The sequence below is a fragment of the Panicum virgatum genome, chromosome 9K, assembly GCF_016808335.1.
Source record: "Panicum virgatum strain AP13 chromosome 9K, P.virgatum_v5, whole genome shotgun sequence".
Classification (NCBI taxonomy): domain Eukaryota; kingdom Viridiplantae; phylum Streptophyta; class Magnoliopsida; order Poales; family Poaceae; genus Panicum; species Panicum virgatum.
In genome coordinates, this window is record NC_053144.1 from 54,493,545 (window position 1) to 54,628,194 (window position 134,650).

At 45.7% G+C, this 134,650-nt stretch overlaps 6 protein-coding genes, 4 long non-coding RNA genes, 1 other non-coding gene and 2 pseudogenes across 20 annotated transcripts in view; 5 read left to right on the forward strand and 8 right to left on the reverse strand.

Annotated features, from left to right (window-relative positions):
- Nucleotides 1-909: 909 nt before the first annotated feature.
- Nucleotides 910-1,766, reverse strand: LOC120652368 (glutaredoxin-C3-like). Its single transcript, XM_039930166.1, has one exon. It carries the CDS (start codon nucleotides 1,659-1,661, stop codon nucleotides 1,326-1,328), a length of 336 nt encoding a protein of 111 aa, XP_039786100.1. The 5' UTR covers nucleotides 1,662-1,766; the 3' UTR covers nucleotides 910-1,325.
- A 13,268-nt stretch (nucleotides 1,767-15,034) lies between these two features.
- On the forward strand, nucleotides 15,035-22,138 carry LOC120652369 (annotated as a pseudogene).
- Nucleotides 15,146-22,815, reverse strand: LOC120652370. Of its 2 annotated transcripts, XR_005666550.1 has the most exons (3): nucleotides 22,534-22,799; nucleotides 15,616-15,913; nucleotides 15,146-15,423 (listed from the first exon to the last, which is right to left on the reverse strand). It is a non-coding gene; the product is annotated as an uncharacterized LOC120652370 (long non-coding RNA). The 2 variants fall into 2 exon arrangements; XR_005666549.1 differs by lacking the exon at nucleotides 15,146-15,423 and having other exon boundaries at nucleotides 15,460-15,913; nucleotides 22,534-22,815.
- Nucleotides 22,816-27,462: 4,647 nt separating this feature from the next.
- On the forward strand, nucleotides 27,463-37,837 carry LOC120652371 (tau-cadinol synthase-like). 2 transcript variants are annotated; one of them, XM_039930167.1, is made up of 7 exons: nucleotides 27,463-27,635; nucleotides 34,618-34,882; nucleotides 34,952-35,327; nucleotides 35,674-35,892; nucleotides 36,027-36,162; nucleotides 36,528-36,776; nucleotides 37,323-37,837. In XM_039930167.1, the coding sequence occupies exons 1-7, from the start codon at nucleotides 27,519-27,521 to the stop codon at nucleotides 37,614-37,616; spliced, it is 1,656 nt and encodes a 551-aa protein (XP_039786101.1). In that variant the 5' UTR covers nucleotides 27,463-27,518; the 3' UTR covers nucleotides 37,617-37,837. The 2 variants fall into 2 exon arrangements, with proteins under 2 accessions (XP_039786101.1, XP_039786102.1); XM_039930168.1 differs by lacking the exon at nucleotides 27,463-27,635 and adding an exon at nucleotides 33,462-33,689 and having other exon boundaries at nucleotides 37,323-37,810.
- A 477-nt stretch (nucleotides 37,838-38,314) lies between these two features.
- LOC120652372 (CRS2-like protein, chloroplastic) lies at nucleotides 38,315-42,592 on the reverse strand. Of its 6 annotated transcripts, XR_005666551.1 has the most exons (10): nucleotides 42,431-42,592; nucleotides 41,787-42,016; nucleotides 41,614-41,698; nucleotides 41,441-41,508; nucleotides 41,107-41,157; nucleotides 40,959-41,036; nucleotides 40,263-40,329; nucleotides 40,114-40,190; nucleotides 38,673-38,915; nucleotides 38,315-38,588 (listed from the first exon to the last, which is right to left on the reverse strand). XR_005666551.1 is itself a non-coding variant. In XM_039930172.1 (9 exons), the coding sequence occupies exons 2-9, from the start codon at nucleotides 41,955-41,957 to the stop codon at nucleotides 38,784-38,786; spliced, it is 717 nt and encodes a 238-aa protein (XP_039786106.1). In that variant the 5' UTR covers nucleotides 41,958-42,016; nucleotides 42,431-42,592; the 3' UTR covers nucleotides 38,315-38,783. The 6 variants fall into 6 exon arrangements, 5 of the variants coding, with proteins under 5 accessions (XP_039786106.1, XP_039786107.1, XP_039786103.1 ...); XM_039930172.1 differs by having other exon boundaries at nucleotides 38,315-38,915; nucleotides 40,263-40,321; nucleotides 40,963-41,036; XM_039930173.1 differs by having other exon boundaries at nucleotides 38,315-38,915; nucleotides 40,263-40,321.
- A 2,026-nt stretch (nucleotides 42,593-44,618) lies between these two features.
- Nucleotides 44,619-45,114, reverse strand: LOC120652377. The gene is made up of 2 exons (XR_005666553.1): nucleotides 44,802-45,114; nucleotides 44,619-44,710 (listed from the first exon to the last, which is right to left on the reverse strand). It is a non-coding gene; the product is annotated as an uncharacterized LOC120652377 (long non-coding RNA).
- Nucleotides 45,115-46,493: 1,379 nt separating this feature from the next.
- On the reverse strand, nucleotides 46,494-58,291 carry LOC120652374 (replication protein A 70 kDa DNA-binding subunit-like). Its single transcript, XM_039930174.1, has 15 exons — nucleotides 57,898-58,291; nucleotides 57,715-57,790; nucleotides 57,476-57,552; nucleotides 57,116-57,183; nucleotides 56,791-56,862; nucleotides 56,584-56,650; nucleotides 49,819-49,968; nucleotides 48,351-48,621; nucleotides 48,162-48,264; nucleotides 47,946-48,073; nucleotides 47,767-47,848; nucleotides 47,527-47,659; nucleotides 47,269-47,423; nucleotides 46,624-47,112; nucleotides 46,494-46,520 (listed from the first exon to the last, which is right to left on the reverse strand). The coding sequence occupies exons 7-14, from the start codon at nucleotides 49,960-49,962 to the stop codon at nucleotides 46,920-46,922; spliced, it is 1,209 nt and encodes a 402-aa protein (XP_039786108.1). The 5' UTR covers nucleotides 49,963-49,968; nucleotides 56,584-56,650; nucleotides 56,791-56,862; nucleotides 57,116-57,183; nucleotides 57,476-57,552; nucleotides 57,715-57,790; nucleotides 57,898-58,291; the 3' UTR covers nucleotides 46,494-46,520; nucleotides 46,624-46,919.
- On the forward strand, nucleotides 46,704-47,273 carry LOC120652375. The gene is made up of 2 exons (XR_005666552.1): nucleotides 46,704-46,843; nucleotides 46,937-47,273. It is a non-coding gene; the product is annotated as an uncharacterized LOC120652375 (long non-coding RNA).
- Nucleotides 58,292-64,781: 6,490 nt separating the features above from the next.
- Nucleotides 64,782-67,323, forward strand: LOC120652378 (BTB/POZ domain-containing protein At1g03010-like). 2 transcript variants are annotated; one of them, XM_039930175.1, is made up of 4 exons: nucleotides 64,782-64,905; nucleotides 65,099-65,165; nucleotides 65,268-66,479; nucleotides 66,568-67,323. In XM_039930175.1, exons 1-4 carry the CDS (start codon nucleotides 64,814-64,816, stop codon nucleotides 67,159-67,161), a joined length of 1,965 nt encoding a protein of 654 aa, XP_039786109.1. In that variant the 5' UTR covers nucleotides 64,782-64,813; the 3' UTR covers nucleotides 67,162-67,323. The 2 variants fall into 2 exon arrangements, with proteins under 2 accessions (XP_039786109.1, XP_039786110.1); XM_039930176.1 differs by having other exon boundaries at nucleotides 65,280-66,479.
- Nucleotides 67,324-79,516: 12,193 nt separating this feature from the next.
- Nucleotides 79,517-79,589, reverse strand: TRNAN-GUU. The gene has a single exon. It is a non-coding gene; the product is annotated as a tRNA-Asn (tRNA).
- A 27,404-nt stretch (nucleotides 79,590-106,993) lies between these two features.
- On the forward strand, nucleotides 106,994-109,227 carry LOC120648139 (bidirectional sugar transporter SWEET12-like). Its single transcript, XM_039924889.1, has 6 exons — nucleotides 106,994-107,039; nucleotides 107,218-107,254; nucleotides 107,395-107,602; nucleotides 107,673-107,834; nucleotides 107,931-108,050; nucleotides 108,910-109,227. The coding sequence occupies exons 1-6, from the start codon at nucleotides 106,994-106,996 to the stop codon at nucleotides 109,225-109,227; spliced, it is 891 nt and encodes a 296-aa protein (XP_039780823.1).
- A 10,421-nt stretch (nucleotides 109,228-119,648) lies between these two features.
- Nucleotides 119,649-121,089, reverse strand: LOC120652380. The gene is made up of 3 exons (XR_005666555.1): nucleotides 121,037-121,089; nucleotides 120,390-120,473; nucleotides 119,649-120,303 (listed from the first exon to the last, which is right to left on the reverse strand). It is a non-coding gene; the product is annotated as an uncharacterized LOC120652380 (long non-coding RNA).
- Nucleotides 121,090-123,820: 2,731 nt separating this feature from the next.
- LOC120652379 overlaps nucleotides 123,821-134,650 on the reverse strand; it is a 29,350-nt pseudogene continuing 18,520 nt past the window's right edge. Inside the window, exons 7-19 of the transcript XR_005666554.1 lie at nucleotides 131,541-131,666; nucleotides 131,378-131,444; nucleotides 130,930-131,126; nucleotides 130,191-130,261; nucleotides 128,444-128,528; nucleotides 127,662-127,730; nucleotides 126,918-127,036; nucleotides 126,518-126,656; nucleotides 125,862-126,362; nucleotides 125,274-125,573; nucleotides 124,932-125,113; nucleotides 124,555-124,666; nucleotides 123,821-124,317 (exon numbers count right to left, since the gene is read on the reverse strand). The product of XR_005666554.1 is annotated as a nuclear cap-binding protein subunit 1-like (transcript). The remainder of the gene's footprint in view (nucleotides 124,318-124,554; nucleotides 124,667-124,931; nucleotides 125,114-125,273; nucleotides 125,574-125,861; nucleotides 126,363-126,517; nucleotides 126,657-126,917; nucleotides 127,037-127,661; nucleotides 127,731-128,443; nucleotides 128,529-130,190; nucleotides 130,262-130,929; nucleotides 131,127-131,377; nucleotides 131,445-131,540; nucleotides 131,667-134,650) is intronic.

A 134,650-nucleotide genomic window follows, 5' to 3' on the forward strand; every position in this document is an offset into this window, starting at 1 on the left:
GCGCGTGCGCTGCGTGGCCGGAGCGGGGTCCAGGGGCGGCGTGCCCGAGGGGGGGAAGGCGTGCTCAGCTGGGGCACGGTCGGGCGAGCAGGGGGCGAGGGGGAGGGCGCGGGCCAGGCGCGCGCGGCAGAGAAGAAAGGAAGGGGAGAGAGAGAGGAGGGAAGAAGAGAGAAGAAAAAGAAAAGAAAAAGAAAATGGGAAAAGAAAAGAAAAAGAAAAAAAAAGGAGGGGAAAGAGAAGGGAAAAAGAGAGGGGGGGCGAGCGCGTCGGCGCTGATCGCGGCCGCGGTCGGCCACGCGTGTGTCGGCCGCGTGCGACGCGCAGGCCGAGGGCCAAACAGGGATGGGACAGCGGAAGATTTGGGTGCCGGCTCGGTTCCTCGGGGTATCGGGAGGTCAGGCGGAAGAAGAAACAAGAAGGGATCGAGCTCAACGACAAAACAAGGATTAGCGCGTGATTTATTTTTGTTAGATTTTTGGGATGTTACACTAACCTTGCACTAACACTCTCAAATATGTGCTAAGACCTATAGATGTGATCACTAAGTTTAATGGTGGCTTGGATGTCTTCTTCGGTGTGTATGGGGTCCCTCTAGCAAGACTCCAGCAACCTCGAATGGGCTAGAGAAAGGGGTATATATAGCATAACAACTCCATTGTCATTTTGAGGATTGCAGGAAATAAATACTATATTTTGAGGATTGCAGGAAATAAATACTATATTTGATCATTGCATACCATTTTGATTGTACATTTTTGAGTTCATTTGTTCTAGTGTTTACCTGAATGTATTTGTTTCAAGTCATTGCAGTCTAGGATATATGAGTGGGAAAATTGCACGCATCATCACGCATGCATGCTAACAAGTAATGACAGTATTTTCCCAAAGATCCAACATATAGTCTTTTTTCAAAGACCCAACACATTATTTTATTGTTTTTTTAGGGCCACATTATTTTATTGCTGGATTGTAATAAATAGTCGAGGGTAAATATATTTACAACGGTAAAATAAAATATATAAACTTCTAAAGTAGCCTTATAATTAGCAACCACTAGATAATTGTAAACTTATACATAACTAATACTAGTTACTAATCTTTGTCATACTGCTGATTCTAACGAGATATGATCTGCCACGGAACCAGTTTAATTAATTTGGTGCAAACATATATTCCAGCTCTATCAGGGGCAATCAGGATTATTATGGTCGGGGCGATTAATTTAATTATATTGATGAACAAGTAGTGTTAGCTGATCGACCCCTATATATCCAGATTCCAGAAAGCAGAGATTAATCCATAGTGATTCGATGTCGGCGATCATATCATAGCCAGATCGCCCTGGCGGAACGGAGCATCGGCACGAGCCGGCCGCCGAGGTGGAGCGACATGACCGCCTCCATGGGCCCGACGTAGGCGCCGCCGATGAACACGGCCGGCACGACGGGCGCGGGGCCGCCGCCGCTCCGGTAACCAGCGACGATGCCGGCGAGCGCGCGCTCAATCTCCCTGCCGCGGGGGTCCTCGTCGAGCTCGTGCACCGCGGGGCTGGCGCCCAGCCCGCGGAGGAGCCGCTTCACGGCGTGGCACATGCCACACGAGCTCACGCTGAACACCACCACCGCGCTCTCCGAGGCCAGCCTCGCCACCACCGCCTCCATGAGTCCTAGCTGCGTGCGTACACTTCCAATTGGCTAGCTATAGCTAGCTAGCTAGGCTAGGCTAGGCTAGGCTACGGGGGTGATCGAGCTCAGGAGTAGTGAAGTGAGCTGAGCTGGAGTGAAGTGGGAACGGATGGAGTTAATTGAGATGTATATATAGGGCAGCGTATCCTATGAAAACCAATTATATCGTGCAAACTATAGAAACTCCAATCAAAACCTTTAGATGCTAATATGATGACTAGAGGTGAGGGTGGAACGATTTTGCATTTAACCCCTCCCACTTATCCCATGCTAATCTGTTTTTTTCCAAATAAGCCCCCAAATCCCTTCCCGTCACTTCGTTTCGCGATTCAAGATGACGCCCACTCTGCCGCCTAGTCCGACGACGCCGTGCCGCCCAGTCTGCGATTCAGTCCGTCGACGTTGCCGCCCAGGGGGATCGCCGCGCTGTAACACCCCGGGTGTTAATCACCGGTAATTAAGGTTAGTCAAGGGGTTAACATGATCATTAGCATTAAACTCCGGGTAATCCGGAGATTCTAAATAGGAATCCGGAGATTCTAAATAGGAATCCGGATATTCCGAGTTACATTAGTATTGTTAAGTGTAAATTGTGCAAACTAGTAGTGTTTATACTCGGTACTTGTTAAGTTGTCGTTGTATATCATATTTGCATTCTCATATCATATGCATCTCGTGTAGATGCGCTAGATGTACAATGCGTGAACGTGAAGCACACGATGTTGGAACCGAACCCCAAGATGGTGTTCGGTGGACATCTCCAGAAGATGGAAGGAACTTAAGGGGCAACCGAAGACCCGGCCCAAGGTCGGAAGGGCCCAAGGCCTTGATAGCATTAACACTGACTTAGTGTTACCCTCAGGCGAGCTCCAGTGCACATCCTATTATTTCAAATTATGACACCATATATGTTTTAATTACTTGTGCATTAAGTTTAGGAATTGTTTGGAACCCTAGTTGCATGATCCCTAGACTTCCTTGAGTTATACTAGTATGTATAGGACGATAGAAGTGCTATGCTTAATGATTCTCGATAGAAGTCGAGTGAATTCTTGTCACTCACGAGATATAGGATATTTAGAAGTAGAGTAATTTCCGGTTACTCGCGAGATATAGAAAATATTGGTATTTAAGTACTTGAGTATTTGAGTTTTATATGGAGTAAATGGAAAATGTGAGACCGGACGGGGAAACGATGATGATGTATAGGTATGGCAACAGGACAGGGTTCCTGGGTGCCTTAGCCCCGTCTGAGTCGGTTAAGGACCGGTCGTTGTGGCAGTGCTAATCGGGGATTGAACTGTACTAACCGCATGCCGGGAGTAGGAGGTAGTCGAAACCGGTAAGCCTAGTACTGCCTCGCTTCGAAAGTACAGGAACCCGCACTCAACTCCTGGGGTGGTCGAGTAGTCGCGGAGAGTTGGAGATGCATGTGTTTACTTTTGGTGGTCTCACATTGAGCTCGGCTGACCATATGTCGTTGGGCTGGTTCCTATAGTTCGAGATGGGGAGGGGAAATGTTGGTGCGTGGGGTCCGACGGGGCTTTGCGTGCCGTGTTGGTTAGGTCCACCTTGCAAGGTTAAATCGAATCGATTCGCCGTGTCTCGCGGATATGAGGGCCTTGATCTTTTTGCTGCATCGTAGCAAAATGTTAGATGGTGAATTATATATATATATATATATATATATATATATATATATATATATATATATATATATATATATTGTTGAACACATTGAATTATTATGATTGCTTCAGCTTGTGTGCAATAGTTGAATTGTGCAAATATTAGATTGAGGTTAATCTATATAGAACCTGGAGCTAAAATATTGAAAATAAGAATCCACTTTTAGATGCTTTTCTGCAAAATAAACCACCAGCCAAATGTCTTGCATGTCTAGATATGTGGGCTAAGTTATACCCACTGGTCGGGTAAGTCTTGCTGAGTATTAGTTGCTCAGGGTTTGCTGTTTATCCTATTTCAGGTTTAGGAGCTAACTAGATTTCATATCGATGGGCTCGATGTGGCGCCTTGTCTTCACGTCTTGGTAGTCCTCGATTTATTTCATTTGTTTTATTTATTCTCTAGTAAAAATGCTCTGTTAGTTAGTTTCTTTCCCGATGCTATCTTTTATTTTGTATATTTTAAATTTAAAGCTGTTTTGTAAAAGTCTTAATTTTATTTACTATTTTTGTAAGATTGTATCATGATGGTACCTTCTGCGCTCACCTCAGTGCAAGACTTTTGGTGTGTTTCGATCGGCTTGTGGGTTGTAAACAGCCTGTCAAGTTACACTTAATTAAACTAATGCGTCTATGTGTTCAAATAATGGCGGTTACACTTAATTAAGCGTTTTAACTCGGGGATCTGTCACACACGCTGCCCAAGGATTCGCGTGGTCTCGTCTGGCCCTCGCCTGGCCGCGCCCTAGATGGAGCCTGCCGACGCCAGGAACTCCACCATCCTGATGTGCCTCATTTCCATATTGAATAGCAGAATCACTGTGGTTCGTCTGATGACCTTCAAGATTCTGTGATTCTACTGATCCAATAATATTGTTCCAGTACGACTGTTGATCGATGACAGGGTTGCCTGAACTAGAACCAATGTCAAATCCAAAAACATCAGTGAAACGCTTGATAGAATTCCTCTGCCCTTGCATTGTTGCTTGAACTACAGCTACGAGAAATCAGTTGATCTGTAGCTGTAGCATCTCAGAAGGTCCTCCTCCAGTAGTTGAAATTACTTGCAAAAGCAAGTAAAATAGAAGAAGACAAACAACAACGGAGCTTCAGTTTCATGGCGGCCTGTGCTAAGATTTTGGAGTGATTCCTCTTCCACAAGGAGGAAAAGCCGGAAAGAACATTTTCCATTGTCGAAAAAAAAAAGTTATAGCTAGCATTCTATGCGAATGAAAACTTGGCATTGTTTTTTACTTTTTTTACATGATCGCGTGATCTCCATTAGCATATACTACCTGACACACTTGGCTAACAAGAGATGCTGCATCGAAAAGGCTATATATGCGTCTGGTCGACAGCTATTCGACCACTCGGCAAGTGCCAAGACGAACCTGCTTCTGCCTGCTAGCCCGGGTGACGATGACGACAAAGGGTCGTCGTACGCTGGTCATCCTAATGTGTCCAAGCCTCTCCTCGAAGGGACAAGTAGTGCGGCAATTTCAACTCGTTCACAAATTTATTAGGTCCCAGCTAGCTATAGCTACTCACATTCTTGAGAGAGAACAAAATCCATCTTTTTTATTTTACCCCCAAAAGCTAAGCTATCTGGTGTCGAAATTTGTATTCCACCGCATTTTTCACAACTTGGCACAACAGCCACGAAATCGATTACTTTTTCTTGTATATATATGTAGGAGAAAAATAATTAATGCTAGTCGATTCGATCCATAGGCCGTTAGCCAGACACAGAGACACTTTGCATGCATGTTTCTCACAAGTTGATAACAAAAGGCAATGCAGCTAATGGTTTTCGCTTCCCAGGAATCACGGTTGAAGGAGAAAGTTATCAGCAATTAGCAAGGGCATTCCGCATCTTTTATGCAAAGTGAGACGCTGCATAATTGATTCCATCGGTCAGTACCAAAACTAAAATGAATATTGCCCTTGTTTTAACTTACACCACAAAGGATCCAATTCACTTATGTATTAGTTAATTCTTCCATGTTTTCTATCATAGCTTGGAATTTGGAAAGATATTTTCTGTCGTAAAGACAGGTAAATCGGTGTGGGCACTTTGAGGGGGCATGTCCGCAGCGTTGAATTTGTTAGTCCGTAGGCCACAGCACAGAGTTGAATTGAAGAAGTATCTGATTCTCTCGGGTAGAATATCTGATTTCACCACCACCACTTTGTCTGGCATATGAAGCTAGAGAGAACAATGGGGTAGAGTGCGTGGTAGAGATGAAAAGTGGTCTGCCCTCGTGAAAAACGACACTTGAATTGACAGTTTTTTTTTTGGTTCGCACAGGAAGCTCATGCATCATAAACAGCCTCTCTGGCCTCCATGGCTCCATATGTTTTGCCAAAAAAAAAAAGGCGTGGATGGTCATCTTGGGCCATGGCCCATGGCCGAGCGCATAATGGGCTGTGTGCCGCATGTTTTTGCGGCATCATTTTGATCCTTGTGGTTCCGGCCCATCACAAATACTGTTTCCAATACGTACGTCAAAGCCCGGAAGAATGACAATTCTCACCTGAAAAAAAAAGAAGCGTCCAGCAACCAAACAGGGTCTGGCCTAGCAGCAGCAGCAGCAAGCAGAGAACTGAAAGTAAAACGGTGTCTGATCACATCAAGCACGGAAGAGAGCCTCCTGGCTCCACTGTACCCCATGCATGCCCACCCAGACCCAGGCCGTGTTTGGTAAAGTTTTAAAAAAAACAAACGTCCCGCATAGAGTACTAAATGAAGTCTATTTGTAAAACTTTTTCAGAGACGGATGTAACTTTTTGAGATGAATCTAATGACGGTAATTAAATGATGGTTTGCTACAGTGATGCTATAGTAACCATCCTCTAATCACGCGGTCAAAGGCCTTATTAGATTCGTCTCGCGATTTACACGGGGGTTGTGGAGGTGGTTTTGCAAATAGACTTTATTTGGTACTCTAAATTAGTGGTCAAAAGACAAAAAAGTTTTCGCGAAATTTTTTACACAGGGAACCAAAAGGCAAAAAAGACAAAGTCACAAATGTTAGAAATCGCACTGTGAATGACAGTCAAATCATCACATAAGATCTAATAGCTATTATTTTGTTCTGAAATAATTTTTTTATTGCTGGAACATTTGTTATTATTCGTGCAATAAATAAAAATTATTTCGAAACAAAAAAATTGTTTCATAACTAATTTGACTGGAATTACATATATGAACTTTTTTGTTAGGCTAATTTAGATCCAAAACACAGAATCTAAGTTTAAAAAGGACTGCTACAATGGATTGGCTGGGGTAACGCGCGTTACCCCTCGTTGCCGCGTGTTCTGTGACAGACCCGCCGAGTTAAAATGCTTAATTAAGCGTAACCGTCATTATTTGAACACATCAGACATATTAGTTTAATTAAGTGTAACTTGACAGGCTATTTCCAACCCATAGGCCAATCGAAACACACCAAAAGTCTCGCACGAAGGCGCGCGCAGAAAGTACCAGCATGATAAAATCTTACAAAAATAGTAATTAATATTAACACTTTTACAAAATAGCTTTAACTTTTAAATTTACAAAAGAAATGATAGTAGCGGAAGAGAATCTAGCTTACAGAGCATTTTTACTAGAGAATAAATAAAACAAATAAATAAGTCGAGAACTACCGAGACGTGAAGACGCCCCACATCGAGCCCACCGATGTGAAATCTAATTAGCTTCTATACCTGAAATTGGGTAAACAACAAACCCTGAGCAGCTAATACTCAGCAAGACTTACCCGACCAGTGGGTATAACTTAGCCCACATATTTTGACATGCAAAACATTTGGCTGGTGGTTATTTTACAGAAAAAGCGACTAAATTAAATCCTTACTTTCATTATTTTAGCTCCAGATTATATATATATATTAACCATAATCTATTATTTGCATAAACCATCTATAGCAAACATGGTGGTACAATCAATCATAATTCAATGTGTTCAACATTATATATATATATATATATATATATATATATATATATATATATATATATATATATATATATAACTCACATTCTAACATTTTGCTACGATACAGCAAAGAAATCAAGGCTCTCATAACCACGAGACACGGCGAATCGATTCGATTTAACCTTGCAAGGTGGACCTAACCAATATGGCACGTATTTGCCCCGTCGAACTATACGAGCCAACATTTCCCCTCCCCGCCTCGAACTACAGAACCGCCCCACCTGCATATAGTCAGCCGAGCTCAACGTGAGACCACCAAAAGTAAATACATATATCCCAATTCTCCGCGACTACTCGACTCGCCCTAAGGAGTGGGTAGAAGTTCTGCATTTCGAAGTAAGGCAGTACTCGGCTTATCGGTTTCGACTACCTCCTACTCCCGGCATGCGGTTAGTACAATTCAATGCCTGATCAGCACTGCCGACAACTACCGGTCCTTAACCGACTCAGACGGGGCTAAGGCACCCAGAAACCCTGTCCTGCTGCCATACCTAAATATCATCATCATTCCCCTTCCGGTCTCAATTTCCATTCATTCTATCTCAAAATTCAATAACTCATGTTCTGGAATATACATACATACTATATCTCGCGAGTAACCGGAAATTACTCGACTTCTAAATATCCTATATCTCGCGAGTGACAAGAAATCACTCAACTTCTACCGAGAACTATTAAGCATAGCATTACTATCGACCTATACCCACTAGTATCAACTCAAGGGAACCTAGGGATCATGCAACTAAGATTTCAAACAACTCCTGAAACGTAATGCACAAGTAATAAATACATATATATGTGTCATAATTTGAAATAATAGGATGTGCACCGGGGCTTGCCTGAGGGTAACACTAAGTTAGTGTTAATATTATTTTCGGCCTTGGGCCCTTCCGACCTTGGGCCGGGTCTTCGGTTGCTTCAGCGGGTCCTTCCGTCTCCTGGAGATGCCCACCGAACACCGTCTTGTGGTCCGGCTCCAACACTGCACCCTTCACGCCACCACATTGTACAGCTAGCATACCTAAATGAAGTGCAACAATGCAAATATATAAATGCATGTGATATGAGAGATGCATACATGGACGATACAAATACAAAACAACACAAAAACCCGAGAATCAATGCTAACACTTGCACTAACTATCTCCTATCAGACCCGCACAGCAGCTGCCAATACCGGTCAGACCGGTCCCTGAAACCAGTCAGACCGGTGGCCACTGTCGGAAATTTTGGGCAAATTCCGACAAAGAGTCCTCGGCCGATCGAATTAATTTCGTCGGAAGTTCCGACCCTATTGTCGGAAGTTCCGACAAGCACGTGTTCTATCAAAGCAAACGCCCTACCGGTCAGACCGGTGACTCGTACCGGTTAGACCGGTTGGCAAAAAAATAACTCCAACTAAGTTTTAAACCACTGGTACAGCTCTATAATTTAACTTACATAATTCTTCTTACTTGTAAACTATCCCTTAATTTCTAAACATATTAACACATGAGGAAACCGCTAACACTTCAAACTATGCTTTCTAGACATGAAACTTTAACATTGAACTACACATGTATAAATTAAATTACTGCCTAGACTTCATAATTTTTAGACCAATAGATTTGCCGAAACTAACTAAACAAGCCTAAAACACAACCTAAATTTTGACGGAGGCCAAAAAGGGTCATTTCACAAGAATTAATATTTTTCCCTAAAGATTTAGATCCAAACATTCAAATAAAACTAATTTTGTATTTTTGAGATTTTTCCTTAATTTATTAGGCAACCTACAAGTTTTCGCCCAATGAATAAAAGAGCCTCCGGTCAGACCGGCCCACCCGACCGGTCAGACCGGTCCTACATAACATAGCCACGCTACCGGTTAGACCGGTCCATCCGACCGGTCAGACCGGTCCTACCCAGACCAAAAGCTGAAGTCCTTAGCGCGGCGAAAATCGCCCACCACTTCCAAAACCCTGCTAGGATCTAGTTCAAGTATATCCCTAAAGGTGTTTGACCAAAGGATATCAATTAAATCCGCCTAGAAGAAGAGATCAAGCCATCCCAAGCTAGAGTACCTCGAATGAGTTCTTCCCCCGCGAGGAATTTGGATCCGACGCACCCCTGAGTAGGGAATCGTGGAGAAGGAGCCTTCCCACGCCGATTTGATCCCTTACCCGGCCTTGAGATTGAATTTAGGGTGAGGATTTGAAATCCTAGGGTTTGGGAAAGGAGGGGCTCGGGAAGGGAGTGAGGGAGCTGAGTGAGGCGAGTGAACTGATGAGGGAGAGAGAGAAGATTTAAATGCTGTGGGGTTCAAAGTGGTTGAAACCGGCTCAACCGGTCAGACCGGTTGCCTCAGCCGGTCAGACCGGTCTGGCCAGGCTGACAAAAAAAATACTATCTTATGATTTGATCATTTAGGTTTGAAACTAATTATGATTAACTTTAATTAGAATGGATTAACACGGGGTGTTACATGTTCCTTCCTAGCGGCCGCCGGCCAGCTAATGGCTGTGGCTGGCGCAGCGACAGCTAGTCGGCTAGGCTGTTTATTTCGACACGGCGGCTAAGCTCTGAATGATTTGGCTGTAGTAGACTTTCTTCTTTTCTTTCCCCTGTTTGGTTTTCAACGGAATTTTTGCGCCGATCGCGCACTACACGCCGCCCCCATGAGGGGGACTGATCATATTCTTGTTGCGGGTCATGGTCTTTGTTACGTTGTTACGTGCTGTTGAAAAATGAGTATTTCTCAAAAAAAAGGGGGGGGGGGGGTATGTTTTCCACGAGCAGCATGCATGAAATGTTCTTACATCTTAGCAAAGCATGAAGAATCACACGAGGATTGTTTCTAATTATTACTATCAGATGCATGAAGTAATAGTCTCCAAAATGGTAGGCTGAGTTTTTATTGCTTTGTATTAGCTGATGATTTTGGATCTCATGGGCTTTAATTTGCAGCCACAGCAAATCTTTTCTTTTTCCTTTTTTTTGCGTGGATCAAGTGATGAGATAAAAAGCAAAAGGCAATTTAGCCTAGTGGTTATAAAAGTCTCGGTAGCACCTGAGGTCCGGAGTTCGACTCTCCATGGGAGCGAATATTCTGTGATTTAACGGCGTTGTGCATTCAGTGGTAGGCGATGTTCCCATCGATAGCGAGACGCCTATGGTGACTTCGTCAATCTTGAGGATTTGCCGGCTCAGTCGAAAATGCTCATAAAAGTAGAGTTTGCGTACGTGTATTCATAAGATGTGAGTGTGCGTGCGTTATGAGTGTCTGCGTTGTACTGTGTAATCTCAAAAAAAAATGATGGGATAAAAAAATCACATAAAGACCAAATGTCGGCGAAGCCAGCCGAGAAGACCGCTGGGGTTAGCTCCACTAAATGATGGGTCGAATTTACTATTTTAGCAATGTACAACGACTAAGCTAAGGAATTAGCTCCTTCGGATTAGCTCCCGACAAATGATCTCTCTCAGCTTTTACTCTTTTTTTTTTCTGCCGTTCGGGTTATGGGTAGTAAGAGTTCTCTCTGTTTCATTCTTGTGCCAGCTGAGTTAGAAATGCCTGCAGTGCTTTACCACAAATTTCCTTTCAATTATCGGTGTGCACGTACGGCTAGACTGACTTCACGACGCTGTTCCTTCGTCGGCTCACCATACTCTGATCACTTGTCATCACTCAGGAGCAACGTGGCCACTTGGTAGCTGCAGGCCGCCAATTAATTAAGAAATAAGCAGATGGGTCATGGGTGGCGGCAGATGAGTTACTGTGCGTTATTCCAGAGACAAACGGCAATGCCGCCGCCACAGATTCCCTTTCCAGGTCCTTTGAATGAAGTCCAATACACTATTTAGCAATTTTTTCTTAATATAATGATGCACAGCTGTCCTGAATATTTGAGAAAGAAAATACAGTACTTTGCAGCCTCATTTATATATCTATAGGTACATACATGATGCATCACCGACTCTGTTGCAGCCATGTTCAAAATTGATTCCTGTCTGATCACAAGTATTTCTCTCCTGGAGTAGGTGTTGGCATGTCTGCAAGGTAGAATTTGAGTAGCAGGTCTATGAAATTAGTAATAGAAATAAAAGGATTATAATGTAAAAAGAAAGTATCAACATCTATGAAACCAAATAAGTGCACTGTGAGAATTCATGATGGATCTAAGGATACTAATTTGGCATTATAAATATTGATGATCTTTTCATATTAAGTTGGTAAAACATAAGGTAGTTTGACTTAGACCAACATGAGTAGTCTTCTATAGACACCAGCGGCCGGCAATGAGAGAGACACCCTTTCTAGCATCTTTGAAATTAAACACTTAGCAGCCGTTATTTTATATATCCGGTGCATACACTTTTCACGTGTAACTCATTTGCAGGGCGTCGCTCCCGAGGGGCGACCCGAGCGGACCAGCGCCGCCGGCCCCTAGCCCCACGCCTCCCTTCCTCCACCTCGCCGCCGCCAGAGGGCCTCCGCGCGGAAGTCCGCCGGGCTCAAGGACGCGGCGGCGGGGCCTCTCCCAGCGCAGCCTGGATCCACTCATGTGGACTCGCCGCCGCTGGCCATGGAGGATGCCCCCGGCGGTGGTGGCGGGCCGGGGCTGCGGATCCGGCATCCTAGGGGCCGGATCCGGTGCCCCCGGGGCCGGATCTACACGAATCGGCGGCAACATCCTCCCCCACAGCGGAGACTCGCGACGGAGGGCGAAGGAGCCGGCGCGCATGGTGGACGCCCCCGTCGGCGTCGTCTACAACCTCAACTACCAGCCAACGTGCGGCGGCTGCAGTTGCCCCCCGTCGTGCACGCCGTTGCCGTGCACGTGGGCATCGACGTCGCCGACCGCGGCCCCTGCCACCAGCGCGGCGGCGCCGGCGCATGTGCAAGCTGCAATGGGGCTTCGTCTCCCTGCAATGAGCAAGCGGGTGGCGACGGCGTCTGGGGCCGACTCGGGTGCACCACAAGCGGCTGCGCGCGAAGGTGGTGGATGGCGCGGCCTGCTGCTGCTCCGGCCAAGCTCGCTGGCGGCGCGGCGACAAGCGCGCAGGCGGCTCGGCTCCGGCGGGCGTGGCGAGCAAGCAAGCACAGGCTTCGCGGCAACGGCTGGTGCGACGAGGCAGCAGTGTGCGCCGGTGGCGCAGCAAGCTGCAGGAGCGGCAAGGAGCCCGGTCTGCGTGTGTGGTCCGGTCGGAGGGGGTGGCGGTCGACGCAGCTTTGCGGAGGTGGCTGTGCACCGGCGTCGACCGCGCGCAGGAGGTGCTGCGGTGCACGGGGCCGCCCGTGCACAAGTGGAACTGCGCCGGCGCGTTGCCGGGTCGCGAGGACGGCGGAGGGAGATGGAGCTTCGGCAGCCGGCTTTGTGGAGCTGTGACAGTGGCGTCCCTCGGTTGGGGCGGCCGCAATGGTGGTGTCGGCTTGAGGCGACGAACGCGTGCAGTGGGGTGCCGGCACTCCGGGCGAAAGCCCTCGCCAGATTCATTCTGGTGAAATGGCGGCGGCGCCTCTGGGCATCGCTCTCCCTGTTGAGGGTGTCATTTTGGAGTTGCAACCCTCCTGCACGAGATCTCTGGGTGAAAACCCGGTCCAGCTCCTGGACGAGCGACGGCGGCGCCTGTGGGCGTCGTGACCTCCTTGGAGGCGTCGTCTCTAGAGACACCGTTCGGCGTCTTGGCCGGCCTGCTGCTCGCGTTTTTCTTCGGCCGGTGGTGACAAATCTGTCAAAGGGCGTGCGGAGAAGGGGGTTGCCTACCTCACGCCAAGACGCCTGCTCTTCTGTTGGTGGCCGGGGGTCATCACTCGGCTGTTGTTCGCCTGCTTGCAGCGTTCAGTGGCGCCTGGAGCTGCGTGGCAGTCTCCAGTGCGGTGCGGGACAGCGTTTGAAGGACGGCGCTAGCGGCAACGACAATCAGTAACGACTTGGCTTGCAGCGGATCGCGGCGGGGTGTTAAGCACGGCTGAACCCTTCTGGTGCGGTACAATGTCGGAAGACGGCGCGGGCGACATCTTCGGTCTTCTGGCTCGAGGGCGGCATTTTCGTGCGAGGGGAAAAGCAACGTGATGATTTCGAACCACGGAGGTGGTCTGCCGGCTTGGTTCAGTTCTGGGGGGGCACCTCTTCTTGCTGCATCGACGACAATCCCTGAAACGAGTACGGAGCGTGGTGCCGTGTGGCGGGTTGGAGGTCCCCGCACACGAGAGAGGCGTGCTGAGAGGCGGGTCGGAGGTCCCCGCGCACGCGAGAGTGGCGTCCAATGGCGGAAGTGGCGAGACCTCCGCGCGTTGGGTTGCTCCGGACTTAATGTTTTTCATGCCGTCGGGCGGTCGGTTTGGGTGCAGCATCACTGCGGCATTGGGTCCTGCACGGCAGTGGCCTCCTGGTGTGGTGGTGTCTGCCCCTTCTGCTCCTCTATCAACGCTGAAACACTTCAGTTGTTTCGATAGCCAAGAGTGCGATGGTAGGTGGAAGCTGCGGTTGTGCCTTTTCTCCTCTGTCGTCGTTGTGATTAGAGTATGGCTGTGTTGATGTCCCAATCCAACCGGCCAGTGAGTATAGTTGAGCGGTAACCCGTGTTGACATCCCAATCCAACCGGGCGAGTTTGTTGTTTTCTTTTTTTTTTGTTTCCTGCCTATGGCCTCCCATGGCCGTAGTCTTGTATTTTTCTGCTATATCAATAGAAACGCACTCGCTGAGTGCTGTTCGTTCAAAAAAAGTAACTCATTTGCAGTCCGTTCAAACTTAATTCCTATTTGATCATAAATATAAGCCGTCTCGGGCATTGGCTTAGTCTGTAAGACAGAATTTGGCTAGCAATTTTTATGAAAGTAATGTTCAAAATAAGCAAATTACATATAAATAAATCTACTACCATCACTTTAACATTTTTAATAGACTAGAGGTTAAGATTGCGCTTTTCACATTGGTGCTGTCAAACTGCAGCAATGCAGCCGGCTGCCAGTCCAGGTCAAGGCCGCGCATCTATATAAGTCCATGCATTGTTGCCCTTTTTCCAAGCACACTGCATCTATAGATCAAGCAGTGGATAGGCATCCTTCAAAAATAAAAAGAGTGGATAGGCATGGCCAACGTCACATGGAACGTGGCACGGGGCCAAGTTGCTATCATTTTGGGAACAGGAACGCAGGAACACTTCTATCCCCGGCTTGTAAAAACCTTTTCCAAATACCGTACCACATTCCCGCTCCACACTTCGGGATCCAATCAACCCAGAAACTTGGTGAGCATGGCATCTTGTAATGCTAATGTTCCAGAGAGGGCATCTGATTTTCACCGTACAGTATGGGGTAACTTCTTCATCAACCACAGCCCAGAACCATTACAGGCAAGTATATTTACAGCATGGCATCTTGTAATTCTAATGTTCAGTTGTGCATGTCTTGGAGATGCTAGTATTAAAATATGGAACTATATGTCAGATTTTCGTTTTCCCATGCTTTAAAAGACATGTTTATTTGATCATGACATGTTCTCGTCTCTGTTTTAGAAATAGCAATCAGGATCTATTAACAACTAAACATTGCAGCATTTGTTCGGTTTCCATTTCCATAGCTGAAAATAACACTAGCACATACTATCACGGTTTATTTTCTAAACATGTTGCCAAATATGCCTACATAAGCTTCCTTTGATGATCCTAATAATGATATTTCTCTATCACTATAGAAGTCGGAGGAATGGATGACTGAGAAGGCGAACCAACTAAAAAAGAAAATAAGTGAGCTTTTTGAAGCTTGCACAACTCCAGTGGAGCAACTTGAGCTAGTGGACACACTCCAACATTTAAGTATAGACCATCATTTCAAAAAACAGATTCTCGACATCTTAAGTAGCATCCATGATACTGAATTCAACAGCACTTGTCTCCATGAGGTTGCCCTTCGGTTTCGCCTACTGAGGCAGCAAGGGTTTTGGGTATCTCCAGTTGGTACATAATGAAAACTCCTGATATAGCCATTTGGCATTTTGTATATATGCTTCTTGATTCTGCCTGCTTACTAGTTCTAAAAAAGATAGCAGCTCACGGCATAGAAATCTTGTCTGCAACAATAATACACATGCAGAGATATGACCACCTGATGCTAATAAGTTCATAAGATGCATGACTTGCATATAATCTGACTGTTCGATCTTGCAGATGAATTCAACAGGTTCAAAGACGAAAATGGGAACTTTATTGTTGAAATAACTAATGATGCAAGAGGACTACTAAGTTTATACAATGCAGCTTACCTTTTCACACATGGAGAGCCAGAACTAGAAGAGGCTATCTTATTTACGAGGCACATCTTGAATCGATGAGAAACAAGCTTGAATACCCATTGGCCCAACAAGTGAACCGAGCCTTTCACCTACCACTGTCACGGACCTTAAGAAGACTTGAGGCTCTACATTATATCTCAGAGTACAAAGGAGAGCCGACACCTAACTCCTCCATTCTGGAGTTTGCCAAGCTGGATTTTGTCCTTCTGCAACGACTCCACTTGAAGGAGCTCAAGGCTCTTTCTAGGTATAATCACTATCTGGCAATCTGTATCATGAAAAGAGATGAGAATTTTAATTTAATGATTTGCGGGTCTTAATACACCAGTATGAGCCCCAATCTTTGGCCAATGAAACCTCTAAGCAGTGTCAAACTTCAAACGTAGACAGGCTTAGCCGCTCAGTCCACCAAAAGAGTTTGCACAATATAGTTTGAAAACGTAGACAGGCTTAGCCGCTCAGTTCAATTAGTCTATTGATCTAGCAAAATAAAACCTGATTTGCATGGTATAAATTTTAGATACAGCAGCCATAAGCATAAATTGGAAAGATACTATAGTATGCATAAACTAATTGAATAAATGTGATTACGCAAATTTAAGCATACACAGCGCCCGGTGATGTTTGTTTTATTTGCTACAAAGGAAAAGGATAGGTTATTTGCAAAAGAACCTTTCTATTATCATCTGAAAAACTTGAAACAACACTTTCAAAACATTCATTCTTCTCATAAAACGAACCTAAAGTTCTTTATACGCAACACAGTAACAACAATCTAACTTAATCTCAGATGGTGGAAAGATCTTTACAACGAAGAGGGGCTGGCCTACTCAAGGGACCGTGTGGTTGAATGCTACCTGTGGTCCTATACAGCATACTATGAGACAGAATATTCAAGGGCAAGGATGATCCTTGTCAAGATTGTCGTGGTGTGCAAACCCACAGCCGGGTGTCGTAGTGCCCCCGCATAAACCCAGAGGGTGAGTACTCGGGGGTAGCTAGGATTAGTCCGATCTAGATGCAAGAACACGATGAACACAGCAGGTTTAGAGTGGTTCGGGCCGCCGGAGCGTAATACCCTACGTCCACTGTGTGTTGTATTGCTTGTGCTCTTAAGAGGTTGAGAACGGGATTGTTCGGAGTGAATCCGAGCTTGTGTTGTGTCTGGCCTCGCTTGGCCTGGCCTGGCCTCCCTTTGCCTGGCTTTACGTACTCCTCCCTTTTATATCTCAAGGGAGGAGTGTACATAGCCGTTGGGTCCCCGACAGATGGGCCCAGCGATGTAGTATAAAATAACATACTGTACAAATATTTTGGCGTTGCAGGCGATGGAGACTTTATTCCTGGATTTCCTTTCTTTGCCCGTGGGAATCTTCCGTCCGACATAGCCATGCCCTGTCTTGTCGAAACGGCGTCAGGGCATAGCTTGCGGCGTAGCTTACCGTAGCCTGTCGCGTAGCTGAATGGGCCGTGTAGCTTGCGGCGTAGGCGGTATGATGAAAGGGTGCCGTGCCGTCGTATCCATTTAATGCAGCAGACGGGCTCTGCGCGGATGCGGCACATGCGGCTGCACTGTGTACCTCGGTAATATGCGGTCTATAGTGAGGCCTGACAAAAGCTGCCCAGCGTGCCGCGGCGGCAGAGCACGCCTCAACCACCCGCATTGAATGTAGTGGGTGGGCGAGTCTTCCAGCGGAAAACTCGCGCCCGCGTCTGCGCCTGCGGGACACGTGGCGCCTCCGGACCCCTCCCGAGCAGCTAGCTGAGCCGAGAGCTCACGGGGGTCCGGATAGGCACGTGGAGGTTCCGGACCCACCTGCGGGGGTCCGGGTCCGCGGCCACAGGTGCTGAGCATTTCCACCTCTGGGACACGTGGTGACACCAGACCCATCCCCAAGCGGGAAGCGGGTCCGGGACCGTTTGTCCGGTGGGATGGAGTCGGACCCTAGGGGTCCGGCTGCTCAGCTCCTTAGGGCGTAGTTACGGATAACTACGCCAGTCTTGGCACTATAGGAGTGGGTACCCCAGTTGCAGGGCACTGACAGATGCCCCCGGGCCCGCCTCGGGAGAGGCAACGAACCCGCAGATGGGGCCACTACTGTGAGCAACTTGACTGCTTCTGGCGCCCAGCGGTGCGCGCCGCAAGGGTCATGTCCTGTGTCGTCCATCCTTTGGGTCACCTGCTGCATCATCACGTTTGGACCTGCACATGACTCAAGGTAGATGTTTAGTAGCGTGCTCACGGGTCCCAAATCCTGTTGGCTGTGATCCTTTAAGATAGACAGCTAGGGTCAGTGAACGGAGCTCAAGGGGCCGTCCTTTAGGTTAAGAGAAAGTCTGGACCTCCAGATTCCCAATCCTAGGTACTACGACACTCATTCACAGAAGGTGGTGCGTGCAGGCTTAGGGTACGGAACCAGGTTAAGCGGCTACACGGCTTCGGACCTCCCCGGAGAATGAGTGCGCTTCCCTGAACCTGCAGGTTCCTAGGGGGTCCGAACCCCTCTCTTCCATGAGGGGTCTCGAGCTAAGTCACTAACTAGCCAACTCAAGTCGGACCACAATCACCGCACAAGAGTAAGAAGCCACGTGGGGGTTAGCGCAAACAGAATGCGTAGATTGAAATTGGAATGTAACATCCTTAGAGGCGAACTGAGAATAAACTTTTCCTTTATAACTAGATGTACATGAGATGTGCGATGTAAGCCAGAACACGGGTTTATGAGGCCGGAGCTGTCCGGACCTCCGGGCCCCCCAATCTTAGGTACTACGGTACTCGCACTAGGAAAGTAGAGCATGCAGGCTTAGGGTACGGAACCAGACTAAGCGGCTACACGGCTCCGGACCTCCCCGGAGGGTGAGTACACTTCCCTGAACCTGGCTCGCAGAGGTCCGGACCCCTCCACGGGGGAGGCTCACCGGACTGGACCACACGGAAGTACTACGTAGTTACAAAGGAAAATGTTTTATTCCCTACTGGGCCTCTAAGGATAGAACTTACAGAGATGTAGAGTCGGGGGTGCGACCGGAGTCGGCTTTCCGCCGGAGGGAGCCACCAGAGTCGGCTTTCCGCCGGAGGGAGCCACCAGAGTCGGCTTAGTGCGACCGGAGTGGGCTTTCCGCCGGAGCGGGCTTGGTGCGACCGGAGTCGGCTTTCCACCGGAGCGGGCTTGGTGCGACCGGAGTCGGCTTTCCGCTGGAGCGGCTTGGTGCGACCGGAGTCGGCTTTCCGCCGGAGCGGGCTTGGTGCGACCGGAGTTGGCTTTCCTCCGGAGCGGGCTTCCTCACATGAGTGAGGTATGTTGCGAGCTGAGATTTGTTGAAGCTGTGCTCCCCCCAGACCTGCTTGATGACGAGCTGGGAGAGCATGACCCGCTGTCGCCATCGTGCTGAAGCGGGCGCTTGCCGCGCGAGTTCTGGCCCCCGGGCGCTCGCCACCTGAAACATGGTGATGCCGAGCCGATGATCAAGAGAAAGCCAAGCAGACCCCTACCTGGCGCGTCAAATGTCGTGGTGTGCAAACCCACAGCCGGGTGGCGTAGTGCACACGCCTAAATCCAGAGGGTGAGTACTCGGAGGGTAGCTAGGATTAGTCCGATCTAGATGCAAGAACACGATGAACACAACAGGTTTAGAGTGGTTCGGGCCGCCGGAGCGTAATACCCTACGTCCACTGTGTGTTGTATTGCTTGTGCTCTCAAGAGGTTGAGAACGGGATTGTTCGGAGTGAATCCGACCTTGTGTTGTGTCTGGCCTTGCTTGGCCTGGCCTGGCCTCCCTTTGCCTGGCTTTACATACTCCTCCCTTTTATATCTCAAGGTAGGAGTATGCATAGCCGTTGGGTCCCCGACAGATGGGCCCAGCGATGTAGTATAAATAACATATTGTACAGATATTTTGGCGTTGCAGGCGACGGAGACTTTATTCCTGGATTTCCTTTGCCCGTGGGAATCTTCCATCCGGCATAGCCCTGCCCTGTCTTGTCGAAACAGCGCCAGGGCGTTGCTTGCGGCGTAGGCGGTATTATGAAAGGGTGCCGTGCCGTCGTATCCATTTAATGCGGCAGACGGGCTCTGCGCGGATGCGGCGCACGCGGCTTCACTGTGTATCTCGGTAATATGCGTTCTACAGTGAGGCCTGACAAAAGCTGCCCCGCGTGCCACGGCGGCAGAGCATGCCTCTACCACCCGCATTGAATGCGGTGGGTGAGCGAGTCTTCCAGCGGAAAACTCGCGCCCGCGCCTGCGCCTGCGGGACACGTGGCGGCTCCGGACCCCTCCCGAGCAGCTAGCTGAGCCAAGAGCTCACAGGGGTCCGGATAGGCACGTGGAGGTTCCGGACCCACCTGCGGGGGTCCGGGTCCGCGGCCACAGGTGCTGAGCATTTCCACCTCTGGGACACGTGGTGACACCAGACCCGTCCCCAAGCGGGAAGCGGGTCCGGGACCGTTGGTCCGGTGGGATGGAGTCGGACCCCAAGGGTCCGACTGCTCAGCTCCTTAGGGCGTAGTTACGGATAACTACGCGAGTCTTGGCACAGTAGGAGTGGGTACCCCAGTTGCAGGGTACCAACAAAGATAATCGCCATAATAATCCTGACAGATGATACTTATGATGTCCGTGCTACTTTGGAGGAGTGTCGGAAATTCAATGAAGCTATACAAAGGTTGGAGTGGTCCAGCAATCTTATTAATTTGAGAGAGCAAAGCATCAGTTCATACAATATTTGCACTCGAAGGTTTAACTTCTTAATTTTCCTGCAGATGGGAAGAGAGTGCTATTACTCTTCTACCAGATTACCTAAAGAAGCTCTATCTCAAGCTGATGAACATCTTTAAGGAGTTTGAGGATGAGTTGAAACCAAATGAGAAGTACAGAGTTGCTTTTATTAGAAAAGCAGTACAGCACTACCATCTATTGTTTAAAGACGTTATTTTCCTACTAACATCAGTGAGCTTGGTCTTCAAAATTTATGTGGTGAAACCTTACTTGAATTAATTGAAGTTTTTGCAAATGATTACTGTATACTGGATATGCATGCCATATGAATCTTCATATGTTTAAGTATGGAACTATATATATCAATGGGGCAATAACTAGTATGTACATGAAATTCACTGTCAATATATGTTGTACCAATTATTTTTTTCCGGGATACAAAATCCAACCTTATATAGGCAGCACTAAACTGGTACATCTATCAGATCTGCAACCATACTGTATCCTCATATATATCAAAATCTCTTTCATCAAAGTTGTAGATTGTTTCCTTGGAATTAAAGGAAAGCTTACATTTTTGTATATGTTTTCGTTTTCAGTTTCAAGTGTTATCAAGTAACTATCTCCAAGAAGCCGAATGGTGCCATGGTGGTTACAGGCCAAGATTTAAAGATCAGGTGAAGGTATCTACTGTGTGCTCAGGTGCTCCATTTGCTGCTGTCGGGTTACTAGTTGGCATGGGAGATGATGTTGCAACCAAGGAGGCACTTGAGTGGGCAACCAGTTGCACCGATGCTGTCAAGGCTTTCGCAGACGTGACACGCTTCATGAATGACCTTTGCTCGTTTAAGGTATGAATAATGCATATTCCCGAAGTTACAAATCATAGTTGTATTTCCTTGGATCATTTTACCTAGTAATGGATGTTGCTGCCCACAGCGTGGAAAGAACAAAAATGATGTGGACAGCTCAGTTGAATGCTACATCAGTGAGCATGGCGTCACGGCCGATGTCGCCTGTGCAAAGATTGATTCCCTTATTGAAGATGCATGGAAGACTGCAAACAGAGCACGCATTGAGCAAAATGAACTGCTTCCAGCTAGACCTGGGCATGGGTCACCCGACCCGAACAACCCGACCCAACCCGCCCGAAAAAAACCCGACCCGACCCGAGCTACGTGGCGGGTGGGCGCGGGCCGTATTTTTTGACCCGCAACAATCAACGGGCCGGGCACGGGCTGTGATTTTTGACCCAAAACCCGACCCAACCCGAAAAACCCGACCCCACTCGAAAAAAACCCGACCCGACCCGCCCGCGCAGGGTGCACGGGCCAACCCGATCCGACCCGGTGATAGGTACGGGTCGGGCGCGGGCCGTACTATGCGACCCGTGACCCGGTCTTGACCCGACCCGAACCCGACCCGACGTTTGCCCAGGTCTACTTCCAGCGGTGCAACGAGTTGTCAACATAACCACCAGCATGCCATTGATGTACGGTGATAAGAAGGATGCATTCACATTCAGTGACGGGCTCAAGGGGGTCATCAAGCGCCTGTTCCTCGAGCCTGTCCTGCTCTAGACAGTAGCCTTATGTTAATTATATTCACTGCCTGAAGAATCAGCTATGTACCCCACGCGAATAAAAGATGTATCATCGGAACACAATCAATCTGCTCCACTTGCACTAGACTAACACTTGGGTGAACATGTACTAGTATGTATCTAAGACTTATCCGTGTGATTAAATTATTCTTGTGGTGTTTCCCCGTTCCTAGCCTGATGAGTGATGATCATCTTTCACAGAAGATGGCACAGGACAATTCTTCCCTACCTCCAGTGCATATATGTATGAGCACCAAGTACATGACTATGATCTCAAATACAAAACATAGCTAAATTCGTATCGGCGTGGATTTAAATTCTTCTGGCTTGACCGTGGGAAAATGGATAGAACTCGAAGGCCGTGGAGTTATGCAATATCCAATTGTGAGGGCGTGCTGGATGAAGGTGGAATGGGTCCCCAAATCCCTAGGTCTAGTGTAAACCGCAACTAATGCGGAGATTTCGGCTGGTCCAACCTGCTACACCGGAATCATACGCCACCGAACAAATGCCGTCCCCAAATCAGAGTCAGCAACTAGAGGAGCCTAGGGAGGGCAGGATATTTACCGGGAAAAGGTGTTTACGGTTGGCGGCAGCCCCGACGACGAGTCAGGGCACAGCGACGGCAAACGGCGAGGCCGCCGCCGCCGCTCTGTCGCTCGCCACGCCAGCTTCTCGCCGGAAGCCAAGAGCGAAGCTAGTGGGCTAGTGGAGTACCATTAATGGGCCGTGTTGGGCCTCGGCTTAGGGGGATTATCCTTTTGTTGTGGAATAAAAATTCCTAAAACTCTATCAGTGAACCTCATCCATACTTAGAGATTAAGATCCTGTTTGGATCCATAAACTGAACTTTAGGTCTAAAGTTTAGTCTATTGGGTGATCCAAACTGGTAGACTAAAATGTAGACTAAAGTTTAATTCCACTCCAACCTGAGGTTCTCAAAAAGACAAAAGTCATCTAATTTGGACTAAACGCGAAAGGGCCTGTAGTCTAGTGGTTATAAGAGCCTCGGTAGCACATGAGGTTCTGGGTTTGACTCCCCATGAGAGCGAATATTCTGGGATTTAAAGGCGTTGTGCATTCAGTGGTAGGCGACGTTCCTGTCGACAGCGAGGCGCCTGTCGTGACTTCGTCGACGCTTGTCGTGACTTCGTCAATCTCGATGATTTGCCGGCTCAGTCTTCAAAGATGCTCATAAGGGTAAAGTTTACGTACATGTATTCATAGAGGTGTGAGTGTGCGTGCGTTATAAGTGTCTTAGTTGTACTGTGTAAACTAATCTACAAACTGCGAAAAGACCAAACTAGCCCTCACTATATGCATGTATGCACAGCAATAGGATGATCCAAGGGTAAAAGTGATATTTCTATGTGTCCCACCTAAAGTTTAGTCCATGGATCCAAACGGAATATGTACTAAAGTTTAGTTACTTGATGTTTATTCACCTAAAGTAGTCCTTGTTTAGTCACCTAAAATAGTCCTAGGTGATCCAAACAAGACCTAAGCCAATAAGAATAGCTCGTTTGTGCAAGTACCATATTTAGAAATATCCTTAATTTTTAGGGTTAATTGGAGCTGCACCATTATAATTCTTCTATATTTGAAGTGTGTCGCTACTTCTCGAGTGATTATGCATGTGCCATTATAATTTCACACTTCCTGGAAATATACCATTACGTATTATTTCGATGTGTTTATGAAAGAAATTGGATCAAAATACCCTCGTCTTCAACCTCCTACGCTGTCGGCCGCCCTACCCGCACCGCGCCTGAGCGCTGCCGCCGGCTCCGATGCCTGCCCGCGGCCAGGGGATCTGCGGCCTCCGTACCGCCAGTCTAGGTGCCGGCGCCGCGGACGGAGGCCGCAGGCTCCCTAGCCACGGGCGGATGCAGGAGCCGTCCATGGGAGTCTAGGTGGGTTGGGTCTAACCCTGAGGGAAATATCCCCTCAGATACGAATTGGAATGGTCCACTCAAATCGAGTGGACAATTCCAACCCACTTCAACGCGGTTGCTGCTCCATCGCTCGAGGCAGTAGGAGTGGGAGCGGGTCGGCGGCGCAGGGCTAGTGGAGGCGAGTTCCGACGTGTATTCCGGCGGCGCAAGACGGAGGCGGTTGATTCGTGGTAGGCAGAGGTGACCGGACGGGCGGATGGCTGACGTGGGCGAGCGGAGCTAGTTGGTCGACGCGGGGTGATCGGAGGAGCTCGTGGTCCCCCTCTTGCGGTGGTGGCGGCGGGGAGCGAGGCACGACTGGCTTAGGCGGAGAGGCGGCGCGGCGGGGCAAGCTCAAGCCGCGACGGCTGGCTCCAGCGGAGGAGTAGTGCCATGGGACGAGCTCGGGCTGCAGTGGCCGGCTCCAGCAGAGGAGTGGGGCGGATGGGCAAGCTCTCGGCCTACGGCTACCGGCTCAGGTGGAGAAGGGATGAGGGGCGGGGGTAGCTTGCCCACGGCTCCCGGCAAGGGCAGAGGAGAGGCGCGGCGGGGTCAGCTCGGCCGGCAGTGGTGGGTTCGGGCAGAGCAGCGGCTTGACAGCAGAGGAGCGGAGCGCACAGCGGCGTAAGGAAGGAGATGAGGTGTACATGAAAAAAAGAGATTGAGGATGATAAGTAGGATTTGTGGACTACTGTTACTAACAGTGAGAAATGGACATCCATTCCATCTCTACAAATCCTTCTAACTAAACCAAAAAACTGGGTTCCATCAAAACCTACAACCAAACGCTATGCCCTCTTTTGGATATAAGAGCATCTCCAACAGTTTGCCATATTTTATTTGGCATATCTTATGTTTTGCCAACTTTTAAAAAGATATGTCAAATAAAAAAAAGAGCTTATCTCCAACAGTTTGGCATAATTCACTTGCCAAACCCAGATCTAACTTACATTAGAAACCCTGAGAGAGAAACAAAATTATATTTATGCCCTTCCACCTCTTGAAAACTTAAATCAGGAACCCTTCTCTGTTATTTATTTCTTTTTTTCACCCTCCCACCTGACTAGAAATCACGATGCCAACCGTGCGCCGCGCGTGTATATTTGCGCGCTGGAGGCCGTTTTTTCCCAAGTTGCCAAAAATTACTAAGTCTTTTGTCAAACTGTTGGAGGAGTATTTTTAACGTTTTTGCCAAAAATCAAAGATAGCAACTCGATTTGCCAAACTGCTGAAGATGCTCTAAGGGGCTAAAAATTAGCCCTAGAGAATCTTACTATTTATGAGTATTTAATAAATTATATGTATAAAACTATTTGCAAAATCTTTGGAATAATCTGCAAGACGAATCTAACAAGATATATTAATCTATAATTAACTGATGATTACTATAACATCATTGTAGTAAATTATAAATTAATTAGGTTCATTATATTTGTCTCGCAAATTAGCCTAGAGATTATGAATGAATTTTGTCAGTACTGCAACACTTCAAATAGGATCTATATGGATGGACCCAACTAAAAAAAAGATAAAGTCCATATTTCAACCTCCGACTATCACGTTTGTCCAATTTTTAACCTCGAACCGCAAAACCAGACATTCTGCACCCTTAAACTAACGAAACCATGCAAATTACCCCCATGAGCCCAATCCACCCTGCTTTTCAGCCACGTCACCCGTGCACGTGGCGCCGGTAGCCACGTCAGCTTCTCCTTTTACCCTCTCCTTTCTTTCTCTTAGAGACAGGTGGGCCATGCGCCTGCCGCGTCACTCGTCTGCATGCGCCTGCCGCTGCCTTGCCGCCGCCACCTGCGCTCACGCTCACCCTTGCATGCGAGCTGCAGGGGGGCGGCAGATGGAGCTGGGGATGGGGCGGAGCCGGCGCAGGGGAGGAGAGGAGGGAAGGGTTGCCGCAACTCCATCTCCCCGGCGCGGCAGAGCTCCAGGAGGGAGGAAGGGAGGGAGGGCGCTGGCGAGAGAGATGGGGAAGGAGGAAGGAGTCCAGGAGAGAAGGGAGGGAGGAGGCCATGGCGAGGAGCCCGGGGCCGACGAGAGCAGAGACGAGAGGATAAGGGTTTGACATGTGGGTCCCACTGATGATTTGTCAAAACCATATGCCACGTCGGATCAAAATCACGATAGTTTGGGTTAGGGGGGTATTTCGTCCGGTTTTAACAGTTTAAGGGTGCAGAATGTCTGATTTTGTAGTTCGAAGTTGAAAATCGGACAAACGTGATATTTGGAGGTTGAAATATGGACTTTACTTAAAAAAACTAGGATGGACGTAGCCCACGTGATCCGCAAACCAAACACATGTCACATGTGCCCACCGCCCACGCGCCCGGCGTGCAGCAGGAAACGGTCGATGATTCATGTCGTGGGATTCTGGTCCTGCATGCTGTCTGATGGCGGCCACTGATCGATGCCTCGAATCGCAAGCACGAAGACTGCCATGGATCATAATGCATGGCTGCACACATCAAGGGGCTTGTTGGTCAGTCTGCACGAGGTAGTGGATCTGTATCCAGCGGTGCAAAAAGCACCCACTTCTTTTCAAAAAAAAAAACACCCACGAGCCTGGCTCCGGCGGAGGAGCGCAAAAATCGCTCATATCTGACGGGCCTGGCTGGGGCATGCAGTGCGCAGACAAATGAAAGAAGCTGGCCATGCTAGGCTGTGTTTAGTTCCCTTGGGAAAAACACTGTATCGCTGGAAAAACACTATAGCGCACTGTAGCATTTTTCGTTTGTTTGTGATAGATATTGTCCTACCATGACTTAACTAGGCTCAAAAGATTCGTCTCGCAACGTACATCAAAACTATGCAATTAGTTTTTTTATTTACCTACATTTAGTACTCCATGCATGAGTCATTTGCTATATTTAATGTTTTGATGTGATGGAGATGTGATGGAAAGTTTAGAAAGTTGGGAGAAATTTGAGGTATCTAAACACACCCCTAGTGGAACAGCGAACTGATCAACTTCTCCGATTGTCTGGACGCATGGAAACGTGAACCAAACAAGAGCCTGGTGCAGCTCGCGAGCTGGCCAGCGCAGGCCTGGATGGCTGGCGTGAGCCAGGCGGCCGGGCACAGACAACCAATCAGCCCCCATGTGAGCATGCATGCCCATTCTCGATCTGTTCTCCATCACGACATCTGCCCTGTTTAGTTCCCACCCTATAAACCCGGTAAAGACAAAAAAAACATTACATCGAATGTTTCGACACATGCATGGAGTATTAAATGAAATCTATTTACAAAACTTTTTACATAGATAAGCTGTAAATCGCGAGACGAATCTAATAAGACTACTTAATCTATGATTTGCAATAGTGATGCTATAGTAACTATCTGCTAATTATGGATTAATTAGCATCATTAGGTTCGTCTCGCGATTTACAACCCATCTGTACAATAAATTTTGTAAATAGACTTCATTGAGTACTTTAAATTAGCAAGATTCTTTCACAAAAAATTTTGCGTTTCAACTAAACAGGGTCATAGCCAGTGCCACACCCTGCAGCCAGCTGCCTATAAATTGGTACCATCCTGCTGGTCACTGGTCAAGTTGCAACACAGAGAGGGACAGGTAACTCAACAGATACTCCATAAGCAATGGCACCTAGAACTACAAGCAGCGATGAGGCGGCCACATCCTGGAAGGCAGCGCCTGAGGTTCATCCCAGTGTGTGGGGGGATTTCTTTATCAATTACATCCCAGAGCCACTGCAGGCATGTGTTTTCATACATCAATTAGCTAGTATCATCTCTCTTTTTTTTCCAACTGCAAATACACTTGCTTCCTGCTAGCTTCCCTACCTAAGCCTAATTCCATTGTCCCCGGGGATATATGAGTACACTTGCAATTTGAATGCATGTTCGGTTATAAAATTTCACCAGTTCACTATGAAATTTTATAAAAACTTTGTTAAATTTCACCAGTTCACTATGAGTACAAGATCGAGTACAGGGTACATGGTTCTAGTGTAGAAACAAGAGATTCATGACCTAGACTACTAAGACTAGTACAAAGGAAAGAGGGAGTGAGGAGGGTGCAGACCGTCGATCGGTGGCGGGGCGGACGAGCTGGTGCCGGCGGGCGCCATCGCGTCGATGGAGTCGAGGATGGAGGCGAGGAAGTCCGCGTCAGCGAGGCGCGGATCCGGCGGCGGCGGTGGATGGCGTAGATCCCGGCATCCTTCAGGCCTCCATCGGCACTAGCCGATGACGGGGTTGGCGGAGGAAGACGTTGTGGCTGCGGCGGCAGAGCTTCCCGTCGGTCTCACGCTAACCTTAGATCGTAGGGTTTCTGTAGGAGGGGTTTGTGGCGGCGGGGAACCTCGTGATCCGAGCCTCGGCACCTCTCCCGTTCTATATAGCGCGGGCGACGGGGGCCCACCAGCCAGACGGGCTGGGCGCCCCCGATCAGGGCGAGTTGAGGGAGTCCGACTCGGCCTTTGGGCCGAGTCGCGAGATCAATCCCAACATTCTCCCCCTTGATCTCTTCTTGTTTCTTATTTTTGTTCTTCATCTGAATCATCCCATCACAGATCAGTGTATAGAGCGTGTCTCGTCATGACAATTATTACTGTCAGATTAACAGCCACAATCACCTTTCTGATCTGAAATGAAATTCTTTTCTTTGCGCCATTCTTCGTCCAGGAATCATAGGCTTTTCCTTAAACCCATGTCAGCTAAGTGTTCTCTGAACACATTGGGTGGTAGGCCTTTTGTAAGCGGATCCGCTAATATCTTGTCTGTTCTGATATGTTCTAAACAAATTGTTTCATCCTGGACTTGCTCCTTAACAACATAAAACTTTATGTCGATATGTTTGGCAGCACCACTCGACTTGTTGTTATGAGCGTAAAATACTACTGGTTCATTATCGCAGTATAACTTCAGTGATTTTTCTATGCTGTCGACCACTCCTAAACCAGGTACGGATTTCTTGAGCCATGTGACCTACCCGGAGGCCTCGTAACATGCTACAAATTCTGTGTACATCATGGAAGATGCTGTAACTGACTGTTTAGAGCTTTTCCACGATATTGCTCCTTTTGCAAGAGTGAAGATGTATTCTGACGTGGATTTTCTGTCATCTACATCTCCTGAAAGTCTGAATCTAAATATCCTTCTATTTCTAGAGATTCTGTTTTTTTATACGTTAGCATGAGGCCAGTAGTTCCCCTTACATAGCGTAAAGCCTTCTTTACCATCTTCCAGTGCTCTATGCCTGGATTACTTTGGTATCTGCCAAGTACCCGGTAACAAAATTTAAGTCAGGGCGAGTGCACACTTGTGCATACTGTAAGCTTCCGACAGCTGAAGCATAAGGCACTGCCTTCATTTGCTCGAGCTCATACTAATTCTTGGGACACTAATGTTTTCCGAAACTGTCGCCCTTGACTATTGGAGCAGGTGTGGGCTTGCTCGCATGCATACTGTATTTCTTTAATACTTTTTTGAGGTATACTTTTTGTGATAATCCTAATACCCCTTTTCTTCTATCTCGGTGAATTTCAATTACTAAAATGAATGAAGCTTCACCAAGATCCTTCATATCAAAATTTGAGGACAAAAATTTCTTTGTCTCCAGTATTAGATTAACATTACTGCTAGCCAGCTGGATGTCATCCACATACAGGATAAGGAAGATATATCTCCCATTCTTAAATTTTGCATAGATGCAATTGTCCTCTTCATTTTCTTTAAATTCAAACTTTCTGATTGTTTCATCAAATTTCAAGAACCACTGCCTTGAGGCTTGCTTCAAGCCATAAATTGATTTCTTTAGGTGGCACCCTAAATTTTCGTGGCCTTCCACAACAAAACCTTTCGGTTGTGCCATGTAGACGTCTTCATATAGATCCCCATTTAGGAATGCCGTCTTCACATCCATCTGATACAATTCTAGGTCATAATGAGCCACTAAGGCCATTATTATTCTAAAAGAGTCTTTACATGAGATCGGAGAAAAGGTCTCATTATAATATATTCCTTCTCTCTGTGTGAAGCCTTTTGCCATGAGTCGCGCCTTATATCTTTCTATATTCCCTTTGGAGTCACACTTCGTTTTGTAGACCCACTTGCATCCTACTGTTTTGGCTCCTTTGAGAATTTCTTCTAAGTCCCAAACTTTATTGGTACTCATTGATTTCATTTCTTCTTCCATGGCTACAGACCACTTGGATGAATTTGCGCTTTTTATGGCTTCTTCAAATGAGGTGGGATCACCCTCAATTTGTATTTCTTCGCTATTATAGACTTCGTAATCATCAGAAATAGCATATTTTCTAGTTCTTTGTGGTCTTTGTGGGGCCACTGCGACTGGTATTTCTGTTACAGGAGGCTGCTGTTGCTCCCCCTCATCCGCGACAACGGGTTCTGGTTGAGCATGAGGAATGAAATTCTCATTCTCATTCACTGCCACATTAGGAGAACTAACAACAGGCATTGGCACTGCAGTGCTTTGTACTGCTGGTGCCACATCCACAGGTAAGTAGAAATAAGATTCTTGAGTCATCGGAGTAGGGACGAATACTCGCTTTTCCTCAAGATCATTTTTCTGGCTACCATGCTCCCCCTGATCATCCGATCTTCTAGAAAGACAATGTGTCTTGTTTCTACAAATTTTGTGTGTCTGTCAGGGCAGTAGAAACGATACACTTTTGATTTTTCTGGATAGCCAATAAAATGGCAACTGACTGTCTTGGGATCTAGTTTCCCAATGTTTGGATTAAACACTTTGGCCTCAGCCGGACAGCCCCACACTCGAAAATGACTAAGTGAGGGTTCTCTTCCTGTCCATAATTCATACGGTGTTTTCGGCACCGATTTACTTGGCATGCGATTAAGTATGTAGATGGCGGTTTTTAACGCCTCCATCCACAAGTTAATCGGTAGCGTGGAGTAGCTCATCATGCTTCTTACCATATCCATAAGGGTACGGTTTCTTCTTTCTGCTACTCCGTTCTGCTGAGGCTCGCTCGGTGTGGAATACTGGGCAACTATGCCATTTTCCTGTAGGAACCTTGCAAAGGGTCCAGGAACTTGGCCATACGGGGTATGCCAACCTTAGTATTCTCCCCCACGATCGGATCTGACAATTTTGATCTTTAAATCATGTTGATTTTCTACTTCTGCTTTAAATATCTTAAATTTATCCAACGCTTCTGATCGTTCTTTGATTGGATAAATATAGCCATAACGCGAATAATTGTCTATAAATGTTATGAATGAATCATAGCCATCTACAGTAGTGACAGGGAACGGTCCACAAATATCTGTGTGGATTATTTCTAAAATTCCCTCACTTCGTTTGGCGCCTTTTTTATGTTCTTGACGTATTTTCCTTTAATGCAATCGATACATTGTTCTAAATCTGAAAATTCTAACGGTGGAAGAATTGATGCTTTTACTAAGCGCTCTATTCTCCCCCTCGAAATATAGCCTAATCAACAGTGCCATAATTTCGATGAGATTGCATCAATTCTTTTACGTTTCTTAGTGCCATTCCTGCATAGGAGGAATTCTCATTCTTAGAACTTACAACATTAACATTCTCAGATAATGAAAGTAAGTACAACTTGTCTTATCGGAAGGCAAGACCAACACATTCTTTATTAAAGTGTATCTCACACTTGCCATCTTCAAAATGACAAGTAATCAAATCACCATCCAACTTAGACACACTAATTAAGTTTCTTTGTAGCGAAGGTACATAAAGAACATCTTTCAAATGAAGTACAAAGCCATTATGTAATTCTTCTTCCTCCTCTTGGCAGGGTCAAGCTCATACTTGTCCCCTGTAATGAATTAGCAACATGAACAGTTGCTCCAGAATCAATCCACCAAGTGGATTTATCATAATTCAAAAACAGAGATTCATCTACAAAAGTAATGGTGTCCTCACCGTTCTTTAATAGCTCCATGAGAAATTCTGGGCATTGCCTCTTGTAGTGCCCTCTTTTCTTGCATTTGAGGCATTGGTCTTTATCAACTGGGAAGTCTGACCAATCTTTTTCGCGTGGAGGCGGTCTGGAAGGACCACTTTCATGCTGATTCTTGCTTAGCGGGAAGGGCCTCTTGTAGTTCTGGTAATTCTTTTGGAGGTTCTTTTTCTTCTGATGCTGGACTTGGAAGACAAGTTCACCACCACCATTGGCGTTTTCCAGCCTTCCTTCTTCCTGAGTGCACATGGCAATCAGCTTCTCAATGTCCCAGTTTTCTGGAAAGGTGTTGTAATTGACGTGAAAAGTCGCAAACTCCTTTGGAAGGGACTTAAAAACAAGCTGGACAAGGAATGGTTCTGGCAAAGGCATATCCATTGTCGCTAGCTTGTTGGCCATGTGGCTCATCTCTAGGATATGATCTCTGATTCCACCACCAGTGTATTTCTTTGTAATTAGCTGCTCTGCAAGAGTAGCAACATAAGCCTTTGAAGAGCCAGTGAACTGACTCTTTATTTTCTGGAGGTATTCTATAGCGGTGGGGCAAGCAGTGATTGCCATTCTGATGGGGTCTGAGATAGAACCTTTAATGATCAATAAGCACTTGCGGTTGGAATCCACCCACGATGCCATCTCCTTGTCATACAAGGTCTTATCTGCATCATATTTCTTCTGACAAACAGGGAATGCAACGTCAGTTTCATTCTGAGCCCTCACGGACTTTTCTGGTTCTTGTGGCTGAGGCGTATTGATGGCCAAATCTATGTTGGCCATCACCAGAGTGATTTCTAGCTTCAGGTACCACTTCCCATAGTTTCTGCCATCTAATTCTGGGATGCCATTCAAAAGGTTCATAGTATTCGAACCTGAAATTCAGATACAAAAATTTGTGAGGACAACAATAATATGCATGTATCAATTTAACTTTGGTCCAAATTAAAACATGCGATATTCTGTACATTAAATCTAAATCACTGTTGGGCAGAAAAAGATATATACAAAATTCTGAACAAAATCATAATATTGCAAAATCAACTTTGGTCAGAAATTACAATATCATGATATACTGAAAATTCTAAAAAAAATAGATTCTATATTCCTCTATATCAATTATCTCGTTGGTTCAAATTAACATAGAGACAAAACAAATTCTTTGTAGTGGAAACGTGTAAAAAAAATTCTAAATTTCAAAAGCATAATTATGTGGTTTTCTGCTCTAAAAAATAATGCACGTTGGTGCATTTATTTGCAGAAAATAGATTCTAAATAAATTCTTCAAACTAATATTCAAAATGCTTCTGAAATAAAAGAAAAAATTCGTTTCTATTACTGTTCAAGCGGGCCACGGCGCTTACGGCCCGCGGCCCACGCCCCGCGCAGGCGCCCCCCCCCCCCCCCGCGCACAAGCCGCAACCTGGGCCTGGGCCGGGAAAGTGGCGGCTGCCGCGGCCCCGCCTGGGCCGAATCTGGCCCGTTGCGGCACGGAGGGGTGCTGGCTGTCGAATCAGATCCGACGGCTCTCCGGCCGTTTTAGCTGTACAAAAGGCGGGCCGACGCCAGCTCCCCCAAAAACCCTAGCTCATTCTTTCTCCTCCCCCCTTCTTATCTCACGCGGAGGCGGTGGCGCCGGCGGCGGCCGGCGCCAGGGAGGACGGCGGCGCTGCCGCGGTTGCCTCGCCGGTGCGCAACGCTCGCTCGGTGAACGCGCGGCCGTTGAGGTTACAGTGGGTGGCGCCCTTGCCGTGTTCTTGCGGCCGGCGAGCTGCGCGAGGCGCGCGAGCGGCGGTGGCCGTGTTCTGTTCCGCACGCCGGTGAACGGCGGCGTCCGAGGAAGGTAAGCCCCCCTTTCTCGGGTTCTTGTTTCGATTCGTTGACTTCTAGGGTTAGGGTTTCGGAGTTTTCTTTTGATTCGAAATCGGTTCTGTATTTCTGCGCTCTGTTCTTCCCCAAGACCCGATCTATGCACTAGATCGGGCATCTGATACCATTGTTAGATTTCTTGGCACTGGGTTCTTGACTGGATCAAATCTAGGCATACAAGATCGAGTATAGGGTACATGGTTCTAGTGTAGAAACAAGAGATTCATGACCTAGACTAGTACAAAGGAAAGAGAGAGTGAGGAGGGTGCAGATCGTCGGTCGGTGGCGGGGCGGACGAGCTGGTGCCGGCGGGCGCCATCGCATCGATGGAGTCAAGGATGGAGGCGAGGAAGTCCGCATCAGCGAGGCGCGGATCCGGCGGCGGCGGCGGACGGCGTAGATCTCGGCGTCCTTCAGGCCTCCACCGGCACTGGCCGATGATGGGGTTGGCGGAGGAAGACGTCGTGACTGCGGCGGCGGAGCTTCCCGTTGGCGGCAGGGAACCTCGTGACCCGAGCCCGGCACCTCTCCCGTTCTATATAGCGCTGGGCGCCCCCGATCAGGGCGCGTTGAGGGAGTCCGACTCGACCTTTGGGCCGAGTCGCGAGATCAATCCCAACAAACTTGTCTGGCATGGAGTTCAGTTCTATAACGTTAAATCTCCTACATTTGTTTTATAATAAGTAACTTGATATTGCAATTGTTTCTCAGGTATAAAGTCACTCCATATCTTCTCACAAGACCTCTGCATGCGATTTATTGTTAACATTATTCCACTACGATTAATAATGGACCATAGTCATATGTTGTCAGCACATTTCTAAATGCACAAACAAACACCTTAATTTGTGTGATTATGTACCAACCGATCAGTGATCTCGCTTCTCCTTTCACAATGGCAGGTTTCAGAAGAAAAGATGATCGAGAGAGCCGACAAATTGAAAGGGGAAGTGTGTGGTCTATTTGAGGCTTGCAAGAATGTTGTGGAAAAACTGGACCTGGTAGATGTTCTGCAGCGTTTGGGAATAGATCACCATTTTCAAGAACAAATAGCCACCACCTTAAGCATCATCCACAACCAAAGGGATGAATTCAATAGCTCAGACCTTCATGAAGTTTCCCTTCGTTTTCGCTTGCTTAGGCAGCACGGGTTTTGGGTTCCTGCAGGTAAGATCTAACCCCAAAGGTGCACTGAAATGCTTGAAAAAAAATAACTTACATGTATCTACTCTGCAGATGAATTCGACAGATTCAAGCTTGAAGATGGGAGCTTTATCGATAGTATAGCTAATGACCCAAAGGGCCTGTTAAGTTTATACAATGCAGCTAACCTTCTAACTCACAATAATGAGGGTGCACTTGAAGAAGCCCTGATGTTTGCAAGGCGACATCTAGAATTGATACAAAGTAGTCTCAAATCCCCCTTAGCAGACCAAGTTGCGCGTGCCCTGAAAATACCACTGCCAAGGACCTTAAAGAGAGTAGAAGCAGTATCATATATGCAAGAGTACAGTGTGGAGCAAAGGTACAACCCTGCCATATTGGAGCTTGCCAAGCTAGATTTTAACCTGCTTCAGCGTCTTCACCAAAAGGAACTCAAGACAATTTCTCAGTAAGTATTTCAGACATGGTATAAACGACACCTTGGACATGATTCATACCATTACTATACCTTAGAAGTTTATTTAATACATGTACAGAGTATCTTAAAAATTGTGATGCCATGAAATAAACTTGCAAGAGAAATATTCACACACTACTTTTTGTGAACAGAAATATTCATATATAGGTACTATCACCTGGGCAGAAATAAATCTTGCACTGAATGTGTCCTAAAAGAAGGAAATGGTGTTTAAGTTTTTTTTTATAGATATTCACGTTCTAGTTTGATAAGTATACTGCCTTTCACGGCCTTTTAGAGATAAAATTGTTAAATATGTGTACTTAATTTATACCAGGTGGTGGAAGGATCTTTCTGAAGACGTTGGTCTAGAATACGTGAGGGATCGGATTGTTGAGTGTTACTTTTGGGCTTACAGCATGTACTACGAGCAAGAGTATGCACGTGCACGGATGATCCTCGTCAGGTTATTCATACTAACATCTTTGTTAGATGACACTTATGATGATCATGCTACTTTGGAAGAGAGCCGGGACCTCACCAAGGCTATAGAAAGGTGGTTTGGTCTTTGCTTATCCTTCACCCCGTTCAAAACATCCATAAGATCCAATAACACGGTGTGAACTAATCAGTATGATAATGAGAAATGTGACCATAAGTGGCCTAAATGCTTGGTATTCATGCATGCAGATGGGATGAGAATAATATTTCTTTTCTACCTGAGTATATGAAGAAATTCTTTCTCAAGGTGACAAGAAACTTTGAGGAATTTGAGGATGAGTTGGAACCACATGAAAAGTACCGTGTTGCTTATGTTAGGAAAGCGGTATGCAACAACAACTATCATCCCCAAAAGCTAATGGTGGCTCTTTTACTCTTTGCATTCCTTCTTTTAAAAAATCTTAAAGGTGATGGAAATATCCTTGCGTGCCTATAGGTATCATAAAAAGCCTTGTGTAAACCTAAAGGGAAATTTCTTAAGCTATATATAGAATCTAACATGGAGCTGTTTAGGAGATCGAAATAGATGTAGCACCTTTAATTAGTTTGCCAAAAAGAAAAGAAAAGAAAAGAAAAGGAAAGGAAAGTAAAAGATGTAGCTCGTTTATTTGTTCACTGAGATTCAAGTCTCTCACCTCGCTCAATGATCATTAAATACTAACACTATCTGTATACTTTTTCGCCATCCAGTTCCAGCTTATATCCAAAAGTTATCTCCAAGAAGCGGAATGGTCTCATCACGAGTACATACCAAGCTTCAAAGATCATGTGAATGTATCCGCCATATCGGCGGGTGGTCAAGTGATGTGTGTTGGGTCGCTTGTGGGCATGGGTGATGTTGCAACCAAGGAGGCATTCGAATGGGCTATTGGTCACACTGATGCCATAAGAGCTAGTGGAGAGGTGTCACGCTTCATGGATGACATGGCAGATTTTAAGGTATTTCACTAATTAAAAGTTGTTTTAAAGTTTTTTAGATTACACAGTACAACTCAGACACTCATAATGCATGCACACTCACACCCTATCCTGATGGAGTCGAACTCAAGATCTAAGGTGCTACCGAGGCTCTTGTAACCACTGGGCTCAAGACCCTTTCGCAGTTTTAAAGTTACTAAAAGGAAAAGCTGTTTTATGGTTTTGAAGTTACTAAAAGGAAGGCTCTTAATCTAGTGGTACTTGAAATTGGGGTGAAAGGGCCCTGGTATCTTATTCTTATACAACATGTAACAAATAGAGAAGTGGCTTCTCTCTTTCAAATCAGGAAATAAAATAATGTATCTGTTGAGACATTACGAATAGCTTCGCCATGTTAAATGGTTCAACGGGGAAAGGCCATGAATTTTTATGTTTGTTCAACCAACGTCTGGTTTTTTTAAAGTGAAAGTGCCATGCAGCCATAATAAAAGAACTGCAACTGGCTTAATATCCACAAGCAGATCAATTACTGCCATTTTCAACTAAGTAGCTACATCTTGTTCACAGAGAGGAAGGGACAAAATGGATGTAGCCACATCTGTGGAGTGCTACATGAAGGAGCACAATGTCACTAGCGAGGTTGTCGTGGCCAAGATCGGCTCCTTCGTTGACGTTGCATGGAAAACAATAAACCAAGCACTCTTTGACCATCGTTCTCCGCCACTTCCCGTTCTGCAACGAGTCGCAAACTTTGCAATGAGCATCATGATAATCTTCCTCGACCAGAGAGACGGCTATACAAACAGCAAGGAATTTAAAGAGACTCTGGAGAGCCAATTCGTCAAGCATATTCCCCTCTAATACTAGCGCAACAATTATGAAAATTTAAGAGTGAGGCACGCATCATCAACAGATAATCTTTTTTTTATTTGTTGCAAAATCATCAGGCTTCGTGTATGCACTAGGAGGTATTGTTCCTCTAAGTATTGCTTGCCGTGTCGTCATTATATTGTTGCATGGGATAATTATTTAAGATATTATTCTTGAATTGATAAGTATGATTAAATCTGGTTTTAATTTTCTATTGTCCAAGCATCTCTGCTAGTAAGATGTATGGAAATATTCCCTCAACGTTTTACATTTAGAAGGTTCACATTCCACTAGTGCCCATGGGCCATGGCAAACCAAAGTAATGTGCTACCGCAGCAAAACCATCCCTCTTTTTTTCTTCAAAAAAAAAAGCAACACAATCAACCAGACAAAACAATGCAAGAAAATCATACTTCACAAATATAGATTAGCTCAATGAGAATATATTATGGAAATGAGCGAGCCAAATACTCTACCAATTTCTTTCACCTCATTACAGGTGAGCAACAAGTGATTTACAGTTTCCTCCTGATCATGGAAGTTAGAGAGGCCAGAGGGGGAACCTATCTCACAGTATACTGTATACCAGACTAATCCCACACGTCCATACTCATCTAACTTGATCTGGATCATTTGACTAGGCAGCAGTACTAAAGAATAATGTTTGGATTTGCTCAGTTGAACATCTCAAGGGAAAATGACAATGAATACCATAAGCATCATGCACATTCATGTTATTTCCATTACATCATACAACGCACGAAATCAATTTCTTAAAGATTTATTAAGTGCACACCAAATGTTATTCTGGTAATATTATGATTTCCCCAACATGAAAAAAATAGTTCAAGGCATTGTATGGCTAAGTGCTGACTCCTCAAAACATGCTTCCTTCTCTCTAAATCAGAAGCTTTGAACTTGAATCATCAACTTCCAGTTCAACGTCAATAACTGACGAGTCAACTGAAATTGACCATAGAGAAACATCAAAAACTCCATATCCAGCACCAAAGAGATGTATCCTGCAGAGGGTATCGAGGAGAATACTTGGGTGTACTAGATTCTCAGACCAGCCACCAACCGAGGTACTGGAAGAGCACGAGGGGCACCAAGTGTGCTGAAATACCAGTTCACTAGATAAGCAGAGTCTAGTCATTTTTAGTCTTGAAGATCATGTGATCTCAGATGCTTATACTTCTGATCTGCATTTGACAATCTTGCTACCTCTGCTAAACCGTTGGTGGCCACCATCTTCAAAATATTGACTCCCTCTTTTATAGCTGAATCAATCTAGGATGAAACAAAACGTAGCACGATAAGCTTTTGATTGTTGCAGGACAGCGAATAAAGATGCTTATCTAAATATTTCTGTGCAATACCATACAATATAGATTGTCGCAACACAATGATCAACTCAGATCTGATGTGTTTGACAAAATGCCACTAATATAAATGTATAGAGTCCATGACCATCACTCTTTAAACCTCTACAATATGAGATTGTCCTTCCCATCCTTTCGTCCGATAACACTGGCAAGGAGTGTTCAACTTCAATTTAATCTAGCAGTTTAATTTCCAGTGCATGGTAGCATTAGCTATGACACTAAGGAAGCTCAAGGCCCACCATTTTCAAGAGGTTGGTTCAGATCTAGCTCAGGCCGTGTTTAGTTACAAAAATCAAAATTCCAATTTTTTTCCGGCACCTGCATGGAGACTTAAATCTAGACGAAATAAAAAACGCATTGCGACTCTGTCTGTAAATGGCGAGACGAATCTAATGAACCTAATTAGGCTCATTAGATTCGTCTCGCGATTTACAGACGAGTTCTGTAATTATTTTTGTGATTAGTCTATGTTTAGTACTTCAAATGTAGAAAGATGCCTTTTCAAAAACTTTACAACGCGCAACTAAACACAGCCTTAATCATAATTCACTAAAGTGTCCATCGCAACCTGAACCTTAACCTTGACACCAAAGTCAAGCTGACTACAAGATTAAGTCAATCTTCTCAGCAGTCAGCACACACATTGAACAAGGCATCACCATATTCCCTATGCTGGCTTGCTTCCATTAAAAGTTTAAAACTGTTCAGGAATGTACAGTCAGACTGCTGGCAAGTAACAGAGCCCACCAAATTAGAAAGTTTTCCAGTGTCAATAAGGTGCTCTTATTTGCAGATAGTATAGCGGAGATTTACCAAGATTATGTTGAATTTTAGACTAAATCTAAAACTTCCTAACATATCATACAAGTTTTCTGGAACAGTGGAATCAATATTATATGGTCATATCTGTCCAAGAAAATTAAAAAAAAATCTATTAATAGGACCAGATGACAAAATTATCTAACCATACAACTAATGTGCTAACATGAATCTTTCGTAGTTCTTTGATAGCTACAGAAAAGTTCAAATAATATGAAAAGAAGTAGCATAACATGAAAACAACTACAGGTATAAAAAATAGTTACTAGTGAGGAGATGATTACCCGTTCACGACTAGTCCTATTAAACTTCTGAAGAACAAAAGCTTTAGGATCCATCTGGCCAGGTGGCCGTCCAATTCCTAAATAAGTTAAGATGAATTCTTTGTCAAGAAAAATAAACTAATTATAAGTGCCGAAAGTGTAGAAAGTACCCATTCTTAATCGGCAAAATTCTCGATTCTGGCGAAAGTGGTATATCACACTCCTCAACCTGGTAAACTAAAGGTAAATATTTATTGTCAAGATCAGATAAACCTCTTATCTGCAACATATATCATATAGCTAATGGTTTATTTTTCACACCAAGTTGCGAAACCAAAAATAAATCCAATATTTGACATAAGGGAGTATGCTGTCACACAGATTAAGGTTGTTGTAAAGTACGAGCAACTTTTTCAGAGAACTAATTAGATGCCTCAAGTTGTGCAAAATGGAAAGTACAAGCAAGAAAAGGAAACAAAAAAAGGAAAAGAAAAATAAATAGCAAAGGCAGATACATGAATACCACACCAAAGAAAAATTTAACTGATCAGCCTTTCCTAAGCATCAATATTTAAAAATGGAGGGAGTAGCTACAAAACTACAGAAGATAAATACTGTCATCTCTGCTTACTGAAGGTTATTAGCACCTTGTTTATGAAGTTCATGAGATAAGTGTCTCCTAAAATCTTGCCAATAAACTATAGATTAGAGGACAAAGACGACGACACTTTTTTTTAACTGATAAGTAGTTACGACTCTGCTAATATGTGCAATTAAACATAGCAAAGATAGTTTTCCTTTCAAAAGACAAACTACTTTTGTCAGAAAGAAGATTCTATCACAAAACAAATAAAAGTAAATTCTACCAACCCATTGTGCCGTCCAAAACCTCCTTTTGGCTGTAAACGGAGAACTCCACATGGTAAGTCCATGTCATCAAATGCCTAAAACTCACACGTCAGAAATCAGATTGCCATATATGTGCGCTAGCAAAATTTAGAAACAAACACTTACCACCAAGACACGATTAAGTGGCAGTTTGTAATAGGCAGCAAGTGGACCAACCTGCAATAAGCAACAACTGTTAGAGAAACCTATATAGATAATAAAAGAACCATATTACATCAATAATATTATTACTGAACAGAACTGGCATGATTATGCTTGCATGCTATGTGACGGTACTTCAATTTCAAGGGGTAGTAGTTAAAATTTCTGATTAAATTTTAGTTACGTCAACCAAAATAAAGCCCCAGAAGTTCGAAAATCAGTGAAAGAAACAAATCGTGCAACAATAGGAAAGTATAGTGCAGGAGAACTAGGAAAGACTCCCAGAAGTGCAGCTTACAGATTCTCCACTGAGATTCATATAAGTCTGAGGCTTGGCAAGAAGAACAGGTACCCCATCAACCATACCTGCATCAGAGGTGAGAACAACAAATTCACTTAACCCTTGAACTAAGGATCAAGAACATGCATCACAAAATACAAGCTGCATTTCGTGCAGAAATGGAGCCAAACCTTCACCAAATAGTGCTTTGAAGTAATGTGTAGCCAACGGTATACCCTGAGACTGTGCAAATGCATCTATCATATCAAATCCCACCTAGAAGAAAGCAAATTGCAATAAAACCTCAGAATCAATGATGAGACCCTGAGAAATTTTGAAATACAAGATAAGGTGCATAACGTACATTGTGCCTGGTGGATTGGTACTTCTCTCCAGGGTTGCCAAGACCGATAAATAACCATGGTTGTATTGGGGACAGTGAGGAGAAGGATGAAGATGGTGAGGATGTCCGAAGGCTAGAAATACAACACTTGGAAATGAAGGGAGCAAGTCTATTTGAGAGCATCTCCTTCATAATCTATTCAATCACAGCCATCCAAAAAGTCCATTAAGTCCAAACGCAGATGCCAAAGTCTGCAAAGGAAGGCCAAATTGTTTTTAAAATACACTACAATCAACCAGGCAGAAACATACATATACAAATAACATGCATAGGGGTAGTAGCTAATGCATTCAGCACCGTCCTATATTATTGGCAAAATTGCCTCCATAATGAGTAGTCTAAGCTAGCTTAGGCATTTCATCGAACAGCTGCAGGGCACGGGGAACAGGGAACAGGGCACAGGACGGACCGATGGTGCCACCGTCAACCGCAGAATGCCACAATGTGAACCATGCCAAAGCATATGAAGCGCAAGCCTCAACTCGCCAGAACGAGACCATGATCCTACCAGTTAAGCAGCTCGGGCCCGTGCTTCAACACGAGATGAAGAAAGGAAACAGGGTACAGATCGGTTGAAGCAAGTGCTTAGCCTCTAATCACCTGACCTGCCCAAACCGCCGAGGGAAGTCGTCAGCGCTGCGCTGCGCGCCGGCTGTAGCGCATAGACGCCGCTGTCACCGAGGGATCAAACCCGCGCCGGCGGCGGCGGCGGCTCCGGGGAGGTGACGGAGAGGGGAAGGGGTTTTGTACGGTGGCTCGGTGGCAAACTAATGTTAGTCGTTTTCCTCATCTCGATCGATGGCGCCGCACTTATGATCTGACGGCGGCGGTGTCGCGTGGCGTCGTCCGTGCCACGTCAGGCGTGGCAGATATTTCGTTCGGTACTGCAGGAACGGGCTCTACTGTTATTAAGCGTCGTCGGTTTCAGTGTTGTGTGGGATCTTTGCGTAGCATGGACGTAGTGTTAGATTGCGCAGTGTAAACAGGTCTGGCCCGCTATACTCACGAACCAGCGCCCTACCAGGCCTAGGTCCACCGGAGCCCAACCAACCAACCAAGGCCTCAGGCCTAACTCAACCCAAAAGACTAGTTTGATAGGTGAAGACTGCCCCGCCTTATATGTTGTGCTCTCCCATCATTAATTTCTAATGTGGGACTAAATCTAACACGTAGTAGCCGTTTTAAATTCAGAATTTCATTAGGCAATCTGTATGTGTATGTGCATCCCTATGCAATCAAGAATCAAGACTCATGAGCACCTAGAGGGTGAGTGAGAGGGAAGATTTTTTTAGATTGCAGCAATCAGCTGGCTACTGTGACAAAGGTCACCTCTGGTTAATGTACTTACTGATCACCTAAAGCTAGCATCTATATCATGCATTATGCATTGCTTAGCCAGTTTGGTAACTAATAAGCAAGTAGTTCTAGTTCTATATACTCCCTCCATATAGGAAATAGATGACGTTTTGGACAAGGTTTGAGTCAAACATTGGGAATATAAATCATGAATAACTTTTAAGTTATTGAGTTTGAAAAACTAAAAATTATATGAATAGATTTGTTTTAAAAAACACTTTCACAATAATATACATATATCACTTTTCAACAAATATTTTTATAAAAATAAGCAGTCAAAGTTATGTTTCGAAGACCGTGTCGCTGTGCTAAATGTCATCTATTTCCTATATGGAGGGAGTATGTGCATCAGTGAATAGGATTAGCTAGGACATACTAAATGGACACGAGCGAATAGGGGGATTAAAGCAAGCATATCCGTTGCCCATGTCCTTTGTCAAAAAAACATCAAGATGCTTCCGCACTTTGCCATCTCCCAATGATTTCCTGTCTGACTCCGGCAGGCACTTTCCAGTCACACACTGTGAAATAGAATCACCAATAGCTAGGCACACACTATTAGTATTAGGCAGTTAATAAATTACTAACTGGTAGGTGAGGGACTGTGTGGCTGCAGGGCCAATACAGAGCGTGCTGGCATGCTAAGCTTTCCAGGCAATTTGGCTCCAAATAATACCTAATCTCTCTTATTAATGTGCTTATGTTATTAACTAAGCCTGCCTTTGCTTCTCTTTTGCCTTAAGCCTTCCTTTTGATCCCTCCTTGCCCTTAATAAAATCCATGGTTTAGTACTCCCCATCATGGAGCGAGCTCTTCACTTTTCTCGCGAATGCTATTGCCGATGCTGCTGGTCCACGGGAATCCAGCTAGTCATTGCATGCAACAACTAAGATATCAACCTTATTTTACAAACCATAAAACCAATAATCTCTCGCTCGTCGCAAAAGAAAACTAGCTAAGATCAATAATCACCCACCAGCATACTATTATGATTCTTTTCCTTGATTTTTTTTTAATTTGGTGATAGGCCATCTCTATCTCTCCCAAAGTGGAGTCTAGATTCTCTGTCTGACCAGTGATGGAAATTGGATCACCATTGTGTGGCCTTCTTTAACATTTTAAACATCGATAATTTATCTTCCGCATGGACCATTCGGTTGATTGAATCTTGTCTAGTTTAGTATACACGAGTACTTTGCGCGCGCCCTTGGCGCGCTATCGTTGTGTCAATAACTTAATTTTAATTGCGTAATGGTAATGTGCGTTTCTAAGTTAAATAGTAGATGCATGTAGTATGTACACATAAAAATATTGTCTCATTACAGCCAGTGTGTGCAAGGTGCAGTTCTGCGAATAGTTAGGTATATGATATACAACTACCATACTGATGGTTTGACAAACATTAGTCATTAGTTTATATATAAGTACTCTATTTTCTAATCTTGATTGGCAAGATCAAAGTCCTGGCGCTGCCACAGCTTTGTCGACTGTTGGTTGCTAGGTACTGTCTAGTGGTAAGACGGGGAAAGCTGGAATAAAGCATTTATGGTATCAGTGAAGAAGTTAAGAAGGAAATCCTGTATATGTTATTCTGTAGTTTGCTAGTGTAAAGTAATGTACCTGACTAAATGCTGATCTTGTCATTTTTTAGGGCTCTTTAAGCTTCTGGAGGAACTGATCTTTTCTGCAGGCGGTGCCGCTGTTCGCTGCACGTTGCTGGTGATTTTGGAGTAGAATGTGTCAGTAGTATGAAATTCAAAATTCTGAATGTTGAGAGGAGCCACTATTTGTCTCCTTGTTACAATTGTACTGAAATCTGCTTTGTGCAATGGTTCTCTATTTTTATGCTGCTTAGGTCTGTATTACTTCTGGATCATTGGTTTATCTAAGTATTGCGTAACAGATTTCCTGCTAGAGAAGGAGGGGTCAGGATCGGTTGATGTTTAGTATTGATGTATTAGTGGGAACCAAATATGTATTTTATTCACAAGATGATAGTAGACTGGTGCAAAAACATGAATTAATACTAAATGACTGCTGCTGGGGTTTGTTTGCTTGCTTCAGACACTTGGCGGCTGCTTCAATTGTAGGGGGTTTCCTTCAATACACGTACCTTTACTAAACTTTGAAATACTAAAACATTTTATCATTGCATCAACTTTTTTATATTATAGAAGAATTTTGAAATAATGTTTTAATGCAATATCAAGTATAAGCACCTAATCATCAAGTTCCATATTTCATTTTGTCTCGATTAATTCTATTTCCTGTAAACTTGTTGCCAGTGTTCATGAATGACCCGCTGACAATTATGTCCTCAAGGAAAAACTGGCCTAACAATTACTACCTCCATATCAATTTACTTGACGTTGCTTAGTTCAAAAAATGAACTAACAAACGTTAAATTTTATGATATGAAGGGAAAATTGAATACTGGCCCAACTCAGATGGCGCGGTAATGCTGCGCCGGCAGTTGTAGTCTATGTATCGAATTGACCAACTATGTAACATGATAAAACATAAGCTATGGAAACCAGGGCAACGAAAGCTGTGGTCACCATAAATGGATCCTTGAATCTTATTATCTGTAGATGTAGTTAGGTTCTTTGAGAACAATGATATAGGAGTTCTTAATAACTTAAAATCATAGGATCTCTCAGTAGTATGTAAACGTGAAGTTATTTACAAGCTATCAATATTAATATGTCATAGATCTGAAAAAAACTAAGTCTGAATCATATTATTTTCATATCATAGGCTATGTTAATGGTGGTAATATAGATCATGCATTAAGTAGAATCTAGCAAGTCAAAGATTTTGCAGATATGATCCAGTTAGTATGGTTGAGACCAATATGAGTTTGTTCTTGCATAGTCAGTAGAAGGCATTATTTTTTGTCTTAATATTTATAAGTGCTGGTTGTGTATATACATTTGTTAAGTATACAGACACTGTAGTTTAATACTAACAATTGTTAGTGGCTGTCCTTGAATGGTAAATGCATACATTAAATTTAATCCAAAGAATAAAAATGATTTCAAAATATATAAGCAAGAATTAATGTAGTTGTAAATTGTAAAGTACCTTTGCCTGTTAAAATTTGTTTGTTGGGCTATCTCTTGGTCAGGAGTTGTTTGAGAATATGGTTCTTCTCCATTCTAGTAAATTATTAATATAGGGATCAGATATTTCTTGTTGTTGCCAAATTTAGGTGGTACAACAACTAAAATTTAATGCTCTTCTAATGAAATTATGTAAATGCATACCTTTTCTTCATCTCTTTCTGAAATGTGCAGTCTTTTCTTTGCTGACTTTGCTTCGGTTGATGGTGTAGGATCACTGGTTAAAGTTGTATGTTCAGATTAATGCAACTTGACAATAACAGAAAATTTATGTAATTTATATATAAAGTATGAATACATGGAGAAAGTTCTGAACTTACACGATATTGTCATCTCCTTTGCCGTTTTTAGGGATCTCTATGTTTTTTGGTGGAGTTTGCAGGAGGATCTGGTCTAGCGGTAGTATTTTGGTTGGAGTTTCATGGAGAGGATTTTGAGAACTACCAGGAGGAATGTATGATGGAGAAGTACTTGCACTAGGCTGGGCAGATAACTGGTTATGTTCATCTGACAGTTGAGCTTGATTTGGACCGTGGAATGGTAGAGCACGTTGTTTCCCATAGTTGTGCAATATGCTGTTGATTTGGTAGGATTTCTTTGGTTTACTGAAGCTAGATTATGCCATTGCGACAGAGAAGGTGAATTTTGAGGATATAATGGCAGCAATATCAGGAGGAATGTTGTCTCTATTTCTTATTGATCTCATCACAGTTTCAACTGGTTTGCCAACTATGGATTGAGCAACAGCAGCAAAGGCAATCATCTCTGATTCTTCAGTTCCATCGGAAGCAAAAAATGGCAGCTTGTATCTAATTGCAATTGTATTTTAGTGTGGTACCAGTAAATATGTATGTGTCTATATAGTAGCTTTAAAAATAAGTATTAACATGTTGCTGTTCGAGAGGGAGAGGAAATATTAATTGTAATTGGAGTGAAAAAGTATGCAATGCCATGTGTAAACTTACTTGTATGTGTACATGTCCAATATGTTGCATTTTGGACATCTGTAAGATGAACCTTCTGGTAGGCATGACTTCTTGCATAAGTTGCAAGCTGGATACCACCAATTTTGTGTTTCAACTAAACGGACAATTGTAACAGTGCATCGGCATCCAGTTGCCTGCATAAGCAATTGGTTGATATTAGATTTAACTTTCAGTTTAAATAATGCAGTTCGGAGGTAAATATTTGCTGCTGGAATTGTATATTAGTATGTATATTACCGGAAATTCGTATGGATCTATAGCTTCCATTTCCTGTAGCGTGAGGAAATCAGGTACAGGTGGAGGTTCTGGCTGGCTTTGTTGAGCAATTGGAATGCCGGATCTTTTAATCTTGTAAGATTGACCATGTGTTCTACAGCAGTATAGTGTATAGATAGAGTTTGTAGTAAGTAAATATGGAACAATGTGATAAGTTGATATATATATGTGCAGGGAAAGTAATATATTTTTTTTCTATACCTGTTTAGTAGGCTTCCTGCTTCTGGTATGTCAGGATTGATATACCAATGGCACGCAGAGTATCCACTAACATAAAAATTTTCTACAGGGATAATATTTTCGACAATGTTATTTAGTAATACAAATACTTTGTTGACAAATATGTTTAGTAAAAATTGTAGCATTGGAGAATGGGATACCTTGATAGTATTTAACTAGACATCCTGTGAATAGCACTATAGCTGGTCTGTCTTCCGTATTTGGATCTTCAGGGACTTTAAATTGTGTTGCTTTCGAACCCCAAATTGCCATTTTTATCTCTTGGCCACTGATGACAATAATTTTGTTTGTTTTCTTTAATGTGGAATGTGTACGAAATTAACAATGCCATATTTTTTGTTCGATGAGTTGCTTACCATCCATCTGTCAACTTGATGTCACGTCGTAGGGAAGGATTAGGCTGATTGGAGAAGGGGATCCACTCTGGTTCATTGATTTCTGTTATAATGCCAAGGATATCTGCCAATAGAGAATCAGTCAAAATTAGAGTTAGCATGTAAATGTATCTTGTAAAGTAGAGCAGATAATTTAGTGCAGACACTAACCATGGAATTTTTTGGTGTCATTGATGAATTCTGGGAGTTTTTCAAAAGGAGTTAGGTTGTAGATATACTTAGGCCCAGTTATTTGCTCGGTTGCAGCACTAATTTTGGTATGGCAGGTGAATTCTAGCATATAGGGACCTGGGACAGATTTGAAAATTTTTTTTGCATTGCAAACTTTGAAGCGAGCTATAACATAGGTTCTGTCCACTTGAATCATAGGTCCTAGCTTGTCTGCTTCTTTTGCAGGTATCTCAGCGTACATAGTATTTCCCTGTAAGTGAGCATAACAACAACAAAAAATTAAAAAAATGTTGCTGTTAGTTCTACGCGTTGTATGAAATTCAAGATTATTATTATTCTGCTTATTCCATCTTCGTAATGATGAGCTATCCATGAAAACATATATATTTTCAAATATCTTCTCTAGAAAGAGATAGTTTTGGAAGTCTCACCATAATATCAAACAGAATCTTAGAGGGCCATCGTCATAGGACAACTCTGGCATTACAATGTGTCTATTTGTCACAAATAAATGGATCTGAAAGGCCATATTTCTTTTAAGGTTTGGTTAAAGCAAATTATGTTGCTCAATTATTGCAAATAGGAAGAATTGCCTACAGGTTTGTGAAATTTGGAACAAAGAACAGTTCAATAATTTTTCTTATAACAGAAAAGTAAAGCTCTAGTTTTGGATTCTGGAGGAATTTGTTTAATAGGCAATAGACAAACTATTTTTTTTTGTTACGTAGTATAATTGGAAATGGCCTGTGATATTTTTTTCCCCTTAAATGGAGTGCATTTGCACATCCAGGAAGATGTATGATGACTCCATTTTGGGAAAAAAAATAGATTAATTACCATAATGGTATATGGAGGATAATTTAGCATGGTATCAGCTAGTTCAGATGAATGGAGGCACTAGAAGGTGATCTGGAATGAAGGAATGTGTAATGGCGCAGCTGTTTACATGCATTTATCTTATATTCATCGATTATATTAACAGTCAATTGTATGTAGCCAGGGTTTTGGTTACGGGGGTATCTAACTGAATGATATATGGGTGAGGATTGATAGCCTGTTCGGCTCATCATAAATAGCTGGGTTTAAGTTGATGCTGGAGCTGACTGATGGATGAGCAGCGTGGGATAGGCAGGGTGGTTTTGGCTGGGGTGGAGCTGCTACTCTAGCCACTTGTACCCAGTCGAATAGGCTGTGGGGAGGCTCTTGTTCTTGTTGACACTACAAGATTCTAAGCCAGGTCTGCAATACACTGATACATGATGGAATGCATGCAAAGTGTTGCTGCCAACAATTTAAATAGGTAGATAACACAAGACAGGAACACTTGAGATTTTGTAGTTCAACATTGTTGGCATAAATAATCCACATTAGCAAGGCAGGTATATATTTGCTATAACTCTGAAAGGGTAACAAAGCATGTATCTAACATGATGAGAGTTTGGTTTACCTGGTTGTCGACAAGAACCATATCAATGTGTTGTAGTGGACCATTTTCATTGCTTCCATGGAATTCCCATTTTCTGCAAATGCGTACATGGATTGTCTTGTGCCAGTCTCTGGGTTGTAAGCTTGAAAGTGGACTAAAAACCATCTTGATCTATAAAAGAGAGAGAAAACTGTAACTGTGAGAATAGATTAGATAATGTATCATGTATATATGGGTTTTCTGTCTCATGTACATACACAGTTTGAAATGAAAATGAACTGCAATAGGTTTATAAGTATGGATGTGTGTGTAATTACCTAGTTAATAATCTGTCAGAAGGAGTTCAGTACATATATAAATTTGGATTCATATTGCTGAGTAGTTTGTTTGGCAATTCATTGCCGCTAATACTTCACGGTAGACAATATTTTTGGTTGTGTCACAATAATTTCCATTATCATCTTCAATAAGAATTTTCAATCCTTTCTTAGATGTAACTCTGGAGATTGCTACGTAGAGCTGTCCATGAGTGAAGACTGGTGTTTTCAAATATATTCCAACTGTGGCTAATGTCTGACCTTGACTTTTATTAATGGTCATCGCATAACATACTCTTATTGGGAATTGCCTTCGTTCAAGAACAAATGGTAGTTTATGATTTTTTAATGTTAGTCGTATCCTTGGGATGAGAACACTATGGCCAGCGAATGAGCCGCTCATAATTGTAGCTTGTATAACCATATCACCCAAAGATGTTACTATTAGTCTTGTCCCATTGCATAAGCCAATCGATTGATTTAGATTGCGCAGAAGCATGATTGGAACGCCCACCTTTAGATTGAGTTCATGAGTTGGAAAGTTAGAACCATTTAATGAGTTAAGGAGCTCAATTGGATATAAGATATCATATGATTCATGGCTGCCCGGTGTTTTGACAACTTTATCACAACTTAAATATTGCCTGATCTCCCCAGGAAGAAGGGAAACTATATATGTGTTAATTTCATCAACTGTGTCATTTTTCGGGCATAGTATTGCTCTGGTTTTTAAATAATCAACATTTTTATATTGGTTTGCCAAGTCAGCATACACAGAATCAACTATAGCAGGAATGGGTTCAGTGTAATCTTTTATAAGAAAGTCATCTGGTATTGGCACTAGCATCTCATCTAGAGTATCAATTGGAAGTTGTGATGGCACATTTCCTTCTCCAATAGATAGTACCCATTCGCTGAAATCAGATAACTCTTTTTGTGATGCAACATCTGAATTTGTTGCTTGTAGCCTCATATTTTTGTGTAATATAAGAATAGTGATTGAAGACCATAATGGAGAGTTAATGATAGCAGCATCTATAATTTGGTTTTTCGTTCCATTTTCTATAACTGGAAGTATTTGTCGTGGGTCACCACCTAGGACAACAACTTTACCACCGAATGGAATTTGACGCAATTCAGGATTGGTGGCAGATAATAGGTCTCGTAGTGTTCTATCAAGTGTTTCCAAAGCTCTTCTATGTGTCATAAGGACTTCATCCCATATTATGAGTGATGTTTGTTGAATAAGCTCTGCTAGCATAGTTCCTCGTTTGATATCACAGATAGTGTCGTCATCTAAATCACATGGTATTTTGAATCTGGAGTGGGCTGTACGGCCACCAGGAAGAAGCAATGATGCGACACCAGAAGATGCAACAGTTAGTACTATTTTCTGATTACCTCGTAGATAAGTAACAATAGTGTTCCATAGATAAGTTTTTCCAGTCCCACCATATCCAGATACAAAGTAGAAGGCAGGCCTGCTTTCATTAACAGCAGATGTAATTGTTTTGAAAGCGTACGACTGTTCGTCATTTAAACTTGACATCATTTCTTCAGATTTTATTAGTAAATCAGCAGCATCATAATTTAACTCTTCTTGGATTAGACGATTGCCCCGAAAAGAAGAAGATGGATTATTTCTTGTAGGGATGTTGTGGTCTCGTATGTTTCCGCCGCTACGGGCGAAAAGTGTTGTTAAATCATCAAGAAGGAAATCTCTTAGTGTGGAATCTGGTATTGTGTATGACTTGTTGTTGATGTTTTCTCTAAGTTGGTATTGAATATCATCTGCCATTAACCTCCAAACTTTCTCGAAGAAGGCAAATTCATCTGCAACTTCGCAGTAAAGAAGCATTGTGACAAAAAGTTGTCTAAGTTGACCTGATGTGGCCCATGCTGCAGCTTCATCAAAAGCATGATACCATTCCTGGTCATTACCAAGTAGGCCTCTAGCATTGCAAGCTGCTCTAAAAGTAGGATAAATTATTCCATTGTATGTTCTGACATCTTCATAGCTTTGTGCTCCTTTGACAGTCATAAGTAGAATTCTAAGATAATATCTTTCACCAACGGAGGGATGTACATAATACAGTCAGCCTATTTTGCCTTTGGATGATTGTCTAGGCTCCCAACTTCTTGTTTGTAAATCCCAACGCCATTGTGAAGGGAATTCAAGATATGTTAAAATTCTTGCTGATTCATATGCTCTGTTGGCTGCAAACCATTCAGTAAGCATAGTTCTTTTCAAGAAGTCATTTGAGACAATTTGAGCCATATTAGCGTTTATGTGATAAAGAATATTGTTCTCATCTGGTAAATGTACTGGTAATCTTTCGACTGCAGGATAGTGGCGATGAATATCGAAACCATATATTCGCCAACATGCATCTTGTTCGCATATGTAACGGCAATCAAGATATTCTTTGACCTCATTTCTTGTCTTGGTGTTTTCATCTTCAGGTACGTCTTCTCCATTTCGGAGGCGCTGAAAATAAGCTTTGCTACAATCTGGTCCTTTAGTGACATACTTGAATAAATATTTAATGAATATTCCTTTGTTACACCATTCAACGTTAATATGTGCTTAAAATTTCTTAAGTAAATACACATTGTAAGGTACAACCCATTGGTTAGATAATTTGTGTGCACCTTTCTGGACAAAGCGACCATTATCAGGTCTTTTGTATGTGGCAAATCCATTTGGGTCAATTGAGGTTTCAGTTTGAAATGGCTTTGGATAACCTTTTGAGCATTTACCATTTTTCATGCATGGAGCATTAGGATTGAGAGGTCCACAAGGTCCATGAATCATATGTTCTGCTACAAGAGCATATCCCAGGGGATCTTCATTTGGATCAGGAATCTCAGCACTTATAAATCGGTTGATCAAAGATGGTGTTGGATTAGTGGTGTCCTCCATTAACCAGAATATAAGATGTGCATGAGGCAATCCACGTTTCTGAAATTCAATTGTATGTAGAGCTGTGATAGTTTATTTTTTGCATAAGTTAGTAAGGATCAGGAATGAAGACACATATAGATAATGTATAGTTAGGTCGTAGCTTACTGTAAAGAAATATTAGTAAGTGTGGGCAATATTTAGGCGTACCTGCTGTTACAGGGCCAAATATTCTGCCACTGCGAATATCATCAAGCATTTCTTCTAGTTTCATATTATATACTCGAACAACTATGTCAGCTCTGTCTGATGGTTTTTGACCTGAGTCTAGAATCCCCAAGCTTATTTCATTCCAATTTACGTTGCATGTAAAAGTAATAAAGAAGTCAGGGGGACCATAAACTCGGCAGATTGCAACACCATCATGATAGTTTTGTATCATATAGCGACGGCCACCAGTGTGTGAGGCTGGTAATACAGTTAGCTTACCCATCTCACTGCCATCAATGCATCCACGGCCAACAGCATCTGCTATGCCCTGGAGATTTTCCATTCTAAATTTATCTTGGTTTTGTAATATATACCAAAGTCTATTTTCATCTATGGCAGCTCTAGCATCAACCTTAGCTTGACTGGAAAGAAGTCCATAGCATAAAAAAGGATTTGGCTGTCCCTTTCTGTAATGGAGATAGTATCTATAATAATCTTGCATTGTCATGGTACATCTTTTTTTGCGCCTTCCAGATTCAGTGATGTTATATAAAATTCCAATCTGGAAGCCTCTTTCCCCAAATGGAAATAAAAGTGGATACTGCAGTGCCATGTAGGCTGGGTGTAAACTTGAAATCTGATGTAGATTACCAGATTTGGACTGTATTATTATATCTCTTTTGAAATTTTCAAGAGAGAAATCACCGACAACAAGCATAGCCAGTTCATCTGTGCTTGGCAAGTTATATTGAATTGGATCACCCTCAGCAGCACCAACAATTCTAATAATGAATTCCTCATCTTCATGATCTTTTAATCTATCTCGAGCAGCTCTAAATTGCTTTGCAAATGGATTATGTTCATCAAGCATTTTTATGAAACTCTCAATTATTGAAGGGTCAAAAGATTCATTAGTCTGATCAGTTGGATGCAAAGCTTGTATTCTATTCTGCACTTCATTGGAAGTATCATATATATAGAGCTGAAGAAATTTTGGTGGAGATCCGTCACAAGGCAACAAAGATCCAATACGATGATGTACTTGGCCATGTATTTTGAATACAGGTGGACCGCGGCCATCGTTAACAGATCTGTCTATGTTTGCTCCCATTGATGTGAAAGCGAATAGACAGTTGTATTGGCGGATATTACGTATAAATTTCGTACTTCTGGAATCACCATCAAATCTTGCTAGTGAAGCCAAAGGTTCAGGCCGATCACATGGTCGGGGTATTTTTATTTTCCCGGCTTTACAGCAAGAGTTATAAGTAATTATATTCTGCCGACGTGAAGAATCTGACTTGATCCGTTCTTCATACCAGAATATGGCATGGCAATGTTTGCATGTGTAATCAGGAGATCCCAAGTAAGACCTTTCATGGTAGGATGCTTTTTTTTCCATGAAGGACATGAGAATATCATTGTTATATCAAATTAGAATTGAAGGTCAGAAGAAGTAGTTAGGAAAATAAATATGGTTAGTTGCTGAAATCAGCTTTTGTTAAAGAAATGGATAGGAAATTAGGTGGAAAAGTGTCTTATACCTTTCAGTGCATTGATGTATTCTTGTGTGAAATATCCACATTTGCGAGATAGATTGTGTTCAGATGTAGGATCTAATGATAGGTCAACCGGAAGTATGGTCAGTAATGGTGGATGTAATCATGTGTCCGATAAAGAAAGCGCACAACTAATACCTGTTGTAGCAGCGCGTTTCTGTTTTAGGACTTTAATCCTTTTGGCGTGGCACTCAGACGGTATTGATATTATAGGATCATAAGAACCTATATCTGCTAGTGTTCGTGGTCGTTTTGAGGAACATCCACGATCATTTGGATTTCCAGTATATGTATTCTTTGATGTGGCCATTGTTCGAATATTTTTCAGGATATGTTTTCTTGAATTCCCAGTCTCTATGGAGTATATAAACTGTAAGTTGTGGAAGCACATAAGTAGCAATTAGATTTGTTCTTAGGACTGGCATATAATGGCTATGTCTCATTAGTAACATCTAAGATGTTATAATTGGCAGTACAAAGTACTTAGATGGTAGTAATATATGTTTGTAGCATAGTCTTTGTAAATATGTGTTTAGGACAAAGAAGCTGTCATTAATGTAAAAGAAGAGGGAAAGTAAGTAGTAGTAGAAAAAGGAGGTATCAAGTAGGGGGGGGGGGGAATACAATACAGGAGGAAAGAATATGTAAGACTTCTCTCATTGAATTACATATTACATAGTATTGGGAAATCAAGAATAAAATACACACAACGTACACATTAAAGAGGGAGCCAAAAATTTAAAAGAGCAGATGTGTTTATGGTTGTCTTTAGTGTGCAATAGTTTGAGGATAAGTTATTCGGGAAAATAGCATGCTAACTGTGGTTGTCTCTTTGATGTGGTTTTGTGGTAGTTGTAGGCAAATCATTTACTTGTAGTGGAAAATTATATGTCATGATTTCGGATTGATGTTCTAAGTTGAGTTCCCTGTAGATAAGCATGCCAGCGCAATAATAGTTTGTTATTTTTAAATTGAAAAAGATCTGCAGGAATGATACTGCTTTTAAGCATGCTTTTGCATATGCTAAGGAGGTTTCGGTAATGATAGGTTCCCAGAAAAAAAATTCACGGCGTGGGCCTATGAGTTCTCTCTGTGGCAGTTCCAGTTCGACACCGCATAGGACTGTTTCATCACTTGCTATCTCGGTGATGAGGGACACATATTCCAAGTGGCATTCCATGGCGGCAGCATGAAGCAAGGCTATCGGAGAGGTCTCCTTTATGATCATGGTGTACTTGGTACAATGTGGCACTGTTGCTTCCTGGGGCCTTTTTTTTACAAAAAAGAGGAAAATAAAAGGAAAGGGGGAAAAAGTTACAGTAAACAAAATCAAATAAAATAAAAGCACAGGGGAAAAGATAGTTAGATAAGGTAATTACACAGAATGGTGGTTAATATAATATCACGAATGAGAAGTTTAATTATGTAACCACTGTACTGCAAGGAAGAGCGAGGAAAGAGATAAGAGTTAGAGACACTTACTGGTCTCTCTATTATAGTAGCCAGTAGTAGGTTTTTTTTTAAGTTACTCAATATGAGACAATATGCCTGATATCATAGCCAGTCCGGGGTGTGTATATATATATAGTACTTAGCAGCACATTGGTGATCTTAGTGAGTTAGTTAGGGGGTAGTATGAATATAATAGTACGGAGTTCGGATTTGTTTGAGGAGTGTTGATATAACTTTACGTATTAACTTGCTATGTCTTAGAGTATAATTTGTCCAAGCATGACCAAATTGAAAATTCAGTAAATAAAAGAACGAAGAAGAAAGTGTGGTGGTATTGAATAATTACCAGCAATGTTTTAGGCGTTCCGTTGAAGTCCCAAGGTTTGTAGTGCACTCCTTAGTGAAATGTCGATCTGTTAACAAATTCGACATATATGAGAAGCAACATCTAAGCAGAAACAGTATAATGCAATTAGTAGGGAACAGATATTATGTTCATAGATACAACTACAAGAGTAATATTTCTGTTGCCATAGAAATTTGTAGGACGAACCTCGTTGTTTAAGCAGACAAGGTTTGCCAGCTTGTAAGTATCTCTGAACAAATGTGGAGTGAGATCATTGTACTGTAAAACATGAGCACACTTGGAAGTATCAGTATTTATAAGATAGTGTATTATGTTATAGCAGGTGATTTTAGGTCTGTTTCTTTGTGACAACAATAAATGAGGAATAGTTCTCAGCTACTTAAGCTAAATCTGCAGTGCATTATGGTATAGCAGGTTATTCTAGGTCTGTTTCTTTCTGGAAACAATGACTGAGGAATAGATCTCAGCTACTTAAGTTAAATCTGCCCGGATTTCTATAAAGGAGACGTACCTAGCAATTTTTTTGGCGTTCCGTTCAAGTCCCAAGGTTAGTAGTGCACTCTTTAGTTAAATGTAGATCTGTTAACAAATTCGACATATGTGAGAAGCAACATCTAAACGAACACAGCATGATGCATTTCGTAGGAAGCAGATATTATGTTCATAGATACAGTTATAGCAGGTGAGATTAGGTCTGTTTCTTTGTGAAAACAGTAAATGAGGAATAGATCTCAGCTACGTAAGCTAAATGAGCAGTGCATTAAGGTATAGCAGGTTATTCTAGGTATGTTTCTTTCTGGAAACAATGACTGAGAAATAGATCTCGGCTACTTACGTTAAATCTGACCGGATTTGTATAAAGGAGACATACCTATTAGCAGATAGCAAACACGGGGAAGCAACCGAGCTTTAACCAGTTCTGAGCAAATGCGTAGTGAGATCGAAAATCTGTGAATCAGAAGCACACATAGGACCATTAGTGGTAAGAAGGTAGTGCTTTATGGTGTAGCAGGTCACATTAGTTCGGTTTATTTCCGTAAACAATAAATGAGGAATTGAACTCGGGGTACTCAGATTAAATCAGAGGGGATCCATGAAAACGGAAATTACCTATGAACGCGTGGCGCACACGAGGAGGCAAGAGGCGCAGAAGGTAGTCATTGGAATAGCATTTGCGGATCCAGATCTGAATGAGCCGAAGTAAGTTTAAGAAAGATTTATAGAAAACGGTCATAGGAAAGGAGACACAAATTCATCTGGGTAGTTTAGCGCGGCTGTTTCGTGAGTACATACCTTTTTCGTCGAACTGAACCTGCGATTTCAACAATGGAGATCCGCTTGGTAGAGTTGGAGATGCGCCGTGCTGGAGCCCGGTCAGTGCGATTTGGACAATGTAGATCCGCTTGCTAGGGTTGGTGATGCGGTTTGGTGGAGCTCGGGCAGTAGGGTTCCAGTAGATCCGCTTGCTAGGGTTGGGGATGTGCCTTGGTGGAGCTCGGTCAATGGGGATCCAGTTCTTGGCGATGCGGATGCGCCATGCTGTAGGTCGGTCGGAAGGAGAGCATGGGTTAGCGTCAGCAATTTGGTGGATGACGAAGGAGAGCGCCGCAGCTCCGTCGATGGGGAAGGAGGGCGTCGGTTGCTGGGGAAAATTGAGAGAGGAAGACGCCGCAGCTCCGTCGATGGGGAAGGAGGGCGTCGGTTGCTGGGGAAAATTGAGGGGGGAAGAGGCAGGAAGAGGGAGGCGAGACGATATAAGGTTACGAAGTCACGGGCGACGGCTGCGAAGCCGAGAAAGTTCTAGCAAAGTATGACGCGAGACGGCACAACAGGTGTGACGGAGCGCGACATCGCCTACCGTAAGATGCTAATCGTACGGTGCACATCGTTTTTGATGTCGTGGATAGGCTCGCTGGCCACCGAGCGGTGCGTAAGTAATATATAGAAATGCTTTTGCCTTTCTTGTACACTTTTGTACATCCCTTGGACTCTTTTGTTTTAGATTAAGATCCCTTGGACTCTTACGTCCTATAAATGTCCATGCTTCAAAATAAGGATGTTAGCTTGGATACATTTTAGGACTAAGTAGCACTAGCACATTATGAGGTAGGTACTTGAAAAATAGCCGATTTGGGACATACAAGTTTTCTTTGTTCATTAGTAAGTTGAATTATATTGTTTCCATTAGGAAGCGAGGCATATTTTTTTCTCATATGATTCAGCTAAAAAAAAGGCAATATTAGAAGAGAGCATTTTGAAATCTGAATAATCTAGTTGCATAACTTTTTTACATTAAAAAAATACATGACCAGACCAAGTATTGACCAAGTAAACAATTACTTCTTTCCACAAATAGATTTACGCTTGGGGATTTTTCTGATTATCTTGTAATAATACAGAATGCATGAGTCATAAAATGTCGATAATATAACTCATATCAAGTAACAGAAAAAGGGTACATCAATGAGGACCTTCACAAATCTTTTCATGTCGAGTGGTAATTAATTACACATATCAACATCTTTACTCAACCAAACAAAAGGTTTAATTATATACCTTTGATTGAAGTGTGTTAGGGACAGTGCACCTCACAAGGCACCCATTCATTGAGACAAAGCTTTTAGAGACGAAAACAAATGGCAGAACGCACAACTCGTCAATATTTTATCCAAAAGGTGGTCGTTTGCATAGGGATCCCCACAAAGGTTTTGAAATCAGGGAGGTAATACAGATAGCAGTGATCTGATAGCATACAGCATGCGGATCAATATACTACTAGGATTTAACAATATCAGAACTACGGCCGGCATGTGCATCATAGGTTCATCGCGATTCAGAAGGATATGGTCCTAGCAGCAGTACTGCGAATTTGTTGGCCATACGAGTGTTTTTTTTCTTAGATTAAGAAAAATTCCAACCTTGAACATAGGCCATATACGAGTGTTGACGAGCATAGTAAAAGTTGCCACTGTCAAAATAACGGTAGACCAGTTCTTCTTAAAATAAAAAATAACGCTAGACCTTCATAGGCACTCTGGCAGGCATAGCACAATCCCTTTCAAAGTGACCTGTTTGGCACATAACAGTTCTCTAAAATCTCTAGGATTATTGAAATATTTATTAAAAAACTTCATTACAAATAAACCACAAAAACACTTGATGTGGCTGAGATATTGTAGCTAATATAAATTGTTGTAGTCATTGATATTAATTAAGCTTTTGCCCATTCCAATTGACCAATAGATGAAACCAACACAATACCGCACATTGCCGTTCATTTTTGCGCCTACCAGATAAAAGTGTAGTGGGGAGGGGGGGGGGGTTTCAAGGATTTTTTGAGAACTTAAAGTGATATGGTACATTTAACCTTTTAGACAACTATTGTGCAAAAGAGCACTCCATCTTCTCTTGCTCACAAGCACTTCTCCAACTTTCCTCCTCCACTCCTACGTACCCCTATGGGCACTAGTGTCACCATGGCTAAACAGTGAACCCCCAGTTGTGTTGTGCCACCGCTAACCTCCATGGGAGCATCTTCAACAGATTGCTTATCTCTCATACCCTATATATTTTCTCTCTCCATCATCAATAATACTTTTTATATTTTTGGTGGCAAGTGTTGTAGCAAATTACTCAAAAAATAGAGTGGAGGGAGAAACCCCCTAAGCAAGAGAGAGGTTTGTTTTGGGGATTGCCAAAAAAATTTTGGTATTGGTGATGAGATTGATAGTCTGCTGGAGCACCTTCTATTATCAAAAGAATAAATTTTTGATATTGGGGAGAGTGAGAGGTAATCTGCTGGAAATGCTCTGACATCCTATCCCCTCGCTCCCCTAAACCCTAACCTCAGTACCTCACCAACCACCAACGATATAGCCATCTCTCCAACACTCATAATCGTGTCCTAAAGGAGCTCGTGCTACCACTCACACTGAAGAATTCTTCCAAGTTGAACTCTACTTGTGTATAATCTCATGAATAATTGGTACGGTGTATTCCTCGGTTTTGTTTTCCGACAGAGCATCTCCAGCAGATTGCTTATCTCTTATACCCTATATGTCTCCACTCTTAACCCAAACACATTAGCGTGAACCACATTGTGAGAACCGCCCAATTTGTACCCGGTTTAAGTGAAAATTATTGATTAATCCATTAAGATGAGAGTTAACACGTGTCCGTCTCTCGACATGCCACGTGTTAATCCACATCTTAGAGGCGTTTAATCAACACAATTCACCTAAAACGACCACAAATCCGGTAGTCCCGGTACGTGTTTGCCACATGCCCAGGATTAAGCACACGTACCGTTATACAAGCACGTATATTGCCGATGATCCACAAGAGCAGTTTTACACATTTAACATCACAAGTTCGATATAAGTGGGTTCAAACTTCCTTTACAAGCCTTGGGCTCATGAAAGACATATTAAACCGAAATTTAAAGTTTATTGAATTTGCATACTCTCACGGAGCTCGATTACGATAAAGACATACTAAGATAATGATGCCTTGCTCAAGGACATCATTACAGCCACAACGACCTACTCCTCCCCCGCATTTGGATCAGCGGGGTAGACGTGGACGTACAACACTTCCGGCGCACCTGCAACTAGGTTTAGAAAGCAACCTGAGTACAAAAGGTACTCGCAAGACTTACACGATTAAATAAGCTAGGATTATGCAAAGACTCAATTGAAAGCTTTAGGGTTAAGTAATTATTACATAGCAAGAGCTCTCTAAACTATTACCTAGCAAGATCAATTATTCTTGCCCAAACCCCAAAAATTTTAGTTGATTAAGAGCATAATATATAATGAGTCATAGAAGTGCCATGAACCATTTCCAACCGAACCGAACTTTCTACGAGGAGTTCAAGGGATAAAGGGCTTGCTCATAACCGAGAGCGCGGCAATTCGAATTGATTAAAACCTTGCAAGGGTGTACTACTTTATCTACACGACACGAGAACCATGCGGCTCACCCAACCGATCACGTCGGGCAAGGGGGTACTCACGTCAACCGTTCCCAACAAGGCTCGATCATTGAAATCTTCACACCTAGCTTACACGTAGAGACTTAGTTTCCACCGAGGACATCTCTAAACTTTTCTACACATAGGTCCACCCCGGGGACACCTCTAAGCCTCTCATAGTCCTTAGCCACGTATCTAGGACTGCACATCAATGATTAAGTCAAAGAAGGTAATTGGCTCATTCGTACCATTATATTGGATATGTGGTAGCACGAAAAGTTGCTCAAAACCAACGTCATCCACGGACGGTCCTTAATCGGTCCAAGCGGACTATGAACATGTGACTTCATTCTCTAGGCCCTACCATTCCGCTCGAACCTCGATACTACCATACCTTTACCACCAAGCCGAACTAGTGCGATCAAGGGTAACCGGTAAATGTGATCCTCCAAACTATTCCTGTCTAGCGAGCAATATAAATATTCTAAGCAGGGCTAAGCATCTAGTCAAGTTAAGTGATTAACTGACTAACTAGTGACAAGGACATGGATAACAAATCAAGGAAGAATAATGCACACAGATAGGTATAAGAATGCAATACATACATACTATATATAACCCAACATTACCCGGTGAGATAACTAATTGAATCAGATTAGATAGGAGCAAGGATTCATGCTTAGCTGCTTGCCTCGGTTAACTTCGGGCTCCGCCGTGAACTGGACTCCGGGTTCAGGCTCAACGGACTCGGCGGGCTCCACGGGTTCGACCTCCGACAGTTCGGTCACTAAAATGCATGAAGCGATGCATATGCATTAGCATGATGCGACGACATGGAAATGACATGCTACAAGTGAAATGTGATGAAGCACTATGCAAAGACACATGAACTCAACACATGCGTTGATGCACAGACGTAACCCGCGCGACGACAAACAATCACTATGCAAACACGAACGAGGAAGGTAGAGTAAGAATTAGGAAATGAACTTATACAGCAAGCATAAATCATGGATAAAATTGAGCATGAATAGGACATTGCAAGGAACCCATAAAAATTAGTTTTGCAGCAAAAGTATTTTTCTATAATTAATCATAAATATATTAGTTTTCAGCTATTCAAAACAAGATAAATCGGAAAAGGCACGCAAACTTAACTAAACAAATCCAGGAAAATTATCATAGATACTAGACATGAACACAAGGCTAAAAAAACTGGTTTTGCCATTTTATCACTTTCCAGCAAAAAGTTCTACATTAAATTATTTTCAGATAGAGCATATGAAATTACACTAAAACCTTAACAAAAAGCAAGGAAACATATGAACAATCTGCACTACTGGAAATAACATCTCATAAGGAATCTAACAAAATTTAGTTTACATTTTTTCTGATTTTTCTACGATTTACTATGATTTTTCAAAGTTTCAACTGATTTATTGCAAAAGAGCCCTTCGCAGCACTATTCACCTGAGTATTGGTTTGTGCAGTTAGCCCCCTGGACTTGTTTGAATTGCTGCATGAGGTCCTTCACGTGAACTGAAGCAGAGGAGGCACTCAGGGAGCTCGATTTTGACAAGGAAAGGCCATGCCGGCTGCAAGGGAGGGGTGGGGGAGCATGAAGGGGATGAGGGCTAACTGTAGGTGTGCTCGGTTAGAGCTGGGGTGGCCGGGCGAGGGCTGGCGGCGGGAGCACCACCTCGGCGGCGGTGGTGGCGGCGTGCGGCGGCGCTCCGGTGAGTGGTCGACGACAGGGCGGCCATGGGAGGGTTCAGCAGGGCCGGGCAGAGTGGAGGCGCTCGGCGGCGCGGCACAGAGGCGCGTGCGCGTGGCTTGCGGCGAGCAGCAGCATGCCGGCGGCGGCATGGCTCGGGAACGAGCGCGGAAACAACGGGAACGTGTAAGAACGAGGAGAGCACGAGCATAAGTGAGTCGAGGGGAGACGATTTCTATACCTAGGTTGGATGGAGAAGGACCGGAGGTAGGACTTCAATGGTGAGGGGCGGAGCTACTGTTCATGGTGGTCTAGAGCTTCGATTCCCGTCGATTGGGCCGAGGAGGAGTTCGGTTGGGGTTTGGGAAAGTTGGAGGAGGTGGTGGGGAACGTCTGGGCATAAGAAATCGAAGCAGGGCAGCCGGAGGGAGGAGATCGACGGGAGGGGTGGTGGCGAGTCTGCTCTCCTCGAGCTCTTGCACGAGAGGAGGAAGAAGAGGGGCGCGTGCGAGTGAGAGAGCAGTTGGTGGCTCGAGATAAAGATGAGGACGGCATTGGCAGCAGCGGAGTGGCGCAGGACGGCACGGCAGCGAGCCGATGCTCGCCGCGCGTCGAGCGCGCATGAAGGCCGCCCAACATTGTTGACTTGGTTTGAAAATCTTAACTTAATTAGTATGTGCTCAAACACCTGGGTATTACACACATGATTGCAGCTCCCCCAATTTTCTCCCGGCAGCTCGCCTCAGCATCATAAGAAATCGGCCGTTAGGAGAATGTAAAAGCCTATAAGCATGATAACATCTCAAGGGGCCAAAAGCCTAAATGATGCTCACTGTCCCCCCTTTCACATTTCTTAATAACAGTGTAACTCATGGCTCGCTCATCCCTGCTGAAATGGCTTTGCAGTCGGCACCGTCATCATCAGACCTCCATCTCCGATGTGCAATGGCTAGCCGTAGTTTTCTCTTTTTTTTTCTTTTTTTTTCTTTTCTTTTTTTGCTAGCAGGAAGCTTTTGAACTGCCTGCCCAGTCCATGGCCGTGGGCATCAGATTTCATTCACCTCAAGCTTTCTGCACACACTCCCACACCACACACGCTACTGGGTTGTGTTTAGATCTGTAAAATAGTGGTAAAAAGGTCATATCGGACACTGTGGTACACTGTAGCACTTTTCGTTTATTTGTAATAATTGTTGTTCTGCCATGACCTAACTAGGCTCAAAAGATTCGTCTCGTCGTGTACATCAAAACTATGCAATTAGTTTTTTTATTTATCTACATTTAATATTCCATGCATGAGGTAAAAAATTTAATGTGATAGGTGAATAGTGAAGTTTGGAAAGAGAAATTTTGAAAGTGAACCCAACCTGTCTTGAAAAGCGCTCGCTGCACTGTCCTCTGTCCTGACGCCCACGTAAACATATTTAGGCGTGCATCCCTTTGCAGTGCTTGGCTGCTTGCTTACTACTTCATTAGAGAGAGAGAGAGAGAGGGGCAGGGAGAGGAGAGAGAAAGAGAGAGAGATGGGCGTGGCGACGGTGACAGAGCTGAAGCAGAGCATCTCCGGGAAGAGGACGTTCCGGCCGAGCCTCATCAGCCGCCACGCCAATGAGTGGTAACTCATTCTGCTCCTCCTCGGATCCCGTAATCTCCTCCTAGCAGTTTGTTTGTCAGCTCAACTCTCTGAACATCTCATCCACTGCCAGTATGATCATCAGAGGCAGCAACATTGTTGCATATATAGCAATCTACTTAAATTTGAGCCTGATGCGTGAGCCCTTCGTTCTTCGATCTTGCACTTCTTGCAGGCCGCCGACCGACGTCTCCAGCGACCTCACCGTCGAGGTCGGCACGTCCAGCTTCGCCCTCCACAAGGTGAGAGTGAGAGCCTCCTGACCAAGAAAAAAAAATGAATTGATTCGCAGGGGCAGCAGCAGCAGCAGATGATCGATGTCCTAGCTAACGCCGGCGGCATAGCTGTTCGCGCAGTTCCCGCTGGTCTCCCGGAGCGGCAAGATCCGGCGGCTCGTGGCGGAGGCCAAGGACGCCAAGCTGGCGCGGCTGAGCCTGCACGGCACGCCCGGCGGCGCGCAGGCGTTCGAGCTCGCCGCCAAGTTTTGCTACGGCGTCCCCGTCGACGTCACGGTCGCCAACGTCGCCGCGCTCCGCTGCGCCGCGCACTACCTGCAGATGACCGAGGACTTCTCCGACAAGAACCTCGAGGCCCGCGCTGAGGCCTTCCTCCGCGACGCCGTGCTCCCCAGCATCGCCAGCTCCGTCGCCGTGCTCCGCAGCTGCGAGGCGCTGCTCCCGGCCGCCGAGGACGCCAACCTCGTGTCGCGCCTCATCGCCGCCATCGCCGGCAACGTGTGCAGGGAGCAGCTCGCCTCGGGCCTGTCCAAGCTGGACCAGTGCGCGCAGCTCGTCAAGCCGCCGGCCGAGCTCGACTCGCCGGGCGAGTGGTGGGGCAAGTCGGTGGCCGGCCTCGGGCTCGACCTGTTCCAGCGCCTGCTCTCCGCAGTCAAGGCCAAGGGGCTCAAGCAGGAGACAGTGACGCGGATCCTCATCAACTACGCGCACAACTCGCTGCACGGGCTCATGGCGAGGGACGAGCACGGCGGCGCCGGCGCCAGGTGCGGAGCGGACGCTGACGCTATCAGGAAGCAGCGCGCCGTCGTGGAGGCCATCGTGAGCCTGCTCCCGGCGCAGTCGAGGAGGAGCCCCGTGCCGATGGCCTTCCTCTCGGGGCTCCTCAAAACGGCGATGGCGGGGTCCGCGTCCAGCATCTGCAGGGCCGACCTCGAGAAGCGGATCGGCATGCAGCTGGACCAGGCCATTCTGGAGGACATCCTCATCGCCGCCGGCGCCGGCGCTGGGGCCGCCGCGCCGGGCGGCCAGCAGCAGCACGGGCTGTACGACACGGACGTGGTGGCGCGCATCTTCTCGGTGTTCCTGAACCTCGACGACGACGCCGAGGAGGACGGCGGCGGGTTCGACTACGACAGCCCGCGGTCCCCGAAGCAGAGCCTCCTGGTGAAGGCCGCCAAGCTGCTCGACAGCTACCTCGCGGAGGTGGCGCTCGACTCCAACATCCTGCCGGCCAAGTTCATCTCCCTCGCCGAGCTGCTTCCCGACCACGCCCGCCTCGTCACCGACGGCCTCTACCGCGCCGTCGACATCTTCCTCAAGGCAAGGACGCCGATTCATTAATCAGATTTCCTTCATTTTCCCTCGGTAGCTTAAATAATGTAATTAGCTTTGCCATGGCTGGCCGCAGGTGCACCCGAACATCAAGGAGGCGGAGCGCTACCGGCTGTGCAAGGCGATCGACTGCCAGCGGCTGACGCCGGACGCGTGCAGCCACGCGGCGCAGAACGAGCGGCTGCCGGTGCAGATGGCCGTGCAGGTGCTCTACTTCGAGCAGCTCCGGCTGCGGAGCGCGATCCAGGCCGGCGGCGGCGGCGGCAGCATGGGCGGCGGGCCCGACGCGGCGCTCTTCTTCGGGTGCGCGGCAGCGGCGTCGCAGGGCGGCGGCGTGACGAACATGCGGTCCGGCAGCGGCGTGGGCAGCGGCGCCATGTCGCCGCGCGACAACTACGCGTCGGTGCGGCGCGAGAACCGGGAGCTGAAGCTGGAGGTGGTGCGCATGCGGATGCGGCTGACGGACCTGGAGAAGGACCACGTGAGCATGAAGCGGGAGCTGGTGCGCGTCGGCCCCGCCAACCGCCTGCTCCGGGGCTTCGCGCGCAGCCTCACCAGGTTCTTCCGGATGCGCCCCGCCGCCGAGCCCGGCCTGCACCAGCTCGGCGCCAAGGCCACCGCCGACGCCAAGGTGCTCTTCCAGCGCCGCCGCCGCCACTCCATCTCGTGATCCCGGACAGGAAGGGTGACACTACCAGATTCACTGGCTTTGCCGAGTGCCGGTTACACTCGGCAAAGACCAGTTTGCACTTGACAAATTTTTTGTCGAGACGGCAAAGCCTCCCACGGCAAAAGGATCTTTGCCGAGAGCTTTGGCACTCGGCAAAGCAGCCACGTGGCGCCACCTTGGGCCGGCACTTTGCCGAGTGTCGATGTCTGGCACTCGGCAAAGTGCCGGCCCACGGTGGCGCCACGTGGCCGCTTTGCCGAGTGCCGGATCCTGGCACTTGGTTTTAGCACTCGGCAAAGTACTGTCGTGTTGTTCTGTGGAAGGCCACTTTGCCGAGTGTATTGGATTAAGCACTCAGCAAAGTGGTCTATTTTTCTTTTTTTGCTTCTTTTTTTTTCTGTTTTTCTATACAAATACAGGGGTCATTACAGGCAGTTATAACGACAAATATATAATTATCAATTGCGACAATAGCATCGATACAAATAACACAAGATAATGTCCATCACATCACATAAAACGAGTCTGAAAGTCCATCACATAGATAGAGTCCGAATACAAATCCATCACATCACATCACAAGTCAACAAGGGTACTACAAGTCCATCACATCACAAGTCCAGTAGGGTATTACAAATCACTCACGGTCAGGTGGAGGGGGTGGCCAAGATTGCCACGGGGCCGCCGGCGAGTTGTGGTCCGGAGGAGGGTCGTTCGATGCGTTCCACGACTGATTCTGCAAATAGAAACACATAAATTGAATAAGAATAACAAATATATAATAATTAATATCTACAAACAATGCATACTCACGGGAGTGTTAGAAGGTCCTGCAGGAAAGTAAGGCTGAGCTGGTAAAGCGAAGGGAGGAGGCGGCGTCGCATAGTTCATCGACGCGCCAAGTCCTTGCATCTAGGCGACCATGCTGTGCAACATAACCGACTGCTCCTCCCTCAGCTTCCGCTCCTGCTCCAGCTTGACCTCGATCTCCATTCGGCACCTCCTCTCCTCGTCAAACTTTGCCTCCATCTCGGCTTACAAGATTTAAACCTCCATGTTACAATACGAAGCAAAGTTTTATTTTAATCATAGAACGGCAACTAAATCTAAACTAACATGTCTCTGGTGCACGCTGGCCACTGAAGTCTCAGGCCGTGGGCGTATGGGCGGGGTCGAGTCGGTGGTACTTGCCCTAAGCTGCGAGAGACTGGGCGTACTCGCCGTGTCATCCAAGCGGTTGGCGATCAAGTACAGCCCGTGCTTCTTCCCTTGTCCCGCCCTCATGATGGCTTCTCCGGAGAGTGGCGCGGTGGTCGGATCCCAAGTCTCCCCGTGGAGCGCCCTTCCCACCTCGTGTACGCATTGATGCGCGCGTAGATGCTTGGGTTTGTGTAGGCCTCTGGTGGAGCCGCCGGGTTGTAGGCCACGTCCGACGTCGCCCTGCCCATGTGAGACATGGCGTACGCCGTGAAGTCGTTGCAAGACTGGCCTAGATGAGACTCCGATTGCCAAGAAGTCAACAAGATGATTAGTAAGAATTAAAAATATAGCTTTAGAAAGAATGAAGAAATTAGTGAACTTACCCAAGTATTCTTGTACTCGCCGAGGCTAAGGTTCCCTTGATGATGTGCCGGACCCGGCACCATTAAGCGGCGCTCCCGGCATAAGGCGTGCTGGCGGGCCCAATCCTCGCTGATCCACTTGTCCACCATCATAGACCAGCACTCGGCCTTGTTTGCGCACCAGTTCGGAAGCACCTAAATGTAATGAAGTGCATGACATATTATAATATCAAATACAAGATAAATGAGTAGAGATGACATTTATTTACCCTTAAGTACTGGTCTCGCGTGAGGAAGATGTCCCTTGCGGCTGGTTTCTTGACACTCCTCTTCTCGAACTCGGCGCAGTACACAACGACGGCCTGGACACGCGCCTCGTTGTGCATGTCCTTCACCAGCTTGTAGCAAGCCTGGTGAGCCAGCTCATTCGCCCGGGCCTCATAGCCTTCCTCGCACCTGTAGAAATCCTGCATATATACCCACAAGATAATTGCAATCATTATTCCAAAAATTGAAACAGAATGCGATATTTCAACCATTTTAGTGCGAGGATGACTTACCCACAACTCCCCGACCACCCGCCTCGCTTTGGTGGTGAAGTTCCTTCCTTCGCGATCAGTAGCGTCCGGGCTGGCCATGTAGTGGTCCCACGTGTATGCCGGCTCCAGCACCCCAGCATGCATCATGAGCTCGGGGAAGTGCAGCCGGCACAAAAGACCCAAGATATCATTGGGCTTCCGTTTGTGCTCACCAGGCTGCACAAAAAACCACCCCCTGCAAGAGTGTTTAAGGTAAAATTCTAGTTAGTATTGCAATTTTAAATATATGTAATGCATAATAAATAAGTACTAACATACTTACTTAGACTCTAGTGGCCGAATCATCGGGCGTCTCGCTAGAGGTATCGGACGTCGCGGGAGTTGCGACGGTCCACGCAACCACACCACCTGCTCATCTCCTGCCGCCCCCTCCTCAGCCTCCTCCTCGTCCCCCACCACATGCTTCTTCCTCCTCCTCGCTCCCCTGGTCCTCCACCCTCTCCTCCTCCTCCTCCTCCTCCTCCTCGTCCTCATCCTCTACAGGAGAAGGGGTCATCTCCCTTCTCCTCCTCCTCACCTTACCTCCTCCACCACTCCCACTACCTCCTCCTCCACCCCTCCCTCTCCGTCTCCCTTTCCCTTCCCCTCCTCCACCATCTTTGCGAACACTACGGCTCCCGGACCCCTCGGGTGCATCGGACCCACTACCGCCTCCTCCTCCACTGCCTCTGTACAAGGAGCTCAGCCAAGTCATCTTGTGATCGCCTGGCATCTTTGTTTAGTTACCTGAAATCAAAAGGAGTGAACGAATTAGTCAGGATAAACAATACCTGCAAATAAATGAAAATAAAGAAAATATACCTACAAATTAACATAATATATATTAAATATTGCGAGTCCTACATGTTTTAGAAGTAGTCATCATAATCGGGATTAGTTGGATCGTAATCCTCATCATCACTATCAGCTATGTCAACATAACTAGCAGAATCCGAAGGAGGAATGTCGTCTTCACTGTCTTTGCCTAAACGTAGTCGCTCTAGTAATTGTAAGTCCTGAATATTTTAAACCTCATCTCCACCTTCCTAGTCAACTTCTCTTTCATTGTCGACTTCCATTCCAATCTCGTCGGATAAGTCTATCTCAAAACTCCCTTGTAGCCCCTCTTCTTGAAAAAACTCTCTATCATTGTTGTAATCTTCCTTGTTTGGGAGAGGTAGTTTGCCGTGTGGCGATACTTTATACACAACATCCCAACCCCGAAGACGGTGGTTGGTTTTGGCACGCGTATGAGAGATAATAAACTTGTATGGCTTGTTGAGCCACAATGTACACATCTTCGCCTTGTAACGTTGAATCCTGTCGAATTTCGACTAGGCAAACACTAGGGGTATGTCTTGTTAATGTTGGATCAAACCAATGGCATTGGAAAATGACTGGAGTGAGCGGTACAGAACCATGAAACTTGAGTTCGTATATTTTTTCAACTCTTCCGTAAGACTCGACTCCGTCTTGACCTGGCGTAAAAATGCCGGTATTAGTGGTTCTTCGATTGGGTCGACTCTACTCGTATGTCATTGTATGGAAGCGATATCCGTTCATGTCATAAACGTTAAACGACTTGACCCTGTAGCTAAAACCATCGGCAACCTGTCTCAACTCGGCACTCATGGACGAATCAGTTTGGCCCTGCAAGCATATGCAGGATAGTTTGTCATATAGTTCGAGGACAACGAAATGGAATAGAACTACGAATTCAAGACTACCTTCTGTTGAAACCAATAAATGAAATCGGGTTGTGAATTTTCCCCGCCATTTTTAAGAAGACTCTCCATTTCCATCGGGGTTGGAGCCCTTGAGTGACGCCAAAATAGTTGTTGAAATTCCCTGTATCAAAAATGACAAAGGGGGTTGGATGCTAAGTAGTGGAAACTTGTGAAATGGAAACTTGTGAATTGGGCACAATGTTGAGTACTTACGCAATATACGGCTCCACCTCGGAAAGATTGGTCAACACGTATAGCATGATACGGCGCCACTCTTCATGGTTCAAGGTCTTGTACCTCGCATCACTTGCACTTCCAAGTTGTCCTCGGAAGATGCTGAGACTCGATTCATTATCGCCAGCATTGTAACGAGGGAGTGGATTATGCACGCTGGGAAGATTGTCACCATAGAATTTGGTTGTGAAGTTTGACACCTCCAGAATATATGACTCTGCAAAAGAAGCTTCAATTTTACATTTATTTTTGCATTTCGTTCGAAGGACCTTCTGACATCTCTCAATTGGATAGCACCAACGGTACTGCACAGGCCCCCCATACGTGCCTCGTACGGAAGATGTAGAAGCAAATGCTGCATCGGATTGAAGTAGGCGGGTGGAAAGATCTTCTCCAGCTTACATAGCAACACAGGGGGCACTTTTTCCATCTCCGAAATGACGACCCGAGATAACTCCTTAGCACACAGCTGGCAGAAGAAATTGCTCAACTCTGCCAACACTCGCCATATATTATCAGGGAGATAGCCTCGTACCATCACAGGAAGAAGCCGTTCAATCCATATGTGGTAGTCATGACTCTTCAGACCGTTGATTCGCATCGTAGTCAAATTAACTCCCCTCCTCAGATTACCTGCATACCCATCTGGAAATTGTAACTTTTGGATCCACTCTAGTGCTTCCTTTTTTTGGGGCTTTGTTAGGACGAAATCCGCCGGAGTCTTCCTCCATTGTCTCTCTGGTCTCGGAGTCTTCATTTCGTATCTTGGTCTATCGCACAACGTTGCCAGATCCACTCGAGCCTTGACGTTGTCTTTCGTCTTATCAAGAATGTCCATGACAGTTCCAAAAAGAGCCTCGCCCCAATTCTTTTCAGTGTGCATGGCATCAATATTGTGTGGAAGGAGGAGATCATTAATATAGGGAAGCCTCCACAAGCCAGAGACCTGAGTCCAAGAATGTTCTTCGCCATATCCCAAAAAACCACCTACATCATTGACCTGGAGAGCATCTATCTGAGCATGAAGCACGGCACCCGTCAGCATCTGCGGTGCAGATTGTGTACTATGACACCTTTCATGAAGTTCTTAATGTCTCTTCTAAATGGATGGTCAGCAGGAAGGAATTGTCGATGTTTGTCAAACGACGAATACTTGCCCCCCTTTCTCAACCAAATGAACTGCAGAGTTGCCTTGCATGTTGGGCATTGGAACTTTCCATGAGTACACCACCCGCAGAAAATGCCATACGCTGGCAGGTCATGCAGAGAGTAGTGGTACCACACATACATTCTGAAGTTTGTCTTTGTCGCTCGGTCGTACGTCCACACCCCCTCCTCCCATGCTTTGATCAACTCATCGATTAGGGGCTCCATGTAAACACACATTTTATTCCCTGGGTGCTCAGGAATAATCAACGACACAAATATGGTTTGTCGTTGAAAGAGAACGCCGGGGGGTAGATTCAAGGGAATAACGAACACGGGCCAACATGAGTACGATGCGGCCATCATACCATAAGGATTGAACCCATCGGTTGCCAGCGCAACACGTACATTACGAGCTTCTTTAGTGTAGCAGCACCGCCTAAATTAAACCGGTTTAAGTGCGCTAACCATCATCTTAATACTTAATCAAGTTACTGTGCACTTAAAATGGTGTAATCTGACAGGCTGTCGGGTAAATCCCGATTAAACTACTATACTCCAGGATCGCAATTGCACTAGTAGACTCGTACGAAGACGAGTACAGGTGATACCAGCATACAAAAATCTTCAAATTAATTTACAACACAGGTTTTACATAAAAACTTTAAGTACAAACGACAGAGTTCAAAAGCACAACAGAAGTTTAAAACTGAGTTCGAAATACAATACGATAACCACGACGATGATACAAAGTGAGCTCCACATCCTGCCCACCGATGTGATGCCAACCTGCCCGATCTTCACGGAGAAGACGGGGCCCACTCGACAGTCCAACCCGGAGGAAGCGGCTGTCCAAGCTAGGACGAACATACCTCCTCGAAGTCAGCGGGAACGCAACCTGCTTAGAAGGGTTACAACAACAACCCTGAGTATACTAATACTCAGCAAGGCTTACCCGACTTTGGGTATACTTAGCCCATTACCTAGACATGCAAAGCTTTTTGGCTCTGGAGTTCTTTTGCTGAAAGGCTGCTAGAAGTGAATCCTTACTTTCAATATTTTAGCTCCATTTAGTACAACGAGTATTAACTAAATTTGCCTAAACATCTAGAGCACACATGGTGGATCAGATTATTCTTCAGTAACTCACAAACCAACCTTTTCCATTCCGTTCTCATTCCACTTTCTTACTACGATGTGACAAAGTGACCAAGGTTCTCTTAACCGAGAGAGACGGTGAATCGATCCGATTTAACCTTGCAAGGTGGACCTAACTCACACGACACGTGAAAACCCCGTCGGGCCACACACGTCGACTGTTCTCATCATCACCCCGACGTCTGAATCACGCCTGCCAAAACCCGGGTGAAGGGTCCCTCACGGCGAACTCCCAGAGAACCCAGAGGCAACATACAATCCAACACCCGCCATCATCCCACTCCCAGAATAGCAGGTCACAATTCAAAGTATCGTTGCAATTCAGGTAATTAGCTTACCGGTTTCGACTACCTCCTACTTCTGGCATGTGGTTAGTACTGTTCAAACTCGGTCAGCACTGCCAACAACAGTACGGTCCTCAGTCGACACAGGCGGAGATTTCTTTTCATCCATTCCATACCAATAATCCAACTCATTTCTGCCCGGTCTCCATTTCTCTTTACTCAACAACTCACTTCAAAGCCATAGCTAAGGAATCAAGATCCCAAAACTCGCGAGTGACAGTAACCACTCGACTTTTACCGAGATCCTACTTAGCAAAGCATTGCTAACGATACCTGCACACTAGTATGGACTCACAGGTACCTAGGGAGAACATGCATACTAGGGTTTCATACAACTCCTAAAACTTAAATGCACAAATACTTAAATAAACATTGAATAATTTAAATTATGGTTGTCGTGGTGCTGCAACCACAGCCGGGTGGCGGAAGGCACCCGCCCTAGCCCAGAGGGTGTGTACTCGGGAGTTAGCTAGTCCTAGTTCGACCTCTCTCAAAAACACGATGAACACAGCGGGATTAGAGTGGTTCGGGCCGCCGGAGCGTAATACCCTACGTCCACTGTGTGTTGTATTGCCTCCCCTCGAGAGCGAGAGTTCGCGAGAGCTTTGTGTCTGGAGAGCCTGTGTGAACCTGTATTCTAGCGGGCGTGCTCTCCCTTTTATATGTCCAAGGGGATCACGTACACTGAGCGGGGCCCTGACATGTGGACCCGGCGATGTATTATAAACTACATTTTGGCCTTCAATGCCTCAGATCCGGAGATCTTGTCGTCGGCTTCCATGCGTAGCTTCTGACCAGGGATGGTCTTGAGCTGTCCGGTCAGAGTAGAGTCTAGCCTCTGCAGCCGCGCGTCAAGGTCATGATGAAGCGCCGAACTACTGACCCAGTCTACTGTAGCAGCGTGCACTGTTGCTTCAGTCAGTAGCTGGTCATCATGACTCGTCGCCCATGCGCTCGGCGCTGAGTCTTTAATGCTTGTCTTGGTAACTGACAAGCCGCTTCGGTATCTGGCGATCCACAGTGTGGACTGACAAAAGCTGCCCCGTGCCCAGAGGCAGCAGAGCCTGCCTCAACCACTCGCACTTAATGCGGGTGGGTGAGGGAGCTTCCAGCGGAAGGCTTGCGCCCGCGTTCGCGTGACACGTGGCGGCTCCGGACCCCTCCCGAGCAGCTAGCTGAGCCGAGAGCTCACGGGGGTCCGGATAGGCACGTGGAGGTCCCGGACGCATCTGCGGGAGTCCGGATGGCACGTGGAGATCCCGGACCCACCTGCGGGAGTCCGGATGGCACATGGAGGTCCCGGACCCACCTGCGGGGGTCCGGGTCCGCGGCCACAGGTGCTGAGCATTTCCACCTCTGGGACACGTGGTGACACCGGACCCGTCCCCGAACGAGAAGCGGGTCCGGGACCGTTGGTCCGGTGAGATGGAGTCGGAACCCAGGAGTTTGGCTGCTCAGCTCCTTAGGGCATAGTTACGGATAACTACGCGAGTCTTGGCACAGTAGGAGTGGGTACCCCAGTTGTAGGATACCGACAATGGTTATGCTCCGGGGCTTGCCTTGCAGGTCAGCAGGGTTAACGAGGTCTTCTGGAGCGGGCTTAACGGCGTCCTCCTGCTGCTCTTCTGCTTGTGGCTCCTGAACCAGCTCAGCGATCAACTCGTAGGCGACCTCGTTTGCGGTGTCTACACGAATAAAAATATGCCATGCAACCGTTAGGACACAGTGCGATGCATGAGTGCTTATGATACGATTCCAAAGTTCAACTCATTTTAGCCTGAAGTGTTTCCTTCAAAACAACAACTACTAAATTTGCTTAGAGCAGCATGGATTAAGACAGAGGCTTACTTTGTTGAGGTAACACATGCATGAAACAATAATTAACTAACAACATTTATTAAAGAAAAGAGCATACCTAGGGGCAGTTTAAAAGCAAAAACCTAACTTTCCTACATGCTCTAGCAAGAAGAATTTACCAACTTAACGTGATATTGATAAAACATGCCACATAAATTTTCCAACATTTATTGCTGTTAACAAAGCATTTAAATAACCCTAGCAAGGTAAATGGAACATAAACAGATCTACACAAAAGTACACAACACCAGCACATGAAATTTTTACAGTGGATTACACATGCAAGGAGTAAGCCACTGTGAATTTTTCATAATTTTTTAGCAATATAACAACCGGTAATAATTAAACTAGCTTAAACACACCTCGAATTTTTAGCAGGGGTAAAAGTGACAAAATGCATGCTTAAGTATTTTTTCTCAGAAGATCTTGATTTTAGAAACCTAAAAAAATTTATTTTGCATTTTTAGGATTTTCCTACGAATTTCTATGCAATTTAGAAATTCCAGCTGAAAACTAAATGAAAAACAATAAAAAGGGGGGCTGACAGCCGGGCCCCACTTGCCAGTGGGCGCCGGCCCAGCTGCCATCCCCTTCCTCTGCTCTGCCCCGCAAGGGCCAGCGCGCGGGCAGGCCGACCGCGGCGGCGCTGCCCCGCCGGCGGTGGCCGACCGGCGGCGCGGTTGGGCCGAGCGGCGGCCAGGGCAACCGGGGGTGCGGGGTGCGCGCGCTGGGCAGGGGTGCAGGGGCGCACGGCGTTGGCGGTGGCGCACGCGGGCAGGAACGGCGGCGCGGCATCGGCGGCGGCGGTCCAGCTGGCGCGGTGCAAGGCGGCGGCGGGAGTGGGTGGCGCGAGCTTCAGGGAGGCCAAACGGCGGTGGGGCGCGCGGTGGTTGCGCACGGCCCCGCGTAGGGAGGGCCGACAGCGTGCGCGGGCGGCGCGTAGTGCATCCGCGATGGCGCGGCAGCAAAACGGCGGCGGTGGGACGCGGATTCGGGTGGGGAGAGGTCGGGGAGGAAGATAGGGTTGCGGGGGAGCTCACCACGGCGCGATTTGGGGCGGAGGATGGCCGGAAGGGGGTCGTCGACGGAGAGGGCGGAGCTCGGCGTGGAGCTTCAATGGTGGACGGCGGTCTGCAGGCTCGATTCGGCCGGCGGAGGGCTTGATCGGGCACGGGATGGAGTGGAGAAGATGGACAGCAAGCCCGCGCGGCTCTGGGCGCGGCGAATTGAGGCCGGGTAGCGAGGGTTGGCTGGCGGGACAGACGGCGGCGAGCTCTGCTCGGCCTAGCTCCGCACGAGCCCGAGGATGGGGATGAAAGGGAGAAGAAATGAGAGACGGCACCGCGACCGGATAAGGACGCCTCTGCGCGGTGTGCGAGGATCGCCGACGGCCGACGCGTGGAGGAGGCGCCGACGGCCACAGTCGCCGGTATGGCGTCGGGGCTGCACAGTGACAAGTACAGTGTAGGAACAGTGCCCCGGTTGAATGAATTTGACTTGATTTTGACCAAATAAAACTCCAAATTTCATATAACAACTTGAAATTTGGCCAAAATAAAAGTTGTAGAGGAAGGAAAGATCTACAACTTTCGTTTTGGGCGAAAATTGATTTGAAGCTCGGATCAAGAAGAAAAACGTAGACGAACACGGCTAAACAATCTTTAACGCGCGGACTCGGTTAACGCTAAAGACGCGCTTAAGCCATGATTAGCAATTAAACACGTGATTAGCGAGCACGATTAACACAGGTGTGTTACATTTAGCTTTCTCATGATGAATCTCATCAAAATGAGTAATTGACTCACCGTCGGAGGGATGCACCATCTTATCTGGGTTGTATCGAACACCTTTTTTGTGCCATGTCATCTGTTTCGCGGTTTCCTCGGTCATATAGAGGAGGGCGGCGGCGGCGCGAGCAGCGGTGGCGCGCGCGGGGAAGAAATGCGAGTGAGAGAGAGTCGACTGCGGGGCCGCGTCCATAAGTCTGCGGATGCGTTCTTTGCCGAGTGCCGGATCGGCTTTGCCGAGTGCCAAACGATCCAGCACTCGGCAAAGAATTAAAAAAATTTTACTCAGCTCTTTGCCGAGTGCCAGATCGGCAGGCACTCGGCAAAGTTTGGGTTCGCCGAGTGCCTGGCACTCGGCAAATATATTTTTAACCACTATTTGCAAAACCAAAATAAATAAGATATGAATTCAAAAAAAACATTATTTCATGCATAATTATTTCAAACTCAAACTAAAATAATTTGTATTTCAAGTTTCAAGATTTTATGCAAGAAAACCTATTATTTCATGTGTTTCTAAAGTCGAATTGAATTTATATCAACAAATTCGTTTTGATGAGGTATGTATAAAAAAAATTGGTGACTACCAACTAAATAATTTGCCAAAATAAAGCAACAAATTATTGTTCATGATTTCATGCGAAAAAACCTATTATTTCATGCGTTTAAAGATCAGCTTAAAACTAAATATAATGATTTTCAATGTGTGTCAAACATAATTTAATATATAGATAACAAATTCAAAAATTAACCAAATTTTCACAAGACACATGTTTTGTAGTTATTTCTCTATATAAAAAGTTTCACATTGAAAATCAAATGCGACTTTCATTTCAACCACAAATCCAACCGGATGCTACACATCTCTCCGAAACATCTTCGGAGATTCTCCGGCTTATAAGTGGCGTATATTGTCACGTGTCGTCAATTTTTTTCCACTCTATCCTCACATGAAACCAAGAGATTTGCACAATTCCCATGATTTTCATACATTGCATGCTATTTTTGGTTTTTTCCGAACGTCTGTGCACACGCTTGTGATCAAGTTTCTTGATAAAGATGCTTCAACTTTTAAGTTCTTTTGCGCATACGGCATCAGTTTTGATTCAAGTACATAAATATCAAATTTCCATTCATTGATTTCGAAATTTGGACCCACTTCTAATTTTAAATTTACTTCGACGGATTATTCCCCGCAAACAAAAAAAAATAAAGGAAAATAGTAAACCAATCAATAAAATTATTTTATGTTACTAGGAATTACATTATCAAATTTAAGTGGAGACCAAAAAAATTTGAAGGCCCAAAAATTTTTTTTAACCAAGTTTGCCGAGTGCCTGGGCACCAGCACTCGGCAAAAGAAGCTTTGCCGAGAGCCACACAAGCGCACTCGGCAACGTTTCTACTTTGCTGAGTGCCAGCTGGAGACACTCGGCAATATTTCACCTTTGCCGAGTGCCAGCTGGAGGCACTCGGCAAAAAGTTGACGCCGTCAACCCCCCTGACGGGCGGCGCAAGGCGGGCGCGCGTGCTGGGCACGTGCTCGGGCTTTGCCGAGTGCCGCCCGACCAGCACTCGGCAAAGGAGCCACATTGCCGAGTGCCTGCATTCGGCAACGCCCGGGCATGCTGTGTGCTAGATTTTTGCCGAGTGTCCGCGGCCTGGCACTCGGCAAACCACATCTTTGCCGAGTGCCCGTGGTCTGGCACTCGGCAAAGACCTAGACATCGGCAACTATCGGTTTTCCGGTAGTGGGCGCCGCCGATCGAGCGAGCTCGAGAGTGATGAGTGATCAAGCTCCTGTACTTAGTTACAAGTTGGCGTGTGCATAGCAAACAAGAAAGATGGTTGGAGTGATGCTTTGCTTACTTGTTCCCGATGGAATTGCATGGTCTTGATCTGTTGGGGGGAAACAAATAATGGATTGTGCGTGTGCATAGCAAACAAGAAAAAAAAATTATTCGCTAGAGGAAGGGCTTGAACCTTCGACCTTGTGGTTAACAGCCACACGCTCTAACAACTGAGCTACTCCAGCTGTGTGGTAAGCCAGTACGATAACATTATTTAATCAATAGAAAGATCTTCTTGCCTGTTAGGTTGGACATGGGCCTTCTAATAACAAAAGGTCACATTGGCACAGTTCGAATTCCGATCTAGCCCGCTACAGCCCAGCAAAATCCACCGGACCTTAAAAGGTTTGGTTCCAAATTGTTTCGTTAGCGCGATCACCAGTTTTCCCCGGTGCGCTGTACGTTTCTTTTTCGGACATCACTGTCTTCCAGAATTCTTGCACCGTGTACAAGTTCAATAGTGGAGAGTAGTTTACCCGAGAAGCTACATATTTTGCTATTTTTTCTCAAGACAGATAATTTATTAACATCTCAGACCTCGACAAGGTCTTTAAAGTGTAACTTTGTTTAGTTTGGAAAAAAATTTGAGTTTTGATACTATAGCACTTTCATTATTATTTGATAATTAATGTCTAATTATGAAGTAATTAGATTTAAAAAGATTTGTCTCGTCGTTTACAATTAAACTGTGTAATGAGTTATTTTTTTTAACTGCATCTAATGCTCCATGCATATGTCTGAAGATTCGATGCGATTGGGTACTCTAAGAAAGTTTTTGAGAACTAAACATGGCCAGCTTTTGTTTCAGTATAGTACATGAAAGAATGGCTTTTGTGGACACCTCCGATCGATTAACCATCATCTCCATTCGATTGATCACGTCCTCCGAGCTTCTAGAGCACACATTTTGGATGCCCCGCCGGCGTACCGTATCTACCGGCCCTCTATTTCCTAGCGCGGCGGCGTCCTCGCGGCCGGAAGTTGAGCCTAGGCTAGCTATAGCACGCAGCCGCAGTCCCCCTCAAGCCTCAAGTAGTGGTGGTAGGAGTACTTGAGTCGGACTCGACCCACCGCCGGCCGCCGGCCGCCGCGCGCGGTCAAACCGCCATGGCCGGGATGTGGATTATGCGAGATCGCACTTACTAATCAGCTTCACATCACCGAAAAGGCGGAAACCCATGCGGCATTTTGACCTGCTAGCTGCATATGTATACGTGCGCATCGATCCATCACATCAGGATCAGTGTACTGTGACCGGAGCGAACATGGTTCTGGCCGCCTGGCATCGCGGCAAACACGGCACCAGGCAAAAGCGGAGCACGCGCGGACACAGAAACTTTCCCGGCCGCCGCGGCGCCGTCGACGGCGAGGATCGAGGCGGCCATGGCTGCTGGCCGGTCTCCGCGCCGGCACACACCTTCGACCGACGTCGTCGCCTTTAGTTTTCTACTAGTGAAATTATAACCGATCAAAAGGCTGGATCGATGATGCACGACGAGCGAACGTTCGAGAAGCAGAGTCGAGTAGACGGTCATCATCTCATCACCTCGACCGATCGCGCTCTTAATAATAAGACGTAGGCCGGACTAGTAGTTCGGTACACGTATAGGTGCACAACACAGACGGGCAGCAGCAGGCACCAACCGATCGAGCGACATGTAGCAGCTTCCTAGCCAGAGGTTTTTGGAAAGGCATGCTATCTTGAGTATTATCTACGCCGCGAGCCGCCTAACCTTTTGGAGTTTTGGGAAAAAGGTCTGCGCCAATCATACCGTTTCGGTCGCGGAATGCATGTCAAGTGCTGATTAGAGTCTCGAATCTCTCTCTCTCCACACACACCTACAACGTGTCCTACATATACAAGCTGTTATATACGCCAACTTTCTTCATATGTACGTTATTATGTCCTAGTACAGTAGTGCAAAATAAATCATAATCATAACCGTGGAATGAGCCTTTTCTTTTCCTTCTTTTTCAAGTTGCTAGATAGTTGGGTCATGTAAGACAGTTATGAGCGGTACTGTTGTCAAGTGTTTATTATTTTATTTTTTTGAGATTACACAGCAGAACTCAGACACTTTCAACACACGCACTCAGACACTTTCAACACACGCACTCCTGTGAACGCACGTACGCAAATCCTCCCCCTATAATAAGCATTTTCGAAGACAGAGCCGACAAGTCTTTGAGATTGACGAAGTCACTACATGTGCCTCGTTGTCGACGGGAATGCCACCTACCAATGAAAGTGCAACACCGTTAAATCCTAGAATGTTCGCTCCTACTGGGAGTCGAATCCAGAACCTGAAATGCTACCGAGGCTATTGTAACCACTAGGCTCATTTTAAAGTTCGATGTCGCAGAGAAAGTGTGTTACTTGTCAGTTGTGTGATTTTTAGATCCGGTGTCCACGGAAAAAAAAAAACAGACCGGCACTTGATTTTATTTTTTATTTATAATAAAACATGCAGCAAAGTTTTTGTATGCCGTCCTTATGAAAACAAAATGAGGAAGTGAAGACGTGCTTCCTTTTCGAGCCGCCTAGGCCTAATGCAGCTCCTTAATCCTCTTGTTGTGCTCCTATCAAAAAGCCGTGGTTCGTTGGTACTCCCTCTGTTATAAAATGTAAAATGCACAGATCATTTTATTTCTAATATTCTAAGTTAAATTTCTCAACTTTGATAAAAAAAATATACTGACATAGTAACATAAATTTGTTTTGATAGTAGCGGGGAAGGACCCGGGTGGGGTTCGAATCCCGTGGACGCGCCCTCGCTAGAGTGGAGGGCGGTCCGGCCGGGGATGCGGTGGTGCCTAGCGTCCAGGTGACGCAAGGGCTACTTTAACCTCTGGATTTTATGTAATTTTCTTTTTGTTATAAATGGACATAACTCAATGATCAGTTGCATGAGTCTACCTGAATTTTTATACAATTTGTTATTGGGACCATGCACATTAATAATTTTTAGCTAGTCATGTTGATGGAACACTATATGCATGTATGTATGCTAATATCCATGTATAATCCAATGTAAACTCTAATAATATTCAGATTAAAGCGATGAAGCAAACCCAAAATCCACCGAGTCCAAGCAATATCTAAAAGACCATTCCTCTCGCCTCTAACTGCCGCCATCCACACCTGGCGCCGCCATATAGTTTCCAACGAACGGCAAGGGTCCCACCTCCCTCCTTTTACAGGGGCCGGAAACAAAGTGAGCAACAACTATACAAATCAAAGTTATTCCCAACGCCGTTTATAATGTATTTCGATCTTATTTGGCACACCCAACCCGGTAGATCGCTACTGGATGCACATCAAAGCTTGATCGACATGCTTGTACTATACTGCAGCAGGTCTGCACAGCCGCAGAGGCGGAAGCTAGTACTGTTCATGAGTGTATACAACTAGGCAAATTGCGCACTAGTGGTTGATGCATTGACGGTTATGTATGTGTATAGAGCAGAAAGAAAAGTACCACTACTAGAAAAATACCCTTTGGTACCGGTTGAAAGTGCCCTTTGGTACCAGTTTTTGAACCGGTACCCCGAAAGCGGGTAAAATAACCGGTACCTATGGCCTCCTTTAGTACCGGATTAAGATTCCACCCGGTACCAAAATATTCTTTGGCTGGGATTTGAACCCGCGATCTCTAGTCTCGCGCAATGCTCTTTTACCATCTCATCTACACAATAATTCTGATTGAGGAGGAGATATTTTCCTTTTGAAGTAATACATAGATGAGCCTTAGGTACCGGTTGGTACGGTTGGTACCTAAGGCTCGTCTATAGGTACCAGTTGGTGGTACCATCTGTTACAAATGTAAAAATTACCACCCGGTACCTATGGAGAGCCTTAGGTACCGGTTGGATTCCATCCACCCCAAAAGTACCGGTATGAAGATGAACCAGTACCTAGCATAGGTACCGGTACTTTTGGGGTAGACCTAAGGCTTATTTTCTAGTAGTGTACGCTGGAGGGCATGGGAATGGGCCGAAATCATGCCCCGCGTCGGGTTTTTCTTTTCAGGACACGAATGAGCTGACTGTTGCATATGAGCCGAATTCATGCCCCGCGTCGGGCTTTCTCTCTCCAAGACACATGTCGCGCTCACAACGTCCATTTACATGGTGCACAGGAGTAAGAGTACGTGACCATGATCACCCTATCGGTTAGGTTGCATGCTACCTTAAGTTTCTTATGCCACCTTAAGTTTCTTATGCCAAAGTCAAGGGCGCCGTACATTCCCAGTGAGGAATGAAGCGATATTAAAGCTAGCGTTAGGCATGTGCGCACATTATCACATCGCAACAATCTTCGCCTGGTGTCTAACATCTGCTATCTGTTCAAAGACTGTCGTCAAATCCATGCAAGAGTCAACATGCTGCATGTAATGCATGCATGCAGTTCTCTGGCAAAACAATTGGCACGTCGCACGTCCGCCGGGGCCTCCGCATACATTTCTCCGGGCTGGTTTTGGGGTTGTTTTGGTTCCAAAGGCTAGACTTTAGTCCATGTCACGTAAAAAGGAATTTTAATATTTAAAAGTATTAAATAAAGATTAATTATAAAACTAACTGCAGAATTTTGGAGCTAAACTGTAAGGATGGCAACGGGTCGGGTTCAGTTCGGATGGAATATCTAGGCACCCAAAACCGAAACCCGAACTTGAAACCCGAACCCGACCCGAACTTCAATTCGGGTATAAATTCATGCCCAAAATCGAAACCCGCGAATACCCGAAACCGAACGGATAATCCGAAACCCGAATTAAAGTTACAAACCAGCAACACCAATTCCAAGTTTCCAATAAGCATGGACAGCTAAAGTGCAAAACAATCCAACAAACATGACAACAACAACATTCCAGCAAGACATAGTATAGTGAGATTATTACAAACAGTTGAGATTATTACAAACAAAGTAGCACCACACAGGGAGCACTCCAAAGTTCAATACAAGTGAAACAATACAAATCAACATCCATGGTTCACCAAACAAATAACAGTAGGCCACTAGGCCTCTAAACAAATAACATTATTACAGAGTTCATCATTTTCATTCATTCATCAATTATGTTGGAATCATCTTCATCCTGCGAAACAAAAATAGAGAGATTAACTCATTACTCAAATGTTCATCGCATTGTATATAAGTATATTCACAAGTTGAATACATAAGCAAATGACAGCAATACCATTTCTTCATTTTTTTCATCAAGACAAGTCATCAAAGCACCAACGAAAGTAGACTGAGATCATGCATTGATATATTCACAAATTAGTAATATAACTTATATGGAACGAGACCACATATTTGTAGAAATTACACTTACCTAACATATCGGCCTGAGACCATGCTTGCATACACATAAGTGCTCCAACCATTGATGGGGCAAGCCTACTACGATGTGGACTGATTATTCTGCCACTAGTGCTAAAGACTAACTCAGATGCCACCGCTACTTAATGAGAAAACTTTTTAGCTTCCAATCATCATCTAGAAAATGAGCTGTAACTGCCATGTAACTTTTTCTCTGGTGGTTTGCTGTCCACAAGTCCGTAATAACAGCAACACGAGAACTCAATTTCTTGATATAATTCACCATAGATTGCTTCTGCACTTGATACATATCTAATATATCATTTCTAACTGTGTTTCTAGGCACTAACTTGAATGCTGGTTGCAATGTAGCACAAAACTTGTGAAATCCAATATGGTCCACCATGGAAAGAGGATACTCATGGACAATAATCATTAAAGCAAGTTCTTTCCTAGCAACATCTTGATCAAACACATACTTCTCTAATGTGACCATGCCATCTTTTGGATTTGCAGATAATTTAAGAGTTGATTGTGTTAAAACTTTTCTAGTAATTCTGTCCTCACATACTAGAAGTTGATTCTTCAAGTGAGTTGTACCATTTCTTGTCTCCCCACCTAAATGTTTTTTACACCAATGACATTTTGCTTTCCAAACCCCATTTACACTAACCAAATCAAAGTCTTTCCATACTTCAAATCTTAGCTTCCTTTTTTTAGCAGTAGAGGCATCATCTTCTATCTCTACCACATCAATATTACCTACAATTGCAGAATCACTTGCCGGTGTTGTTGAATCGGATGGTTGTGTTGCTGTTGCTGAATTGGCTACAGGGCATGGACGAGATTGAGGACGAGAACCAACAGATTGAGATGCATTAGCATCTTGAGATCCACTTGAAGCAACGGGAGCCGACATTGCTCACTTCCTGACAAATGCAAAAAAAGGCATACACATACTGCATGATTAAATCACGGACTGCTTGACACTTAGATGATGAATGAAATTCAAGATCTAGGCCTCCAGGGGAAGGATATGTCGCCGTACCTCCTGACCTGCCTGTTTCAAGGACTGGCGAGGCCGACGGCCGGCGAGATCGCAGGCTGGGGCGTCGGGCCCGCATCTGGCCACGGCGGAATGTCGCAGGGGCGCTGTGCGGTGCGGGGCTGTAACATCCCAAAATTACCAAATCAAATCGTTCGCTAAAAACCACCTTTTAATCGTTGAGCTCGGAGCTTTTCCGCCCAACCTCCCGATCCCTGAAAGACCCGACACCCGAATCCATCACCATGTTCGCCCTTGACTCGCGCACGCACCTGGCCGCGCACGCACCCGGCCGCGCATGCGTGATCGGCGCTGTGCGTGGCCGACCGCGTGCCGCGGATCCGGCGCGAATCTCTCTCCCTCTCTCTTCTTTCTCTCTCTCTCCCCTCCTTTTCTTTTTCTCTCTCCTATTTTTCCTTTTTCCTTTTTCTTCTTTTCTTTTCCTCTCTCTCTTCTCTCTCCCCGCGCGCTCGGCACTCCCTTCCCTCTCTCCTCCCCGAGCACGCCGTGCCCGGCTCCCCGCTCCCGAGCGCCGCCCGACCCGGCGCACCCTGCTCCGCAGCCGCTCGGCCGCGCGCACGCCGCCCGGCCTGGCCCCGACCTCGTCCACTCGCTGCAGAGCCGCGTACCGCCGACCCCACGCGGGCACGCGCACGCGGTATGCGCCCGCCGGCCCCGAACGCCGCTCGCCCCCACCTGCCTGCCCCGCGCGGCACCCCGGCCACGTCCTGCTCCCACCCGCGCACGCCCGCGCGTTCCACCCCAACCTCCCCTCCCTGGCCGAGCAGCGCGCCGCGCCAAGGTAGGTCGCGCCCGCGCTCGGACGCGCGAGCTCGCCGCGTCATTGTGCGCCGAGCCGCGGCACCGGCCCGCGCACACGCACACCGCCACCGTTGACGGCCACACAGCACCACCTGCACCGGGTCGCCGCCTGCCCGACGCTTCACGTCCTGCCTCGGCGCACGCACAGCGCCGGTGACCTTGGCACAGCGCCGCCTGCGCCGGTCGCCCGAGGCATCGCGTCACCAGCATTCGCTTTGCTGACCGCACCACCGCCGCCGTTGACGCCACGCCAGTGCCGCACAGCGCCCGCCGGCCCCCCCCCCCCCATCGCCATTAAAGCCGGCCGCGGAGTCCGTCAGGCCGCCACCGCCGCACCCTCACCTCCACCGCCTATCGCGCCTAAAAAAGCCCCCCCCCCCCCCCCCCGCGGCGCCGCTCCTCCGCACCACATCCCCAGTCCCCACTGCCCTAGCCTCCTCAACCGCCACCGTAGACACCAAGCGCCGCCCGCCGCCATGGAGAGACATCCACAGGACGCCACCACTAAAGGTGAGTGGGTGAATCGAGTTCTCGGAGCCCCGTGATGCTTTCCCCCCTTCCCTTGCTCACTGCCACGCCTCTGGGACGCCGGTCCGCAGCTGCCGCCGCCCGCCGTCGTGGCCAGACCGCCCTGGGACCACCCCGCCCGAGCTGCGGCCGGGAATCGGCCCTGCGGGCCTACCTGACCCTTTTCCCCTCACCCCGGAGCCGCCCCCGAGGCCCTGGCCGCCGGATTTGGCGCCGACGGCGAACACCGGCCCCTCCCCTGTTTCCCAGCGTGGGGGAGGAAGAAGACAGGGCAATATGCCCAAAACCCCCTAGCCTTTCCCCTATTTAGTAAAGAACCCCCCCCACCTTTTGACCATTTTGCAAAAGAAATCCCTTCTTTTATTTTATTTCAAAACAGACCCTCCCACCTTATGAAAACATTTATAAATAAGCCGCTGACCCTTTTAGAATGACCCAAGAAGTTTCTAAAATACAAACCAAGCCCCTGCTTTCTCAAATATAATTACAAACAGGTCCCTGGACCCTTATTTAACCCCTAAACCTTTGATTAACCTATCATTTCATGCACCAAACGACCTCTGATCAACCTAAAACTTTACCACGCATCTCATAACATAGTTTTGACCATGCCATTAGAGATCCACTCAAAAATATTACTCCAAACTCCATATCCTAATTATTTCCGATTCGAGCTCAACGATAAAACTCTTTTTCCTTTTTCTTGATTGTGTGTTTGTTTGTTTGCGTCGTAGATCACGGTGAGAACAAAGGAGAGCCAGTTGACGAGCAGTATCGCGAGCCGGTGAACGAGGACCAGTTCCGTGACTCCGAGCCCGAAGGACAGGACCTCCCCGAAGGCTACGAAGACGGCAAGTTCAATCCCATCCTTTGATGCATGTTTCTGTCCTAGTTTTTATAAACACAACCCAATAGCCTGCTTTATAAAATTGCATATGTTTTGCTTGCATAAAAACACGGTTGGATAGCCACCCCTTGATTTGTGATGACCATTCCTTGACCACCTACATTAATGTCTGATTTTGCTTGGACGTTGATCGATATTAGAATGCTTAGGATTTTACTCATAATATGATTTATTACATAAAGAAAATGTGTGCGTATGTGGGATGGGATAAATGTGGTGTTTTTATAAAGAAAGTTTAGACGGATGGATGGCATTTCTATGGATTTGCCAATTGGTGTGCTCGTGCCAATATGGCAGGGCAAAGAAGGGAGATATCCATCATGTCGTGTCTAAGGATCGAGTTGGTGTGTCATCTCACCTAACTCCACTATCGTGCAAACCACTCGACCGTTGAATGGGCAACGGCTTAGCATAAAACGCACTAGTTGATGTGATAGCCATCAGGGGGGCTGAGAGCAACGGGTGATCAAGGAGAAGGGATATGTTCAGTATGACTTATACCCCGGTCGTACCTCTGAGAAAGGTCGATGACCCCTTGGTGAATCCCGTGATGGCGAATCAGATCTAGCTAAGGTGGGTAATGGCTATGTCGGGATCTACACCGACACTTCGGTGCTCGTATTGTGGTACCCGCTTGTGGGTAAAGTTGCACACCTCTGCAGAGTTAAAAACTATTCGAATAGCCGTGCCCACGGTACTGGGCGAGTTACGGTGTGGTCACATAACTCGTGTTTCTTTGGGTTGGGTTAGCGTGAGTTGTTTTGGAATTGTGTCCGGCAGTTGTGCCGTGTGCTACGATGGACGGGGAGTCCGGTAGCAGTTTAAAACTTGAACTCCGTGTTACTACAAAAACTGGTTTCTGAAATGTTTTCGGTTAAACAAACCCCTACATAAAATTTAGTTTTTCGCAAATTAAGCCGTAACCTTATCCTTATTTTACCTGAGCATGTTATTCTGATATAACCCCCTCCGTGGGTGTGGTTGGACTTACTGAGTACGTTTGTACTCATCCCATTCTTACTTTTTACAGAGGAAGACCCAGACTTCGTACCAGACGACGCCGAGTAGGGTTATCGTTCTACACCCAACCTTGCCTGTGGAACCGGCCCTATTCGAGATGATTTCGCTGACGCAGTACTCTGAGCCCGAGCTAGATCCCATGTGGGTCGCACTCTGGTGTTACGTCGTAGCTTGGTTACTTTTTATCATCATCTGTATCGAGTGCCCTCCTCGGAGGTTTGTATGGTAATGAACCATCTGATGTAATAAATGTGGCATCAGCCTCCTGGGATTGATGTTTGTATCACATTTAAGTTCTCTCTTATGAGGGGATGCTTCAAGTGGTATCAGAGCCGTAGGTTGGCCGTAGGACGTAACCCTAGGAGCGAAACCCTATTTTTAGGCCCTTTCACACTAAGATTATTCCTTCCTTAACCCTTCTTCACACAAACACTTACCACTGGTTCTTGCCCTATTCCAGATGGCTGACAATGGATGGATCGGCGGAATCTGTCACGCAGAGCCCGGCCTTCCTAAGTTGTTGATACTCAGCCTAGAACGCATTGGAGTTGTGGACCCACCAGAGTTTCTCTACCGGGAGTACGACTCCAAGGGCACTCTTCGGTGCGACCTGATGATCTTCGTGCCAAGGATCACCCGCTACCCAGATGTGGACCCTTGGTTCATCTCCACTATTGGTTTTCGCTTTCCGGACACCTATCGAAAAGCCGCCCGCAAAGCTCTGCGACGTTTACGCGTGATCTACAGGCATCACCTCCGGCGGACTCCTATGAGATTTTTCCCGCCGACCGAAGGAAGAGGACGCACATGGATTGCCCGGATGAGAGGACTTGGAAGAGAAGAAGAAGACCTAGAAGACACGGTCTCTCACCTATCCATCTATCTCGCTGGCCTGGATGAGCTCTACCGCGAACAAGCGGCACAACTAAAGCAACAAGTCCACAGAGCAGAGAAGGCAACCCAAGAGCTGGATGAACAACGGACAAGAACCGTACACGCCGAGTATTCCCTAGCCGCTCTCCAAGTCCAAATGGAAGAAAAAGAGGCAGAACTGGAAGAACAACAGACAAGAGCCACACGCGCCGAGAATTCCCTAGCCGCTCTCCAAGCCCGAATACGAGAGTACGAGCATCATGGCACCCTCCGCTGCAGGGTGATCCTAGTCATCGCCAGAAGTGACCGCCACCCCGACATCTAGTCATGGCGAGTGACCGCTACAGGGTTTAGGCACCAGGACACCTATCCCTTAGCCGTCAGGAAAGCACTCCGTTACCTATGCCGGATTTTTGAAAGACACCTCGCCCCCGCACCAATGAGGTTCTTTCCGCCGGCCATCAGAACCCCAGTTTGGGAAGCTCGAATGAGGAGCCTGGAACGGCGCCGCCATGAAGAAGGCCTCCTGTACCAAGTGGCTACCTACCTAGCCTCCTTGGATCAGCTCTTTGACGAGCAAGCCAACCTGCTGAGGAAACAGACCCATCGAGCCGAGCAAGCAGAGTTCGCGGTGAGACTGCAACGGATCCGAGCAGTCCAAGCTGAGGCGAGAGCCGCAGCCGCGGTCAGTAGTGAAGCAGTTGCTCAGGAGAGCCTCAGGCAAGCCCAGGACCAGCGTATGCAAGAATGGGCAAGAAGTGGAACCCCAGTCCCGGCAATAGGAGAAGACCATGTTCTGCTCGGGACGCCCGTCATAGGATGGGGACCACTCTTTGGAAACCCACAAGCCCCACCCGAGAACCCTGGAAGGTCTACGGCCGCCGCCGCAAGAGAAGCCACTACGCAACCCCGAGAAAACGGAGATCTAGAGGACGGCGAGCAAGTACTGCACATTCCCCTGGAAGACGTGAGTTCCCTTCCGAGGGAAGAACCCACTCAAGCCAATGAGTTTGCCTGAAGTGCTAGCGACCGTCAAGGGATGAAGCCGTGTGGTCCGAAGAAGAGTTGTGCCCCCTTTTTCTTTTGAGGTGGTGTACCCGGACGTGTAGTACGCGTTTGGCCCTGCCCGTGTTGTACCCCCCCTTGCAGTAATAAAGTTGTTTGCGCTTGTTGTTTGCTTTGTGTGTGTGCTTGTTGTTTGTGTGCTTTTCGGCAGAAAGTAGAATCTGCCTTTTCAAAAATACGATTTAAATAACTTAAACATCACTTAATCCTAAATCTCATAAAAACTCTACCCAATTTACAGATGGCTTCCCGAAGCGTTACGAGGGCCTCCCGCATTCGGAACCCTCCAGTCGCTGATATGGGAGTGCAGCCGGATGGGCAGAACCCTCCCCAGGATGAACAAGAAGTGAGCCAGAACCGAGGAGAAAATCAAGAAGTGCCACTGCCACCACCACCACCCCTCGGGGACCTGGCGCAAATAATCCACAATCAGACCCTCATCTTAGAAACACTGGCCAATGCCCTTGTCAATAGGCAGCCACGAGGACAAACCATGAATGACAAGCTGACAGCTTTCCTGAGGACCAAGCCGCCCACCTATGCTGGATCCAGCAAGCCTTTGGATGCAGATGACTGGCTACGTGTGATCCAGAGGAAGCTTGAGCTGTTCGAGTGCCAGGATCGTGATAAAGTTCTGCTGGCAGCACATCAACTCACCGGGTCTGCCTTAGCCTGGTGGGAGAATTACTGCGCTGCTGCCAAAGATGCCTCCACCATCACTTGGAACGAATTCGTGAAGGAGTTCCGCCGTTATCACATCCCCTCGGCCACCATGAAGCGCAAGGTAGATGAATTCCATGCACTTCAGCAGGGGAGTATGTCGGTGGAAGAGTATACTCACCAATTTGTGGAGCTGGCTCGCTATGCACCAGAAGAAGTGAACGACGACGAGAAGAAGCAAGATATGTTCAATAAGGGACTAAACCCAGAACTCAGGACCCTGCTCACCCTTCAGATCTATCCTGATTTCAACACCTTGATGAACAAGGCGATCCTCACAGAGAAGGCCAAGATTGATGAAAGAAAGGATAACAAGCGCAAGTTCCTGGAGAGCAAGTCACGCCAGCAGGATCGTTTCCAGAAGCCCAGAAGCTTCAGCTACAACGCACCAAGGTCCCAAGCCCCAATGCAGTACAGAACTCAGTCTCAAGTGACAGGACCACGGGCCCCTAACACCCAGCCCAGAAGCCAGAACATCATGAGGGCCCTGCAAAGTAATGCAAGCCAGGTCACCACCAACAACAGCAATGTGAGGGCCTGATTCAACTGCCGAGAGATGGGACACTTCATCGCCGACTGTCCCTATGCCAAGAACAAGCCCGCTATGTCAGCCTTCTCCAACACGGTGAACGGACCAAAGCCAGTCCTGACCGGTGCCAACCGAGTACCCATCCGCGGCAATAACAACACCAACAACAATAGTCAGCAGATGAGGCAGCCTCAGCAGTCGTTTGGACGAGCCCGCGTCAACCACATCGACGCACAGGAAGCTCAAGGAGCTCAGGGCATAGTACTCGGTGAGTACCTAGTCAGCTCAACCCTCGCAACAGTATTATTTGATTCTGGAGCATCACACTCATTCATATCCTCAAGTTTTGTGGAAAAACATAAAATACCTACAGTACTACTAAAAACACCCCTATTAACCCGAACACTCGGAGGAGACATCAGGTGTCAACTGGGTTGTCTACGGGTAAGGATCAATTTAAGTGGGGTAGAATTTCTAGCGGATCTAGTAGTACTTAAGTCAGAAGGGATAGATGTGATCCTTGGAATGGATTGGTTAAGCCAACATAATGGTCTCATAGGTTGTACTGACAAAGTGGTACACCTAACAAACTCAGAAGGAGTACGAGTGACCTGCCATACCCGTGAAAGTGGATCAAACCCAATGGTATTTAGCATGGAAGCCAAGTCTTTGGAAGAAGTCCCAATAGTGAATGAGTACCCAGATGTTTTCCCCGAAGAACTTCCCAGTATGCCACCAGATAGGGATATAGAGTTTGTTATTGACCTTGTCCCTGGAACCGCCCCTATAGCCAAGAGACCCTATAGGATGGCAGCCTCGGAGTTAGCTGAATTGAAGAAACAACTGGAAGAACTACAACGAATCGGCTTTATCAGGCCAAGTTCGTCTCCTTGGGGAGCCCCGGTTCTATTTGTCAAGAAGAAGGACGGAAGTATGAGGTTGTGTGTAGATTACCGGGCACTAAACGAAGTCACTATCAAGAACAAGTACCCCCTTCCCAGGATCGATGACCTTTTTGATCAGTTAAAAGGAGCCAAATACTTCTCCAAAATTTATCTCAGATCAGGGTATTTCTAGCTCAAGATTAGGGAGAGTGACATCCCGAAGATAGCCTTTGTCACCTGATATGGGCAGTTTGAGTTCACGGTGATGTCTTTTGGGCTGACAAATGCACCTGCCTATTTCATGAACCTCATGAACAAAGTGTTTATGGACGAGTTAGATAATTTGTCATAGTCTTCATCGACGACATACTTATTTACTCGAAGAGTATTCAGGAGCACGAGCAGCACCTAAGGGTAGTTTTGGAAAAGCTGAGGGTGCATAGGCTATACGCCAAATTCAGCAAGTGTGAGTTTTGGCTAGAGAAAGTAGCCTTCCTTGGTCATATTCTGACCGCGGAAGGAGTAGCAGTGGATCCCGAGAAGGTCGAATCAGTCTCCAATTGGCAACCACCGACCAACATCAGTGAGATCAGAAATTTCCTTGGATTAGCTGGATATTATCGGAGATTCATTGAAGAATTTTCTAAGATAGCCCGACCCATGACAGAACTGCTAAAGAAGGAGAAGAAATTCACCTGGACAGAGTCATGTGAAAGGAGTTTCCAGGAACTGAAGCGAAGATTGACTACCGCTCCAGTACTGACCCTACCAGATATTCATCGGAATTTTGTCATCTATTGTGATGCGTCCCGACAAGGATTGGGTTGTGTACTGATGCAAGACGGGAAAGTTGTTGCATATGCTTCCCGCCAGCTCAGGTCTCACGAGCAGAACTATCCAACCCACGATTTGGAACTTGCAACCGTAGTGCACGCTCTTAAAATTTGGAGGCATTATCTGATTGGAAATAAGTGCGAGATCTATACCGACCATAAGAGCCTGAAGTATATCTTCACCCAGCCAGATTTGAACTTAAGGCAAAGAAGATGGTTGGAGTTGGTTAAGGATTATAACTTGGAAATCCATTACCACCCCGGAAAGGCAAACGTAGTGGCCGATGCCTTAAGTCGGAAATCCTATGGACCCAAAGATGACCATCTGCGCGAGGAGATGGCACGATTAAATGTGCACATTGTCCCTCGAGGCTCCAGCCAAGTGCTAAATATCCAATCCACACTAGAGGACAGAATCAGAAAAGCACAAAGATCGGACAAGAGACTGATGGAAATTCGAAGGCAGACTGGAGAAAATAAGGCACCAGATTTTAGGGTGGATAATAGGGGAACCTTATGGTATAAAGATAGAATTTGTGTGCCCCAGAAAGGAGACTTCAAGCAGATAATCATGGATGAAGCTCACAACTCGGCATATTCCATTCACCCAGGATCCACCAAAATGTATATGGACTTGAAACAAAAATGGGGAAATTCCCTGCAAGGCCCTCAAACAAATCACGTTTCCTTCTATGGCCCTGCAAAATTGCAACTTCCTTATTTGACCCTGATTTCATTTTCCTTCCCTTCCATGGCCCTGCCGTTACATTTGCAGTTAACTCCCAGTTAAAGTGACTGTGAAAAGACAATAGTACCCCTGGCGCACAAACAACAGATATTGGGATCTCATGGAGAACAGATATTGGAGATGTACAGCACGATATTATGCAGCAAATTCTCCACATTTTTAACACACTAGATTCACGTACAATATAATAGATTCACATAATAATGTAAATCACATCGGCGGGGGAGAGGCGCGGTAGCTTCAGAGGGAGTTAGGGGTATTTTTGTCTTTTCACAGCCACTTAACTGAGATTTAACTAGAGATCTCACGGCAGGGCCATATAAGGGATGCAAGATAAAAATAGGGCTAAAGAAGGGAGTTTGAACTTTCCAGGGCCATAGAAGGAAGTGTCATTTGTCTCAGGGCCTTATAGGGAATTTTCTCAACAAAAATACTAGTGGAATGGGATGATGGCGGATATCTTACGGTTTGTCGCTCGTTGTGATACTTGTCAAATGATCAAGGCCGAACATCAGAAGCCAGCAGGACTGTTACAACCCCTACCCATCCCGGTTTGGAAATGGGATGAAATAGGAATGGATTTTGTAGTGGGTTTACCCAGAACCCAGAGAGGACATGACTCCATATGGGTAATAGTGGACCGACTCACTAAAGCGGCTCACTTCATACCCGTACGAACCAACTACGGTGGAGAAAAGCTAGCCAAGCTCTATGTGGAGAACATAGTGAAGTTGCATGGTGTGCCCAGCCGCATTGTTTCAGATAGAGGGACCCAGTTCACCTCTAGGTTTTGGAAAAGTCTGCATAAAGCCATAGGCACCAAGTTGGATTTCAGCTCCGCTTATCACCCGCAAACGGATGGCCAGACAGAAAGGGTGAATCAGATCATGGAGGATATGTTAAGAGCATGTGTTCTCACCTATGGCAAGGATTGGGAACAAAGTTTACCTTATGCAGAATTTTCATACAACAACGGCTATCAAGCAAGTTTGGGCATGTCACCGTTCGAAGCACTCTACGGAAGAAAGTGCAGAACTCCGCTGATGTGGTTAGAAGTTGGAGAACGTGCTCTAGTCGGGCCCGCACTTATAAAGGAAGCGGAAGAAAGAGTTGTCGAGATTAGAGAAAAGCTAAAGGCAGCCCAGTCAAGGCAGAAGAGCTACGCAGATAAGAAAAGATGGGAAATAAGCTTCAACCCTGGAGATTTCGTTTATCTCAAGGTGTCACCCATTCGAGGAACCCGAAGATTTCAGGTACAAGGAAAGTTGGCCCCTCGATACATTGGGCCATACCGAGTTCTGAAGAAAGTTGGAGCAGTGGCATACCGCCTGGAGCTACCGGAGGAAATGTCAGATATCCACCCAGTGTTTCATGTCTCGCAATTAAGAAGGTGTTTGAGGGTACCCGAGGCAGAGCACGTGCCAGTAGAAACAATAGATCTACAGCCAGACCTGCGGTACCAGGAAATACCGGTCAAGATTCTAGACACTGTCACCAGGAGGACCAGAAACTCCGAAGTACGGATATGCAGAGTGCAGTGGAGCAGACACGGAATAGAAGAAGCGATGTGGGAATGCGAAGACGCTCTAAAGAAGGAATTTCCCCACTTTTTTAGAAACCAGCCGAATCTCGGGCACGAGATTCATTTTAAGTGGGGTAGGTTTGTAACATCCTGAAATTACCAAATCAAATCGTTCGCTAAAAACCGCCTTTTAATCGTTGAGCTCGGAGCTTTTCCGCCCAACCTCCCAATCCCTGAAAGACCCGACACCCGAATCCATCACCCTGTTTGCCCTTGACTCGCGCACGCACCCGGCCACGCACGCACCCGACCGCGCACGCGTGATCGGCGATGCGCGTGGCCGACCGCGCGCCGCGGATCCAGCGCAAATCTCTCTCCCTCTCTCTCCCCCCTTCTTTTCTTTTTCTCTCTCCTATTTTTCCTTTTTCCTTTTTCTTCTTTTCTTTTCCTCTCTCTCTTCTATCTCCCTGCGCGCTCGGCACTCCCTTCCCTCTCTCCTCCCCGAGCACGCTGTGCCCGGCTCCCCGCTCCCGAGCGCCGCCCGACCCGGCGCCCCCTGCTCCGCAGCCGCTCGGCCGCGCGCACGCCGCCCGACCTGGCCCCGACCTTGTCCCCTCACTGCAGAGCCGCGTGCCACCGACCCCACGCGAGCACGCGCATGCGGTACGCGCCCGCCGGCCCCTAACGCCGCTCGCCCATGCCTGCCTGCCCCACGCGGCACCCCAGCCGCTTCCTGCTCCCACCCGCACACGCCCGCGCGTTCCACCCCGGCCTCCCCTCCCTGGCCGAGCAGCGCGCCACGCCAAGGTAGGCCGCGCCCGCGCTCGGACGCGCGAGCTCGCCGCGCCGTGGTGCGCCGAGCCGCGGCACCGGCCCGCGCACACGCACACCGCCACCGTTGACGGCCGCACAGCACCACCTGCACCGGGTCGCCGCCTGCCCGACGCATCACGTCCCGCCTCGGCGCACGCACAGTGCCGGCGACCTTGGCACAGCGCCGCCTGCGCCGGTCGCCCGAGGCGTCGCGTCACCAGCATTCGCTTCGCCGACCGCACCACCGCCGCCGTTGATGCCACGCCAGTGCCGCACAGCGCCCGCCGGCCCCCCCCCCATCGCCATTAAAGCCGGCCGCGGAGTCCGTCAGGCCGCCACCGCCGCACCCTCACCTCCACCGCCTATCGCACCTATAAAAGCCCCCCCAGCGCCGCTCCTCCACACCACATCCCCAGCCCCCACTGCCCTAGCCTCCTCCACTGCCACCGTAGACACCATGCGCCGCCCGCCGCCGTGGAGAGACATCCACAGGACGCCACCACCAAAGGTGAGCGGGTGAATCGAGTTCCCGGAGCCCCGTGATGCTTTTCCCCATTCCCTTGCTCAATGCCACGCCTCTAGGACGCCGGTCCGCAGCGGCCGCCGCCCGCCGTCGTGGCCAGACCGCCCTGGGACCGCCCCGCCCGAGCTGCGGCCGGGAATCGGCCCTGCGGGCCTCCCTGACCCTTTTCTCCTCACCCCGGAGCCGCCCCCGAGGCCCTGGCCGCCGAATTTGGCGCCGACGGTGAACACCGGCCCCTCCCCTGTTTCCCAGCGCGGGGGAGGAAGAAGACAGGGCAATATGCCCAAAACCCCCTAGCCTTTCCCCTATTTAGTAAAGAACCCCCCCCCCCACCTTTTGACCATTTTGCAAAAGAAATCCCTTCTTTTATTTTATTTCAAAACAGACCCTCCCACCTTATGAAAACATTTATAAATAAGCCCCTAACCCTTTTAGAATGACCCAAGAAGTTTCTAAAATACAAACCAAGCCCCTGCTTTCTCAAATATAATTACAAACAGATCCCTGGACCCTTATTTAACCCCTAAACCTTTGATTAACTTATTATTTCATGCGCCAAACGACCTCGGATCAACCTAAAACTTTACCACGCCTCTCAGAACATAGTTTTGACCATTGCATTAGAGATCCACTCAAAAATATTACTCCAAACTCCATATCCTAATTATTTCCGATTCGAGCTCAACGATAAAACTCTTTTTCCTTTTTCTTGATTGTGTGTTTGTTTGTTTGCGTCGTAGATCACGGTGAGAATGAAGGAGAGCTCGTTGATGAGCAGTATCGTGAGCCGGTGAACGAGGACCAGTTCCGCGACTCCGAGCCCGAAGGACAGGACCTCCCCGAAGGCTACGAAGACGGCAAGTTCAATCCCATCCTTTGATGCATGTTTCTGTCCTAGTTTTTATAAACACAACCCAATGGCCTACTTTATAAAATTATATATGTTTTGCTTGCATAAAAACACGGTTGGATAGCCACCCCTTGATTTGTGATGACCATTCCTTGACCACCTAGATTAATGTCTGATTTTGCTTGGACGTTGATCGATATTAGAATGCTTAGGACTTTACTCATAATACGATTTATTTCATAAAAAAAATGTGTGCGTATGTGGGATGGGATAAATGTGGTGTTTTTATAAAGAAAGTTTAGACGGATGGATGGCATTTCTACGGATTTGCCAATTGGTGTGCTCGTGCCAATATGGCAGGGCAAAGAAGGGAGATATCCATCTTGTCGTGTCTAAGGACCGAGTTGGTGTGTGATGTCACCTAACTCCACTATCGTGCAAACCACTCGATCGCTGAATGGGCAACGGCTTAGCATAAACCCCACTAGTTGATGTGATAGCCATCAGGGGGGCTGAGAGCAACGGGTGATCAATGAGAAGGGATATGTTCAGTATGACTTATACCCCGGTCGTACCTCTGAGAAAGGTCGATGACCCCTTGGTGAATCCCGTAATGGCGAATCAGATCTAGCTAAGGTGGGTAATGGCTATGTCGGGATCTACACCGACACTTCGGTGCTCGTGTTGTGGTACCCGCTTGTGGGTAAAGTTGCACACCTCTGCAGAGTTAAAAGCTATTCGAATAGCCGTGCCCACGGTACTGGGCGAGTTACGGTGTGGTCACATAACTAGTGTTTCTTTGGGTTGGGTTAGCATGAGTTGTTTTGGAATTGTGTCCAGCAGTTGTGCCGTGTGTTACGACGGACGGGGAGTCCGGTAGCAGTTTAAAACTTGAACTCCGTGTTACTACAAAAACTAGTTTCTGAAATGTTTTCGGTTAAACAAACCCCTACATAAAATTTAGTTTTTCGCAAATTAAGCCGTAACCTTATCCTTGTTTTACCTGAGCATGTTATTCTGATATAACCCCCTCCATGGGTGTGGTTGGACTTGCTGAGTACGTTTGTACTCACCCCATTCTTACTTTTTACAGAGGAAGACCCAGACTTCGTACCAGACGACGCCGAGTAGGGTTATCGTTCTACAGCCAACCTTGCCTGTGGAACCGGCCCTGTTCGAGATGATTTCGCTTACGCAGTACTCTGAGCCCGAGCTAGATCCCATGTGGGTCGCGCTCTGGTGTTACGTCGTAGCTTGGTTACTTTTTATCATCATCTGTATCGAGTGCCCTCCTCGGAGGTTTATATGGTAATGAACCATCTGATGTAATAAATGTGGCATCAGCCTCCTGGGACTGATGTTTGTATCACATTTAAGTTCTCTCTTATGAGGGGACGCTTCAGGGGCTGCCCGTGTCGTGCCCGGGAGCCGTGCGGTGCCGAGCTGCCAGTGATGTGCCCAGGCGTAGTGCTCGTGCGCTGGCGCCGCCCGTGTCGTGCCCGTGCGCCGGCGCCGCCCGTGCCGTAGGGGCGGACAGGTCACAGGAGGAGGAGGCTGAGCGGGGCCAATCGGCGCTGGTGGGCGGTGGCGTCGAACTCCGGCCGCCGGCCTCCGTCGTGGGTAGCAGGGCTGGTGGCTGGATGGGGATGGGTGCGGTGCGGGCCGCGGGAGGGGATGGGTGCGGCGCGAGGGCAAAGGAGTCGGGGCGTCGCCGCGTCTGGCGGACGTCGCCCATCGGGGACTCGGGGGGATCGTGGATCCGGGAGGGAGGGGGGTCGGGATGAGGAGTGACGGCCGTTGGGGGGATCCGGCAGGGGAGGGGGTGAGGACTGAGGCGGTTATATAGTTAGGGTTCTAAAATGGGCTGCTATTGGGCTGTGGGCTCAAATTTTCGGGTACCCGATGGAGCTCCGTGGGTGTATTTAAAGATCCACCCCACACCCGAAATATTTCGGGTACCCGAACCCGCAAATCCGCGGGTGAAAACCAAAAACCAAACCCGAAACCCGAAAACCCGAAACCCACGGATACCCGCCCCGAACCCGATCCGCTGCCATCCACACTAAACTGCGAGACAAATCTAATGAGTTGTATTAATTCATAATTAGCGGATGGTTACTGTAACATCACTGTAGCAAATTATGGATTAATGAGACTCATTAGATTCGTCTCGCGAATTAGCACTCAGCTGTAAAAAAATTATAAACAGATTTTATTTGATACTCGAAAATAATAAGATTTCTTTTGACGTGATAGGGACTAAAAAAGTCTCTGGAAACAAACAGGATCTGAAACATTATTGGAGTTTTATTAAATTTATGTAAATTTTCGGTACCTGTGTAGTAAATTTTTGTACTGATATGTTTTTTGTTGAAATTCTATCTCTTGAGTTGGTACGTACCTTTGCGAAGAAAGTAGAAAGCTCCAAACCCGACAACGTACTCATGTAGCCATGGTTCTCTCCCGGCCTGACTCTAGAGTTATCCATTTTCTTGAAATAACCTCTTAATTAATCACTTAATTAAGAAGCTAGGTGTGTCTAGGTGTATCTAGCTATGCTATAGAAAGAAAAAAATGCACTTCAATTCCACCACATTTCCCTATATATCTTTTTCAACTTGTTTACTCATTTGGATGTTAGGTCATCAGAAGCTCGTACATTTATTACACTGATCATGAGTACGTACATATAGAGTAAGCGAAAGGTCATATAGCCTAGTGGTTATAAGAGTTTCGGTAGCACTTCAGATTCTGGGTTCGACTCCTCGTAGGAGCGAATATTCTAGGATTTAATGGCGTTGTGCATTCAGTCCCGCCGACAGTGAGGTGTCCGTGGTGACTTCATCAATTTCAAGAATTTGCCAGCTTGGTCTTTGAAGATGCTCGTAGGGTGGGGTTTGTGTATGTGGGTTCATAGGGATTTGAGTGTACGGGCATTGTGAGTATGTGTAAGTTGTACTGTGTAATTAAAAAAAATTCAGATAGAGTAAGAGTGCTATAAAATTGCGAAGCTAGTTCCACTTTTATGTTCTTCAGTTCAGTTCTTTAGCCGAGAGATTGCACACTCGGATCTCCAAATCCCCGTTGTTCAGTTAGGAGGAAAGGCCGGCATTGTTTAATCATGAAACATCAAAAGCGACTACTCTATCCATAAGTTTCTTATATAAGCACTACCTCGGAACGCATCAATCTCTAGATTATTACCTGCAATATTTACCATGCATGGAATTACATATACTCTGTCTGTTCTCCAATTACTACCTCCGTTCTAATTTTTTTTGTCTATCCAAGTCAAACTTCTTGCTTTGATTAATTTTATATGGAAATAGATACAATAGATGTTCTACATATAAAGACATATTTCATGATGGATTTAAAAAACTATTTTAATTCAGATATTGGTACATCTATGAACATTTGGTATATTTTTCAAATTGTTGGTACATTTTGCAGCTTATTAACTAGATTACAATAATCCACAAGCCACATTGTCATAGGTGAGAAATAACAAGAGTCTAAGTTAGACAAGTTTTGTCCTAAGTCAAACTTGCAGGAAATGCAGGAAAAATTTTGTCCTAGAGTAGCTAGGTACTCCCTCCGTTTCAAATTATAAGTCATTCCAAGAATCTTATAGATTCAAAGTTTTTCAAGTTTGACCAAATTTATATGGTAAGATAATAACATTTATGATATCAATTAAGTATCATTAGATTTTTTGTTAGCTATATTTTCATAGTGCACTTATTTGATGTCATAAATCTTTATATTTCTCTCTATAATTTTGGTCAAATTTTAAGATAGTTTGACTCTTCAAGATTCTTGGAATGACTTATAATTTGGAACGAGGGGAGTAGTTTCTTTTCTTAACAACTTGACGTTATAGCAGCTACCTGTCAAGATTTATGACTTGTAGGAAATGCGCAAATTGAGATAATGCAGCGTGAAACCATTTTGTAAGCTTAGATAAAATGAACTAGCTAGAAGCCAAGTGAAGTTTTTTTTTACTATACCTGTTTTGGCTTCACTAGTAAAACCGTTTTGAAGAAGCCCTTCCCAAACGACCCTAGACCTTTAGATGATATCATCCTAGCAATAGTTTCCATGAATGAAAATCGACAGATCCAGCACGGTTTCGGAAGCTGCGAATGGAAGAAAGAGTTATGCCAACCACTCTTTGCTGAGTGGTATTTCACATTTTCTTTAGTATACCCTCTTGTTACCTTCTCAAAAATGGTGAAAAGGCGCTCGCTCATCGTCCATATCTTCTCAAAGTCTGTTGCTTCTTATTACCTATTTGTTGAACACAATATCTTTTATTTTTTTTATCAGTACAATTTCTACTCTCCTTTTGCCAGAGTGAAAGCCGCATTAGCTAGAGTCCATGCATTTTTACATGGATGGTCAGATCGATCTGCTGTCGGGCATCTAGTGGCGCAACCGAGTTCCAGGAGCTAAATGGCCAATAGTCTCGGCACTTTGCTTGCTTTCTTTTTAATCAACACCCATCATCACCATGCTTACATGAGGCTACAGTATTGCGATCACTAGCCCTGGCCTGAGCGTGCTGATCCTGCGCTATCTTTGCCTTTGCATACAAAAGATACGAGTCGCGACGCCTTTTGCTGCCACATGTCCCACCCAGAACTGAACCATCCTTTTCTATATGGAATGCAAACTAGCTAGCAGTGCCTGTGTTCGCACGCACTGAGCCCTAGTGCACATCGATGATGCAATCGACGGGTGCAAGTGCAGCATAGCCTGATATCTATTGCTCCGTTGCTCATGCATGTTTAATTTATTATTAGCAGCCAGCTTCCGTACATGCGTATGCGCGTGCGCCACATACTTTCATCGGCTGTAGAGATAGCTAATATAAGATATACGCTAGTGCTCTCTAGCCTGTCAATTAACTTCGCAGACTATGTATAGAGATCGAAGTTTATGCGCTACTACCTCTGATCACAAGTATACGAGCACATGCGTATTGGTATAGGTTTGAACTTAGCTAGTCAAACTATTTTAGTTTGAACATCAATTTTTATATACACGGACACGAACATTGCATTACTAGATTCATTATGAAAAATGCTTCCTTATAATAATGTTTATAATTTCTTCTTTTATTAAAGTAACATATTATTACAATGTTGGTTAGTAGTCAATGCAAATTAGTATGTCGGAGTACTTCATCTCTGTTCGTTTATATATACGACGTTGATCAGCTCAATTTTGAGCTAATTAATAATGGGAGAAGTCTAAATTACCCCCCTCAACTATCGCCAAAGTCTGGATAACCCTCTAAACTATCGTTTGGTTCACCCCCCAAACTATACATTTTAGTTCAAATTATCGCATAATACAATTTGTCTTTTTTTTATTTCTCCATCCATATGTGGAGTTTTAAGTTGAAAATTTAAAGATGATAGTACACATCATAACACATGCATGTTAGAAAAAATGCATCATAATTTTTTATTGTTATTTTGATAGGTTAGGATATTTAATAATAAATTAATCATTATAGTTCAATATTATATGAAAAACAACGACGAATAATTTTAATGTGCATTGTGATGTCCACTAATACCCCGCAAAATTTGAAATTAAAATTCAACTTATTTATAGAGAAACAAAGAAAAAGACAAATTGTATCATGGGGTGAAGTGAACTAAATGTCACAGTTTAGAGGGTAATCAAATTATATATAGTTTAGATGGTTATCCAGACATTGATTATAGTTGAGAGAAGTAATTTAGACTTTTTCAATTAATAACCATCGTCATACATAAACGAACGGAGGGAATATAGCAGAAACTGTGTCGATGTCATGATGAGCTTATTGTACATGACGGCTGGTGGAGTTACCGGATAGGCTCTCTAGCTAGCTATCTCTTCTATTCCAGTGATATGCTGACATCTGGATGGGCAAAGAGAACAGACTGATGCCTAGCTAGCTGCTCACTCGGTTCCAAATTATAATTCATTTGACTTTTTTGACCCAAAATTTGACCAGTTATATATCTTAAAAAATTAAATAAAAATAATCAAATTTAAATCATTCTTGAAGAACTTATATTAATAAAGGAAGACACAATAAAATAAGTGTTACTTTACATAAATTTTTGAATATGATGAATGATCAAATTTGGGATAAAAAAGTCAAACGAATTATAATTTGCAACGGATTGAGTAGAAAGCTACATACGGGACGAGCTGGGTTTCCACTTTATCCCATTCCATTGATGGTGATACCTTAGTTGCTTGTGCCGATAACACGGGTTATTAATTTGACCACCCAATACCCGCTCCTTCTCATGCAAAGTGTCCGAGGTCACTATGAGGACACCTTAGCTAGCCTTAGCATGTTCACAAATATCTCATATACTAATAATCTACATGTACGCTACTTTATTTTTTCAAAGACGAATGAAGCCTAGCTATAGCCTGCCGCAACCGTGACGGTGCCTGTCACTACTCACTACCGCAGTAAAATTTGACAAGAAAATGAACCATTGATATATGGGTAATAACAATGTTGTAGACAAAGCATGCTAGGCAAATAATCAAACCTCTAAGGTACTAAGGATGGTCAAATTTATAACTATCTAGTGTGACAAATTGGGGCTGCAAACTAACCATGTCGAAGATCATTGCAGAAACAGGAATACATGCATCATGTCCTTCAATCACCACTTGGTTTTTTTTCCTCTCAAATAAGAGCTTGTTTTGATCCACTCAATTCGAGCCGAACGATTTTAGCTTTAATTAATCCACTCAGCTAATTCCTAGCCAACAGTTAGAAACTACTCCATTCGTCCCAAATTTAACTTTTCTAGATATATAGTTTTTACAATACACCTAGACATATAATAATATATCTAGATGCGTAGCAAAATCTAATATCTACAAAAACCAAAACGACTAAAATTTAGGACGGAGGGAGTATATCTACATCTCCGGTCCACCTAGCTGATTCCAGCTAACCGATAGCTTTAACTAATCGGAATAAGCTCTAAATTTACTGATCGGTATGGTCACTGCACGGCACGAGCACGATGCATGCCAACATAATTACCCTGGAAAGCGCGCGGGGGGTTAGAGCTGGCCAGCCACCTCGCTGTGCACGCATATGCACGTCTACGGCGGAGATGGCCCCAAGCCTGGCAAAGGCTGCGCAAGTGGACGGCTCCGATCGCGCCGCGGCCTAACGACGTGTGTAGTAACCTGGGTGCTCGCTTGCTTACCGCGCTAAGCTTGCTTTTGACTCGCCCGCCGCCCGCGTAGCATCCTCCTTTGCATCCCTGTGGGCTGTGGCGTGGTGGTCCAAAGTAACCGTGCCAGCACTAGGGGTAGTTGCTGGTACGGATTTTTTTTCACCGCACTTTATTAATTAATAACTTGGTAAAAGGGAAGATTTACTATTTTACGTGCATGATTGCAGCTTTGCCAGATTCTGCATGCCCCCAAGCAACTATTTGTCTAGAACTTTCACCGGCTTTATAAGCTGATTATTAATCGCCAATGAGAACTTCAAAGTTCAGATAATAAGTGATGGGATCCGATCCATATGCATGCCGGCCTGCCAGACACAGTTAATGGTTAAAAGGAAATAAAATGCTGCTCTTTTCAGTAACCATGCATCAAGTAAAATGACGGAGAAATGGAATTCCAGCTCCCTCATAAAGTATGTGCTTAGTGTCTTTTACTTTTGTATAAAATAAATTTTAACACTCTGGAGATCTTTTTACCTTAAATAATATAATTTTAGCAATGAAAAAATTGGAAAATTTAGAGTGGAGAACCCCATGAAGAGCTGTCTCCCTCCCCTAATATATATATATATATATATATATATATATATATATATATATATATATATATATATATATAAGAGCTGATATGCTACCTTGCTTCTCGTCCATATGCATCTCAATACAAATATTACGCATATATCGGAGCAGGTTTAATTACACCATTATTATATTTCCGCAGCGCAAAACTGATCATCTACACGTTGATCGATCATGAAGAAGATAGAGATCTCGATCGCTCAACTTGCTCTTGTTATCAAGAACGGGAGAGGGCGCCTCGTCGAAGAGATCGACACATGTAGTCTATGCAGGCATGTAATAGACCAAGTAAATACCCATGTGTCAACCGAGACGCCTCATTAGCGCGACATGTCACGGATTAGCGACACATAAGCCGGGCCAAGGATGTGATTAGGATGGGGGGGGGGTGTCAAGTGCGCCCGGCCACACGTATGCGCCCGGCCAAAGGCGCCAAAGCTCAACAGATAGCTAGCTAGTACACCCGCGACGATCATCCAGACTCTCCGCTCGCACAAGATTTATCGGAGTATTCAAGTGACGGGAGGCTCCTTTCCGGGCCCTATAAATACCAAGGGGTGGCCAGGAAGGGAACTTGCATTGCATTGTGTCATGTGGTAGACCAGAAGCAGCAGCAGCAGAAGCTAGGCAGCCAGCCTCGCCCAGAGGGATCTCCTTGTTCATCCCTTACGCAGCGCTAGCTAGCCTTTGTCTATAAGCAGGGGGTATTAGTGTTGTTGAGCAAGGCTTTCGAGATGATTACCGTTGGGCACCCGTTGGTCTTTGCTGTGGGGATCCTAGGTACATGCGTGCTGCACCTTGCATCCTACGTACTATGTAGTAGGGCAGTTTCAATTAAGAGATGAATTCGTGCAACTCAAAACCGTATGTATGCATGCATGCTAGGAACGATATGCTAATGATCACTAGCAAGCACATGAACTACTAACATTATTTTCTTGTCTGTTTTATTTTGCAGGCAACATCTTGTCTTTCCTGGTCACCCTTGCACCAGTGTGGGTATATTATATGTAGCACAGTGCTGAAAACTTCTCTCATCTCTCTCTCACGGAGGCTAGCTAGCATTAGCTAGCTAGCTGCTGATCTTCTCCCCTGATGATCACCTCGATCACTATGCATGTGTATTACGTTGCAGGCCGACGTTTTACCGCGTGTACAAGAAGAAGTCGACGGAGTCGTTCCAGTCGGTGCCCTACGTGGTGGCGCTGCTGAGCGCAATGCTGTGGCTCTACTACGCGCTGCTGAGCATGGACGTCCTCCTCCTCTCCATCAACGCCATCGCCTGCGTCGTCGAGTCCGTCTACCTCGCCATCTACCTCGTCTACGCGCCCAAGGATGCAATGGTACGGTGCACATATATATACATTTAATTTAATTATAGTGAAAAAATCTGATCGATCGCAACGAACGCAGGTTTTCACCATGAAATTGCTGTCCATCATGAACATGGGGCTCTTCGGGGCCATGGTCGCCTTCCTGCAGTTCTACGTCGAGGGCCAGCGCCGCGTCTCCATCGCCGGCGGTATCGGCGCCGCCTTCGCCCTCGCCGTCTTCGTCGCGCCTCTCGCCATCATTGTAAGCTCTACTACCAGCACTCGGGATTATTTATATATATTACTAATTACTTGGATCAACTAATTGAACTTTCTGTCAATAATTTTGCAACGACAGCGTCAAGTGATTAGGACCAAGAGCGTCGAGTTCATGCCCTTCTGGCTCTCCTTCTTCCTGACCATCAGCGCCGTCGCCTGGTTCTTCTACGGCCTCCTCTTGAAAGATTTGTTTGTCGCGGTAATTACAGTGCACACTCATATCTTCAACTTTTTTGTTCTTTTCGCTTTTAATCAACTCACTCGTGATAGCTTTATTATTTCCTAACCTTTCAAGCAGGCTTGCAAAGGTAGTAGATAAAAGAGCCAGGTTAACGTGCTGCTAAATGGTTTAATACACGTTGTTTTATGTAATCACGCGTAGTGAAGTACAGGTGTTTGCGCTAGTGTCACGACCCACGAGCCAGCTGTTTTCTGTCGACAGAACCTAACAAAAAGATAACACAGTACACTATATAGTAGCTTTTTTTTAGGAGCCCTAAACTAGAGTACAAGTTGTTGTATCTAAACTTACAAATAGACGCACACCACACACCCACTCACATCCCACGCAATATCCTCTTACAAGTAAGCTAAGACTAACTACAATCTATCCTCCAAAGATGCATGCTCATGTGCCGAAGCACGGTCGGAAGAGGGCCACCTGAGAAATAGGGGAAAAACCCCCGGTGAGCACCACACGCTCGAGCAGGCGCTCGAACGCGGGCGGGTTGGCTTCTGCACCTGAGAACTATATAGTAGCTAGTGGCGGCACCATCTTTTTTGCAAAACTAAAGCACAGCAAAACGTACTTGCAAGCGTTAAAGGGCAGCTAAGGTAGTAGTGTTTCAATCAGATGCTATAGGCTAAACTCCTCACTCCTGTTGTGTTCTTGAAAAGCCAGCAAATTAAACACAGATGACTAAAGCAGCTAGATATATAGAACTAACGGCTATCCAAAATTAAGATGTATTTAATCAACTGATCGATCTCGTGAAGGGAAAAATTGTGATTGATGACTGATGAAACAAATTGATGACGTACGTATTGCTTGTGTGCAGATGCCCAACGTGCTGGGCCTGCTGTTCGGCCTGGCCCAGATGGGGCTCTACTTCGTGTACCGGAACCCCAAGAAGAACGGCGCCGTGTCGGAGATGCAGGTGGGCGCGCAGCAGGCCGCCGCCGACGCCGAGAAGGAGCAGCAGGCCCACGCCGCGGCGCCCCTCGACGCCGACGGGGAGGTCAGGATGAGCGCCGACGACGGCGCCAACAAGGACGACCACGTCGTCGTCGACATCACGCCGCCGCCGCCGCCGCTGCCGCTGGCGCCGCCTCAGGCCGTGATCATCCCGCAGCCGAGGACCGTGGAGGCGGTCTGATCGATGGGCCGAGATCGACGGCATCTGGAGCGCACACGTGCACGACTGACCTAACTATCATTGCTGCTCATCGCTCGATTATTGTTTAGTTTGAGTACTATGCACGTAACGATCGACCTAGTGGTCTATGTAGGAGTGTGTACGAATGAATGTCCCCTGTGGTGCACGTGCACGTACGTACGTGTTATAAGTTCGTTTATGTAGTATGTGATGATCATCATCAGTAGCCGCAGGTTCATATATCAGCTTGTACGTGCTGGGCTACTACCTGACGGACGGTCCATGATTGGAAGCAGTCGTCGTCTAGGATCGATGTGCACGCACGCGTGTACTGGTACCATTCGTTCAGCCTAGCTACTAGCTCTCTCCGATCAGCTGGTCAATAAAACTATAGCCCATGTTTTGCTTTCGTCTCCATCTTGGTCTGCGTCGTCGATCGATCAGCACACTGCTTTTTGCTGGGGATGAGATCGATTGCGCACTGATTGATATCGGAGTACCGTACCAGTAAACTATTGCTCAGTGATTGGATGGATCAGTGTTGATATCCATCCATCGAGGAATTTTCCAAAAAAAAAATATCCATCGAGGCGTGCATGCTTTTGCGTTGCGGCAACGGTGCGTGCCTGTGTGTGATCAGCGCACTGGGCACCCACAGAGACACATCCGGTAGCGTGTCCTTCCGTGCCCCGACCTCTCACTGAAAGGCAAAGTGTGCCGATGCTTAGTAAGAAGATCGATTGCCATATTATCTTCACTACTACAAAACAGACTTTTGTTTCAGGTCATTTATCCCGGTTGCCTTTGGGCCTGGGACAATAGGTGGCTTTTGTCCCGGGTTCAACAACTAGCCGGGCCAGCGGGGGACAGGGGTCTTTTGTTCCGAGTGGAGGCATCAACCGAGATCAAAAACCTCCCTTTTATCCCGGTTGGTGGCTCCACCCGGGACAAAAGGCCTCTCGACTCTTTTATCCCGGTTGGAGCCACCAACCGGGATTAAATATTAGCCTTTGATCCCGGTCCATATTTCCAACCGGGATAAAATATGACGCCACCAACGGTACTCAAATTTTATTTAACACCTGCTCATTTTCTCACAGAAAAATTCCTCTCTATCTCCTCACAGCCACATGCTTGCTTCTTCCTCACGTTTCCTCTCTCCATCAGCTCCGAGCAGGCGGCCGGTTCCCTCTCTCCATCAGCTCGCTCCGAGCAGGCGGGGACGAGCGTGCGCCGCGCTCCAAGTCGCGAGCAGGCGCGGCCGCGGGCCGGCGGGGACGAGCGTGCGTCGGGGCGCGAGCAGGTGCGGCTGCGGGCCCCGCGCCGGCGGGGACGAGCTTGCGCCGGGCAAGCCGGCGAGCTGCCGCCGTGTGCGCAGCCAGGCACACGCCCACCGGGGACAGGCCAGCAGCCGCGGCGCGGCTTGGCGTGGGCTGGGGCCGGTGAGCTGCCGCCGGCCCACCAGGACGGGCGCAGGTGCGGCCCGGCGAGCCGCCGCCGCAGCCAGACGCGGCCAAGCGCAGGCAGGCGACGACATGTGCTCTGTGATTTTTTTTTTCATTTTTGATTATGCTGGTGATGAATCTTTGTGTAATGTGAATCAAATCGATCTCTGTGTTGTGAACTGGATCTTGTGCTTCCTGGTGTGATGTCTGTGTGATCTCTGTGTGGTGATGAATCTTGATTTTGAGATTGCAATTTTGGTCACCTTTTGGATTTGGAGAAGCTAGCTCCCGGATGCAGAGCTGGCGAGCTGATTTTTTTTGTTGATGAAAAACTACATTTGTCCCGGTTAGGTGTTCCTAGTTGAAAAACCGGGACTAAAAACAGTTTCCAACCGGGACAAATGTGTGTTTCTGTAGTAGTGCTTAGAGCAAAGAACAAAAGATGATCACAACAAAAAGAACGATCAAAACCATTTGTTGATCATGGGATCGGACGAGTTATGGGCCCACCATGCTTCTGCTACACCACTATGATTTTTTTTTAAATTTGTGAAAGTTAATTTCACGTTAATTTTTTTGCAATAAAGGAGCACACAAGAGGCGCATGTTCCGGAAAATATCAGGAACCAACATGCAGAAGTGATGTACGTTCGTCAGGCAAGGCCTAACCGCCTAAGTGGGATCAAACTCTGACGTACATCTTTGAAACGCCTATCAACAAGCACCTGATAATTATGCTTACATGGTCTGGATATAGCAAATAAGAGCAGGAAGATGATGTAGCAAAGAGGCGCATTATTGGTGACTTAAATTAAAGATCCCATTTTGCTTAGCTCACAACCAACTCAATTTAGGCTCTATTTGGAGGAGTTGAAGTTGAGTGCTAAATTTTAGCACATATTAACACTCATACACATGCTAAAAGTTATTGAGTTTTTACTAAAACTTAGCCCACTACCCCATTAGTACTTTCATTTGGATAAGTTAGTATTAAACTTTAGCACTTTCACGAAGTAGCACTTTCCAAACGGGACTACTCAGATCATACATGGAATTCGAAGCTGTAAGGAACATGGCTCCATTAGGCTATTGTTTGTGATTTTGATGATTGTATGACAATGCAATCAATGGGACTAACAAATTTGTCAAGTGAATCTTTCTAGGTCCCAAAAATATAGTAAAAAGGATTAGCAAAACAAAACATGAAGAAAGAACTCAAAGAAACGCTGAATTGGACGAGTTATGCAAAAATCAGTAGCACCGGTTCTTCCTATGACCCCGCACCGGTCTATTCGACAAGCATCGGTTTAACCGACGCCCAAAACGAGATGGACTTTCGACAAGCATCGGTTTAACCGACGCCCAAAATGAGATGGACTTCCGACAAGCATCAGGCTCCTTCCCGGCAGCGGCCGCAAGGTGGAGGTGGCACTTGCTTCAGTGGAATAAGTTCCTCCGACCCTTTCTCCACTTTGTCGTCTCTTGCCCCGGGACCGTCGACGGGTCGAGGTGGGGGGAGGGGGCACTGGATTTGGAATTCGTTTTCCTCTTCTGGTTGCCTCCTGTTTTGGGGTCTTCTTCTGGTCTGCGGCGAAGATCCAGGGGTCTTCTTCTTCCTCGTTGGTTGGTTTGCACGGTGCTTTCCTTTGCTTGCTGTTGCGCTTCGTTTCGGCTGGGCAAGAGGAGACGAGCGGAAGGTCCAGTTCGAGGATCATGACGGCTGATGCATGGTTTCGGAGGATGTGTTGCAGCTTACCTATGTTGGGTGTCTGGTTTTCGATCTGGGGATTTGATGGTGGTTGGTCGCCGTTTCGTTGTGTGTTGCGAGTGGAGAAGCGCCGGCGCTCGGGCGAACGGAGGAAGATGAACAGTAACATCAGTTGGGACTGGGTTGTAATTGCTCTAATCTTCGGGGTCCTTGCTGTAAGATTTGGATGTAATGTGCCCATACTTTCCCTTTAATATATGCTGCATCCTTTTCTCGCAAAAAAAATATCTATCCGGCAATGAGAAAAGGAAGAAGAGGAAACAATTAGATGCGATCATTGAAAACAGAGAGGAACTCTTGATAAATTTATCTAAACTAATACAAACACTTCAAGAAATTCAGATGAGTTAGCTTTGGCTATAATGCATGCGTGCGGAGGAACATCCAAACATTAAATCCGGATAAAATCGATATTGATACTATCGTCAGGGACTTCACATCTAAAAATGTTAGAAAAAACTTTTAAGATAATATATAGATTGCTCGATATTAATATTTTGTGATACTATTTGTTTATATATTATTTATTTATTTATTATTATTATTAATGGGCTCCTGGTATAAATCTCTCCCCGGGCCCCGAAATCTAGGACCGGGCCTGGATACAAAGGTGCGCGTGCCCGACCAACTTGCCGTCCCATCGAACCGAACCTGATCAGCTCCATCGGCGAGAACAACGTAATCGAGATGGCGCGGCGCATTGGCCGTCGCCCTCGCGCTCCTGCTCCCGTCGTCGCTCTGCGCCGCCGAGCCGATCAAGACCACGCCCACACGGTTTAACTTCCGCCTCCCGCTCCCCAACGGCGTGAGCGGCGCCGAGAGCCTGGCCTTCGACCGGCGGGGCCAGGGCCCCTACGCCGGCGTCTCCGACGGCCGCGTCCTCAAGTGGGGCGGCAGCGCCGTCGGCTGGACCACGTTCGCGCACAGTGCCAACTACCGGAGGATCCCGCTGTGCACGGCGTACGTGGTGCCGTCGGAGCAGACGGAGAGCATGTGCGGCCGCCCGCTGGGGCTGCAGTTCTTCGCCAAGACCGGCGGCCTCTACATCGCCGACGCGTACCCGGGGCTGATGAAGGTCGGGCCAGACGGCGGCGAGGAGGAGGTGCTGAGGCTAGAATTTTTTTTAATCCTTTTTAATCTAATATTTTAATAATAACTCATGCAGATCTAAATTTCCAAAAACTAGCCCTTTTGGTCGCGCCAAGCTCCGTGGCGCGACGCTCTGAACGCCCGCGGCCACATGCTTTGGCGCGACTAAGCTGCCACGCTGGAACGCCCGCGGCCACATGCTTTGGCGCGACTAAGCTGCCACGCTGGAACGCCCGCGACCAGGCAGCTGACGTGGCAAGGCTGAGTCGCGCCACATGCGTTGGCGCGACTGACTCGCGCTATGCGCCGTGGCGCGACTCAGCTGAATATAGGCCCACTCGCTGGACGGCATCTTCCTCCACCTCCCTTTCTTTTTTTTTCCTTCACTCCCCACCCGACCTAAGCTCCATGGCGCCACCCGTCGCGGTCCCCCTCTAGATCCACTCGATCTTCCACCCGATTCAAAGGGGAAACGAAGGGAAATCGATCCCTGAAGGTAGCTCATCCACTCTATCCGATTGGTTTTCCTCCATTTCTTGGTTTTGTTAGGGTTTGAGTTGGCTAGAGTTTAGGTAGGGTTTGAGTTGATATGGGGGATTGAATACGAACCGAGTAGGATTAGTTGTGGTGTATCGTGCAATTGAACGATGGTGACACTTTTGTATCGTGTAATAATTGCTGCATGTATCAATTTGGAGGTGATAGTGTTGTTTACATTTTTTTATTACAAAGAGCTATAAAGTGTGAATAATCGTCATAGTAGCAAATCTATTTTATGTGTATTTTGGTAAAAATTCTTATGTTATGCTATATATAGTTATATTATCTTAATCATGTATGAAGTAATGAAGTGTGTGGTACTTATAATGAAGTAATGCCATATATAGTTATATTATCTTCTTCATTTTGTGTATATGTATATGTGTAGATGGATCGTTTAGTTCGTTTATTTTCGGGTGGGACGATTAAAGAAAAGGGGTTATTGCGTCTTTACCCCTATTTTGAACCTCAATTGCGATTTTACCCTCCTTTTTCTTTACTTTGCATTTTTGCCCCTACTGTTCCACTGTGAAGCTTCCGTTTACCCCTGGAGGTGACTCTGTTAGTTGCATTGAGAGTTTAAGAGTTTTAAAAAAATAAGAAAACTCTTCATAATACAGTAAAAAGACCAACATACTCCTTATCTCTTCAATCCCTTATCTTTCACTGTGTTGTCTATCTATTCATCTGAGCCACCCACGAACCCTAGATCTAACTTTGAAGGCGAGGAGCGGCTGAGCGGCGGGGCGGGGCCGAGCGCACGCGCAGGAGGCCGCGCCACGCAAGAGGAGGGGGCCCGCGGGGGCCACGCGGAGGCCGGCGCCTCGCCTCGCCTCGCCTCTCCTCGGGCGGAGGGCGCGAGCCACGCGAGCGGGGGCCCACGGAGGGCGCGCAGAGGCCGCGCCGCACAGGAGGCAAGGGCGCGCAGGACAGGAGGCGGGGCCCGTGGAGGCCACGCGGGAGGCCGGCGCCTCGCCTCGCGCGAAGGGCGCGAGCGGGAGACCCACGGGGAGCTGCGCTGAGCAGGAGGTGGGGGCGCGCGCGGGTGCCACGTGCGAGGGGGCGAAGCACGCGCTGCGGCCATGGATCCAGAGGTCAGGGATGTGGAGTTGGTGCTCAGGTACTATTTTTCGATTTTTGACTGTCTATCGTACAAATGTGGGACGAAATAATCTTGGGATTTAGACAATTGCACTAATTTTATTTCAATTGCTCTGATTTGTAGGCCAAATCAGATGAGTTTGAATCTTGTTATTAGGGTTCGATCATTCTTCAGTTTGCCTGATGGGGGACCAAAAACATGGATGCAGGGTAGAACTTTGCCAACTCAAACGATTGACATCCATAACTATAGTTTGCTGCACTTGGTTGATTTCATAGCTGAACACTATATGTGGGGTTCGAAACAGCACATTACTTTGTCGCGTGAGTCAGAATATACTATGGAGATAAAGTCTGATGAGGAACTGTTTGAGTGGTTTCAACTTAATCTAGACAAGGGAGTAGTTCGGATTAATGCTCAGATCAATGATTTTGAGGGCCCATTGCAGTGTTCGCCAATGAAACGAAGGTGTCACCATCTGTAAGAAATAAAGCACCCACCACCACCAATGAAAGAGCCACTGAGATACCTATCAATGAGAGCTGCCCCAATGAGAGAGTCACATCCACAAGTAATAAAAGGAGAGGCACCAAATGTAAGGGAAAAGGTGGAGATGATGATGGTGGTGGTGTAGGAGTTGATGAAGAGGGCATATATTCTGACACTAATTCGCTTGCAGCGCCAAGTGATAGCAGCTATGATAGTGATTTGGATGCATCATCTGACTCTGGTGATGATTGCTCTGACACTGAGTTTGATTCTAATGGTGAAGTTGTTGACAATGGTGATTTCTGTTTCAGCAGGTTGAGCTAGACACCGAAAAAGATGACAATGGTGATTTCTGTTTCAGCAGGTTCTTTGTTGCTCTCAAACCATGCATTGATGGATTTTTGCAAGGTTGTAGACCCTACATTGCCATGGATGCCACACACTTGACAGGAAGGTCTAGGGGTCAGTTGGCAGCAGCAGTTGCAGTGGATGGTCACAATTGGCTATTTCCAGTGGCTTATGGTGTGATTGAGACCGAGTCTACAGAAAGCTAGACTTGGTTTGTTAATAACTTGAAGAATGCTATTGGTACTCCTCCTGGTCTTGTCATTAGTACAGATGCGGGCAAAGGTATAGAGGTGGCTGTACATGATGTATACCCTGGAGTTGAACATAGAGAATGTATGAGACACTTGTGGAAGAACATGAAGAAGAATGGATATGGTAGTGAGCTTTATGGTAAGAATATGTGGTGTGCTGCCAAGAGCTTCACAATTGATAAGTTCAACTACTTCATGGGCAAGATAGAGGAGAAAGATCCTAGTGCACTTGAGTGGTTGGATGAGCATCATCCATTTGTTTGGAGTAGAAGCAAATTCTATGAAGATTGCAAGGTAGATTACATCAACAATAATCTTTCTGAAAGTTTCAATAGTTGGGTGTCAAAAACCAAGGATTTTCATATTGTTGAGATGCATGACAAGATAAGACAGATGATCATCAAGAAAATGGTTTGAGGACCAAAATTGGTAGAAAAATGTCAGGATACATCATCCCAGCTATCATCAATGCTCTGAATGCTAAAACCAAGACTATTAAGGACCATGAGGTGTTGATATGTGGGGCTGGAACAGCAGAAGTAACAGTGAACAGATTCAAACATGCAGTTAATTTGGAACAAATGACATGTACTTGTAGAGCTTGGCAAGTGACTGGAAAGCCCTGCACTCATGCTCTAGCTTTTATTGCTAGGCTTAGCAGGCATGCAAAGATGGATGAATTTATTGATGACTACTTCTCTGTTGATAGGTTTAGGAAGGCATATGCAGGTACTTTCAATCCTATGACATCTAAGGATAGTTGGCCACATGTTGATTTAGGCTACAAAATCAAGAAACCTAAATTGAGAAGGAAACCGGGCAGACCAAGAATATCTAGAATGAAGTCATATGATGAGGCTGGCACTAGCAAAAAGAGGAAGCCATGTTCTGAATGTAATGAACTAGGCCACATAGCCAAGCATTGCCAAGGAGGTCTCATTGCTAGTCAAAAGAGGAAGCTTTCAGCTTCACAAAATGGATCATCTTCACAAACCTCAGGGTGAGTGGTGGATTTCTAGCTATTTCTATTTTTTTCCTACTTTATGTTGTCAAACTGTTAATTGAACATCTTTCTATGCTTGTGTGAAGTGCAAGTGCAACAGAAAAAGGGAGAGGGAGGGGAAGAGGAAGGAGAAATCCAAGTGAAACTCAAGTTCAAACAGAAATTGCTGGAGGAGGGAGGGGAAGAGCAAGAGGAAGAGGAAGAGGAAGAGGAAATCCAAGTGAAAATGAAACTGGAACCGAAAATGCTAGAGGAGGAAGGGGAAAAAGAAGAAGGGGAGGAAGAAGGGGAGGATCAGGAGGGCGATTGGCTCAATTGTTAGGAATAGATGCATGAATATGATGCAGCCACCTCTCATCATGTAATATACCAGTCGCTTTTGTTGGACACCTATGTTGGGATGTGATCTCATGGTGCTTCTCTTTTGGATATGTATGATGGGGGGTTCTGATTTGGTGATACATCTCTTTTGGATATGTATATATGATGGGATGTTATCTATCTATTATCAACATATATGCATGTGGTTTCAACTTAATTTTGTATGTCATGTTGCTGTCCAAATTTCTGTCAAATACTTGTTCATATTCTTATTGAAATTCTGCTGAAATATAATGAAAACAGGGGTATATTCACAAAGTTCTAAAAAAAGTAGGGGTATATTTGCAAGGGTAAAATTGTCTTCTTTAACACCGTTAACTGCTGTTCACGGAGTAGGGGTAGAATGAGTGTTCATTTGCGAACAGTAAGGGTAAAAATGCAAAGTCAAAAAAAGTAGGCGTAAAATCGCAATTGGAGTTCAAAACAGGGGTAAAGACGCAATTGCCCCTAAAGAAAATGGAGAGTTTGCAAGAATGAGGCAAGAAGTAGCAAGATTTGATGTGGCACCTTCATTCGATGATATAATGTGTCGAGTAAATTCATTATTCAAAGTAGAAAATAAGCGTATGGAGTTAAGGCTTTGTGGTAAGTTTGATGCTGGCAAGGAAAGGTCACACTATGTGATGATGCCAATTGGTTGTGAGAATGATTGGTTGTTTTACAAAGAGTTGGTCAGAGGTTCGCAAGTGGGTTGTGCAGAGATAGTGGTTGATGTGTGCAATCGTAGTATGGATGCCCTGTTGAAGATGGTGATGATTACCCCATTGAACATGTAACTCAAGAAGCCATTTCACCGGATCATGATTCCGATGCACCCGAAGAGGAAGATAAAAGTTATGGTGATGATCTTTCTCATGACTCAGATGATGATGACAGTGGTGATGAAATTGGGTTTGACACATGCCGTGTAAACAATAATTTTGATGAAGACGACTTTGACAATGAGGAGGTCGATGATGATGGCATATCTCAGGGCTCGGAAGAAAATGAGGGTGGTGCAGACGACAATGATACGGTACTTCCAGAAACAGATGGGACACATATTGAGCAACAAACACATGGGCTGCCGTCGGTTAGGGTGTCCCAAGCATCTGCATTCGTTCCAAAAAGAACCGAAGCAACTCCATTCATGGCACGAACACCAATGGGAGATGAAATGGCAGAAGAGACAGTTAAAGAATATAGATCAACAATATTTGGAAGACGTATACCCCAATTGACTACAGTTGAGTGGAGGCAGTTGAAGGTTGTGCATGTTGATGTTCCAGAGGTCCCTATTTTTCATTCTATACCAAAAGGGGGTTTTTGTGATTCGGGTCTGCGTCATGCATGTATTGAACCCGATAGTGGTGAGCAGTTGATAGAGAAGGGAATGATATTTGATAGCCTTGAGGATCTTAAATTTTTCTTGAGGGACTACTCTGTGCGGCACCATAGACCGTACGACGTGGTGCATTCGTCGGCTAAATTGAGGTACACGGTTCGTTGCCAGCAGGGGTGTCCTTGGAAGGTTTGGGCATGTCCTGTCGCTGATGATAGGGTGAAATGGAGGATCAGTAATATTAAACAACCTCACACATGTTTTGCACCTCTTGGCGATTGTATGGTTGCCATTCAACCTAAGACAACATATTCAATTTGATTACAACAATGATATGGCTACATTATATGATTTGCGGTATGGAAGTCGTAGTAGACTTACGTGTGCAGCACTGAGGCAGTCAAGAGCATTGATGTAGTCTACGTACTGTCTTCCTAGATTCCCGTGCACGGTTTCACTATTGTTCCACAGCCAACCCACAGTACCCACCGCCTCTTCCTCGTATGATGGAACAACCTTATTGAAGACAATAAGTAATTAGGTTATCCAATATTCAAGATTATATGAAGCAGACAACAATAGTGCCAAACAACTGCACAAATCAGATCCTTACCCCAATACTATGCCTCTTGGGCCTGCCAATAGGAATGCGCTCCCACATCCACACTTGCAAAAGGTAAGCACAACCCCCAAGGCTTGCATTATCTCTGCTCCGCCTACACGCATCACACATCTGACGGTACAACCATCCAAGTGCTACATTTCCTCAGCTGAAACTACCAATGTTGTCCCATTCCTGACCAATTAGTTCTAACCACATCCACAAGATTGTGTTCCCGCTCGAATCCGGGAATAGAAACCCTGCGACCAATTGCCATAGCCACGCTCGGGCGAACCTAGCAACCACCCCTGCCGGAGCATGAGCTGGAGGTGGCGTACCAAAATGATCGGACAACCATGCTGACGTCACTCCGGTAGGCTTCTTGTCTTTCGTGTCTTCTGGTGGTTCAGGTGGGTGCACTCCAAACAACAACTCCACTCTATCTCTCCATCCATTTGGACATATGCTCCCGGTCACAGCTCTTCCATCTATACGAAGTCCAAAGAGCATAGCCACATCTTGTAGTGTAATGGTCATCACACCGGCAGGAAGGTGGAATGTGTGTGTCTCAGGCCTCCATCGGTCAACAAGTGCTGTCAGAGCTGCATTATCCATCCTGGGGAGCCCATCCTTGACTAACCACGCCAACGGGAGGAATCCAGCCCGTTTAAGGTACGGTGCGTACCTATCGTCCCAAGTGTGAGTCTTGTGAAGGCGGGGACGTAGAGGCCTCAAAACCTACAAACATATCAGTCAACATCGTAATCAACTAAAGTCGAATTATTAATTTCACACACAAAAAATCAATCACAAGTTCACCTCACCTCCGTACGCTCCTCTAGTATCTTGCCACGGTGCCGCTCATCATAAACCATTTGTAGGAGGGGATACCGTGGGTGTTGTGCCATCTACATTCAAAAACAAACAAAAATCAAAGATCACATTTTTTTTCAAAATGATTAACACAGATACAATCAAAGGCCATGGTCCTTAAGCTCAAATGAAAAAAAAATCATACTTGACCAAGATTAGGGAATATGCTAATCAATGAACTAGTTCATTGCATTTTTCCACTTGCAATTAGGTATAATCCTTATATAATTCAGTAATAAAATTTAAACTTTACCGAGAAATTCAATTACCAAGAACATAAATTACATTCCAAATCTTAAATTAAACAGTTAAATACAAAAACTTCAAACATACTAGTTCATGAAAGTCTCGATTATGTCATTCTCATCCACCTAAAAGAAACTATCCCGCTCAATGAATTTGACAAAGACTATCATACAAAAGAGCATCACCCAACTTATTTCTTTTCTTAGCTTTGACTGAAGCTTTTCTTAGCAATATCCACATTACTCTTTATAGTTCAATTGTTCAACAGATTACAGACAAAGTAATAAAGTGCATCAATAATCAATGATATGGCCAAAATCATGTACCATATAGACTACAATTTTGAACAAACCTTCAGAGGCAGCAGGATCTAGGGGGCGTCGGCCTCCAGGCAGGCAGCAGGGGCGGCGGCCTCCAGGGACCAGTGGACCAGTCGGCCTGCAGGGCAGCCGGGGGCGCCGACCTGCAGGGAGCCCGGAGTGGCCGACAAGGTCCTGAAAGGAGGGGGCTAGGGGCAGGGGCGGCATCAGATCTGCAGGCGCCATGGCCGGCGGTTGTAGGCAGGTTAGGGTGCCGGATGGGGAGGACAAACCGGGGAGGCGTCGCCGGAGGGGAAGGCGAGGGGGAGGAGGTCCACTCCCGGCGGCGGCGGCGGCAGCAAGCCGGCGAGCTCGGAGATGGCGTCGTAGACCTTCTTCGTGATGGGCTTCGGGGGGTCGGACTGGAGCGCGGTGAGGAGGTGCGCCTTGAGCGCGGACTGGCCGGTGAGGGAGAGCTACGTCCCAGAGAAGGCAGGGGGCGCCGCCGGGCGAAGCCCCCTCCGCGGCGTCCCAGAGGAGGCAGCGGGCGACGCGCCCTCCGCGCCCGCCCAGGGAGGCGACGGCCAGCGGCTCCAAGGAAAGAAAGGAGACACAAATAGAAAAGAGAAAAGTGGGCTAGGGTTCCTTATTGGGCCCAATGTGTATCAGGCTGAGTCGCGCCATGGCACATGGCGCGACTCAGTCGCGACAATGCATGTGGCGCGACTCAGCCTTGCCACATCAGCTGCTTGGCCGCAGGCGTTCCAGCGTGGCAGCTTAGTCGTGCCAAAGCATGTGGCACGACTCTTCAAGGAGTCGCGCCACGGAGCTTGGCGCGACCAAAAGGGATAGTTTTTGGAAATTTAGATCTGCATGAGTTATTATTAAAATATTAGATTAAAAGGGATTAAATTTAAAAAAAAATCCTGAGGCTACTGGGTGGCGCTCAACCAGGAGAAGGCGCGGCTCGACGCGACGGCGCCCCCCGCGAAGCACCTGGTGGGCGTCCGGCTCGGCGCGGATGGGATCGGTGGAGCTCGACTACGTCGGACTAGCGACGGCAAGCTGTGGCTGGGATCGGTGGAGCTCGACTACGTCGGACTAGTACAGTAACTAAGATAGTTTTTTATAACAGTAACTAAGATAGTTAGACATTAGTTGGAGCGTCGTCATTAGCAGCTAGGTTGCTCGTAGAAACAAGTGGATCCAATTATAGGCTAGTATAAGATTCTAGATTTTTGAATCGTTTATTGTACAAATTAATTAAGTCCATTCATTGCTTTTAAAAAATATTTGCTAAGTGTGTTTGGTTTTTTTTTTGCAAAATGGGTGTGTTTGCTTTTGGGCTATGCCCCCATGCTAGTTGATATCTAGCAGTCTAGGATACAACAATTCTTCCGATTGGCATGGCTAATTGTTGTTGGTGTTGGCTCTAGTTCACCTATAACGACTGTCTTTACTCCAGTCAGCAAATAATTAACCATGGTAACAATGTGTATATAATGTGGGCTGCATATGAATACCAATAACATCACGAGAAGGATATATACTGTATTTTAGGGAACAACACAAAAAATTCGAATCTAAATTACTTTGTTATTATGTCGACAGTTTCGTATCCCTTCATTGTAATTTGTAATTTTGCAGTGTGTTGTTTGTCAATGTCAGCAACACATATAGACCTCGCCTTCCATTGAGATCAAATATGATATTTTTATTTTTAAAAATTACGATGGCACAAAGTAATTGCCCAATCTTAGATCACGGATTTGAAAAAAAAAATGCTATGGAAATAACTTTGGTTTGACAATGTTGTCCTGAAAATACCACTGATTTTACTAGTGTAAACCACAGCGCGATACCTGTTTCCCAAATTAATCACGGGCATATATATAGCAACACAATTACACAAATTTCTCTTCAATTAAAATGCCCAAATCCCCTGAAAATCAGTTGACGGGCCTAAACTCGACGCCCTAGACAATGAGCCCGCATTTCGGGTACCACCCCAGCACCTCCTCCATTAGCACTTTTTTTTAGAGAAAAGTCGTCATTAGCACTTTATAGCAGATATAAGTAGATTAATGCTGTAGGTTTACAAGATTTTACATTTATGAATCGTTTGATGTACAAATTAAGTCGTTTATTATTGTTTTTAAACATATTATTGTCTCATTTCTCTCGCTGCCACGCTGCCAAATGGCTTTCATCCACCCTATATCACCTGGACATCAGGACGGTCGAGCAGATGCCAGCAGAGCCTAGTCACCGTTCCTGGCCGAAGCAAATCCAGATGCAACAAGAACGGGTTTCCGATAAGAAAAAACGTGAAGGGCTGTGCACGACGTGAAGATCGAGGACAGCGTGCCTGGCCTGAGGTTCCAGAAAAATAAAAGTTGCTTGCGATGGCATCGCCGTGAGGCGGATCCCAAGTGACCAAGTGACACTGCAAGGCTGCACGGTCACGTGGTGGAACGTGACGCCCGAAGTTGGTGTTGACCGAATTACAGGTCCAGGTTTTGAGTGGGTGTTGCCTGTTGATCCTCGTCTCCACGCTAAGCAAAATGCTGTTAATGCTGGTCAATTGTCAAAAGAAAATGATTGACACGTGACTCCAGTTACTGCTCGGTCCAAATGAAAATGTGCTAGACCGTCCGATGGTTTCCAGGTCCCAAAAGAAGGCATAAACCAACCACTAATCAGGAAGAAGTGAAGAACCATACCCGCACCAGCCAGAATCAATGTTTGTCAGCACAAACTGGAACTCCATGGATCATAAATAGAACCTGAGGTACAACAGTTACTCTCGTATTTCATCTTGGATGATGACCATTCCATGCATAGCTATCAAGAAATAATGCATATATCAGATGGCTAATAGTTCACCAGGCACATTAATGAGCACTGCCAGTCATTAGTGTATCGACCTCTCACGTAACACTAACATCAAACCACCTGTATATTCAGACGTGACTTTTGTAAACCTAGCAAAAATTTAATTACCTAATAAGCACTCTAATTTTTTAGATCTCCCATAATTTTCATCGATAATGATAAGCAAACTGAAAGAACGGAAGAAGAAAAAAACATGATGAACCAAAACCACTAGCTCAAGTGCTTTTGAGGGCGGGTGGATTAGTGAAACAAGGCTAGAACATGTCTGCTGTGTCATACAGGTTAACTACACTCCATTTTCAAAAGGAGGGGTCAAAAATCAAAGCTGAGAACCTTCATTGGTAAATCTGCACAAACCAGAGAAAGCAGCTTTCCGGATAAGAGGGTGAATGTCCCCAACGAAGACCTCCTCATCCAACATTGCTATGTGAGACCAAATCTGCGCAGGATATCAAATGATCAGTGCTACCATCGAACGTTTTTCAAACCAATGGAATAATTTGAGTAATCCTTCTGTAATGTGCAATTATTACATTTGGCCCTACTAAACCTCATCCTTGCCATTTGAGGTAAGAAACTGGACAATAGTTGGTCCAACATTTTTCACAATAATTTGGTTCAACCTGATATCCATACAAAAGTATGACAACTTCAGCAAAGGCATAGCAATACTAACCTCAGTTGCATATTGGCGGGAAAATGACTTGAGATAACCCAGTGTACAAAGACACCATTGCTCGAGCTCTCCAACACTGTAACCATTTTTAGTGTTTTGCCCATTTGGTTCACTGTGGAGATGGAAAACAAGTTAGTGGTCCAGAAGAATATAATGGCAAACATTAGCTGATTTTGACTGATTTAGAGATAACTCTACTCAAAATCCAAATTTTCCCCATCATCTGAGAGAATGTTAATTAAAAATTGTGTCTATGACTCTATGAGCAAGATAGCAAAGCAACATGCCAACATAGGCGAGATGAAAGTACCAAAGACAGTAAAAGCAGACAAGCAGTTATGCTGATAACAGTGGTGAAAGCTTAATATGAGACTGACCTATTTTTATCTGCTCCATTTTCATTGTCTATCTCCATTGTTGCTGTTTCAAGATCTCTGGCCGCAAAATTTACATTTTGATATCCAGCGCGAAGATTAGGGATCTCTCCATCAGCAGAGACAGTAGGCAAACGTTCAGTAAGCACATCAACAAACCTCTTAAATAGTAATTTAAGCAATTCCTGTCAAACCAAATGATCAGACAACAGTAAGTTAGTGAAATAGTCAAGTCTGTGACCGACTGCAAAATATTGAAAGATTATGCAATAACAATAGAAAACTGCACATAATGGACGCATAGAGGAAGAAATGAGATAATAAAAATAAAAGCAAATAATGCACCTTGCTTTCTTCAAGAGCCCGAGCAAGGAGAGCTCCTTTTGCTTCTAAAGATTCCTCCATAGTTACTTCCTCTGTCTTTGCCTTGTCAGCATGTACTTGGAGCCGCCTTAGCCTACCTGGTCTTTCAGCTGGTGCAGGTTGCCCCTCTACAATCTCAAGTACTGATTTAGCCTCCTCCAGCTCCTTTATGGCTTTTGCACTGACCTCTTTAGCAACTTGAAGACCTTTCTTGAGTGACTGAATTTCCTTACGGAGGTCACTGATCCGATTGTATGTTTTACTAACAGCATTTCTGAGAATCTATTGGAGAAAATCTCGATGAGATATATAATATTTGGAATAAAATATGGGGAGCAAGTTATAACATATTCTAGGGTACATTTGCCAAAAAAGAATGCACCGAAAATGCATATTATGATAAAATATGCATCCACAGAAAACTGAACTTTCATTGAGTATACACAAGGTCACAATTTGTTGACTTTCTGTATTTGAGGAAAAAAAATGATGACTTCCCTAAAAATTGTTTTCAATGTGCTTCATATATATACTACTTTTTGGACACAGATGCAAGGACAGAGGTTTTACCTCCCATGGGCGATCAGAAACATGGAATTGCTCAACATTGGCAGGAGAAAAAACCCATTTAACAATAGCCAAATTTGATATCAGACGATAACCCATCATTCTGTCAATAGCTATAGCGGTCATCTGGGTACTGTTCTTCCAATAAGCACTGACTTCATCCATCAACAATAACTGCATTTCCTCATTTGGACATAGCTTAGAGATTATTTGACCATATCTCTCCAGCACAGTGATTAGATGGGTGAAACTTTTTGATCCAATGTCAAGAAGTGTCTGGCTAACAACATCGAGGGCAAATTCAGCACCATTTGTCGGAATTACATGTTCCTCCACCCATAAAATAATATCACGAATGCTCTTCTTTCCTCTAACCATGCCAAAAAGTTCCTTTGATAACTTATGGCCATCCGTGTTTTCAGTGCTTTCATTACTAAGGAATTTGAAATTAGGGCCAGCTTTTGGGGGTAACAGTTCTTCTAACTCAGCAGCATCCTCGATACTCTATAAAGGAAATGACGCAAAATGGCCAATTAAAAATCAGCATAAAAAGTAGAAGTATGAAATGTATGCACTCATGCGCGTTCAAGAAAACAAGTATGAAATGTAAACAAGTGTTAAAAGAAAATCCTCCTTAAGAAAGAATGACCAAGACTAACCTGTTTGATTTTTTCAAAGTAGGACAAGCGGATTTCCCTTTCCAACACTTCTTGGACAAAAACGCGTTGTGGAGCCCACTTTGGGAGGTCCTTGACATAAGACCACTCCTGCCAAGGCCAAATGAATTGAAAGTTTGACCTGTAGTAGAGAAATATCATTAAAACTATATTACAACATAACCAATTGTTTGATAGAAAACACTGATCCTCTGTAGCCATTTCTCAAAGAATTGTTCAGCAATGCAATGATTACAAGAAGCTGTAGAGGTGATTATGGCAGATTCAGGTTTTGAACATGTAAGGATGTACTAAACAAAAGACAACATGAAAAATATATGGCAATATATTAGGCCAAATAGCAAAAATAATAATACAGAATGCAAAGCAGATATCAACTTACAAGTGGTGTGAAAACCATAGGATAAGCCTGGTGCGACACTCCATGTCCATGTTACTAATTCTGTCAAAAAGAACATGCACAGCTCCAACCACAACTGAAGGGAATGCACCTGGCAAAGCCTGAAAGAAACCTTCAGATCATGAGCCTCGTTTCAAAACGATCCTTTAAAGATGGGAAACTGCCTCTAGCCTCTAGGATAAGAAAAACATTGGTGGATAAAAGGCGGGTGCTGAATTAATTTCATGTTTAGGGACTTAACAAATAGTTTACTAAAAGCATAGAGGCATCTAAAAAGATTTACTTGTAGATTCAGAATACCACTTAGTCCCATATTCACATTCATATTTGGCCCATACGATTTAGACATGTAGAGCACATTGACATTCAAACCTTTTCATGACATATAAAAGGTGAATTTCATTTACTGGAATTATAAAATGCCTCTCAAGATGTGTAAGTGTAAGCAATCATGAAATGGAAATCTTATATGTCGATAATATTAGAAGAGGGCAATCAAGAGTTTACAAAGAAAGGTAGTGTGATATCATTCATTAAAATGCTTAGTTTCTCAGTCAAAGCAGATCTTATAACCTTATGTAATAAGGCAGTAAAATTAAATAATTAACTGCACTATCAAACTGCAATGATTCAAAAAGTCAAACTTGGCTGCAAATTAATTCCAACTCTAACAAGCAAACACATTAATTGCATTTGTAGAAGAGAATTGAAGCATCGAAAGATTACCTTGCAAAGATCAATGATAACCAATGTATAATAAATTGGCCTGAAAGGTGGATTCGGCAACAATAGTAGCTGCAAAAAAGGTATCAATAGGAAACCGGATATCATAATTCAAATTGGACATATACCTCCTAAGACATAATCTGATAAGTGCTTATTGAACTATCCACTTTGTGGCTACTAAGGTTTCAAAATCAAAACTGGTAACCTAAGTTGATCCAGGTCAAAAAAGTGGCCTAGGACCACACCTATTTTTTGCAGGGATGCCTTCTCTGTACAACGAACAAATTACTTCACAGTAATATCTTTTACTAAGGACTTCTCTGTACAGAGCACATACTTCACAGTAATAATTGGCATGGTTGTCCTAGGCTCCAATCCAGACGCGGGGAACCAATTCCTTATGATTTAAACAAAATGATTTTGCACTGATTGCAAGAAGGTAAGATATTCATTCTCTACTAACAAGTAGCTCCAGTCTAAAATGGATGCTGTTTCAGGGGTATGGTACATGCAACTGCATGTCAACCTAGGTTGTCAATGTGACAAATTCTGTCAAATATCCTAATAAATATTTGTTGGAAGTATGGTACAAACATAGGTAATTAGATCAAATACTTCAGGATTAATTTTTTATTGTTCTGCGTGCATGCAAATAAAAACAAGTAATTCAGACAAAAGAATAAAAATTAAACGATACAGTTTGCGTCAAAATAAGGTACAAAGAAACTGATATTTAATTTTAGCCCCCACAACAAGTTAATATTAAAATGAGAAAGTAATACCTGTGAGAATATGGTTTCAGCCATCAGGTACTCATATCGAAAAGAGACAGGCAGGCTGACCAGATAAAATGCACATTCTTTCCGACTATCCTTCAAAGAAAACATAACCAAGATGGAATCAGTAAGCAAGCTGAAGCTCTTTAATTCAATAGAGGAGCATAAACATAAAGTTCAATGAATGTTCCTAGAACCTCATACTAAATACAGGTTAATCAACTTACTTTCAAATTAAAGATACCACTATTCTCTTTAGCTACAACCATAAGCCAATTTATAACAAACAACAACAAGCCTTTCCAATTTATAACAAACCATTCAGAAAAACAAATAGATAGTATACTGCACTGGAAATGTAAAAAAAAATTAATAGAGTTCCTATGGTTCAAGCTTCTGAACAATGAGTATAGCCAAAATGATACAGTAATCATATGAAAAATATTATTGCTACTCCCACCCTCTCTCTCCTTTAGGAAACACCATTGCAGCTGTCACATTTTGTTCCTCCTGTTTCAGGCAGTGACAGTTCAGGCTGCAATCAAGGGAGCTCCCTTCCCCCACCACAATCTTCTTGGGCTTCACCTGTTCATGTGCTTTGGGTTCATTGCATGTCCCGAATAGTACTGTGAACCATAGGCAGTTGGGAGTGGGACATCCGAGGCTCTCCCTCTGTTGCAGGACACTCCTAATTCCAGATACGGGCAGACAGCTGATCAACACATTTGGCGGCATTCTCCATCAGGCCTGTACTCTACCAGTTCGAGTTATCGGCTCTTCTTCTATGGTAGCACTTTCTTTGAATCTTAGTGGCGTCTTTGAAATCTTGGTCTCAAATAGCTGAAAATTCTTTCTTTGGCTGGCAGTCCAGAACAGCTATTGGACTGCTAATACTTTGACTCATGGAGGCCTTCCTCACATCGCTAGGTGCCCTATTTGCGGGGAAACAGTACAGCACACCTTCTGCTCTTGTGTTTTTGCACGCGATCTGCACACCTCTTCAGCCGGGTTGGACTGCAACATTTTGCGCCTTCTCCTAACGATAAGGCTTCTGTGGACAGGGGGGGGGGGGGCACAAAGGTCTTAATTCACTGATCATCCTGGGAGCATGGTGGCTGTGGAAACATTACAACGATTGTGTGTTTAATGGTGCCACGCCTTGGGTCAAGGTAGTTCCACAATAGATCTCAGATGAAGCTCAACTATGGTTTGTTGCCAGAGTCAGGAGCCTTGCTGGCATTTGGTCTTAGGCTCTTCTTTGGCTTTGGTGCGTAGCCTCTGCTGCTTTTGGTGGTTTGTGTACACTCAATGTGTTTTGCACTGGTATTCTTTGTCTGTGTTGTGTTATCTAGTGGTGTTGTTAGTGCATTTGTTGTTTTAGCCTTTGAAGCTTTGTTTGGACTGTCTTTTTCCTACCTTAATACAAAGACACACAGCTCTCCAGCGTTGTCCAAGAAAAAAAAATAACTCCAATGATGGATAGAAGGAAGGGGTAATGTAACCATCTTCAATTGAAGAACGAAATGACGTACCAAGTATATTGAAACCAATAAGGCATATTTACACAGAGCCTGTCAAATAAAATCTAACAACTACTTGATATCAGGCATATCTTCCAGGGATACGCTTAAGAGCAGGTCCAATATATCCTCTGAAATCACATGTTTTTCTACTCATAGCTTAATAGGTATGGCAGTATTAACACTGATATAATAAAGTTCAAATTTGGAAAATACAAGTTGCACGATCTGACCAGCCATTGAAGAAAAGTAGCACATCCAATATGCATTCTTCAACAACAAAACGATCTACAGGCTGCATATTCTGTGAACCAACAATAGCTGATTAGATATGCAAAACACAACAAACATTTTCCATCAGCAGTTGTATAGTTACAATATCTTATTGCATTATTGGTAGAATATAGCTACAACAAATTAACAGTAAGATGGATACCGAAAGAAGTTTCTGTTTTTATTGATGTACAGCTGGAGCCAATATGCATAGACTGGTACCCAGTGAAACGCCCAGCACATAGTGTACATGCAACAATACTAGTGCACACAAACAAAAGCACAAATGTGAAATTGCAAACATATGATGTCCAAAGTATCTGACTGACCTCCCGGATGAAAAAGTAGATTTGGATCCGTTATACACTATTAAGATGTTATGTATCGGGATAGAATAGTTTTATCAGGCCAAGAGCTAATGTATTTAACTCAAAAACAAGATGGCAATAGTTTCAGGTTCCAAAGGAAGAGAAAGGGCATATCATTTTTTTTAACTTATTTCCACATGTGTCACACTTGAATTAAAATAAAAATTCAACTCATAACTCAATATGGAATGGATGGCAACTAGTACCAAAGTATGAGATTAGCTTGAAGCCATAGCCAGCCATCTGGCAAGCAATAGAAGCAACACTCATGGCAAAATATCACCACATATAACTGAGATTTGCAGCGCAAACAAATAAATTTGCAAACTACCTCAGCTTGATTTGTCGGAAAGATATGGAGTCTACGAAGCCTTTGAGGATATTTCAGATCAGCTTCATGTTTTTCCTGTCCTTTTAATATTTCAGAAGAAGTTTGCGAGAGATTAGGCGGAGGGCAACTAATCGGGGAAAGACGATGTGACTTTCCAGCCACCAGCTGAGCTTCAAATGGCAAGTGGGGCTTCGGAACTGCCAGGCCGCCAGGGAAGTAATTAGATTTCCAGTCAGTAGTCATAACAGGAAAGCATATGCAAAGTGGGCATAAGCGTGTTTTAAGATTTTGTATAGAATGCAACCTGATTTGACAAAAGAATAAATATTTCAAATTCAATAATTGTGTGCAGATGAAATGGATTATGAAATAGTGACTAAATATTAGCTTGCAGATGACATAAAAAAATGCCACTGAAACAACAGGGCAAAGGTTATCTTTTGCATACCACTTTTAACTTTCCATCCACTGCGGGAAAGAATTTGAATGCGCTCCCATAGATCTTCCATGAAATCCTGCAAGGACAGTACTGAACTTTAATATCACATAAAAGTTTAAGCGGATCAAGAAATGAGCAAGCTTCAAGTTCATTCATTCAAGATCAGCAGTACCTTTTTGTTAGGAGAGTGGCCTTCATCTGTCTCAAAGACAGAGAAAGCAATATCATCAAAATGCCTTCTGATACTTATGTAAGACTGTATACCAACCAAAACTCTCTCGAACTCATCCGGAACTTGCTGCATGGAACAGTTCATAAGCACATGCTATCAAAGACTTTCAAGCTGCTAAATCTTATTGTAATAATTACAAACAACTTCCTCAATTCCCATCCCCCACGACCAGGCCTTCAAGTATATTGCTATACGGGACTATCTATCTTCCCCTAGATCGATTGCTCCGCAGGCCGTGTGCCAGCAGCAACTAGAGCGGGCTAGCCGCAGCAAGTCTTGATTAATAGAGATTAATCGACAAGTCGATTCAGGGTCCCAGTAATGCTCCGGCACCGACTTGTGGACAAATCGCACAACTTGGTAATACTAATAGGGTTTATATTCTTTATTAAAAAATAACAAACAATGAGGCTACTGTAGGAGAGAATAATGGATGTATATCTCCAAACCCTAGAAGGGTGGGTATATATAGTTCCTATACATGGGCCTCTATACAGCGGGCTCTACACATATACACACACCCCCCCCAAGTCTGAACAACCGGCGCAGCGGTGTTCAAAGTGGACAAGAAGAGTACAAAGGGCAATACCCACCCCCCCCCCCCCAGCCACAACTAGCCACCTGCTACGTTGAGGCTGGAGCGAAACTACCGAGAAGGTCGAGGAGGGGTAGTCTCTTGGTGAAGATTGTCGGCAAACTGGGGAGTTAGGTCGGGACAATGGGGTATTCGAAACATCGCCGATGGCGACCTTGTCGCGCACGGAAGTGTATGGTCGATCTTCCACGTGCTTCGTCCGCTGATGATGGACGGGGTTGGTGGAGAGATACACGGCGCTGACGTTGTTCGTAGTAGGCGAGCGTGCTCTTGGCGGAGCTGGCGAGCGGGCTGTGGAGCTCCGCCAAGAGCCTGTCGTAGCCAGGACGCCTCTCGCCACGGCACTCCATTAGCGACAGCCCAGTACTTCCACCTCGGCACTGGAGCGGGAAGAACAACCACGGCTTGCCGACTTGGTAGACGACCAAGAAGACCAGGTTGCCCGCCCAAGAAGACGGCGTAGCCGAAAGTGGAGTGACGAGTGTCCGGGCAGCCAGCCCAGTCAGCGTCGGTGTAGACCACCAGCTCAGAGAACGAGCGGTGAAGCACCAGGCCGAGGTCCACAGTGCCACGGACGTAGCGGAGGAGACGCTTCAGCGCAGCAAGGTGTGACTCCCGGGGTTCATGCATATGGAGACAGACATGCTGAATAGCGTAGGTGAGGTCCGGCCTGGTGAAGGTGAGGTACTGCAAAGCGCCGGCCAGATTCCGGTAAGCAGTAGGATCAGCCACCGGATTACCCAGATCAGCAGACAGCTTCGCCTGAGTGTCGACAGGAGTGGAGCAGGGCTTGCAATCAGTCATCCCAGCCCGCTCCAGAATATCAAAGGCGTACTGCCGCTGGTGAAGGAGAAGACCAGACGGGCGAGGCTCAACAGTGACGCCCAAGAAGTGGTAGAGCTGACCCAGATCCTTCATAGCAAACTCCTGCTGCAGAGAGGAGATGACACTCTGAAGCAACTGCTGACTGGAGGCTGTGAGCACAATGTCATAGATATAGAGCAGCAGATATGCAGTCTCATCCCCACGGCGGTAGATAAAGAGAGACGTGTCAGACTTGGCCTCGGTGAATATGCCGAGGATCCCGATGGATGACTGGCGGGTGGTACACCGCCGGCTCGGCTCGAGAGCGAGTCGGCGGAGGCAGCGGCGGCGACGGTTCCGGTGTAGGAGCCTCCGGAGTAAGAGGCGGCGCTGGTGTCGGCGCCAAACGACGCCGGTACACCTGCACCGGCTCAGCGGGCGGCGCCGGTGTCGGCGCCGAGCGACGCCGATACACCTGTATCGGCTGAGCGTACCGCGCAGGTGCAGGGGAAGGCACCGGGGCCGCGCTCGGCGCAGCGCAGGGATCACCGGAAGCGGTGCCGGTGCGCCGGGAAAACCTGTAGGGAAAGGACAGACAGGTAACGGTGGCTGAACCACCAGGTCAGTCGGAAACAGAGACTCCAGCTCGGGTCAGGAGAAGGTGTGGAGGAGGTGGAGTAGGGGAAATCCGACTCGTCAAAGACGACGTGTCGGGAGATCAGAACGCGGTGTAGCATCGGTACCCCTTCTGATCAGGGGAGTACCCAAGGAACACACAACGAGTCGAGCGAGGCGCCAGCTTGTGAGAAGCGGTGGCGGAGGTGTTAAGGTAACATGCACACCCGAAGACACGAAGGTGGTCGTAGCGAGGAGGGGTATCGAAAAGAGCGTGGTGTGGAGTGGGAGCAGAAGAAGCAGTGGACGGAAGACGGTTAAGAGTAGGTGGCGGTGTGGAGGCTCAGCCTAGAAGCGCGGGGGCAGAGAGGCTGGATCAGAAGGGTGCGCACGACGTCATTCGTCGTGCGAATCATCCGCTCAGCCTTGCCGTTCTGAGGAGAGGTATACGGACAAGACATACGCAGCTGAACACCCCAAGAGAGGAAGAAGGAACGGGAGGTGGAGTTATCGAACTCACGCCCGTTGTCGCACTGACGGCCTTAACGGTGAGGCCGAACTGAGTGACACCCAGGCAAAGAAGTGGAGGAGGGTGGGAAAAGTCTCAGACTTGACACGCAAAGGGAAAGTCCAAGAGTAATGAGAGAAATCATCCACCACGACCAGATAATATTTATAGCCAGACATGCTGAGTACATGAGATGTCCACAGGTCACAGTGAATAAGATCAAAAGCATGTGCAGCATGCGAAGAAGAAGAAAAAGAAAGTCGAACATGACGACCTAACTGGCACGCATGACAGAGGTGCTCAGCAGGAGCCCTAGTACATGGAACATCGGTACTACGACTGAGCTGAGCCAAAACGTCGCGGCCGGGGTGTCCAAGCCGGCGTGCCTGGTGGTGGTGGAAGAAGGCGTCACGGCAAAAGCAGCAGACGAAGAAGAAGCCGAAGGCGGAACAGCGGAAGCAGGAAGCCGAAGAGTGTAAAGGGCCCCGGGTTGTCACATCGGAGGAGTCCTCCAGGGCAGGGGCAGGA

Coding starts and splice junctions, on each gene's coding strand:
- LOC120652372 (XM_039930169.1), bottom strand. CDS start 41,957: ATGAAGGAGATGCTCTCAAATAGACTTGCTCCCTTCATTTCCAAGTGT. Junction 41,158..41,440: donor TGAATCTCAGTGGAGAATCT/GTAAGCTGCACT, acceptor TGCTTATTGCAG/GTTGGTCCACTTGCTGCCTA. Junction 40,191..40,262: donor ATTTTGCCGATTAAGAATGG/GTACTTTCTACA, acceptor TAACTTATTTAG/GAATTGGACGGCCACCTGGC.
- LOC120652374 (XM_039930174.1), bottom strand. CDS start 49,962: ATGGTTTTTAGTCCACTTTCAAGCTTACAACCCAGAGACTGGCACAAG. Junction 47,849..47,945: donor TCTAGTTAAATACTATCAAG/GTATCCCATTCT, acceptor TTATCCCTGTAG/AAAATTTTTATGTTAGTGGA. Junction 47,424..47,526: donor TAGATCCATACGAATTTCCG/GTAATATACATA, acceptor TTGCTTATGCAG/GCAACTGGATGCCGATGCAC.
- LOC120652368 (XM_039930166.1), bottom strand. CDS start 1,661: ATGGAGGCGGTGGTGGCGAGGCTGGCCTCGGAGAGCGCGGTGGTGGTG.
- LOC120652378 (XM_039930175.1), top strand. CDS start 64,814: ATGGGCGTGGCGACGGTGACAGAGCTGAAGCAGAGCATCTCCGGGAAG. Junction 65,166..65,267: donor CCAGCTTCGCCCTCCACAAG/GTGAGAGTGAGA, acceptor CCGGCGGCATAG/CTGTTCGCGCAGTTCCCGCT. Junction 66,480..66,567: donor CCGTCGACATCTTCCTCAAG/GCAAGGACGCCG, acceptor GGCTGGCCGCAG/GTGCACCCGAACATCAAGGA.
- LOC120652371 (XM_039930167.1), top strand. CDS start 27,519: ATGGCACCTAGAACTACAAGCAGCGATGAGGCGGCCACATCCTGGAAG. Junction 35,893..36,026: donor CTCACCAAGGCTATAGAAAG/GTGGTTTGGTCT, acceptor TCATGCATGCAG/ATGGGATGAGAATAATATTT. Junction 36,777..37,322: donor ATGACATGGCAGATTTTAAG/GTATTTCACTAA, acceptor TCTTGTTCACAG/AGAGGAAGGGACAAAATGGA.
- LOC120648139 (XM_039924889.1), top strand. CDS start 106,994: ATGATTACCGTTGGGCACCCGTTGGTCTTTGCTGTGGGGATCCTAG. Junction 107,603..107,672: donor ACGCGCCCAAGGATGCAATG/GTACGGTGCACA, acceptor CAACGAACGCAG/GTTTTCACCATGAAATTGCT. Junction 108,051..108,909: donor TGAAAGATTTGTTTGTCGCG/GTAATTACAGTG, acceptor GCTTGTGTGCAG/ATGCCCAACGTGCTGGGCCT.